The sequence below is a fragment of the Populus nigra genome, chromosome 4 (assembly GCF_951802175.1).
Source record: "Populus nigra chromosome 4, ddPopNigr1.1, whole genome shotgun sequence".
NCBI lineage: Eukaryota > Viridiplantae > Streptophyta > Magnoliopsida > Malpighiales > Salicaceae > Populus > Populus nigra.
Genome location: NC_084855.1, coordinates 23,355,807 through 23,483,908, shown reverse-complemented (window position 1 = coordinate 23,483,908; position 128,102 = coordinate 23,355,807). Strand labels below are relative to the sequence as shown.

General features: G+C 33.6%; 15 protein-coding genes and 1 long non-coding RNA gene across 29 annotated transcripts in view; 6 read left to right on the top strand and 10 right to left on the bottom strand.

Moving 5' to 3' along the window:
- Window positions 1-11,251, top strand: part of LOC133692306 (chromatin modification-related protein EAF1 B-like) — a 12,790-nt gene extending 1,539 nt beyond the window's left edge. The window contains exons 2-23 of one of the 7 annotated variants that reach the window (XM_062113149.1): window positions 295-497; window positions 615-669; window positions 750-847; window positions 943-2,347; window positions 2,434-2,553; window positions 2,701-2,967; window positions 3,309-3,500; window positions 3,658-3,738; window positions 3,978-4,035; window positions 4,116-4,642; window positions 4,769-4,822; window positions 5,590-5,647; window positions 5,752-5,981; window positions 6,059-6,112; window positions 6,214-6,294; window positions 6,523-6,660; window positions 6,794-6,913; window positions 7,321-7,421; window positions 7,600-7,815; window positions 7,912-8,278; window positions 8,688-10,514; window positions 10,729-11,251. In XM_062113149.1, the coding sequence (XP_061969133.1) occupies window positions 355-497; window positions 615-669; window positions 750-847; window positions 943-2,347; window positions 2,434-2,553; window positions 2,701-2,967; window positions 3,309-3,500; window positions 3,658-3,738; window positions 3,978-4,035; window positions 4,116-4,642; window positions 4,769-4,822; window positions 5,590-5,647; window positions 5,752-5,981; window positions 6,059-6,112; window positions 6,214-6,294; window positions 6,523-6,660; window positions 6,794-6,913; window positions 7,321-7,421; window positions 7,600-7,815; window positions 7,912-8,278; window positions 8,688-10,430 (6,108 nt within the window). In that variant the 5' untranslated portion in view covers window positions 295-354 and the 3' untranslated portion in view covers window positions 10,431-10,514; window positions 10,729-11,251. Of the gene's footprint in view, window positions 1-294; window positions 498-614; window positions 670-749; window positions 848-942; window positions 2,348-2,433; window positions 2,554-2,700; window positions 2,968-3,302; window positions 3,501-3,657; window positions 3,739-3,977; window positions 4,036-4,115; window positions 4,643-4,768; window positions 4,823-5,589; window positions 5,648-5,751; window positions 5,982-6,058; window positions 6,113-6,213; window positions 6,295-6,522; window positions 6,661-6,793; window positions 6,914-7,320; window positions 7,422-7,599; window positions 7,816-7,911; window positions 8,279-8,687; window positions 10,515-10,668 lie in introns of all 7 variants that reach the window. The other 6 variants (XM_062113151.1, XM_062113150.1, XM_062113148.1 and 3 more) reach the window with 6 other exon arrangements.
- A 1,877-nt stretch (window positions 11,252-13,128) lies between these two features.
- LOC133691547 (trihelix transcription factor ENAP1) lies at window positions 13,129-14,408 on the bottom strand. Its single transcript, XM_062112091.1, has one exon. The coding sequence runs from the start codon at window positions 14,213-14,215 to the stop codon at window positions 13,346-13,348; it is 870 nt and encodes a 289-aa protein (XP_061968075.1). The 5' UTR covers window positions 14,216-14,408; the 3' UTR covers window positions 13,129-13,345.
- A 3,460-nt stretch (window positions 14,409-17,868) lies between these two features.
- On the bottom strand, window positions 17,869-24,709 carry LOC133692541 (phosphatidylinositol/phosphatidylcholine transfer protein SFH9). The gene is made up of 15 exons (XM_062113575.1): window positions 24,437-24,709; window positions 24,234-24,274; window positions 23,789-24,107; window positions 23,518-23,617; window positions 22,931-23,197; window positions 22,745-22,822; window positions 22,534-22,635; window positions 22,401-22,450; window positions 22,210-22,309; window positions 21,972-22,061; window positions 21,797-21,889; window positions 20,120-20,198; window positions 18,992-19,386; window positions 18,806-18,880; window positions 17,869-18,373 (listed from the first exon to the last, which is right to left on the bottom strand). Exons 1-15 carry the CDS (start codon window positions 24,451-24,453, stop codon window positions 18,317-18,319), a joined length of 1,863 nt encoding a protein of 620 aa, XP_061969559.1. The 5' UTR covers window positions 24,454-24,709; the 3' UTR covers window positions 17,869-18,316.
- Window positions 24,710-35,541: 10,832 nt separating this feature from the next.
- On the bottom strand, window positions 35,542-39,920 carry LOC133692068 (myosin-binding protein 7-like). Of its 3 annotated transcripts, none has more exons than XM_062112748.1 (4): window positions 39,782-39,920; window positions 38,886-39,559; window positions 37,236-38,614; window positions 35,542-35,809 (listed from the first exon to the last, which is right to left on the bottom strand). In XM_062112748.1, exons 2-4 carry the CDS (start codon window positions 39,538-39,540, stop codon window positions 35,750-35,752), a joined length of 2,094 nt encoding a protein of 697 aa, XP_061968732.1. In that variant the 5' UTR covers window positions 39,541-39,559; window positions 39,782-39,920; the 3' UTR covers window positions 35,542-35,749. The 3 variants fall into 3 exon arrangements, with proteins under 3 accessions (XP_061968732.1, XP_061968733.1, XP_061968731.1); XM_062112749.1 differs by having other exon boundaries at window positions 38,886-39,545; window positions 39,782-39,894; XM_062112747.1 differs by having other exon boundaries at window positions 38,886-39,678; window positions 39,782-39,876.
- A 2,956-nt stretch (window positions 39,921-42,876) lies between these two features.
- On the top strand, window positions 42,877-43,379 carry LOC133691773 (uncharacterized). The gene is made up of 2 exons (XM_062112365.1): window positions 42,877-43,060; window positions 43,147-43,379. Exons 1-2 carry the CDS (start codon window positions 42,877-42,879, stop codon window positions 43,377-43,379), a joined length of 417 nt encoding a protein of 138 aa, XP_061968349.1.
- Window positions 43,380-44,758: 1,379 nt separating this feature from the next.
- On the top strand, window positions 44,759-51,059 carry LOC133691569 (uncharacterized). Its single transcript, XM_062112127.1, has 10 exons — window positions 44,759-45,052; window positions 46,082-46,417; window positions 46,658-46,730; window positions 46,883-46,995; window positions 47,420-47,504; window positions 47,683-47,755; window positions 48,698-48,753; window positions 49,972-50,037; window positions 50,545-50,610; window positions 50,681-51,059. Exons 1-10 carry the CDS (start codon window positions 44,892-44,894, stop codon window positions 50,759-50,761), a joined length of 1,110 nt encoding a protein of 369 aa, XP_061968111.1. The 5' UTR covers window positions 44,759-44,891; the 3' UTR covers window positions 50,762-51,059.
- Window positions 51,060-52,109: 1,050 nt separating this feature from the next.
- On the bottom strand, window positions 52,110-57,039 carry LOC133691404 (probable LRR receptor-like serine/threonine-protein kinase At5g48740). 2 transcript variants are annotated; one of them, XM_062111894.1, is made up of 16 exons: window positions 56,870-57,035; window positions 56,211-56,769; window positions 55,655-56,106; window positions 55,445-55,562; window positions 55,275-55,343; window positions 55,124-55,192; window positions 54,972-55,040; window positions 54,788-54,859; window positions 54,605-54,673; window positions 54,295-54,530; window positions 54,011-54,213; window positions 53,569-53,695; window positions 53,396-53,464; window positions 52,967-53,156; window positions 52,755-52,887; window positions 52,110-52,585 (listed from the first exon to the last, which is right to left on the bottom strand). In XM_062111894.1, exons 1-16 carry the CDS (start codon window positions 56,985-56,987, stop codon window positions 52,373-52,375), a joined length of 2,766 nt encoding a protein of 921 aa, XP_061967878.1. In that variant the 5' UTR covers window positions 56,988-57,035; the 3' UTR covers window positions 52,110-52,372. The 2 variants fall into 2 exon arrangements, with proteins under 2 accessions (XP_061967878.1, XP_061967879.1); XM_062111895.1 differs by lacking the exons at window positions 52,110-52,585; window positions 52,755-52,887 and having other exon boundaries at window positions 52,970-53,200; window positions 56,870-57,039.
- A 5,954-nt stretch (window positions 57,040-62,993) lies between these two features.
- On the top strand, window positions 62,994-63,760 carry LOC133690756 (uncharacterized). The gene is made up of 2 exons (XR_009841499.1): window positions 62,994-63,139; window positions 63,371-63,760. It is a non-coding gene; the product is annotated as an uncharacterized LOC133690756 (long non-coding RNA).
- A 1,150-nt stretch (window positions 63,761-64,910) lies between these two features.
- LOC133690755 (large ribosomal subunit protein uL13w-like) lies at window positions 64,911-66,659 on the bottom strand. Its single transcript, XM_062111022.1, has 4 exons — window positions 66,283-66,659; window positions 65,927-66,043; window positions 65,732-65,819; window positions 64,911-65,231 (listed from the first exon to the last, which is right to left on the bottom strand). Exons 1-4 carry the CDS (start codon window positions 66,552-66,554, stop codon window positions 65,088-65,090), a joined length of 621 nt encoding a protein of 206 aa, XP_061967006.1. The 5' UTR covers window positions 66,555-66,659; the 3' UTR covers window positions 64,911-65,087.
- A 6,576-nt stretch (window positions 66,660-73,235) lies between these two features.
- On the top strand, window positions 73,236-75,657 carry LOC133692598 (cytochrome b5). The gene is made up of 3 exons (XM_062113665.1): window positions 73,236-73,530; window positions 75,076-75,142; window positions 75,227-75,657. Exons 1-3 carry the CDS (start codon window positions 73,444-73,446, stop codon window positions 75,481-75,483), a joined length of 411 nt encoding a protein of 136 aa, XP_061969649.1. The 5' UTR covers window positions 73,236-73,443; the 3' UTR covers window positions 75,484-75,657.
- A 3,202-nt stretch (window positions 75,658-78,859) lies between these two features.
- LOC133692968 (BTB/POZ domain-containing protein At5g48800) lies at window positions 78,860-81,842 on the bottom strand. 2 transcript variants are annotated; one of them, XM_062114152.1, is made up of 4 exons: window positions 81,482-81,842; window positions 81,071-81,137; window positions 79,753-80,919; window positions 78,860-79,655 (listed from the first exon to the last, which is right to left on the bottom strand). In XM_062114152.1, coding segments are annotated over exons 1-4 (1,770 nt in total). In that variant the 5' UTR covers window positions 81,484-81,842; the 3' UTR covers window positions 78,860-79,121. The 2 variants fall into 2 exon arrangements, with proteins under 2 accessions (XP_061970136.1, XP_061970135.1); XM_062114151.1 differs by having other exon boundaries at window positions 81,513-81,841.
- Window positions 81,843-93,419: 11,577 nt separating this feature from the next.
- LOC133691448 (uncharacterized) lies at window positions 93,420-97,125 on the top strand. 3 transcript variants are annotated; one of them, XM_062111960.1, is made up of 5 exons: window positions 93,420-93,849; window positions 93,946-94,052; window positions 94,537-94,634; window positions 96,037-96,221; window positions 96,883-97,125. In XM_062111960.1, the coding sequence occupies exons 1-4, from the start codon at window positions 93,651-93,653 to the stop codon at window positions 96,173-96,175; spliced, it is 543 nt and encodes a 180-aa protein (XP_061967944.1). In that variant the 5' UTR covers window positions 93,420-93,650; the 3' UTR covers window positions 96,176-96,221; window positions 96,883-97,125. The 3 variants fall into 3 exon arrangements, with proteins under 3 accessions (XP_061967944.1, XP_061967943.1, XP_061967945.1); XM_062111959.1 differs by having other exon boundaries at window positions 93,429-93,849; window positions 96,901-97,125; XM_062111961.1 differs by having other exon boundaries at window positions 93,566-93,849; window positions 93,949-94,052; window positions 96,901-97,125.
- Window positions 97,126-98,968: 1,843 nt separating this feature from the next.
- On the bottom strand, window positions 98,969-102,098 carry LOC133691426 (cyclin-dependent kinase inhibitor 3-like). The gene is made up of 3 exons (XM_062111929.1): window positions 101,483-102,098; window positions 99,619-99,819; window positions 98,969-99,459 (listed from the first exon to the last, which is right to left on the bottom strand). Exons 1-3 carry the CDS (start codon window positions 101,881-101,883, stop codon window positions 99,390-99,392), a joined length of 672 nt encoding a protein of 223 aa, XP_061967913.1. The 5' UTR covers window positions 101,884-102,098; the 3' UTR covers window positions 98,969-99,389.
- A 9,909-nt stretch (window positions 102,099-112,007) lies between these two features.
- On the bottom strand, window positions 112,008-113,580 carry LOC133690641 (hevamine-A-like). The gene has a single exon (XM_062110877.1). The coding sequence runs from the start codon at window positions 113,101-113,103 to the stop codon at window positions 112,216-112,218; it is 888 nt and encodes a 295-aa protein (XP_061966861.1). The 5' UTR covers window positions 113,104-113,580; the 3' UTR covers window positions 112,008-112,215.
- A 443-nt stretch (window positions 113,581-114,023) lies between these two features.
- Window positions 114,024-121,677, bottom strand: LOC133691420 (E3 ubiquitin-protein ligase PRT1). Its single transcript, XM_062111915.1, has 7 exons — window positions 121,447-121,677; window positions 121,162-121,190; window positions 120,883-121,062; window positions 119,465-119,839; window positions 119,150-119,350; window positions 117,424-117,545; window positions 114,024-114,783 (listed from the first exon to the last, which is right to left on the bottom strand). Exons 1-7 carry the CDS (start codon window positions 121,572-121,574, stop codon window positions 114,409-114,411), a joined length of 1,410 nt encoding a protein of 469 aa, XP_061967899.1. The 5' UTR covers window positions 121,575-121,677; the 3' UTR covers window positions 114,024-114,408.
- Window positions 121,678-124,225: 2,548 nt separating this feature from the next.
- The window catches only part of LOC133691247 (transcriptional corepressor LEUNIG_HOMOLOG-like), a 7,980-nt gene continuing 4,103 nt past the window's right edge, over window positions 124,226-128,102 (bottom strand). For both annotated transcript variants that reach the window (XM_062111673.1, XM_062111674.1), the window contains 7 exons: window positions 126,558-126,696; window positions 126,360-126,469; window positions 126,054-126,203; window positions 125,730-125,885; window positions 125,486-125,602; window positions 125,176-125,373; window positions 124,226-124,734 (listed from right to left, as the gene is read on the bottom strand). In XM_062111673.1, the coding sequence (XP_061967657.1) occupies window positions 124,591-124,734; window positions 125,176-125,373; window positions 125,486-125,602; window positions 125,730-125,885; window positions 126,054-126,203; window positions 126,360-126,469; window positions 126,558-126,696 (1,014 nt within the window). In that variant the 3' untranslated portion in view covers window positions 124,226-124,590. The remainder of the gene's footprint in view (window positions 124,735-125,175; window positions 125,374-125,485; window positions 125,603-125,729; window positions 125,886-126,053; window positions 126,204-126,359; window positions 126,470-126,557; window positions 126,697-128,102) is intronic.

The following is a 128,102-nucleotide window of genomic DNA, read 5'->3' as shown; positions in this document are numbered from 1 at the left end:
GTTTGATAGCTTTTTTGTGATTACATTACCTTTCTGATATAGATGTCTTCATCTGATGCATTTACAATTTGCTTTCGCTACCTGTCATTGCACCTTGATTGCTAGGCCATAGCAAGTGTTCTAGATCAGTTAATTTTTAATACATTCAGGCAAACTCCCAATTCTTCAATTGTTTGGACTTGAAAGGACTGATACAAATGATCTATCCATCATGCATTTGCTGAAGGGAAAGCTCTTTTTCATTCTTGGAAGCTCTTTACTTCATTCTAATGTCTTTGTTATGTCTAATTGTAGAATTTGACAGTTTGTTAAATTGATGGGAGGAGGGAAAGGCTTCTAGCCACCAAAGTAGGAATGCATGGATGTGGTTCAGGATATGCTCTCCTAGTAAATGCTGAGGTTGATTCCATGGGTGGGGTTGTTGATGGTGGAGTTGGTATTGCTACCAAAACCTCTCCGCGGCGAGCAGCAATTGAGAAGGCCCAGGTGGAACTTAGGTAACACTTACATTTTTTTTCGAGTTTTACCCTCAGTGTAATTTCTGCATTTCCTTTCTGCATGAGAAAAATGGCATTATTGTCTTGATAATGACAACTACAATTTGATGTTAACAGACAAGAGTATGATGTTCGTGAGGAACGGAGAAGGGAGCTAGAATTTCTTGAGAAAGTATGGCAATTTGAGCCTTTAAATGCAATTTTGAACCCTTTTATGTTTTTACTTCCCTTTAAATTCTTCCTTACTTGCAGGGCGGCAATCCTTTGGATTTTAAATTTGTAAATGCAACTTCGGTCAGTGTCCAGTCTACTTCACTCACAGATCATCACGTTGAACAGTTTGTTACTAGGTATATTATTTTTGCTGTGTTTGACTAACTTATAGCTTGCTAGTTGGCTAATGCTCCTCCTACTTCCATTTTCCCTTCTCCTCATTGTATTACAGTGAAGCAAAAGGCAGTTTTCCACTGACTGCATCACCTCATGGGGATTCTGTAGAAAGTAGTGGCAGACCAGGGGCTACTCCAGTTTGTGAGCCCAATAGTGCTGACAATTTTGATGGTGAAAATGAGTTACTTGAAGTTGAAAGGAAACGTAAACATCCTAGTAGGAGGAATAATGTCACTCAATCAGAGCAGTCTTCACAGATGGATGGAATTCACAATGCCAAGGAATCAGAAGATTCTGCTATTTTTCGGCCATATGCTCGAAGGAATAGGTCCAGACCAAATCGTGACGGCGCGCGATCAAGTTCAACTGATATTGTTCAGAGTTCAGTTGGCCATGGATCCTCTTTACCGGCTCGTGGGGATGCAAGGGATGTGAAAGGGTTGGTAACTGAAACAGACGATCATAAAGCCCAGATTATTACTTCCATCTCTAATCCAAAGTCCACCACTTCAAACGGTGACCTGTTTTTTCAGATAGACACTTCCAATACACAGTCAAACACGGAGCTTGATTGTGTGCAGGCTCTGAAAACAGTAGTCAACCTGCCTGATGATAGGTTGGATGTTACAGAGTCCATTGTCTTGAGGGATAACCAACATGACCGACCTTCAGAAGCTGATGCTGAGAAAGCACCCAATGATATTGCTTCCAGGGAATGCGATCATGGTGGAGGAAAAGAGCTGGTTATTTCAGCTGGTCCTGAATGTCCCCCTTGTGCTGAATCAGCCAAGACTGAGAATGAAACTGGTCCTGCTCTGCTCAATGGCTTGGAAAAAGATGGAAATGAAGGTCAAAATGGTAATGCAGCAATGGGAACGAAACGATTCAATTCAGAGTCCTCTTGCACCCAAAATAGCTTAAGCCTGGATGCAAACAATGGCTGTGATCCATGTGATAATCGTAGAAATGATGACACCAATGAAATTCTTTTGAAAGAATCATCAGAATTTGAAGGAACACGAAGTTTACCATCGGGTAATATAGGAAATGAAAAGAAAGAGACTAACTCTATCTCTGCAATCAATGATGGTTCTGTGCATGAAAACTACTCTGGCAATGATTCTACTGTCAAAAATGAGGAAGAAAGGAGAACAACTTTTCACTCTCAGGTGAAGTGTACTAATCTTGAAGGTGTGGAACAAAATGACCATGTTGCCTCTGAGGCTGATACAAAGGCGGGCAACATGTTGGCTGATAGTTCTAATTCCAACAGGGAAATAATTTACCCCAGTGGTCCCCAGGGCTCTTTGGATCCTCCTGTTCAAGAGCTTCCTCAGCCTATTTTGTTAGAGAAAAACTCTTTTGTTGCCACTGATCCTCAATCTTGTTCGAATACACATGTTAAAGTGGTAGACAAGTCTCATGAAGATTCTATTTTGGAAGAGGCACGGGATATAGAGGTTGTTTCTTCATACTGTATCTTAAACATGCTGCATTTCTTCCTTCACAAGTCTTTAAAAGGATGTTAACATAGTTTGACATGCAGGCTAAGCGCAAGAGGATTGCAGAATTATCTGTTGCATCTGTGCATTCAGAGAATCGCCGGAGATCTCACTGGGATTTTGTCCTTGAAGAAATGGCATGGCTGGCAAATGATGTTGCACAGGTCTGACTTTTTAAATAAGTAATTTATTGTGCAATTGTTTTGCTTTCCGCTGAAGAATTTATTTTTTATATTAAAGAACTCACAATTAGCTGCTATATTCAATTTTATCTCTATTTAAGCTTTGTTATTTATTTTATTTCCTTGTAGGAGCGTCTCTGGAAGATGACTGCTGCTGCTCAAATATGTCGACGGATTGCTTTTACTTCTCGATTGAGAGTTGAAGAGCAGAATCATCATTTGAAGCTAAAAAACATCGCTTACAGTCTTGCTAAGGCTGTCATGCAGTTCTGGGATTCAGCAGAGGTGTATCTAAGTAACAATTGTCACAGTGTTGGTTCAAAGAATGGGAAGCATGAGGTGGGGATGTTTGTTGGGAATGAATTTTCTGTCAACAAGTTTGGAGATATTGATAAGGTGCTTGTTATGTTCAAAACCACTGTTTCTTTTCTTGTGTATTTAATCCTGGAAGTTGTCTTTTCCTTCACTGTTTGCTTTTAATCTATAGAATTCGTACTTTCTAGAACAATTTTCTAAATTCAAATGTATTTTATCTGATAAGTGGAGTATCATTTATTCCACACACACACAAAAAAAAAGACAGCTCTGGGTCAAGAGTATTTTTCTCTGGATATTGATAGTATATAATGAATATGCTTTTACTGGAATTCATGACTGCATTACTTTTCTGAAATTGTTTGATATTTATCTATTTGTATCTAGTACTGACCCATTCTGGACATCTTGTTCAGGAGCAGGTGGCATGCAAAGAGTTAGAGAAACAAAATCCTGCCAAAAACATTGCGCATTCCATTCATGGATATGCTGTAAGGTTTTTGAAATATAACAGTTCTCCATTTCCTTCCTTTCAAGCAGAAGCACCAGCAACTCCTGATAGAATAGCTGATTTGGGCATTGTGGACACTTCATGGGATGATCGCCTTACTGAAGTATGCTCCTACCTCCCTTTTGTTCTTTATATTTTTTGTCTTGCTTAAATTCACCAAAGCCATCTCCTTTTGATCTTTTAAGATGCATGCCTAGGGGTTTTACTCTAACTTTTGCCGCACATAAATCACTCATTGCGCATTGAACTTCTATTTGCAGGAAAGCCTGTTCTACGCAGTTCCCTCAGGTGCCATGGCAATGTACAGATTGTCCATTGAATCTCATATTGCGCAGAGTGAGGTAATTTAAATATTTTGAAACCTTTGGCACTTGATCTTGGTTTTCTCTATGCTTGAAAGACATGCAGTTCGACAAAATTTAGAAGAAAGGATACCGGAGAATGACTTCTAGTGGGCTAAGTTGACTTGATACCTGATGTTCATAAACTATAATAACTATTTGATTTCTTCCCTCACTAGGTTGTTTTTAAGTTCCTCTCATATTGGTAATCTTGCTTATTTATTGATTTCTTTCTTCAGAAAACTCGCAGTAGCATGCAGGAGGAAGTCGATACATCCATGTATGACACTCCAGCAGGTAATGCTGAAACTAGCTTATCTACTGGCTCCTTGTTCATTGAATTTGTTCTCTTTCACAAGTGCATTTCCAAACTTCAGATTTTGGATATCATGATACTGCTGCATACGATGAGGAGGAAGGAGAAACAAGTGCTTACTATATGCATGGAGTCTTTGAAGGTAGCAAGTCAGCAAAACATGACCAAAAGAAACGGAAAAGCTTAACAAAGTCACCCTCTGCAAGATCTTATGATCTGGGAACTGATTCACCTTATGGACACTACACCACTGGGCCACAACAAAATGTATTGATGGGGAAAAGACCTGCTAGTAATCTTAATGCTGGCTCAATCCCAACAAAACGCATGCGTACTGCTTCTAGACAGAGGTTTACAAGTCCTTTTACTGCTGGAACTGCTGGGGTTTTACTCCAGGCTCCAGTGAAGACAGATGCATCGAGTGGAGATACCAATTCTTTTCAGGATGATCAGAGTATTTTGCATGGTGGGTCACAAATTCAGAAAAGTGTGGAGGTTGAGTCCGCTGCGCATTTCGAAAGGCAGTTACCATATGACTACGCAGAGACATCAACAAAACCGAAGAAGAAGAAGAAGGCAAAGCACCTGGTACATAGGAATTTTTATAGTTCAACTAATGCTGGGGGCTTATTTTATTTTAATAATGTCCGGATACTTTCTGAAATGTTCTTCTATGTAGTGCTCGTTAAGTTGACTGACTCCATTTGGTTGCAGGGTTCTGCTTATGAGCAGGGGTGGCAGTTGGATTCTACTGGTCATAATGAACAGGTGATTTAACTTCTTTTGGTTCAGATGTTAGCTATAATGTACTTTTTTTTTCTTAAGCATAAAAGATGCTGAGCTCCAATTAATTGTAAAGGTCATGTTGTAGTGTTAGTAATCATACAGCTTCTAGTGCTCGGGAGCTGTGTAATCACCATTTTAATTAGCTTGTCCAAAGAAAAGCAGACACTAGTTATAATTGACCCAAAATACGACAGAGAACCTTGAGGTGATTTGGCAAAACATGATTATTCACTCAATGATGGTTGCTTTTCAGATGTAAAACAGTCTTTGCAAGAATCTTTTTTAAAATGGGGAATCATATGTTGTTTGTTGACAGCAAAATTCCCTGGTAAACTGAAGTTCTGACAAATTATACAAGTATGTGTTTGCTAGTCAAAGTATGCATCCAGTCCACAGATAACAATGTTGGTCAATATCACTCTAAAAGGATCAACAATTCTCCTAAATTTTCCATTTCTGCTGGTTATTGGATGGGGGAGTAGTTCTGATAAGTCTTTTGATAGAAAAACTGGTAGAGGGCACCATGTTGACTGGTACTTTCCATTATATAGATGAGATGAACAATGTTGTTATGAGTTTGCATGGCTTTTCTGGTATATTGTTAGTGCATTTATTTATGGAGTGTAAACACTTGAGTGATCAATGTTTCCTTTTGTTTGTTGTGTAACCTTCCGCCAACCAAATGTGCATTCTAAAAGCTATTTTCTAAATACATATTAATTTTTATACTGGTGCTTTTCTACTTGCAGAGGGATAATTTCAAAAAGAGATTGGAGAGTCATCATTTGGACTCTAATGGAACCAGTGGTAAAATCCTGTTCCATCGCTTGTTTCTTTAACAGGGATTTGACAGGTATACATAGCTTTTCATGTTCCTCTTCATTCTTGACACTTAAATATCTTCTTTTAAGGTTTATATGGGCAACATACCACAAAGAAGCCAAAGATATCTAAGCAATTGCTAGATAATACTTTTGACAACATGGTTCAAATGACCGGGTCCATCCCATCTCCAGCTGCTTCCCAGATGAGTAATATGTCAAACACAAATAGATTCATCAAATTGATTGGTGGCAGGGAACGAGGCAGAAAAAATAAATCAATGAAGGTACTCCCTGGTGAAGTCGTAGCTGATCATGTGGCATGTACTCTCAACTTGTCACTGTTTTCTTAGATATATCTCTTTATGTGAATTTGAGAATGTGAAATCCACTGCAGATGTCTGTTGGGCAGCCAGGTTCTGGAAGTCCCTGGTCACTTTTTGAAGACCAGGTTGGTTTTCCTTCAGCTTTTTTTTTTTTTTTTGAACCTGCTGTTTCTTTGGTTTCAAAACTCTGATCAAATACTTGAGATTTTTTTTTCTGCTTCCTCAGGCTCTTGTTGTTCTTGTGCATGACATGGGTCCTAATTGGGAGCTTATAAGTGATGCTATCAACAGCACTGTTCAATTCAAGGTAAATAAGATAATTTCATCTATCGACAACCTTCTTGTTTGAGATGGATACCAGGTCACTGTACAAAACATTGTCTACTGTCTACAATGTTTCATAGCTGGTAAAAATCAATTTCAGTTCCCTTTTCTCTACAGTAGTAGTTTTCACTTGTCAGATGGTGAAGCCTCTCTCTCTGGTTTTTTTTTTTCCTGGAAATTTCATATATTGGCACTTGCCCAACTTGTTCAGTGTATATTCCGCAAGCCTAAAGAATGCAAAGATCGTCACAAAATCTTAATGGATAAGGGTGCTGGTGATGGGGCTGATAGTGCTGAGGATTCAGGATCTTCTCAATCCTACCCATCAACTTTGCCTGGCATTCCAAAGGTAAGGTTGCTAATGTTGTGTTGTTTTCTGACTGAAACCTGATGCTTGCTCCTATAAATTTAGCCCGTGTACCATTGAGCTTAAGCTTTTCTGGTCTGATAGTCTGACTACTTTGCATTGCTGGCATTTTAAGCAGGGCAGTGCCAGACAGTTGTTTCAACATTTGCAAGGGCCGATGCAAGAGGATACCCTGAAGTCTCATTTTGAGAAAATCATCATTATTGGGAAGAAACATCATTACAAAAGGAGTCAGGTTTGTTATTCATTCAAAGCGTACCTGTATCTGCAGATCATGTCTTGTTGCTTGTGAGAAGCCTAACCTGATACTGGTTTTATACCCTCCATTTAAATAAATTCAAATCTATTTATCAGTGTTTGTGTCAGTTTATTCATTAGCTGGTTGACAGATAGACCATATTCGTCTTCTTAATTCTCTACAATGGTTTTTTCCCTTGATATTCCATTCTTATGAGATTGTTACTGAATTTTGAGGGCATGCACCTTGTGGAAGCTGGATAAAGTAGAACTCTAACCTTAAGTGGGAAAAAATCTCTGATTGGACTTTTTTGGATCTAAAAGCATTACACAATCATGCTTTGTTTATGGTCTTCTTTTTGCAAAATTCTTTCTGACTGATTAATGGCTCTGTACCATGTGAAGAATGAAAACCAGGATCCCAAGCAAATAGCAGCAACTCACAATTCTCATTTTATTGCTCTTTCCCAAGTTTGCCCAAACAACTTAAATGGAGGTGTCCCAACGTAAGTTTTCATTCTTTGATGCATATCTACAGTTTGTCTGATAGCGCTCAGCTTATCACCTGTTCATTCAACTTCATTGCTTTGCAACATCTATGTTTTTACCTTTCCTGAATTTATTTCATGCCTTTTGTCTTGTGCAAGCAATTGAATATTACTTTACTTTGTTGTCTGGATGAAGGCCCCTTGATCTCTGTGATTCAAGCACTTCAAATCCAGATGTTCTTCCCATTGTGTATCAAGGCTCTCATGCTAGCAATCTGGTAATGCCAAACCAAGGTGCTGTTGCATCAACGCTTCCCACTTCTGGTGCCATCTCTTCTCTGCAAGGATCTTCTGGCGTGGTTCTTGGCAATAACTCATCATCACCATCTGGTCCCCTCAATGCACCTCATAGGTAGTGTGCTATTTTATACTTTGAGATTGTCATCGTATTTTCAATCCATTTCTGATTCTTCTTACTGTTATTTTGGGGGGTTGTATTTATTCTCAGAGATGGTAGATACAATGTTCCAAGGACATCTTTACCAGTTGACGAGCATCAAAGAATGCAACCCCATCAAATGTTACATAGTAGAAACTTGCAGCAGTCTAACATGTCGGTTTCTGGGGCTGTCTCTGGAGCTGATCGTGGTGTTCGCATGTTATCAAGTGGAAATGGTATGGGCATGATGCCAGGGATGAACAGAAGCATGCCACTGCCACGGTCAGGATTTCAAGGAACAGCCTCTTCATCAATGCTGAATTCTGGAAGTATGCTTTCTAACAATGTGGTTGGGATGCCAAGCCCTGTGAATATGCACACTGGTTCTGGTCAAGGGAACTTGATGAGACCTCGCGAGGCTTTGCATATGTTGAGGGTAAATACTAAAATCCTCCTCTACATATGTATTTTCTCTCTCCCTCCCTCTTTCTTTCTTGCTGCATGTGTGTGGGCAGGTGGGGGCACGCATGCGGGTGCTCATGCATGCGATTGTATTGCTATTAACTGATGCTGTTTCATCAAATTTTGCACTATACATGTCTTTCTAAGGTTGCCAAGTGTTCCATGTAGTGGCATTGACATTTAGACCATGGATCATTACAACTCTGATCTGGTGTAATAGCTTTCTGGTTGCTGGTATTTACAATTTTTTGTTGCTTTTCCTGCAGAATTTTACATTTTGATGTTATGGAACAATTTCTTTAAATGTTTCATCGGCATCACTTCATTATAGTGCATCAGTACTTTCTAATATTATATGGCAATGTATTTTATTTTTGCAATAGCTTGGCCATAATCATGAGCATCAAAGACAAATGATGGTACCAGAGCTTCAGATGCAGCCAACACAAGGGAACAACCAAGGAATTTCTGCTTTCAACGGGGTGCCTACTGCTTTTGCTAATCAGACAACTACTTCACCTGTGCAGACATATCCAGGCCATCCCCAGCAGCAGCATCAAATGCCTGCACAACAGTCCAATATGCTTAGCAATCCTCATCATCCTAATCTCCGTGGCCCCAATCAGGCTACAGGTTCACAGCATCCAGCATATGCTATGCACCTGCCTAAAGGAAGGCAAATGCAGCAGCGGCTTCTCCAGCAGCAGCAACAGCAGCAGCAGCAGCAACAGCACTTTTCTGCATCTAGTGCTTTGATGCCCCATGTCCAACATCAATCCCAACTTCCCATATCATCATCTATGCAAAATAGTTCTCAAATCTCATCACCATCTGCATCGCAGCCGGTGTCACTACCTGCTATAACTCCCCCTTCCCCAATGACTCCGATTTCAATGCAGCAGCAACAGCAGCAGAAACACAACTTGCCACATCATGCGGTCAGTCGGAGCCCCCAAAGTGGTTCCAGTGGGTTGACCAATCAGATGGGAAAGCAGCGACAACGGCAACCACAGCAGTTTCAACAATCTGGCAGACATCACCCTCAACAACGACAACACTCACAGTCTCCACAGCAGGCTAAACTTTTGAAGGGAATGGGGAGAGGGAACATGGTGGTGCACCAGAACCTTCCCAATGATCACTCTCCTTTGAATGGCCTTTCTGTGCCTCCAGGAAACCATGGTGTAGAGAAAGGAGAGCAAATCATGCACTTGATGCAGGGTCAAGGCTTGTATTCTGGGACTGGGTTGAGTCCAATTCATACATCTAAACCATTGGGTCCTTCACAATCTCCAAACCATTCTCAGCCACAGCAAAAGCTATATTCGGGCCCTACAACCCCTTCATCAAAGCCACTCCAGCAAATGCCTTCTCATTTGGAAAGTAGTACTCAAGGCCAGGTCCAACCAGTACCCTCTGGTCAAACACTAACAGCTACTCACCAGAACACTCCAGTTATGGTTCCCAGTCATCAGCATCTTCAACAATATCCACAGCCACATCAGAAGCAGGTTAGTCAACCTCAACCAACTGTTCAGAGAATGCTTCAACAGAGTCGTCTGTTGAATTCTGATCTGCCAACAAAGCCTCAAACTGATCAGGGCCATGCTGATCAGCAAACTTCAAACAACATCTCCCAGACAGGAACAAGTACATCCACAGGGATGCCTTTGGCCTGTAATGAGACATCTAATGTGGCACCAGTTGTATCTTCTGTTTCTGAGACGCAGTGGAAATCATCAGAACCATCCTTGCATGATTCTGGCATGGCAGATACAGCTTCTAAGGTAGGTCCTATTGGTAGCCCCCCCCTTACGAGTGCAGCTGGGAGTGAGCAAGTGGTGCCTGTCAGCCAAGGTTCAGTCCACAGGCAGTTATCAGGAGGCTTGCCCCTGCATTGCCATAATGGTGGGACACGGTGGCAACACCAACAACCACATCAATCAACAGCATCGCCTTCCCCATGCCAGCAACTTTTGCAGTCACAAGAGCCACAACTACAGCAAGAACGACAACAATCACCTCAACAGCTGCCACCACAGCAGCCGACTCAGAAGCAGACACAGCATCTTCAATCAGGACAAGGCAATTTATACATCACGCCAAGCAATTCTGGTCTGGAATGAAGCAATTTGGTGGATTGAGCAGTTCCGGAAGCAGTCAGTACTTCTGGGGTTGGGTTTGCATGCCCTAATGGCAGCTGTGTACAGGTAGATTTAGCTTCTCTGTTTCTGTTTCCCACTCTATAATCAAGCTGCAAATGCTAATAGAATCTGTCAAGTTACCATTGCTTGCACATGAACCTTTTTGGTTGCCACCATCGAGCAAAAGTATCTGATTCTACCAGTGTATCATATGATGCAGGCAATTCAGTTACTTTAGTTAAGATGAGCACAATCTAATGCTGCCGTGGGTTTCATGCAGATGAAGCTTGGTTGCTTCATAGGGGCAATGAAAAATGGAAAGAGGTGGATCTGTTGGTAAAGAGATCTTTACGGGAGTTTTTTTGTCCTTTTGATTTATTGGGTTATTTGGGGGAAATCTTGTAAATTATCACCGGTTTAGAGCTTTGGGAAGATGGAGACAGATATAGAGGTATGTGTACAGGGTCTCATCTCGCCATTTCTTGTACCTCCCCCCTCCCTCCTTTGTCTGGTTATGTGCAGAGGGGCCCGTTTCTTTTTGTTTGTGCCCCTGTAGATTAGTCAGTGCATGTGTTATCACACTCTTTCAGATTAAGTTAGTAGCTCTCATTGTTATGGGCAAAGCCTTCAGAAATTTTGTGAATACAAAGTCTCTGGTGTATACCCCCTAGTAGTCCATGCTGCTCTGCTCTGCTCTGCTGTTAGAATGGTAAAAATCTCCTCCTATCAAAATATTGTAACTGACTTGTATTTTGCAGCAAACCTAGATGATATCTGATCCCTCTCCTGCTCTTCATGTTAAACTGCAGAAACTTTGAAACCATGCATCATTTTAATCGCCGTCTCCATTTTTTATTTCTCAAATGCCTGTCAGGTCACCTGAAGGCTTACCTCTTGCACCTCTTTGTGATCCATTGCTTCATTTCGGATCTCAGATGGATGGAAATGGAAGCTTATGTGGTTTGCATTCAGAAATGCTAATCTCTTGTTATTTCTCTATAGATCGTGTCACCGTTCAAATTTTTTGTATGGATATTATTATTCTTTAATTTAGTCATTCGTAAAACCATCAAAAAATAATACATGAAAATTAAGAAAAAACATCTTAAAAAGTAAAGTTTTTGTGAGAAAAGGCATTGTATTTTCGGGTATTTTTTTTTTAAAAAAAAACTCCACGTGCCATTTTCTGTCTCAATGGTAATAGGAAGAGAGAGGGGAATTGGCAGCAATTGAAGACGGATGTTTGGCAGCATCTCGTTCGAACTCTGAATTTTATTTCGAAATATTTTGTCCATTGACCTTATGGGTAGTCTAAATAAAGCCCAACTTCGTCAGTTTCAAGGAATTTGTTTTTAAAAAATTATCCGTGAATTTCAAACAGCTATGATTTGAATACCTCCGCTTATATATTTGATGAACGTAAAGGATCCGCTGCTGCCAAGACCAGTGCCACCACTATCCACTACGTTTGATAAGGAGGAGTTGTTTTTAAAATGTTTCTTGTTTTAAGATATTTTAAAATGATTATTTTTAAATTTTAACTTTTATTTTTCACATCAAAACAATCATAAAATATTAAAAAATAATTTGAATGAAAAATATTCATTTTATTTTAAAAATGTTATTAAATGCAAAAATAAACTGGCTTTAAATACTGAAAAGAGAGTATGAAAATCCTTAATACAATAGGAAGCAAAAATATCACAATAGCAATTGAATGTCATTTATTTTGACAAACATGCTGATCACTTCCATTCTTTTCGTGGTCAGAACTTCTAAATCAACTGAATTGCCCTAGATGTACAAGAAGACAGCCAGACATAGAGAATGGCCTGGTGGGGAAAAAAAACACCCTAATATATGGGAATACCTTTGAAGTTAGATAAATTTCCAGGACGTAAACTAGTGAATTTATGGGTGACAAAATGGGCAGCACAAGATCTAAAACAGAGCATATGCTGAAGTTTCCAGCAGTGATTCAGGAATGAGGAGCGATGTGTCTTAAATACAAGAAAAACTAGCAGAAAAAATGAAGCCAAATCAGAGCGTGGAAATTTGGCACATCAAATGAGATGCACCAGAGTTATGATACCGGGAATCTACCACTGCCGATTCCTCAAAACACAGAAGGTGGTTTTTGCATGCATGTATAGAACCGGAACATACTTTCGACGAAATTATTCCTAAGAATCAAGTAGTTTACACTCAAAAGAGAAAAGATGACAAACAGAAGAAAAAATGTATTTCAAAACATACATGCAGTGCATATAAGGTTCACAAGATGCAGGCAAAGAAGCATCCTCTCCAGAAAAATTCAAAATGTCATCCGAAAAAAGATAGCAGGCAACACCTACGAAACGAAACCTGCAATGACTTCGGAAAACGCTGAAACATTGTTGCCCATGTCCAAAGTAATTGCAAGATGAGGATCTTCAGTCATGATTCTATGAAATCCAATTCCAAAGTAATTTTTCTTAGAACTACATGATGAAACCTGCAATGACTATGAAAACACCGAAATATCGTCGCCTATTTTCACAGCAATTGCAAGATGAGGATCTTCAGTCATGATTCCATGACATCCAATTCCAAAGTAATTTTGCTTAGAACTACTTCTATTATGTCAATAGCATGCACAAAAACATTCAATCAACAAAAGTATAGGAAATTTGGATGAATATAACTAAACATCTACTACTCCCTTGCATTCCAATCAAATCACATTGTCAAAATTCACAGCCGGCGGATCTAATTTTGAATGTACAGAATGCTGCAAACATAATCTAAATTACTATAGGAACTCAATAAATTACTAAAGAGATTTAGCAGGAAAAAAAGCTAATAGCAGAAAATATTAAAATTCAGAACAATATCGAACCTTCAAAGCTAATCCGAAATCACAAGCCAAAAGCTTCACCAATCATATGAACAATCTTACTATGAGAATCTAAAATCATCTCCAGCTTCTTATTCTCCATCTCCATTCTCGACCTCTCTGTTTCTTTCATCACCTCCAACTTCTTCCTCTCCAACTTCACCATCCTCTCCGAAAACGCCTTTATTTGCCCCGCCAACCCCATTTCCACCCCTTCTTCTCCCTCCTCCTCCTCCTCCTCAACTTCCTCTCTCTTCCTCTTCTTTTCCGCCTCCCGCGAAACCCCCGAAGGACCACCACCCGCATACCTATTAACAATACTAGGCTTTCGGAGTATATAGTTAATGCTTCTGCTCCTCAACTTGCTTCTATACCCATAATCTTCATCATCATCATCCTCATCTTCACCTTTATCATCATCATATTCGCCAAGAACGCCATTGTTTCTGTTCCTAGTATGATAATTTTCCTGGCAGGGTACTCGAGCTAGCGGCTGCGCCGAAAGGGGCAAAGGCCCGCGTTCCAAGGAGTCCATGAGATCAAAGTACTGCCAATAACAAGTGCCACCAAGAGCCATGACTCGTTTCTCATCTCGGTACCTTCTGCGGAGCTTCTCCATCTTGTGGCGGCATTGGACAGCGGATTTCGAAGGGTGGTTGTAGTCATAGCCGCAGCGGGCAGCCACAGTTACGGCTACTTCTTCCCACTGGCTAGCCTTGAGCTGACCGCGTTTTAAGGAGTACCACTTTTCTTGGTAGGCTTGGATTAGATGGATGGTTTCTTGGTGGGTCCAGGGGAGAGGCTGGGTTTTCTTGGAAGAGAGTGGCGTGGGGTTTGTCGGTGGTGAGTGTGGTGGTGGTGGTGGTGAAGGAGATGGGGAAGGTGTGGACATTGTGGAGGAGTTTTAGGGTTAGGATTTGCTGGAAGTGGTGTTTTTCGTTAGAGGGTGTTAAAATGGCTGGTGGTGGACGGAGGCGGCGACGGCGGTTAGCGGGGTGTTGGTTTATTAGGTGGGAAATTATGCCAGCTAAGCATAGAGTGTTATGGAGTTGGTGGTTAGTTAGTGGATCCAAACCCGAAACTGCTGCTGTGAGATACCTGACCCAGATATAATACTCTTGGGCTTTCTGATTGGACTAATTTAGCCCAATTGAGAATTCAAATTTCCTAGCCCCATTTTAATTTATTAAATATTAAAAAACAGAAAGCCGAATTAATTATATATATAAAAAAACATGAATTAATTATATATATAAAAAACATTTCTGAAACCCTTTTTTTTTTGTTCTTTGGATAATTACCTCCTGTAATCCTTATATTTTAGATCAAGTCGTAAATTTATTTCTGCAAGTTTAATTATTTTTAATTTGTTCTTGAATAAATGATCAACATTTTTTTTGTTATTTTTCTATGTAAATTCTAAATTGACGTCACCTGAGAAAGTGATAGCTCACTTGATTTATTAAAGAAAAAACATATGGAAATAAAAACTTGAATTCAACACCACATGAAAGTTTATTATTTCTCAGATGTAAAAATGGTCAGGGTTTCATTTTTTGATGTAATCATGTAGATGAAAAATATCTGTCAAAAAGATCTGTTAGAAATGAACTATAATATGAAAACAAATTAGATGTAATTAATATTGTAGAGACACTATATAATTGCATCATCTATTTTAATTAAAATCAATTGGGTTTTGATCGAGTGATGAGTGAGTTGACCTGATAGTAAAAAATAATATACATAAAACTAAAATATATGGAAAAAGTCATGTTCATCAAGACTCATTGCACTGTGAATTGTAATAGTGCTCAAAACAAGCACTGTTCACCAAGACTCATTGCACTGTGGATTGCACATTTTATGGGGGCATTGTGTGTTGTAGCCCCAGGCACAAACATCTAGCACAAGGGTAGTCATTCCCAGCCACAAAAGTTCCAAGGCTGCAGGGGGAGGGGTTGCGCCCTAAGTTACGGACACCTGACACTTGTTTGTCATGCCCTGACACTGGACCAGACACGCGAACCCAGCTGCCCAACCAGGCCAGCGAGTCTGCTGACATGGACCCCTTTCTGTTGGGTTAGATGTCTAGACCCACATATCTTGGGTCTGGACACATACCCCAAAGCCAACCCAAACACTCTTAGGTTTGGCCACAAAAGGACCCAAACCCCAACCCTGTTGGGTCCGGCCACGGACCCATCCCCCAACACTCTTGGGTCCGGGCAAGGAAGGACCCACACCAAAACCTATTTTGGGTCCAGACGTTGACCCCAAACTCAAACCCCTTTGGTCGGACTCCAAACTCATCCCACACTCATTTGTGTCCGGACACGGAAGTACCCCAACCCCATTCGGTCTGAAAACAAAGGGACCCAAACCCCCTTGGGTACGACCACAGAGCCATACCCCAACCCTCTTAGGCTCGACAAAGGAAGGAACCATACCCAAATTCATTTTGGGTCCGGCTGCTGACCCCAAACCCCTTGGGTACGGACTCTAAACCCATCTCAAACCCTTTGGGTTTGAACACAAAAGAACTCGGACAGGAAATTACCCAAACCCCTTTGGGTCCGGACAGGAAAGGACCCACCCCAAACTCATTTTGGGTCCTGACATGGATGACCCAAACCCAATCCCTTTGGGTCGAACTCAACACCGAACCCAAACCCAAAAACCGTTGGGTCCGGACCCCCACCCCAACCCCAACTCATATTGACTCTGGACACGAAAGTACCCAAACTCAAACCCTCCTAGGTCTGGACACGAAGGGACCCAAACACATACCGCATTAGGTCCGGGCACGGACCTACACCTAAACCTATTTTGGGTCCCGACACGGAAGGACCCAAACCCAATCCCCTTGGGTCAGACTCTGAACCCCACCCAAACCCTTTTAGGTCCGGACACGAACGAACCCAAACCCAAAAACTATTGGGTCCAGACTAACACCCCAACCTTAACACATATTGGGTCGCAACCCACTTGGGTCCGGACTCCGAACCCAACGCAAACCCCTTTAGGTCCGGACACTAAAGAACCCAAACTCAAACCCCCTTGGGTATAAACATGGACCCAGCCCTCAAAACCCTTGGGTTCGGACTCCGACCCTATCCCAACCCATTTGTAGTCCAGACAGGGAAGGACCCAAACCCTCTTGGGTCCGGACCCACATCCCAACCCAACCCATATTGGGTCCGGACTCGGAAGGATTCAAACCCAAACCCAACCCCCTTAGATCCGCACGTGCACCCAGTCCCCAACCCCATTGGGTCTGGCCACGGAGTCAGCCCCCGACCCATATAGGGTCCGGACAGGCAAGGACCCAAACCCATTTTAGGTCCGGACACTGACCCCAAACCCAACCCCTTTGGACCTGGATGCCGACCCCAACCCAAACCCCTTTGGGTCCGGACTCGGAATGACCCACACTCAAATCCTTTTGGGTCCGGATATAGACCCAGCCCCCAACCCCATTGGGTCTGGCCATGGAGTCAGCCCCCAACCCATATTGGGTTTGGATGGGGAAGGACCCAAACCCAACCCCCTTGGGCCCGGACGCCGACCCCAACCCAAACCCCTTTAGGTCCAAACTCGGAATGACCCATGCCCAAACCCTCTTGGGTCCGGATATGGACCCAGCCCCCAACCCCTTTGGGTCCGGACTCCGACCCCACCCCACCCCAACCCCAGCCCATTTTAGATTCAGACAGGGAAGGACCCAAACCCAAACCCCCTTAGGTCTGCACCCAACCCCAACCAATTTTGGATCCGGGCACGGAAGGACCCAAATCCCCTTGGGTCACGACACTGACCCATTCTGAACCCCCTTGGGTCAAACACGAACCCACCACCTTACCCTATTGAGTCAGGCCACGGAAGGAACCAAACCCCAACCCATTGGATCCAGACACAACTCCAAACCTGACTCGCTTGGGTCCAGCCAAAGACCCCAGCAGTCCCAACCCCCTTGGGTTCGACCACAACTCCTTTGGTTCGGCGTCCTAACCTAATTCTCTTGAGTCCGCCTTATAACCCAATTTCTTAGGATCTTATATTTTTTTGATATTTTTATAAAAATAAAAGGTTGTCCCGCGACAGTGCGCGAGCATGTCACCTCATATTAACTATTGTTAGATCATAGATGAGAGAAGTACTTTTTAGAATTCACTTTGGAGAAAAAAACACAAAATATATAAAATTTATAATTCATAAAAAGATAATAAAAATATTTTTATAAATTTCTCTTGGGTCAAAAAAATAACTAATATTATATGACTAATTAGTAATTACTCTCTCCCCTAATCATAAATACGTTTTGCAAACAAATATTACACCGAAGAAATAGAAAATAAATATTCGTGCTCAAATATCAAAAGGGTATTCCAGCCCCAATTCACAACAAACAAACAAAATAAAAAACAGCCCGCCACACATGGGCGATTGTTTGGATCGATTCTGGAAGTGAACAACATTATCAGGAGCAACAGTTCATTTCCTATCGAAAGCAGTCACAGCACAACGTTTCAATGGCACCACAAGTTCATGTCAAAAAGGTATAATGGTATTTCGAAATTGCCTCGGGGTAAAATTTCTGTAATACATCCATCTTGCCTCTATTTCCAAAATGAGTGTTCAATATTAAATGTAATTGAGTAATGAGTAATCTACCGTATCAACTTGAGGAAACGAAGAAATAATGTTTTCATGCTATGTACAGAAAAAAAAAACATGAGGAGAATTGTACAGGTGCGAGGGTGTCGGCAAACCTATCTGAAAGAATTTGATATCTTCATGGCTGGGTGAAGAGCAGCGTTCTGTTTCTGTGGAGGGTAAAACCCATGGACAGACAGAGATGAGGTGATGTATTGCAGAGACTCCATTTGAATTCGCTGAGGTAATTCGTACCTAGCAGTCACTGTATTCTCTTGAGAATCATCAAGCATTGCATCATAATTATCAGTAAACTTCACTTTTCAACAAAATGACGCTATCTTTCTGGAGGAAAGTACTTGCAATTTCTTGGCCAACAAGAGTTTGCTGCTCCCTGCAGTTGTCGAATCATTATTTTGTAAGCATGCATATCTTGTCTGACAAGCCTTGCATTGGACGAGATTATCGGCTGCTCATAATACGAGCAATAAAAATAAAGACTAGCAAAACAATTATAAAACTTGTGTCTGTACAAAGTAGGAAACCTTTGACATGAAAGGGATATTCATCCATTGTGAGGATAGTGAAGACGTGGACAAGTGTGCTGATACAAGAACTATGTTCTCTCAGTTCTTTTATGTTGATTCATTTATTTTTATAAATGATATTTCCTTTTATCCCTTATGGCATTTCAACTCGCTATCAGTACAACTTCTTGAATACACAGGGCTCTGAAATAATTACCCTAAGAGACAGTCATTATGATAGTTAAAGCTGAGTGAAAGAAACAGTGTTGAATCTTGTCTTGTGAATTTGAAAAACTTACAGCTAAGCTGTTCCCCTTTAGACTCTCCAGTGATTCTGCGAGCTCCACTTGTCTCGATGCAGTTGCGAGTAGTGCCTGCAAAATAAAAGCTACAGATTTTTAGTCTACAAAGAACAATGAAGACAATTTCTGGAAGTGCTACAAAATTCAGAACTGAACCTATTTCCTTACACAAGGATAACTTACTTTCTTTGTCTTCTGTAGATCATGCTCTATAGATTTAATGCGACTCAATGACTCAAGAAGCATGTCCTCTTTCTCAGGAGGAATTCTGGTTGGCTTGCTACCTAGCTCATTAACCATTGTTTCTAAATTTTGCAGTCTCTGCCAGCACGGATGAAGTGGTTCTTCTTTTATTTCCTGCAAAACACCTTGCACTTGAGAACTTGAATCTTCCAATAGTGAGTCGCGCTGGTTTTGCAGTTGACTGTCTCTTTGTGATGAAAGAGCTCTCCCTATCCCTGGGAGTTTAAGATACATCCATAGTAACAAGTTGAGCACAAACTGCACCAAAAGGCTTGCTGTTTGAGGAATAAATTTCTTCAGCAGCATTCTTGGAGTAACATCATTAGCTGAATCATCTGAAAGAAATTACCACATCATGAATTTATAGATGCAGAAGCTAAGTTTATAGTTATTACACCAAGCATCGTCGCTCATGAGCAGCTTTTCTGTTGAGAGAGGAAAAGACAATAACGAAACCCAATGTACAAAAAATTGGTAACTATGCAACAAAAGAACAATTTCAACAAATCAAACAGCAAAGAAACACGTCTCTTAGTCTCTTACAGGTCGATCTATTTCAAATTGAAAAAACAATTTAGACCTTTAAGTACTGAGAAATGTTGTCCGGCTAGTCTTTGAATGCACAAATAAACAATTAATGCAATGCTTGAAGCCTTCCTGCTTTTTGTCACATGAAATACAACAAAAAATTGCCATCATCCTTCGTGCTGATTTTTTTTATTTTTTACTGAAAAGTGAGATATAATTTTGTTAGAGTTCAAATGATAAAAGTGAGCCCGAGACGTCACCCTCTTGTGTAAGGGTACCACTGAATTACAAGCCCATCAGTGCTAATTTAATTAAGATACGGAGTCATTTAACAAATGAGCAGAGATGTACAAGATCTGGGTCCGATACCACTACTATAAAGCATTTGAAACCTATTATCTGATGAGCAGGCATCAGGTACCACTTGAAAAAAGAAAATCCAGATTGCAATTTCATCATGAACTAGATCATTTGATGTGAAACAGCCACCTTAATAATGATACAAAGTTGAACTAAAAGGAAAATTGTCAAGTCACCTACTCATTGAACTAGTATCTTTGACTCTGGTAGCATTGTTTTCAACCAAGCTGTGGACAGAAGCAGAATCACCCATCCTTCCCTAGTACAACATAGGAGCAAGTAGGAGTTATAATTACACGTCAATATAATTGCTCAGTGGGGTACTGAAATTCAGTGAGCCCAATAAATTCATTCATCCTAAAGGCATAGTATATCACAGTATTCTACTGTACTGATATATTATTCAATCAAACATTCAAACGGAACTGGAATAAATTATCATTCAAATCTAATGATCAAACCTGTCCCATATTCCAGTGCAGATAGCACATACTTAATTCCTCATTTTATAGAAAAATCTTGTGAAAACAACGGTATGATCTTTGGTTTTGTACCTTTAACATTCCACAACACTGGAAGGTATTTTACAAATTTGGCATTAAACAATACAAATCATTTTGACTGCCTCTGCTTAAAAATTTGTTTTGAATTCAAATTGTGCAAGCTCTGCATGTGAATTATTTGAAATTTGTAAAGAAATAATACAAAAATTTGCAATAGAAAAACTTATTATATGAGTGATTGTCCTAGCATTCAATTTTTGTATGCAATAGTTTTAAAGTGCAAAAAGTGTTGTGATGCTTCTTTTAGCTGATGTAAAATCTTTATTTTTGCCTAAATATATGTGAAAACTTCAAACCATCTTTTAACAAAACCTATGATGACAAATACTCAAATTCACAACAAAACAATGACAATTCATATTGTAATCTAACGGCACCACAATGAAGATGCAGAGAAACATGTTCCAGTTTGTGTGCACAAGAGTGATGGTCAAAAAAATATGTCATATGAGAAAAAGGTCTATTTAACATAAAACAAAACACACATTTACATAGAAAACTAACAAGTTAATTTTTTTATTTAAAATATAAGTGAAATACATTCAGGTCTCTATGAAAAAATAAATGAATTTGATTGTAACAAGAACTAATTCAATTGTAACAAGAACTAATTTTTATAAGAGATTATTGCATGGCAAGCAGAAAAGCAATTACTAAAAGGGTGCTTCTATTGCCTAATTATATTATGTTTTATGTCCGGAAGTATTAATAAATGGCATTATCCCATGTATACACATATTAGTAGTGGGGTTATTTAAGTATTAAAAAACGTTATCAAGGGCAGAACATAGTCATTCAAAAGTTTTTAAAATGATGGTGCCTTTATATATAGTTATGGATGATAGGTATTTTTGCAACTTGTCACACAACTTCCAAAACTTGTTGATTTTAACATATGAAAGAAATTTTAACTTCACAAAAAGAAGAAAATTCAAAACCATGCATTAAAAGGGATAGTTATGTTAAACATGATCGCAGATCAGACAAATCTGTGGAAACCCATTTATGAAAGAGTCAAAATTTAGTTATCCTTTAGTATGCCCTATATTATTTTTCAGTTCCTTCAGCATTTCTTTATCCTTTTCCCTCTTTCGCTTGCAAACAATGTGAAATTAAAATAAGAGATGATCATTTACTAGAAAGTACATTTAAATTTATTAGTAAACTATAAAGCTTGGGGAATAACCAATAGATGACATCAACCAAAAAATTATATTAAGAATCAATCCAATATGGCTGGAGTTAAAAGAGAAACCAGAAGAAATCAGAAAAAAAGGAACTCCTGAAAACATACTTCATCTGAAAGTGGCAATGGTTGAATGAAGTCAGAGGCATTTGGCCTTGTGTCCGAGCATGAATCAGCAGAGCAGATTTCACTTCTTGAAACCTGCATAATGAATAGCATATTTAATACACAAGTAAAAGATAGCTAAAGAAAACTGAAAGTCATTTATTATCCTGAAACTGACCTTGGAAGCAAACAACTTGATTTCAAAATCGTCTTCATCAAAAGAACTATTCATTTTTCTCAAATATATTGCTTCTCCAGCATGTACCAACTGCAAGACAAAGATTCCAATCACACAAGTTTCTAGAACATAAATAGATGGTATAACATCGCAATGGTTTTGAAGTTTATGATTCCCAAACATGAACAGTCACATAAGATCCTTGCTATTTTATGCTTGATACTGAAAAGGATCGTACTTTCATTATTTCTGGATCCTTCCACGGGCCCTTGTCGGATCTTAGGCAACCACCTTCATTTGGGCATGAGCAGGTTCCACCAAGAAATTCAGGAAGTTGGCTGTTTTACAAGAAAATGCCAAAGTTTAGAGTTATAAAGCTTATAAATCATCTGTATTCTGACTGCAAAAGCAGGATGACATATACCAAACCTTGAGTCTATAACTTCCAACAACTTATTTTGGAACTTGTTGCCTAGAACCTGTGGACCAGATAAGGATGATTTTAATTAGTCTACACAGGTTGCTAGAGTAATAAAAAAAATATATATCAAAAGTCTTGTACATTTATCTTCGCAGTAGTCTTCGGGTCAAGAAAGCCTTTTGCTGTGTTCCATAGCAGTTTGAATCCACTACCAGCGTTAACAATGAACATCTGATGTAGTGTCTGTTGGAAATGAGTTAGCAAAAAAAAAAAAAACATTCAGCAAATGAAAGAACCATTAACTCAGATAATTTTTTTCACATTAGGTTTCAATTTAACAATATTAAATCACCTCAGGATAGTTGTCACCATCAATTTTTTGCATGTGCATAACTAGATCATGAGCAACCTTGCCGAAGCTCATCCAGTTCTGGATAAATCAAATAACAAATCAAGAAAGGACAGCATGCTATATAAAGTGTTTCTTAGGTAGTAGAAAAAAAATTAAAATAGATACTTTAACAAGCTATGAATTTACCAGCCCATGGACGTCCAAAATTGTTATTGTAGAATCTATGTGCCTCTTAGCTGCTATAGAACATGCAGGGAATTTCTCAGTGAAAGCCTTCTCAAACCCCTGGACATGATATTTCAAAAATCTCTCCACTGTGGTAACTCTCATTAACTTGCTTGGTTCAATTTTGCCAGTTCTTTCAATATAAACAGGTCGACCCTCTTTGTCTACACCATGGTAACCATGAGGATAATAACTTTGAACCTCTTCATATTCATCGTATACAAAATCCTAAAAATCGCACAAACATGTTGTACATCTGTTAGAACCTTTAAGAAATAAAATTATAAATGACAACAAATCAAAATCACGGCGGCTACCATAATTTTATAATCCAGTTAAGAAGGCAAGCCCCATTTTCTTAATCTCAGTCCTGATAAAGTCTAAATGTCGAAGACCACCATGATTTTCTAATCCAATCAAGAAGGCAAGCCCCATTTTCTTAATCTCAGTCCTGATACAGTCTAAATGTCAAAGACCATTACCTCATCATCTCTAAAACATATCCTATTCAACAAAAGTAAGTGAATAACATTGCAACGAAACTTTACCTGTATTATCGAATCTACCCCGTACTCTCTTCTCCAGTTGAGCATTTCTGACCACATCAGCACCGTTTTATCAAGGTCAAATTTCCTTGCTTTCAAAAACCTGCAGATGCGCGCACATTTTGCCATGCCCAATTATTATAATAATCTAAGAATAGCACTAATCATATTACCAAAATTCATTCGAATTCTAATGCTATAAGATAAGTTAAGATTCATCTCACTAGCTTGGGTTTAAAAAATTATAATAAAAATTAAAATTAAAAGAAATTACCTCAATAAAGTGTGGTAATCATCATGTCGAGGGGGAAGAAGGTCTTTGGAGATCAACACGAGGCGAAATGCATTGACAGCCTCTTCCTCCTTTGCATCTCTAACATCATTGATAGTAATCGCAGCATACCTGCAATCAGCAACACGCTTCCCACGCTTCCTTAGCGTATGCGTGAGCTTAGTGGATGCACTCATTGCCTTTTTCCTCAAAGATCTAACCTTCTTCCTTCTCTGATGCTGCTGCTGCTTCTCGTCCTCTGACGTCTCCAGATCCATTCCTTTCCCCTTGTCACTTTCTTCACTCCTCAAAATCACCTCCCCTGAAATCACACCATATCACACTCGCATTGTCAAGATTAACCGAATCTCTCCCTTGCTTTCACCTCAATTTTCATAGCAGTAAAAAAGATTCTCCATAAAGAAAACGCAACGCATGGATTTCTCACCTGTCATTTCCTTTACTATTCTGTTATCGGATCTGCTGGATCTGGAAGATTCCAAAATCGATAGAAATTAGGATAAACCGGAAACAGAAAAACAAAGAAAATCGGAATAAAATTTAAAAAAATCGATCAAAAACAGAATAATTGAAGTGACATTGACGCTTGAGCTTATCGCTGATCAAACATCGAAGAATAATCGAGGATACCTTCGATGAAACGGCATTAAAAAGTCGATGAAACGGCGTTCAGAGATTGCGATTTACATATATGATGGTGTGCGAGGTGCTATGCTATATACAGACGCGCGTGTTGTATATGGAAGGGAGAGGTGTGGTGGCGCTTTGAGATTTCAGGAAATGTATTTTATTTTGCCTTCCTTTTTAGTTTGTTAGTTAACACCCGAGCAAGCTAGGAAGGCGGGCTTTTCTTTTCCCTTTTGTTTTTTTTTTCTCTGTCAATTAATCGAGAATCAATGAAATTGCTTTTCCATTACGATCCCTTTCTCTCTCTGTGTACACACACACACACAAATAACTCGTTTTTTAATTAAAAAAAATCAAAATAATATTATTTTAATAAGAAATTAAATTGACCTGTTAATCTACAGGTCCACCCAGCAAATTAAATTTCAGGCTGCATCAGATCTCCAATCAAATCTTTAACCATATGTATATAAGATAATAATATTTATGGTAGGGATTATTTTTAGATCAGTTTATGTATTGATCTAGATTAATTTATTTTTTAAATATTTAAAAAATGCAATTTCCAATTTCTATGATCAAAGATAAGAACTCAACGAGTTAAAAAAAAAAACAGCATACTTTATTTTCTTTCTTTCTCTCTGGAATATAATATTACGAAATAATAGTAGTGATAATTAGGAGGAGGAAGCAGCAAGCAGCGGTCGCTTTCGGCTGAATGAGAACTAGCAGGATTGTCTTTATCAATTTGAAGGGAAGTAGCAGAGAAACAGACCCACAAACATACAGTTTGCCGTTTCCGTCAACTTAGGAACCCTGGCCTGGCGTTTGATTGTTTCTTCTCTTGGCGCTTCTGTTTAGTTGCCGTCCGTTAACGGACGGTAGTCTAGTTTTTGGAAAGAGATTGTTGGTATTTATCATTTACACATTCATTTCGGTAGCGTTGGTTGGTGATGTGGGATATAAAAGAATTATTCACTTAATACAAAAATACTTTTGGTTAAAGAGATAAAAATAGAAATATCAAAATAAATTTGTTTCTAATATAATTTTAAAATGAGATTTTATATTTCTAAAATAGAAGGTATAGAGAATATATTTTTAGAGACAATATTTATTATTATTTTTTTTCTAAAATATCCTTGTAAAAAACTCTCAACTCTAAAATTATCTAACAAAAATATGTAATAATAAAAATGATTATTATTATAGTTTTAAAATTTATCTCAGGGGTCGACTAGAGACAAAGCCTAGGTCACAGATCGGGTTGACCCAAATTAATGTAAGAATAAAAATGGTTATTGTTGTATTTTTAAAACCTAATTTGAAAATCAACATAGGGCAAGGCCCGAGTAATGAGCGAGGTTGGAAATGATTATTATCATAGTTTTAAAACTCGTTTTGAGGATTGACTTAAGACAAGGTCTAGGTCACATATCTGAAGGGTCAACCTAATATTGTCCTGAGTCAATATAAAAATAAAAACAGTTACTATCATAGTTTTAAAACTCAATTTGAGAGTCAACCTGAGATAAGATTCAGGTCACGGATCGAGAGGGTCAACCTGATCAACCTAATTTTTTAAAAAAAAATAATCAAGGCAATCTTGTTATAACTAAGAAAGAATTTTAAAAAAAATCACTTTGTCTTGTATTTTTTATATCAGGTCACCCTAGTTTTTTGACCGAATCATATTGAGTCAATTCTTCCTCTATTTTTTTAAAACTTAAACCAGTCCAAACCCCGAGTCACCTCACCAAGTCAGTTCTGGTTTTATAACTAAAATTATTATAATATTATTGATCTCAACACTCAATATAAACTAGAGTAACAAAAAATAATATCTAATTATTTTTTAAAATATACAAGTTTGATAATAGTACATATTAAGGGTATAATATATATTTTTATATTTTATTTTGTCTTGTCCATTATAACTAAACATGATATACAGACAGTCACTTTGTCTTGTACACCATTACTAAATATAATTTTGTCATTGTCTTTTTTTTTTTTATCTTGTCTCTCTTGTCTATGTATTTTATGTCTTAAGATAATAACTAAATGCTACCCTTATTTGTATATTTATTGGTATTTATTATGCACAACACATAACGTATGTCTATAAAGGAGTAGGGTTGAGATTATAGTTATAAAACTAGAATTGTGACTCATGTTACGTCATAGGACTATCAATTTGTTTTTTGTTTTTTGTTTTTTTTTTGTTTTTTTTAATGTACAACATGGATATTTAGGCAATGGTAGCATCTGTAAAGAAGCAAGAAAAACCTAATGCTCAAATTATTAACTTGACCGAATCCAATAAGATTGAGCAATGTAATAGTGTAGTTTAGACCATAGACAATGATAGCAGACGAAATGTACAAGAAATATTTGTTAACAATTAACTAAAACAAATAAGCCACCAACATCATACTCAGAAGGAAAAGAAAGAAAAGATCGTTAGAGACTCATCGTCATTTCATCGTGGATAATGCCCATCACCTGAAGACTTTGATGAGATGGTCCAAACCCCATTACAAAAAAGTGCATGACAACATTAAAAGATATCGCATAGGTCACTAGAGCAATGCCACGAGGAAAATAAACAAAAAAATGAGTGATCATCCGCCTATATTTAACCAATCAATTATATTCAGCTCGAGAATAAAACTTATTTATATAAATAAACCTAATAAAAAAATAATAAATAATAAGATACAAGAGAACCCAATCAAATAAAAAAAACAAAGGACACCAAAAAATAGAGCTCAATCTCTAATTAAATAAATACGGAAGATAAAACGGAAAAAAAAAATATTAGATTTAAAAAATATCAAACAAAACAAATAAATCCTGAGTGACCCCCCTGAACTGTGTTAATTTTCAAAACTTGCAACTTGTGAAATCCTAGACAAAAGCTTAACCAACAAGCTAAAATCCAAATAGATTAAAAGTTGAAAGACAAAATCGAGTAAAAAAAGACAATTGAAAAAACTTTACAAAGAAAAAAAATCAAAGGAATAAGGATGAAATCTAATAGGAAAGAAATCGTGGAGGGTGAAATCAGAAAAAAAAAATTCAAATAAAAAAATTATCTTAGATTATATAAATAACAATTAAAACAATGAAAATCAAATTTGATGAAATCTAATAGGAAAGAAATCATGGAGGGTGAAATCAGAAAAAAAAAATTCAAATAAAAAAATTATCTTAGATTATATAAATAACAATTAAAAGAATGAAGATTAAATTTGACAAAGTAAGGACTTGAATGAGGATGAAATTGAAATAAAATTTTAGTTTCATAAATTATTTAAGACAAAGCAAACAATAACCAGAAGAACATGGACTAAAAAAAAGAAGTTTAATGGCTAATTAGAAAAATTACAGAGCAGACGCAAAGACCGGGGAAGATAGAGGAAAGAATTGAGAAGAAAAAAATGAATGAACACTGTCGACAAACCAAACTTATCAATGCATGCATCGCTTTTCATGGAGAACACGAGACATGTCGGAAGTAACTCCATAATAGTAATTTTGGTTGAGCAAGTCGCATGAGTCATCCTAAGACAATGCATGCGCAAAACACCTCAACATATTTTCTTTAAATTAAAATACTCAAATGACCCCATCTCAACTCATTAATTATATATAAAAAAAAGAATAAGACATAAAATGCCACAAATACCCTTTAATCCAGTGGTTAAATTATTTGACATCAAGGGCATCAAGATCCTTTTATTATACAAAAAAAATTAAAATTACAGAAAGGCTGTCCATTATAGGTTAATCTTTTTTAAATTTCAAAGGTAAACATGTTGTTTTAATGTGCTAAAGTAACCTTGGGAATAAGCTAAAAAATTATTTATTTTAAAGGTAGGGATGTAAATTTACTATATAATTAAAACATATAATACATGTTTTGTCTCCAATCAATTTTAGAACACCTACATTGTTATAATGCAAAGATTATTAAACATTTGGCTAGGAGTTTTTTTTTTCTAAGGCCAAGAAAAAGAAAACACTATTCCCTTTCAAAATAAACCGCGTGTGTTTAGGTGAATAGTGTTTCCTCCTTCTCTCTTTTATTTTATTTTGGTTCGGTCTATTAGATTGATTCGACTATCTATTGATTAAGAGCATGATCCATGTTGAGTTTTACTTTGGCCTAATAGGTTAAATTAAAAAATAACTGTTATTTTAAGGGTTTTTTTTTCACTGGCTTACAACTTATTCATTTAATTCGTAACTTAGATCTTGAACCAGATTTACTCGAGCTGCTAGTTATAACTAAATTCATGGATAGTGTAATCCCGAGAGGAAGATTCAAATCCAAACTTTCCTTTATTTATTAATTATAGAAAGAGTGCATTTAAATTTTCCTTCCGCTTTTTATATATAAATATCCAATGACTTCATGATAGCTTGTTCCTCGTAGTTTATTAAAATACTCTATGCAGTGTAAAAAATAATAAAATATCTATTGACCATGTTTAATTTAATAGTATTTTGCTTTACAAAATATATTATTTTCTTCTCAATTTTTTCATCTTGTCTATTTCCTAGAAAAATAAATTGAGAAAAAAAATAAATAATTAAGTTATAAATGGACTAAAAATATACAAATTAAATATATAATTTTGAAAAAAAATAATTAATTAATTAATTTTCAATTAAAAATATATTAAAATAATATTTTTTTCAAGAAAAATACATCAATAATCAAAACTATCGGAAAGTATTGAAATTTTTTTTAAAAAAAACATGTTAAATATAAAAAAACAAGTACTTTTGAATTGACATGCAATACCCGAGTTTTTTATTTTATTTTTTATTCAGCATACCATTAAATAATTAATTTTATTTTCTCTGTGTCCTTTTGTTTTCTTCTCCAAACTCCACTGGAGAGAAACGTCTGAAGAATTTTCAAACTCAAATCCAAGTGGAACACAAGAATTGAAAGTGATAACATAACAAATTAAAAGGATCCAGAAGTCCTTTTAATTACGGTGCTTCACCCGGGACCATTCGAAGTGGTCAAGTGGCCGCATGGAGATAAACGGATGAGAGATGACTCTGGGATAATGAAACGAATCGTTTTCCAAGCGCGGATAAGGATAAATAATTGTGGTAATTAAGACTAATTATTATTCAAAACACTAATACACTAATTCTCTTAAGGTTTTATTCTGTCCATGACACATAATACTGTTAATTACCGTAGTGTTATAACTTTTTTCTCCCCTAATTATTCTTTTTTTTTTCTCTTGGTTGCGGGGGTAGGATTGTTTTTTCATCGTAACATAAAAGTATTTAGAGGATTGTGCAAAATTATTTTAGTAATTTGATTTTTAAATGCATAGTAAAATTACTAATATAATCATTTAATAAAATAATTAAAGTCTTCTGCACAATGATGTTTTTATATTTTTAAATTTTTTAGAATAGTTAAATTATCACATTATCTTTATAATTTAAATTTTTAGACTTGGCTTCAAGTGCGTAGACCACGGTTTATTTGTTAATATTGTTTAGTGATGAGGGCATTTTCATTTTTCACACAAAAAAAACAAAAAGGTTGATTGCAGGCTGCTACATTGCTTTTTGACAGTGCGTGTGGCTGGTTCTAGCGATTGTAACCATGATTCCGCTATATCATTTGATTTATCTCAGCATCTTATTTTTTTATGGATGGCACGTATATGATGATTCAATGTTATTTGACCTGAAATTGCTATTTTTCCCTTCTCTTTCTTTCTCGGATCGCGTGCTGACCATACAAAAATTGATACTAGCCCTTCAAAAAATTTTTATTCAGTCTCTTTTTTTTTATTTACATTAATTGTTTATAATTAGATTTTATTTTTTTATTTTATCCTTGATCATTTGATTTTTTAAATTTGTTTTTGAATTTGGTCCTCATTCTTTTAATTTTTATTTATTTTTTGCTTTGAATCATTTTCTTGATTGAATTTTTTTTCAATTTCACCCCTAAGCATTTATTTTCATTTATTTTTTATGATAAATTTGGTCATAATTCTTTTAATTGTTGTTTTTTTAATCCTTTTCTTAATGGGTTTGTTTTATACATTTCCATTCCTAAACATTTAATTTCATTTAATTTTTATGTCGAATTTAGTTATAATTCTTTTAATTGCAATTTTTTTTGTTCTGCATTACTTTTTTTTCTCAATTTCATCCATCAATGTTTGGTTGGTTAAGAATTTTATTTTTTTTATTTATTTTTTCAGGTTTGCTATAATGGAGTCACCATGGTCTCATGACCTGTATAATAGATATGAAGGATTAGCTCGAGTTAACTTCTGTTTTTTTTAAAACATTTTTTTAATATCATATTTGCAAGTGTTTTTTTTCTTTTTGCTTTCCTATTTACAGGGACATCCTAATTTCATGTCTTAAGTCATATGTTTGATTTGCTGACTCAAGTTGGCTGTCGAATTCGCTCGAGGCTTTTTGTTTGTTTTTTTTTTTACCTTGACAAGTTTTTAAAATTATATTTTTAAACTAACATATAATAAACTTCTTGATAGGACCCGAATCTAGGGTTTCATAGGTTATGAGCTTTTTAAGATCTAGTCATGTTTAAAATGTTTGTATGAATTTGCTTTGTTTTTACACGTGTTTTTGATTTCACCCCTTGTGGTTTCTTTAATCATTAGAATTTAGTTCTTATTCTTTTAGTTGATATTTATTTTATTTTGGATTATTTTTTTCATTAAAGTGCATTCTCTTTGGGTTTTTTCTATCAAATTTTATTCTCATTCTTTTTGTTGTTTATACATGCTTTTTTATTAATACTTTTCTGTCGATCTCATCATTCAAAATTAAATTGGGTTAGCCCTAGATAATGTTTTTTTAATTTCACCCCATCATTTTTTAATCTATAAATAACCTATCATATTACAAATAATTTTCAATTTCACCTCCTATGATTTTCTAATATTTCAAGTGTGGTCCTAATTTTTTTAATTGTATTTTTTTGTTTGTGATAATTTTTTTTTTGGATTCCATTCTTATTGAGTTTTTTCATGTCAGATTTTTAACCCTGTTTTTTTTTTGTTATTTTTTCTTGCAATTTTTTTTATTAATAGTTCTTTCAACAATTCCATCATTTAAAATTAATTTGGATGACATTTAAGCTTCTTGATCGAACTCGGATATATGATTTAACAAGTTGTCATTTTTTAGATTGGATTAGGTTTAGGATGTTTGCCCAAGTTTTCTTAGTTTTTTTTTTCAAAATGATGTTTTCTATTTTTTTTTTGAAGTTTAACTCTCTTTTTTCCCAGTTTTCCTTCGGTTAAGTTAACATTGAGTTGTTTGAGAATCCGAATAAGCTCGTGCGTGGTTTTTTTTTCATTGTTTTTTTATTGATTTATTTACTATTGTTGATTTTTTATCATAAATATTAAAATTTTTAATTTAACCAATGACTCGAGGCTTTAATTTGTTTAACCTATTACTTCTTTTACATTAAAAAATTTTTGTTTGGGCCACGGTAATACGCCAAAAACATATCTAGTAATTAACTAATTATGGTTATTATATCATCATTATCATGGTAATTATAATTATCATTAACATACCTGTTAAGTTGTATTTAAGATCATAAAAATCATACTCTTTTTTTTGAAGGATCTGAATCCTATATTTTGTGATAAAAGGAAAAATAAAATTGTATTTTCGATACATTAATTTTTTTTAATTGAGTATATACATTTTAATTTTTGTTCTTTTGAATAATTTTTTTTTAAAAATAAATTAAATATACTTGTCAAACCTTTGTTGTTTTTTTCATGACATGTCATTTATTCTTATATAATTATTAGTATTATAACTTTTATTTTATACCAATCAAGTACTTGAACATTAATCCTTTTTATTTTGAATACATTAACATTCTTTTATTATTTTAATCAAATAGTTTATTAATTTTTTTGACTAAATAACCCAAAAATGCCTTTGAAATTCGGATTAAATTGAATTTAGCTTTTGATTTTTTTTTATTTGAGTATCTCAAACTATTTTTTAATAGAAAAAATAGGTCACGCCATGAAGAAATCGTTTGGGAACGCGGTGCAAACCGTGTTCCCAAAAAATTCAATTTTGTTTTGTTAAAATTTAATATGGTTTGTATGTTTTGAATCGTTTTGATGTGCTGATGTCAAAAATAATTTTAAAAAATAAAAAAACATCATTGGCATGCATTTCGGTACGAAAAGTTATTTGAAAAGCAACCGCTACCATACTGCCAAACATACTTGAAATATGTGTTTGATATTGTAATTATAGTGTGAAAGATGAGAAAAAAAGTTAAAAGAAGGCACTTATGGTTGAAAATATTATTTAAAAAATATTTGAGAAATGATTCAGTGATACATATATTAAAATGATTATTATATTTTAAAATTTTCAAATATTTTTTAATCATTACTTTTTCATTATTAAAAAATATATCGTTTGGTATTGTTTTTTATCGACTACAAAAAAAGTTATTTTATTAGTTAAATAGTTTTTGCTTTCTGCACTAGGACTCATATATATAATATAATTGTGTTTCAAATATTGATTTTGTAGAATTTAAAATAATATATATATATATATATATATATATATATATATTATCTATGAAGACTTGTTTTCCATTTTTTTTCACAAGAAAATTCATTTCCCAACAATTTTAACTAAGCATATATTTTAAAAAAACTATAACTACAAACAATTTTTTAAAATTATAATTATAAAAATTATCACAATACCAGTTATTCATAAAAATATATAAAGTTTTTATGAGTGCCGTTGAAAAAAACAAACGGAACCCTAAATGGTTTGATTTCACCGGAGTTGGATGCCTTGGATTAAATAACTCAACAGGTACAGCAATGTTGTTGTCATGAAGCATATGCTGATGTTTGTTGGTGGTAGTTGGTTAAGAATATAATTATGAGTTTATTGACCATATGGGGACCGACATAAAGCCTATTGCTTACCTCAACAGTTACACAATGTAAAGTATTTTTTTATTTAAAAATATATTAAAATATTTTTTTAATTATTTTTTATATTAACATATTAAAAAAATAAAAAAATAATTTAAAATAAAATAAATATGAAAAAAAACACTATTTAAAATGCAATTCCAAACTGCATTTAACACATCACTCTTCAATGGATAAAAATGGTTTTGATTTCTTTTTAATAATTGTATTATTAGTGTGCGAATTTTATAAATTTTTTTAATTTGGTATATTAAATTTATTTATTTTTTATCTGGGAACACTAATTTTTTCAAAAAAAAAATCATCTGAATATTCTTGCCCACCTTCTATCATTTTATATTATTTGATGAGTTGTCTTTTGCTTTTACATTGATATTAGTACTCCGACTTTTATTCTATAATCATAATTAGTACATATTTTTAACTTTTTTTTTTCATCAATGACAATTCATCTATATAAATACTAAAAAATATCTTATAATTAATTAAAACTAGCAAATAAATTATTGATACAATTAAAACTGGCCCTTCCGTCCAAATTTCCATCATTGTGTTGGACATCTGTTTTCATCATTCAATCATTCAGTCAATCGTTTTAATTTAGTTTTTTTTATTTTTGTAGTCTTTTATAGCATATTTGTTATTTTTGTTTGGTATGATATATTAAAATTCAAGATATGTAACTAAAAAACTATTTAATTTATACTTATAAAAAAATTATTATCTTAACACAAACAATTATTATAGATAGAGAGATATTGCAATTTATCATGTTTTTTATATTTGTAAAGGATGATTCAGGATTAAACATATAATCTCAATGTCTGATAATGTTTAAATTATTTAAATTTAACGTGTTTGTCAGACTTATATTTATTCTAAGTTTTATTGACTGTTAAGTCCAGGTTCTTTGAGTTTAATATGTTTAGCAGACTTATTTTATTTAAAAATATTTTTTATATGAAAAAAATTTGACCAAAAATTAACTCATCAATTGTTATGGTTTTTTTTTCTTTTTTTTAAACAAAGGTGCTGTTTTTTTTTTTTTAGTTTTGGGTTATGTTTATATTTAATCTTTCATCAACGGGATTTGATAGACAATACGATTCGTTTTCATTAATTTATGATGACTCAAAATCAATTCTTTATTAACAACGAGTTACTGCCTAGGAAAAAAAAAACCACAGACGGATAGCTTGTCAATTTAAGCATTGTTTTGAATGGCGTATTTTATAAAATTTTATTTTTTTATTTAGAATTATTTGTTTATATATTTTTAAATTAATTTGATGTGCTAATATTAAAAATAATTTTTTAAAAATAAAAAATATTATTTTAATATATTTTTAAATTTAAAAATATTTTAAAAAACAACCATAACTATATTTTTTAATTTCCCTTATCCCTTATTTGGAGGTTTCATTATCAAATTACCATTTTTTTAAAAGAAAAAAAAATCCTAAAAACACTATGATTTAATTACGAGAACACAAAAAACACTAAAAAATTCAAAAACCACAAGGGTTATTGATCAAAATAAAAAATAAATTATTGACTATTCCCCCCCTTTTTTTTAACCCAAAACCAGATTGATTCAAAAATACCCACGCCTATTAAAACATAAAAGAATAAATGAAAAAAAAAAACATGTTTTTAATTAAAAAGCAAAAATAACTATATAAAATAAATATGTTTATAGAAAATAAATTTTTATATTTTTAAAATAGTAAATACAGGAAAACACATCCTTTTGTCTCTAATATCTTTGTCTATTCTATACTAAAAGAGTAACTTAAAGCTATCTATCGGAGAGCATAGAAAATATTCAGCAATATTATGTCATTTGGAGAATATTTTGTTATTTTCAGCAACATAATGGCTGCATTTTCTCCCTTTTCTTATTTTCTTTAAAGGGAAATGAGGAGGAGACCAATTTCACTCGAGAGCTGGCAGGAATGCTATTATTCAAGCACACACTCTTCAGGATGGTCTCCTTAATAATATTGCACGAGAATCTTTAACTAGAAGAAGGAAGACTAACTATTACAACCACTTTCAAATTCAAAGATATATTGGAGAAATCTGTTGAAAAAAATACAACCCGGAGAAATTTTGATTCACTTCAAAATTCGTCAACCAGATCAACATTATACTTTACAACAGCAAACTCTATGTACTGATAATTTTGAAAGCTAATTAAATTTACAGTTTTCAGAATACTACCAACATGGTACAGGAGAAAACCCTAAATCACGCGTGCAGATTCCCAGTTCTGGTATATATGATGCATGATTCAGGCACTTTCAAAGGCCTCCGACGACGCACTTCTGCAACTCCTTTTTTTCAAGCTCACCTGAAAATGCAAGGTGAAGTTTCAAACATGAAGTTGACAAAAAGAAAAGGAACAAAAAAGTTATGCGCTCCGACTCGGTAGAAAGATCTTAGCTGTCTGAAAGTAAAACATGTCTGAACTAATATATCATTAAAACTGACAGGGTTAATACCTCAAGTGTTAACCTCCAGAAACTGAGATCAAATCGAAAACACATCCTAGCTCAAGCAGACAAAATAACCTATGTGCTGCCATTCAACTACTGTATCTAACAGTTGTTAAAGACTAATATAAAACATATCTTGAGACATCATCGAACAACTTAAATTTTTAGGTTGAAAAAGCCTTTTGATATGATATAAGAATGACTAAACGGTTACGAATTTAAATCTTATCATCCCTATTTTACCTAACAGCTTGAGCTTTCGCTTTTTTCTCTCTCTCCTTATTGTTTGGTATTCTAACATGTATCAACTTCACCAAATGCATACGTCCATTTGTTTCCACTGATCATGACCTCTTGACCATTTTAGAATTTGACGCTAATTTCCTATATCTAGTCTCTCATGGGCATCTTAGCACACAACCAAGTGTTAATGGCACACGAAATGTCTTGCCAGCTTTCTTTCTTTCTCTACAAAAGCAGAGTGCCATTAAAAACAAGTGAGCTGCTAGTAGTAGTCCCAACCCTAGCCTCAAATAGGGCCACCTCTGATTTCTCACAACCAAGCCATTTGATTGTGTGCTTGACATTCATTCATCTTACCACGCAAAATGAAAAGGAGAAGGAAATGAAACAAGCAACAAGGAGAAGCAGAAGGAAATGAAAAGTAAAATGAAACTTCTTGTTTTTTGAAATGTTGTTTAGTCTGGTTTTAAAAGAAGCATGAAGATTTAGACTTTGAAATGCCAACAGAAGAAAAGGTCCACTCATATACTTCTGAAGTTAATGTATAAATTCCAAGCACGATGCATGGAAAGCAAATAAGAACACTGCTTGTCAAAGCCTAACACAATGGCCTGTAGCAGCCGGTCATTTCAAGTTGTTAAACGCCATCTATTAACAAAGAAATGCCATGCAGTACTCGTAAAACAGCCATTCTAAAAACCAAGATCTAAAAATCTGTGAACTCAATCCTCCTAATTTGCAGTTCTCCCTATCAGTTTTTCACCTCATGACACTTCCAGTGAGGATGATGATCTAGTTGTATGATTTTATCCTAAACTCCAAGTGATATTACAGTTTGTTTCCTCAGCAGTGTCTAACATCAATCACTAGGTTGGTGTAATTGTCATACATGACCAAAAAAAAGGAAATCAGAAAAGGAAAATTTATGACACAAGAAACAGGTATAAATGACTATAGGACTATGCCATGGGCACAAATCAAAACTCGACATATGCAGAGGAAATCTAAATAGTGGCGCGATAAAATTGTTCAGCGCACCTTAGAAGATAAAGGGGGTAAAGAAGCCTGCCGCACTGGCTCTCTCAGCTGATAAGTTTCTCGAAGCTGGCTTATTATCTCTTCCACAAGTTTCAATTGTGCATTGACCCTCTCATTGTGCTCTGCAGGGAAAGTCAATTTATCCTTTTTCTCTTGCACTGTTCGTAGCCTTTCTCTAAGCCATTCAACTTCAGAGTCAATTTTAAACCTTTCACTATTGACTGCCGATGAAGAACTCCGCTGTGAGTCGATATCCAAGGTTTTGCACTGTGAATCACCCAACCCTGGTGAACTGCTAGTGGTATCCAAATGGCTTCCACGACCATTAGGCTCAATTTCTGTCATGCTTGTTCTTGGACAATCACTCAGTTCACTAGTGGTCCAAACCTCAAAATCTGAAGGAGCGCTACTTAATGGTCCACTTTCTTTTCCACCACCCTCCTTCCAAACTGTTGTTTCATCGTCAACGACATGAACATCATAAACAGTCAATTCAGTGTCAAGCATGGGACTATGCATACAGCTTCCTACTTGATTCAAATGATTTCCGTCTTTTCCCATCTCCTCTTCCATGCCTCCGCAAGTTTGGGATACCACGCTAACATATCTTTGTGTTTTTTCTTTCCCTGCTACGCAAACAGTTTTCTGCAGCACCCCTTCTGAAGTAGATGAATCAGAAGCTGACTCCTTACACTCTGGCATCATTTCCTTCCCAAAAGCAAGAGTATGACTTTCTTCATCATTTGATGAACAAGTTGCGTTTGTTTTCACTTCCTTCTGAAAAACGGTTTTACTCTTCACCATCTGCTCTGGCAGCAGGGATAGATTCTCATCGGAATCAAATGAAAGTGAAGGCCTTTTTCCAGTACTGTTCATCTGATTGCTTTCTTCCAGCTGCTCTTTACCTGAAATGTTCATTAACTGATAAGCTTCGAGTTTCTTCTCTAGATAATGATTCTCCAGCTCCTTCCGAACAAGGATCTCTTTCAGAATATCCATCTCTTCGTCATCATAAGCAAACTTTTCTTCTATCATCCTCTGATACTGCCTCGTTTCCATTTCTATTGATGCCTTATCCTCTTGCAACCTCATGATCATGGCCATCGCCTCATCAGCTGCACTAGCAGCAGCAGCCCTCTCTTTCTCCAACTCTTGGTAAAGAGCAGCTAGCGCAGTTTTCTCTTCTTCAAGTGATTGTTCCAACATTTTGATCGCATCATTTCCAACACTGTCCGATACATCTTCAGCATTACATGCCATGTTTTTAACAAATGATGGGTCGTTTCTGATGCCTTTACCCTTGTCATACAACCCATTCAACTCAAAACTACTATGAACTCTTTTACCATGATCAATAACAATTGGACCATGTCCATCACCTAAAATGGCATTAGGCATTACCAGAAAGGTCAGTTTGCATTTCGGTGATAACTAAGAAAATCAACAAAAAATTTAAAAGAAACCTTTTTTAACTCACACTTCATCGCTATTTTTTATGACACATTGAGACTTCAACAAAAGTTGTTGTTTTAACTTTTAATTCCGAAATCAGGTAATTAAGAATCTAAAAGGTACAGCAGAATCACCAACAACTAAAGAATAATATTTAGGGAGGAAAAACAGCTCACTTAAGATGCACATTTCACTCACCCAGAAGACCATCTTCAGTTCCACTTGCAGGACCCAAGTTTCCACTGATTTGACTTCCCATTTCACCGCCGCTATCATGACTAGAGAGAGGAGCAGCTAGACCAATTGAGCGTGTGCTATTTGCAGACAAAGCAGAAAGGAATCTACCATATCCAATAGTAGCTCTCCTGCGCCTCCGGATCCCAGGCTTGTACTTTTGGTTCGTAACTTTCTTCTCCTTAGCATCATATCCACTTTCTCCACCAACACAACTCGAAAATCTTGGACCTGAAAGGGAAGTGGAGCACCCTTCTCCCTTCAATCCAATCACCCCATTTTCCCGTTTCTTATCTCTAACACCCTCCACATGCAAATCACTTGATTGATCCGCAAACCAAATCAAATCAAAAGGGAACCTACTCTTCACCAGCGCTTGGACATAATAGATTTTGCTTTTTGGCCAATCAATTAACAGTTTATGCAAACACAAATCGTTATTTTGATACCCAAAAAGGCCTGTACATGGACATGGCAGATAAAACCCAAAAGCACTCAAGAATTTCGATAAAAGAAATGCATAAGCGGATCCACAAAGCAGGACATAAGCAATGGCAAGGTCACGAAAGGCAAAGATAAGATCAGCCAAGGTCCACGAATGAACTGCCCTGAAAGCCATCCTCCCTTGAATGAAGCAACTGAGAATTACAAGCAATTCAAGAACCAAAAATCGAAACCCCAACTACAAAATTCAATCTTTTTTTTAGCCAATATAGTTGCAAATAATATCTAGCCATAATCCACCATGTGGACGAAACTACAATCAATCAAGAAATCAAACTCAAAGAGAGAAAAAAAAAAGATGAAAGCTTAATACTTAAGTATGCTGAAAAGGAAAGAAGGAGCTAGAAGTTACGTACATGTGAGATATGAAGATCAGTTGAAGACTTTGAAGTTGATCCGACCACTAAGGATCTGACAAGACAAGAATCACGGTATGGTAATTTTCCGGGAAAAAACAAAACATAAAAGGAGTACAGTAAAGTAGCAGCAGTTTTCAAGACAGATTTCCCAAGTGTGAGGGACACCTGTTTATTTTTTTTAAAAATTTTTTTTTAAAAAACTTTTAATTTTTTAAAATTATTTTAATATATTAATATTAAAAATAATTTTTAAAAATAAAAAATATTATTTTAAAATATTTTAAAATAAAATACATTTTAAAAAATAACCCAAACCACTGTCCCAACACCATATAGGTCCCGTTTGGAAACGCGGCTATGGTTGCGTTCCTAAAAAATTTTAAATTATTTTTTTGTTAAAATTTAATATGATTTGTACGTTTTGGATTGTTTTGATGTCAAAAATAATTTTTAAAAAATAAAAAAAATATTATTAACATATATTTTAACACTAAAAATTATTTAAAAAACACCCACAACTATATTGTCAAACACGCTCGATAGTCGGTTTCACTCCAGGTTGAAAAGTTATGTAAAAAAGTCGCATACTTTTGTTTGAAATGCACCCTTTGTCGATTACCATGGAAATATCTATCAATGTCGGTTTTATTAATTCATTTTTTTAATGTGATATCTTAAAATATCTTTTATATTTAAATAAGTATTTATTTTTAAATATAGATATTAAATACTGAGTTAATTTAGAAATAGAATATATCATTCATCTTTTTTTTAGAAAAAAGTTCTAGTAGTTTCAAATTTTGAAATAGGAGTTTTTAGGAAAATAAATATATTTTTTATTTTTTTATTTTCCTTTATCATTCACTATTATTAGACTTTTCTAGATTTTTTATTTGAAGGGAATATTTTATTTTTATTTTTATTTTTCAATTCAATATTAATAAAGTTTTATATATATATATATAAAGAATTGTAATAGTTTTTTTTGATAAGTGAGATTTTAATAAATAAAAATTAAATATCTAGATGTCTCTTCATAGTTACAGTATTTCTAGTCTTTCAAGATTTTAACTTATAATAAACTATTTTTTTTTCTCGTATTATGAATTAGTATCAAAGTTTAATGATTCACTATGATTTTTGTTATGTGTTACCAAATCACCATGGTTGGAGATTATAAATAATGTATTTTAGAGGCCAATTATTTTTAGTGATTAGTTACTATATATTATTAATTATTGAAAAATTCTAATGGTGAAAACCAGAATTAGATGACCCGCACAAATGTTTTATAGATTCACAATGACATGGTTACGCATAAAATAAGCACTGATTTTCTAACCAAGAAGGTTTTGCTGGGAGAAAAGTTTTTTGTAAAATAGAAGTTTTTTCCATTATCCAATGCTAGAATTGTCCCTGTATAAAAAGAGATAATTTAAACATTATTTTTATTTAAAATCAAAATACGTAACTTTTAAAAGAATATAACTCTGTTTAAAATGATACAACTTAATTTCAAATAGATTTTTAAACAAATTCAACTATTAAAATACAACTTTTCATTTACTCGAATATTATTTTTCTATTCAGCATTATTACATTTTTTTAGTTTTCCTATTTGGAAAAAATAATTTTTTTTTTATTTTTCTATTTAATATCAATAAGGTTTTCTAATTTTTTCTATATAAAAAGTTATAACAATTTTTTGACCAGTGAAATTTAGATAGATAAAATTAAATATTTTAAATATCTTCTTATATTTAGTGTTTTTGTCTTTAAAAATTTTAACATGTAATTAATAAACCCAAACAATTATCTTTCACTCCCAATTAGGTCATATTTGTTTTTACGTTTTAAAAATATTTTTTAAAAAAATTAAATTTTTATTATTTTTTTATTTGTTTCAAATTATGTTTTTTTGGTGTTTTTAAATTATTTTAATGCGTTTATATTAAAAATAATTTTTTTAAAATAAAAAAAATATTATTTTAATAAATTTCTAAATAAAAATAATTTGAAAAACAATTACAGTTACACTTCTAAGTAACCACGGTCCTAAACAAAAATAATGATAAATGTAAATAACTTGGAAATTAGAGAAATTTATATTGATGAGATGAAGGAGCGATACATATTTTTGTATATTAAGGTTTTGCATCAAGCAATCAATTATATTTATTCAAGATTATTATATACTTTAGTATGCAAATTTTTTATTTTTTCTATTTGTTAGGGCTGTGAAAAAGCAGAGAAGATTAAGTCAATATGAGTTTTTTATTTATTGACAAGTAGTCTTTTATTTTTATTTTTCTTAATTTGAATAAATTTTTATTATTATCCTGTTATCTTAATTTTAATTTTATTTAAATTTGTACAAATATTGAATACATAAAAATGCTAAATGGACACTTGTTAGCTTTTAAAATTAGAAACACTTAATTGATATAAATACTTAATTAAAAATAAAGTGAAATATTCAAGCATAATTATTTTGTACATTAGCATGCTAATATGTAAATCAAGTGGTCACGCGGCTCACGCCAACATGTATAATGGATAAAATTTAACAATATTTATTTATTTATTAAATAAAAAAATTGCACATTCAAATAGATAAAAAAAGAACAAATAAAAAAAACTTAAAAAATAAAAAATTTCACACATTATACAAAAACCCAACCTAACCTCTGTATTTAAAGAGAATTTTACTACATAATTGATTTCCCTTCTTTTCTTTTCCCTCCCCCGCCATAACTTTTCTCTCAAATATATCAAAGAATTCATCTCTATCTAAACTTAATCTTTTGAATTCCAAGAAGGGTTTGAAGAAATAAGTAAGTATCATGACTCCCTTTTCTGTTGTTTTTGAATGGTGATTAAACATCATATCTTCAGTAGCTTTTGAATTGGTGAATATTCAGTACATGGATGATAACATGTGGGTTAAAAACAATCTGAATCGATTCACAAGAATGTTAATAGATTATGGTACTTTACTGCAGGATATGCTAGTCCCCAGGCATCTGGGAGGGAGACATTGTTGTGTTTATCTTCCCTGGGTTGTGACTGGGGACTTCAATGGCTATTCGATAATGTCAGAGAAAAGGGGTGGTTGGTTTCAGATGAGGAGGGATCAGAAGTTTATAGGCAACATTGACAGATGCGAGCTGCTTGATTTGGGTTTTAAAGGATCTCCACACTTTCAGAGAAGAGTTCATGGGGCTATAATTTCTACTCAAGTCCGTTTAGATCGTGCATTGGCCAACGCAGAATGGCGTTGATATGTATCTGCTATATATCCATCATCTTCCTAGAACCGGCCACTCGGATCATAACTTCATTAATTCTCCTTTGCCTTACAGGTTATGTCCCCCCTAGGGGTCTAGGCCATTCCATTTTCAAGCTGCATGAACGTTGCATGAAGAGTTTGAAGCTGTGGCGGCCAATTCATGGAGAAATTAACTTTGATTCTTCCCTCATGGATGCTCTCTCTAATATGGCTAGACAAGCTCAAATTCTTAACAGAGATGTCTTTGGTAATATTTTCGGAAGTATACGACGAATTCTTGCTCGTGTACAAGGAATTCAGAAGTAAGGGACTCTGATTTCCTTTCTCACCTTGAGGAAGAACTTACCACAGAATATCAGAATATTTTGACACAGGAGGTTTCAGAAATTCAGGGTTCAATGGCTTCAACTTGGAGAAATTTTTGCTCAACTTTTTCATGCCAGCACTGCTAATCGAAGACATTAACATAACAGGATTGAGAAATCGAAACCTGAAGACGGCTCTTGGACTGATGATCCTGTTTTGTTATAACAATAACATTACTATGCCTTTTCCTCAGTTTCCAAATCATCCTCTCTATTTCACGGATCAAGGGGCTAAGTATTATTGGAACCAGTCACTGCTTCTGAAGTTCTAGCTGCTGTAAAGTCTATGAAACCTTATAAAACTCCCTGACCAGATGGATCCTAGACAATAGTCTTTCGAGCTGGTTCCTGCCCTTCAAACCTAACTGAGACATTCCTTTCCCTTATTCTCAAGGAGGATGTCCCTGCATGTAAAAAGCAGTTTAGACCTGTTAGTCTTTGTAACGTCAGCTACAAAATTCTCACTGAAGTGCTGGAGGAACCTACCAGAATTCTCACTATGCCTTTTCTTGGATTTCAATTTATCCTTGTTCTTCATGAATATGTATACGAGGCTTTTCATGTGTCTAACTACAACATATCAGTATCCAACTAATATCCTTCAAAATGCTCTCTATTATAAATCCTTTTCAAGGTAATTTTTTTGCTGGCCGTTCTGCTCATGATAATATTGCCATGGCACAATAGCTTATGCACTCCATTCGCAACTCAAAGAAGAGACATGGCAACTTAGCTATCAGAATTAATTTGGCTAAGGCATATGATAGGGTGGTTGGAGTATCTTGCGTGAAACCTTGTCTGATTTTGGGTTCCCTTCCAGCATTATTCATCGTATTATCTTGTCTTGTGTCTCAGGATCTTTTATTTATATATATCATATCCAAATTTTTATTCAATATGTCTTGGTTTGCTACGAATATTTTTTCACATAAATAAAGAATTATGATTATGGAAGATATTTAAATTTTATGTGATTTATAATTATTCTAGTTAAATGAAAAATGACATGGAAAAATATGATATCATAAGAATTTTTCTCTTTTTTAGTAAAAAAGTCTTCAAATCACCTTATATTAATTATGAAAAATAAATTAGCTAGCAGGTTTGAGTGATGAGATACTTTGGCATTTTATCAATTTTTTTTTCCTTTTCTTAATTCTGCATTTTGTTAAAGTTTTAAAATATATCCAAAAATTTTGTTTGCCAAGAAGACAAGATTCTCTATTACTCGAGGATCTTCAATAATTTTATGTTTTTGGCGAGAACTTGGAAGGAACTTTTCAAGCACAGAATATCCCTATTTATTATTCTCTCTTTGACCTCAGCCATTCATACATGGCCTCATTGGACCCAAAAACTTCCTCATATCCCCCCAAAGCCCCGTCCATACTGATCTCCAACTCGGCTAGTAAGAGGCAGCAGCAGCTGCCATTTGTCTTGGCTCTACGGAAAGATGGCATTGATGTCAGTTTTAACACACGGGTCATCCTTAAACCTCCCTAAACCTGCTCCCAGATGCTTCAGTCCAAGTCGACGAGCACGAGCTCTAGTACTGAACCACTCAAGGTCTGGTCACAAAGTTTTCTTTTGTAACAGGGGACCCTCAGCTTTCAGGTAACTTCCATCTGCTTCTTTCTCGCTACTTGTTCTTGGCTTTTGCTCAACAAAGAAAATAGGAAGCTTTGGTTTCAATGGCTGCTTTCTTTAGCATCCTTTAATGATTAAGTTGCTTCTCAATGTAATGTTCATCACTAAGTTTCCAAGCTAACTGGTTTTTCTTCTCTGGTTCAACCACGTGGACTATAATTTGATCATTTCCAAAAGTTTTGATTTCTGGTTCAGATTACTTTTTGTCTAATGATAAAGGGTTTATTTTTTCAAAAAAAAAAGAGTGATTAATGTACTGGATAACAATAAAATCAGACATGTATAGTTAACTGCATTGTGTTGTGCATGGATTATTCTTTATCGGGCACTAAGATGTCCTAACACTCTGTTTGTTAGGAGGGATTGAGGGAACGGTGGATGAGAGGGGAGGGATTGAGTGTTCTTCGTTTGGTGAGAAGGATAAGCACCCAAAGAAGGAAAGGAGGGATCCCTCCTCCAATCCTTCCAATATGGGATGATTGTCTCCTATCCTTCCATTTCTTTGTGATTTTCAATGATTTCGATTTTGATGGATTGGCTGTCATCCGTCCCTTATCTTTTAGTTAAATAAGTAGATGGATGGGAAGCCATCCACCCTTTCTCCTCACCGTCTTTCCACTTTATCCAATCCATGCTTCTCCGCAACCATCCTTCCTAACAAGTATAGCCTAAAGGTTGTTAATTTTGATAGGAAAATGAAATACATCTCACCAATCTGTGATGTCAACAAATTTGCAAACATTTATTAATCCAGAAATGTGGTACTTCGATGTAAAAAATCGCAAACATTGTTGTCTCTGACGCTGATTGGAGGCAGTAACTATCCCTGTCTGACAAATCCAACTTTTAACAATGGTGAAAAAAGAATGAAAAGAGAAAACCTTTCTCATTAAAATGCTGTCCCTTTTGGTTCATTTCCTGCTCCAGCACTTGGTCATCGTTGTTCAATTACAGCTTGGTGCTTAATTATGATTTGCCGTGCATCTCTTGTCATAGGATTAGAAGATTTCAGAGTAAAGATTCGAGAAATTATGAGGCAGCAAAAGATACTCAAAGTGACCTGGATTTACCTTCTGATGAGGCAGTTGTAAATCAAAAAAATGAACCCACTTCTACGGGAAGTTCATTTCTCTTGATATTAGCAATCGTGTTGGGTGTCGCTGCAATTTTTACAATCATGTCAGTTGGCCTTAAGCAGTCTAGTACAGGATCTTTCTTTGGAGTTCAATTTCTGGCTGATGGTTCCCCCTCACCAGTCACGGCTGCATCCCCTATTGGTTTTACTTTCAAAGCTTTTGGATACAGAATCATTCTTCCTGAATATGCTCCAGGGTATGTCATCATTCTGTCACTACTATTTTGACTGCAGTTTGTCAGAATAAACTACACTCACATCGAATTCAATCATCTTCTTAACTTTTTTCCGTGGTCTGTACATATATCTTCACAGCATGCAAGTGCTTAGATCTTCTCATATTCATGCAAAAAGAGAGAACTAGACAGCATTGCATCCCTATGTGTATATTTCATCTGGCATTCTTCTTAAGAATATCCTAGAATGGCACATTGCAGATGCGTTTACTTTTGGTTGCTCATGGCTGCTGGTTGTGGACTTTTCATCAGTGAAGAGGCTTTAAATATATGGGTCTGTCCCATCTACTGGTACTTCTGTTTCGGTGACTCATTGCTTACTTAGATCTTTTGTATTTTTAGGATTTCAGTTCAGTACTGGTAGTCTTTTATAGTCCTATTTTTTTATTTATAGTTTTTCCAATCAGTTTCTTGCTTATGATTTAGGTAGGCATAACTTTGTCGCGGATGCTGTCTTTGGATGGCACATGGCAATCATTTGCTGGTTCTTTCTCCAGAAATGCTCCATATATTATATCAACGGTTCTATGGGTATACTGGTTAGTGGCATAACCACTTTGTTCTTTGGCACTTCACATGTCATTGTTATACAACCAGTTGTATATCAGAGACTACCATTTTGGATTTCCCTGTAGACATTTCTTTTATCTTGAACTGATATTTTCTGGATGCTAATGAAAGCTTACACTTTAATGCTCGCTAGAGGCATGACATAATTAGAGTACCTTGAGACTTAAATAACTTAAGCCTAATTTTCCAAGTGAGCTTTGGCTGTCAGTTTCCTCAATGTCTATGAATGATATTAGTAATTTTAAGTAGGAGCCTAAAACACACAAGTTAATAAGGTTTTTATGGTTGTTGATAAGTCATTCCTTGTTTCCTTTTGAACCTTCTCTGCTTTGAATTCCTAATATTTATATCAATAATTTCTTGGTAAATCTTTTGCCGGAACCTGATCTTCAGGGGGGTATGCATCAGTGATATGATACCGTTCTACCTGGGGAAGCTTTTCAAGCAAAGTGGTGCATCTGATGATGTTTGTTCAAAGGTATGCTGTTGTTGATTGCTATTTGTTTGTTAATGGACATGCATGCAAAAAAAATAAAAAATGCTTAGATACTCAAGTTAATCAGCACTAGGCCTATCTAATACATTTACAGCTACACAGTCTTCTATAACTGCAATATATGATCTGTGCATATATTTTACATCGATGGTGGCTATAGTTGGGCATCAGTGAAGAGAAGGTGTTGAGCATTACAAGTGTTGTGCAAAAATATGGCAATCTCGCAGGTGTTGGTAAGTTATATGAATTTGGTTACTGTTTTTCATCTGCATGTATTCTGAATCTTTTATTTTTCATATAAATGAATGGTCTTATCAGTTGACGGTTAATAAAGTATGTTAACTTGTGCAAATGCTCTCAATGTCAACAGATATGCGTTCTTTTATTCACTCTGCTCTTCATTTTTATGACATAATTTAGTTGGGTGTTAAATAATTTTCAAACACTTTAGCTTACTGCTGCCAATTGGGTGTTACACTGTGTTGGACTGCAACGCATGCATATGGATGGCAAGATTTGTGTAATATATGTTAAAAACCTGTTTGGTACTTTGTTGTTTTCTGTTTTCAGAATTTTGGAATAGGATTAAAAAAACAGAATTGAAGAATAGAGGTAGAAAAAACTAACAATTATGGACATCCAAAAGAGATGTTAGAACTTAGTATGTTCTATGAAAATCTGAAAACCATTTTTAAAAAATAGAAAATAAAAAAACTGAGAACAGCAAAATACAATGTACAGAAAATTTGATGTTGGCACTTTTTCAGAAGATAAGAGCATGTGACCGTGTGATGAGATCATCTTGCATTCTACCCCCCTGAAATTCTTTTATGGCGTCATGTACTTCATCTCAGTCATCAGCAACACGTTTCTTACCTGTTTGTTGTTTCTTCCACACATTTCCTCATGTTCCTAAGTCTGGAGACCTCTTTTTCCTCTGAACTTCAATACCGTATGCCGCCTGACATGCTTTCAATATACAAGCTTTAAAAGGCTCACTGGTTGTACTCTTTAATCTTATGTAATTTGCTAAAGATAGATGCAATTGCTGGCTCATCTTGGTAATGGTAAGCATATTTACTTGATTTCTTCAATTTTATCATGTTTGCATGAGTTGCTGTGCATGCTTTAAATTGAATCACCTTTTCTGATGCTTCTGGCATTATGATCTGCAGTTGAGCGGTTTTCTCTTGGAGCGCGAAATCCCACAGCTTTCTTGGCGGGGACAATGGTGAGTCATAGTCACTTGCATGTTAACTGCACAACTTGAAATTTATTTTCATTTTTGTTTCATGGGTACTATTTTATATACACCAGCACTACCAAGCTTTAGTTCAGCTCATTTTAGGTATTTTGTCGACTTCACTGCAGTCTTCATTAATGAATTCAATCCATGCTGCTTTCTGATCTGTTAGCAACAGTGAACTTGTTGAGAGGATTGACATTCCTTTTTAAGCCAACTGCTTAGTGGCTCTAAAAGCAGATTTGATGACCGGTGAACTTAAGACAATTTCCTTTTGTTTTTGTTTCTCAAAACCTGAAGTGTACGTAAAGTGCCAATCTCAGACTTGATATGAAAAGCATTAGACATACCTGCACATTTAATGTAGTAAACAGCAGTTCAGATGAATTGAAAAGGGAACAGATTCTTAGTGCACCGAGCAACCTTAGGTACTATTGTGGACTGCTTGTTACTTGGATACTTGAGAAAATTTCTTGGATGTGCCATATTCACATGCTATTTTTATTCCTTGGAAATACTTTGCACCCGTTGCTATCACACAAGTTATAAGGTTCACACAATCCTACCCGTGTTAGAAATTGAATCAAGTTTCTGGATACTAATAAACCCTCTCTTATTGCTCTGATATCTGAGAATCTTGCTAACTTGTGTTAGCATTTACCATCTTGTTTACACGGATATGGATCAAGAAATTACTGCCTAGAGCAATGGCAATGGTCTTTTATAAGAGGGGACTATAGTAAATATGAAGGCAGTATAATAAAGTTAAACGCTGTCATCCTTCCCTTTATTTGAACACAACTTGATATTGCGTTCAGCGAAAAAAATGTCTGTCAAAATGCCCCGTAGTAAAAACTAATGAAGTGCATGTATTCTCTTCCTTAGAGCTGGAGCTTGAGTGTAGGATTTAATTCAGTTTTGTTCTTTGGGTTGTGGAAACGAACAATCGAACAAAGAAAATCAACTGAAGTTTAGAAACTAATATTATAAATTAACAGAAGAACTTGAGTGTGAAAAACAATTTAGTTATAACCGAATATGTGGTGAAGATATTTACTGTTGATCACGATAATTCATATGCTGCATGATTATGTTAGCATAACTGTTCTTTATAACTATCCAAATGAGGTTTATATATCATATATCTTTTTCGGCTTCTTATTGTTATGAGTTTTCTCTGTTATTGTGATTCGCTATCAAATACAGGGTGTATCTCCAGAGTGCTTTTTTACTGGAGTTTGTTGTGGTGGCTTGATCACACTTCCACTTCAGGTGAATCTAGTATATCCACATATTTTCATGCATGAATGTATTATATGACCTTCAAATGTGTTCTGTGTCTAAATGACCTTCCAAACATTATTATTATTCAGCACCTGCTAGATGTATCTCATGTACTGTGTACCTTGAAATACAGAAAACTCCATTCCTGTGTACGATAGGGATGGTTCTATGTGTTAATATCCTGTTAATGATCAATAACTACAAAGGTATTAGTAACCATAGGAGTATGGCGGGCAGATTGACTTGCAGATCAGCTGTTTTGTCTTGCTTGTTTTCTGGCACTTGATTACTGTACTATAGATTTCTTGACTTTCAATAGTTGGAATTTCTCAACTAGTTATCAAAATCTCTGATGCATTTTTCCATCAATATTCTCCGCTTTGGGTGTTTATTTCCTTCTCAGTTATAAATTATGATGCCGATAGTCAGTAAGCTGGTAACATCTGGTTAGTTGGATTGCTAATTCTATCTGTTATCTTTGTTTTCTGAGCTCAGCTCGGGATTGGATTTCTATTGAGGGAGCGTCCCATGTTTGCCCTTGCCACGGTTGCAACAGTTGTGGTAAACAAAATACCTTCGTTTTAAGTTCTGATTTTGTACACACCTGTATCTGACATGCAACATCATGCAGGGAGTCTGGACTGTGTTTCCATATGTTACGGCTGCTTCAACAGCATTATTCTTTTACCTGAAACGTCGCTATTCTACATAGTTATGCTCAAATTGGTCTACCATATGGTTCCAAAGTTATGAAATGATAAAGCTATCATATTCTTATACCAGCACTGCTAATCATACCTGGATGGTTTGCAATTTTCTGTTGAAAACCATACTTAAGTTTTCCTTGTTATGCCTCTGCTATATTTATATTATACAAAACTATTTCCAGGATAGCTAATTTTAATTTCCTCTTGTAAGGGATTCTTCACTGCTTCTGTCACAATTTGGACTCACAGATCATTGTAAACAGTAGTCAATTCAAAAGAAATAATATTCATTGGTGGCCTTAAGTTGCACGCATTAAAGTATATTTAATCTACAGGCCTCTAGCAGATGAGTATGTCATTGCTTCTTAAACGCAATTTAATCAACTGGGCTGAGAGTAGTTGGTTTGGATATTCCTCTAAACCTCTTGCGGCAGCTTGTCCGCAAGAAAATGCATTAGAAAAACATATGCCACTTGCTGCAGCTTGTCTTGCATGGTTCTTCCATTATCGGTTCCCCAGCAACAATGAGATTGCTGTAATCTGAATCTGAACAAGGATGTTGGTCTTGGCTTAACTTTCTGTATTATTTCCCATATTTGCTTGAGGTACATGACTTGCTGGAAGACTATTAAATTTCATAGGCATAAAAAGAAGCTCTTTAGCAACTTTAGGGTTTATGTAATGGATGTCAAATACTTCTATCAACAACATTATAAAGGTATAAATTTATCAGCTGCCTTGAGATGAGTGCTCTTGCTCACTTTTGTTGCTCATAGAATTTAGAGGGGAGAACTCGATGTCCTTCCTCCAACACTCTCCCAAAAAAGCGAAAATTGAATTCGGTGTCTGGCTATTTCCTTTAGAATTTCTCATGATTTTTCCAGGACAATCTCGTGGCTTTCATTAGCATGGCTATTTCATACAATATTGTAGTTTGTCTGTCTCCTTCGGAGGCATTATATTACTTTCTGTAAGTGTTTCATGATTGGATTGTGGCCTTCACTGGATAGTTTAGGTTTAAGTCATCCCCATGTTCTTTGCTTTACATTCATCTCGTCATCTGCATGCATACAGCATACTCCAGAGTATTCAGTCATGTAGCTTTAAATAAGGCAATGATGTTCCAGGTATCAGCTATGGTTTCTTTTCCAATTACTCTAGAGTAGATGCAGCAGATTGTTTGCAGAGAACTACTTGATTGGAATGACCAGAAGAGTTGCGTATCCATCATCGGTAGCCAATTATTCTTTGCATCACCATGGCTGAACGATGAGAAAAGAAAAATGAAGGAAAAATAATGTTTGGGCAATTAGTAGTGAGAACACTATGGAAAGTGGAAATATGTGGCCTCTGTTGAGCAATCAGCTTGGCAAGTTTTCCATATAGGAGAGAATCTATTTCTTGCTATACATTGCATAGATACAGGTAAATTTATTAATACAAGAATTCTCCCAGAAAAACCTTCTGTTGAACAACTTAATCAAATATCATCCACAGCAACTCTTTTTAATAATATATGGACCTATATTCTGCAAAAAGCACCTATTTACCTTCATCGTATCACAAGCATTGATAGATTTGATAAATATATTGTATTGCCTCAACTAGAAACCAATTTACATGTCAAAAGACGCAAGGAAGGAGAGCTGGATGCTGTAGGCTTCTTTCAGCTCTGCCAATACCTCTGCAATGGTTGGCCTCTGCGAGGCATCTCTCTCTACAGACCTTACAGCTACTATAGCTGCCTTTCTCATGCTTTCCACATCAAAAGTTCCCTTTAAGTTTTCATCCACTATTTCAAATGCTCCTGCCTGCAAGTAGGGCTTCGCCTGCAGTTCATATTGCAATGAGAAACTGCTCACGGTAATTAGACTTCAAGGGTACAAAGGATGATTGAAGGTAAATGTCAGCGTTCAAAATTCCTAGACAAGATGTTAATAAACGTTTCCATTGTGGTATTTACTATATAGACAATAGAAGAGGAGGAGTTTTGGTTACCCATAACACCAAATTGAAGGAATCTGGAGTTCCAGAGCGACGCAATGGTTCTCGCCCACAGATGAGTTCTAGAAGAACAACACCGAAGCTGTAGACGTCGCTTTTCTCTGTAAGCTGTTGGGTAGAATAATATCTGCACATGACATGAACAATTAGAATTAGTGAGTTTTTATCTATCAAGAATCAGCAGTTTACAATCACCAAGAACTTACTCGGGATCAAGATAGCCTGCAGTGCCCTTGACAACAGTGGTCACATGGGTAGCATCTGCCTGCATAACTTGCTTAGAAAGGCCAAAGTCACAGACCTTGGCATTCATCTCCTTGTCCAACAAAATATTGCTACACTTCACATCCCGGTGTATGATTCGTGGATCACTTGCATTGTGCAAATAGTCCAATCCTTCAGCATTAATAGCAATGAAACTCTGATGAAATTTGATCTTTCTGTAGTAATTACTATATGAGATGCCTAAAGACATTCAAACTGCAAATTTCACTGTATTTTCAGTACATTCAAGGGTCTAAAGCTGCACCTTTAGTATTACTTAATCTTTCACATAACTATGAGGAAACTCAAATGTCATGTTTTTCCCTGTGACTCTTGCTTGAAGGAGAAGCATAGACATTGAATAAACATACCTTTTGCAGCATCAACAGCAATTTTCAATCTACGAACCCAGCTTAAAGAAACTTTTTGGCTGTTTGGTCCTAGAAGGAAAGGAAATGGGTGAATTATAGGCACTGATAAGAATAAATAATGCAATAACATTTAACAGCAATTAAATAGAAAATCCCATCTCTTTATGGCATACCGTAAAGTTGATCAGCCAACGAGCCACCAGGCAGATACTCATACACTAGTATCTGCTGCTTTGATTCATGGCAAAATCCTTCCAAACAGACAAGATTCTGATGACGAACTTGTGACAAAAGATACACCTAACAAGCCAAGAAACGAGAAACAAGGTGACTGTAGACTCTTTGTTAATATAAATTTCCATGCATCATCCAACAGACAAAGGAAAGAGTGAGGGGAAATTGCTGAAGTGTTTCTGGCTATGAAACACGAGGGACTCCCTCTCAAGTCTGATATGATTTAATGTCTATTACTGAGAGACACAAAACCACAGCAGTATATTTCATTTCCTTGCTTCAAAACAATTCATCAATGAGAATGAGACTTTTACCATAAAAAACATGGAGGTGCTCAGGAACACAATAAGATGCTAGAGCAGAGAAGTTCAAGCAGTAAACCTCATTAATAAAAGAATCAGCTCCTAGTTGACTTTTATCGAATCGCACTTTCACTGCTACCAGTTTTCCATCTGATAGCTTTCCTAGATAAACAGATCCGAAGCTGCCACGACCGATAACCTCCTTAAAGTTATTTGTAGCTGCTTTTATTTCTTTGTAGGAAAAGATTCTTGCAGCATTCCAATTTCGCATATCCACTGCCCCTGAGCATTGGAAGTAGATTCTCAATATAAGAATGATATTTAATGAACTTCCATATGATAGAGAAGTGAAGTTTTACTTACTTTCTGAATATGTGATTTCAGTTCTTTCTCTCCTCATGTACAATAATACTGAAAGAGAAATCACAATAAGAGCAAGTAAGGTTCCTCCAATGGCACCAAGCATGATTGCCATGTGAGTATTTTTGTCAGGCTTTTTCTTGGTAAAGATAGTAACTTGTGGAGTCTCAATAGATGGATTGGAGGAAACATCATTGCATGACAAGGTGGAGAAGGAAAGGCACAGATTCCCGGATGTCCTGCAAAACAAGTTGATGCATCAGCATGTTAAATACCACAGCAAGCAGGAAAAACAAGAACATCAATGCCATACCTGACTTCCAAACTTTCTCTGTTCAAAGATTGCGGGAGGGTACCTTGTAGTTTATTGTTTTCCAGGTTCCTGAACAGTGCAAGAAAGGAGTTTTTCTATCTAATGAATCCCATGGCTGTTTCAAATCTAGAAACTAATGCTTAGTTCATTGGAGATGAATTCGACCAGAATTGGCTTGCTTACAATAGGTGAAGGTCCTCCAACTCTCCCAGGTCATCAGGAACTATTCCATCTAAGCTGTTGTTTTGCAGGTCCCTTCATGTTCAGAAGTTACAGTGTTATTGATTAAGAATGAAACTGGGTGACAAACTGACATGAAATTTTAAGTTTTAATTCAATGCTACGCAGAGAGAAATTTGGAACTCACAGAATTTGAAGGCTAACCAAGTTCTCCAATTCAGCTCCAAAAGATGTTAGCTGATTGAAGCTCAGGTTCCTGGAAATTTCAGTGAAGAGACACATGTCAGGCTTTATAAAGAAACAAAACATGGGCTTCTCTTAATACGTAAGCATGCATACAGCTTCTCAAGATGCTGGAGGCTTCCTAAGTTCTGTATCTCTCCAGCAAGTGACGTGTTGTGCAAATCCCTGAAGCACGTTGCCAAGGAATGAGAAATGGAGTAAAAAGAAGTGAAATCAAATGAAAACAACAGGAAGAGTCAGGGTTTACAGTGTTTTAAGATCCAACAAGTCACCAAAAGTAGGACTAATTGACCTCAGATTTATGTCTGAAAGCTCCCTAAGAAAATCACAGAGAGATGGGAAATGGAGATGGCATGTGTTAATAGATCTCAAGGGGAAATTGAAATCGAATATAAATTGCTTTAAATAAGAACCCACAGTGATGTAACTATGCTTCCTTCGCATCCAATATGTTCCCACATTGTCGGCGAGCACGGATCATCCTCCCACCCGAGATCCAAGCCAGTAGACTGCTGAATGACCTGAAGTGCTGACACTGCAGCAGAATTCAACAACCACGAGAGAAAGAAGAGTCAATTCTATCCAAGTAACTGGGATCATTAAGCACGCATTTACAAGGAATGAGACCTGTAGTTGAGGATGATTCTAATGGAATATCAACAATCTCATACACCTCAATAGCATTGATTTGTGGATAGAAGCTGATGCTTTTCAGTGTGATATTCAAGTTCTCGATTCCTTTTTGAGTCAAGTGTAGAGCACTGGCTTCTGACATTTTGACATGATAATTTGACTGCACTACATCTCCATTAACCAAGACATCAAAAGATGGAGAGGCAGGAACAATTCCGGCAAAGTAGAGTATAATGTAGTAGTCCCCGAGTGCGTCAAGAGGAAGGTTATAAGTTAAGACATCTGTTCGCGCAAGAACTCTTGCAGTCTGAAGAACAGCAGGAGGAGGACTCTCAATGACACTTGACAAATTGAAGCCAAGTAAAAAATTGAATCCAGATGACACATGAAAGGGCGTGTAGCTTTGATCAGCATCCCAGATACGATCATAAGGATCCAAAGGGTACCTGTTTTACAGTCAAGAACAAAGAATCACAGACCTTGTAGTACAAAGCACTGAACATATTTATCAAGGAATGAGGAGAGGAGGATGGTATTGAAAGGTTGTTACCGCAAGGACTCATTATAACCACTATTGATGCGGTAAGCCTTCCTGAGAGACTTATTTGGGAAATCCCTCATGCCAGTATGGTAAGCTCCTCGAGGAAGTGGTCGAACTTCAAGTGATGAAATAACAGGAGATCCACCATGTGGGACAGAATGTAAACAAAAGGAAAGTGTATCTTTATAATTAACTGGCCAGACAAACTCTTCTATCCATGGATCATTACCAGTGAGGTTTACAGTACTGGTGATGGCAGTGCCAAGAGAAACAGAAAAGACCGGAGGTTTTCCAAGTCTGTCATAATTCTTGTACACAAATCGAGCTCTAACTAGAACCATGCTGGATGACACGTTCTTCTTCACTGGTAGTTTATAACACTTTGGACTTTTGTCATCTGGGAAAAACCTCAGTGGGGAATTGGAGGAGGATGTGCCCTCAATGTAATCAATGCTTGTTGTTTTGCCTGAGCTAATGTATGCACCATCTGAGACCCAGGAGATGTTGGATGCATCAACGTAACCCGTAGTTCCACCACAAGATAAGCTCAAGAAACCGAAACCTGTGTCTGCACATATAGATATTACTCAAGCAGATTTAATTTACGTAGAATCATCGTACTATATAAAACATTCGTAATTAGATGGCAATAAGACTGGCCACAATACCATCTTGGTTACAGAAACCAACAGTCCACAGGCTACACAACAGAACGAAGCCAAGCAAGAAGCACTTGAACGCCATAGAGCCAGACCTGGACCACTCAGTAGAACCAGGACAATACATAGATTTCAAGTCTTTTCTTGGCTACCCTTTTTTATCATAATCAAAAGACAAGCAAGAAAAAGAAAAGGGAGCATCTGTATATATATATACGTATGAAAGGATAGTGTAAAGGGGTTAGTTGAAGTGGGGGATTGTGTTTCATTAGTGGGGTGGCAAATTGATGGATTAAGGACTCATGATTATTGCTTGTTAAGGATGATGATCAGTCAGAAATTTGCTTTATGCTTCTTGTTTGGGGATCGATCTTTGTTTGGCTGGATCTAATTGCAAAGAGTTTTTCATCATAGAAACTATATTATTTTTAAAAACAAATACAAGGACCAAAAAAAGTTTCACATAAAAAAGCAATTTGTAAATAAAAATAAAATATATGGACTGGAATAATTTTCAGATATTATAAGAATTAATATGAAAATCCATCTGCCTATTACATTACATTATATTTTTCATTCCGCTAAACATTAAACTTTTTCCTCAAAAAATTTAGTGTATTTTGCATGGTTTTTAAACCCGGTCCGGTCCAAGGCCCGGGTTCCGGGTTTTGACTAGGTCACCGGGTCGGCCAGGTCAATCGCTATTTTTTTAAAAAAATCAAAATGACGTCATTTTAATATATAAAAATGTCAACGGGTTGCAACCGGGTTTTGCCGGGTCAACTGGGTTAACCTGCTGGGTCGGTCAGGTCACACCGGGTCATGACTTTTTCTATTTTTTCATCAACCCGGCCTGGTCGGGTTTGAAAACTATGGTATTTTGTCCTCACACATCCAACACCCCAAACACTACTAGAAAATCGATGAATACAAACGAAAACACCGATAAATTTTTTCCAACGATATTTTATGGTGATTTTTACGGACCAAATTTTTTTTTTCGCTAATTCAGTCGACAAAAACAATATGTCGTCGGTATATACCGAGGGAATCCCAGTCGGAATAGAAGGAATAAAAAAATCCAAACAGTTCGATGACGTGTGAGTTTTTATAGACGTCGTTATCGATGGAATTACAGTGAGATTCAAACAAGCAAACCGTACAGTGATATGTCACTTATACCGATAAAATTACCGGCAGAGTCGCCATCGGAATAATTCCATCAGTAAATTCATCGGTAATATTTAATATATGACTAGACGCTCGACCCTCCTCGCCTCTCTTATTTCTAATTCTTTCTTAAAAAACCTCTACAACAAAACAGCCCCCCTCCCACCTTCATCTCAACACAACTCATCATTCTGCAACTTTTCTAGTCTCAACAACACTTTGACAACATCCGTGTTCCGATTGAAATTTTATTGTGGATTTTTCATCTTAAGTAAGCAAATATACCTTTTTTTTTAATTTAAACATAATTTTAAAATGTTTTTTTAATTGCATATTTATGTAGTATATGTATTTTATTTGGGTGTTTACTTGTTTTATTGTTTTTTCTCAAACAAACTTGTTGTATGGATTTATGATTGTGAAGATGTTATAGTTTGTTTTAGATTTTGTAAATTGTTGAAACTTATGTCGAATTACTGACTTAGGTGTGTTATGATGAAATAAATAATGACTTATTTAACGGGTCCGTTTTATATTTTGTCAATTTTACTGCAGAGTTGTAATTTCTATAAATGTGTACAAATTTGTATGTATATAAATAATCGATAATGAATTAAGAAAAGTATTAAAGTAGGTTGAATAATCTTGAGCTAAACTAATATTTTTGCAAATTTATCTTGTTAACGTAGTTAATTAATACATGTTGTCATCATTATTTGATATACATTCGATAAAAGTGATGGATGATCGTTCATATAAGTATCGAGATTCACTCCAAGGATTGCGGGTGATGGATTATTGTAATGGGGTTCAGAGTTTTATTAATTACACAACATCTAATCCAAGAAATATTAATGGAGGCGGTATTTGGTATTCATGCAGAAGGTGTAAAAATAAAAAGTTTCTCAATCTAGATGTTGTAACAATATATCTTCTACAAAAAGGGTTAATGGAGGAATATGTGTTGGTATGCACATAGAGAACCATTTGTTCCTCACGAGACCAAGGTAGAAAGAATGGTTGGGTCAACTTCTAGTGCTAGCAACGTGCATGGAGTTGTAGATGACAACAGTAATCCTTATAGGACTATAGTTATGGATATGATGAGAATGAATCAGGGTCATGCCGATCAATTTCCAATCATAGATGAAGAACCTAATGCAGACACGACCAAGTTTTTTATCTTTTGAAAGATTCTAACGAACTATTATGAGTTGAATGATGCCAATTATGACAAAATTATCAAAAGGACGAGAAATATTTTACCTGAAGGGAACAAGCTGAAAGAAAACTTCTATATTGCTAAGTCCATAATGAAACTTGCCGGTCTAGGATACCAAAAAATTGACATGTATCCAAACTTTTGCATGATGTACTACCTTGAAAATGTTGAGCTGGCCGAGTGTAGGACATGTGACATTCTCATTATAAACTCAAAAGTGGTAGGGAAAGAACTCTTGTCACACATAAAAAACTTAGATGCTTCTCAATCACACCTAAACTACAAAGGTTATTCATGTCATCAAATACTATTGGGCACATGACATGACACCAATTACATAATGCGATGAATAAAGTAATGGTGCACCCTTCTGACAGTGAAGTATGAAAACACTTTAACAGTGTGCATCCTCACTTTTCAACTGAATCAAGGAACGTGCGCCTTGGGATATATACAAACGAATTAAATCCATTTGGATCATCTGCTGCTCTTTATTTTTGTTAGCCGATTATATTTATAGTTTATTGCTTGTCACCAGGGATGTGTATGAGGCCAAAGTTCATGTTTTTATCTACGGTCATACTCAGTCCTAATAGACCGGGGCGGAATATAGATGTTTGTCTTCAACGGTTGATTGACAAGTTGACGCAATTGTGGTCCTCCGGAACTTTAACTTATGATGTATCGATGAAACAGAATTTTCTTATGAAGACAGCTTTGATGTGGACTATCTATAATTTTTCAGCTTATAAAATGGTTTCTGGTTGGAGCACACATGAAAAACTAGCATATCCATATTGCATGAAAAATAACAAGGTATTCACGCTAACAAACGGCAGTAAAACATCTTTTTTTGACTGCCACCAGCGTTTCTTGCCAACGAATCACATGTATAGAAATAACTTTTTTATGAGCAGAGTTGAAAAGGATGTTGCACCCCGCATCTTTCAGGTGAAGAATTGTATAACGTAGTGTCAGAGTACAGTGACATTGTGTTTGGTTTCCAATCTGATAAGCAGAAAGTTCTTAGTTTTGGTTTGACCCACAATTGGATAAAGCAAAGTATTTTCTGGGAGCTTTCTTATTGGAAGACAAATCTCCTCCACCATAACCTTGACATCATGCACATAGAAAAGAACGTGTTTGAGAACATTTTCAACATAGTCATGGACTTGAAGGGGAAAACAAAGGACAATATCAAGGCTATAAAGGATATAATGTTATTTTATCACCGTAAAACTATGGATTTAGTTTATGATAGGTCACAGGTCACAAAGCCCAAAGCAAGTTTTACCTTAGACAAGAATGCACAACTAATAGTCTACAAATGACTTAAGAGTCTGTGTTTTCTCGATGGACATGTCTCGAACATATCAAAGTTGGTTAATTTGGAAGATTGTAGATTGTATGAAATGAAGAGCCATGACTGCCATGTGTTTATGCAAACACTCATTCCATTAGTTTATCGAAATTTATTACCAAAGAAGATATAAGATGCACTCACAAAGATAGTCATTTTTTTAGAGATATATGCTACAATAAGTTGCAGACACAGTACATTGAGAGGCTTGAAACGAATATCGTCTAAACAATATGTAAACTTGAGATGATATTCCCTCCATCATTTTTTGACTCGATGGAGCATCTACCTATATATTTACCGTATAAGGCAAAAGTTAGAGACTCAGTCCAGTATAGATGAATGTATCCATTCGAGAGGTTAGAGATTACACATGCAATGTAATTAAAAATGTATTTTCATTGTTTTTTTTAATTGAAAACATTCGTTTAATTCCATACAGGTACTTGTTCAACCTTAAGAAAAAAAGGTTGAAAACAAAACGCGTTTTGAGGCTTCAATATGTGAGGCCTATATTGTTGAAGAGATCTCAACATTTATCTCATATAATTTCGAGCCTCAATTGAGAACAAGAATCAATTGTGTTTCAAGGCATGACGATGGTGGTGAAGTGTCTTTGAGTGGAAACTTGTCAATATTCTCCAGTCCTGAACGACCCATACCAAAAATGTTGTCAGAAAAAAATATTTATCTTAAATAAAATTCAAATAAGCACATAATTATGTGTTATTTAACTGCGATGAACCGAAACCTTTTATTCAATAAGTACACTTAAGGGTGAACAAAAAAACTGAAAAACTGATTAAACCAAGAAAACCGGAAAAAAAATAATCGAAAAAACCGAACTGTAAAAAAACCCGATTAAATCGATTATAATATTTAAAAAACCGACCGGTTCGATTAGGTTTCATAAGTTTGAAACCGAACTAAAATTAATAACCGAGCCAAACCGAAACCAAACCCATTAGAAATTACAAAAAAAAAACCCAAAAAACAATATAGTTTTTGGTTTTTAATATAAAATAACCGAACCGAACCAAAACCAATCGATTGGGTCTTGATTTTTTTTCTAAACTAACCAAACTAAACCGAAACTAGTCGGTTTGAACTGGTTTCGGTTTGGTTTTGGTTTTTTTAAAATGATTTGGTTTTTTAGGTAAAAATCAAATCGAAAATGATCACCCCTAAGTACATTACTTAAAATTTGTTATTAATGGACTATTTATCTCTTGTAATATCACAAGCTCATACATTGTTGAATACCTCGTAGACAACATCATCAATATTTACTGTCTAAAAACTCACAACTGACCGAATTCCAAATCTTTCAATTACAAGATGAACAATTTGTCACGTTTAAAACACATGTAAGTATTATCACAAACTTATTATCTATCGGGATACTTAATTTTGTTTCACATTTCTCGTTCATTGTTGTACTTTACAGAGAGTTGGAATAAAATTACTCCAAATGCCACTATAAATCACCAACGGAATAATTCCATCAACATAGTAGGTAATTTTTTTACGCGCATTGTCCGTCTGTAAAGCCATCAGGTTTTTTTTACCGATGGATTTGCCGACAGACCTGAAATTACCGATGAGGTTTTTTTCAATGACCATATTTCATTCATGAATCCGTCAATAAAATACATACTAATGGAATGGTAGAGTAAATACCAACAGAATATTTCGTCAGTAAAATTGTTAAATGTAGTAGTGAAAAGAGAGAATTTAGGTGAAACATTGTTTAAAAAAATGAAGAAATTTTTTTTTAAAAAAAAACTATATAGTATATTCATACTTACACATGATTTTTTTATCATGTTATGAAAATAAGTGTTAATCAAAGAGGTTGATTTGATGATTAAGAATATATATTATTTTCTATAACTTTTTTAATTCAAACTTTAGGTCTAGAATCTAAGAAAATGTATCAAATTTGTCTAAATACATCAAGTTCATATTAAGGATATGTCTTTAAGATTATTTAAAAAGATGATCCATGCACAGTTTATTTTTAGGATGTAACCTATAGTTGCATTCTGAAAAACATCTTGTTTTAATACTTTTAATGAGATATTTTTAATTAACGAGGTGTAATCGTAAAATAAATCTAGCTAATCTAATAAAAGGTGTGTTAGTTTTTAATTAACACATAAGTTGATCCCAAAAAGAATTTGTTTCATTAATAAATAAATTCAAACTTATTGGATGAAAAAGGAGTATTAGGGTAATCTGCTAGATTATTAGAATTTTCATACTAGTGAATCGATGATGCCTAGGATGCTTCTTGTACCCGCATCATGCAGAATTCCCACTATAATTTGCAATGATCTCTTTCTTAACTTGTACTCTCACTCTAAATCATGCTCGTATCTTTCTCTACAAGGAAAGATACCTCCCAGTTCCACTAAACCCAAAAGCCCGAAATCAATAATTTTGCTAGCTCGAGAAAGTTGAAGACCAGCCAATCTCGTTCTTCTCTCGACAAGGAAGTTTCTTGGGATAAGAATGATGCTACTTGGTATGAACTTGACTCGCTGGACACATTTTTCCCCTTATTTAACCAATATCTGTTCTCTTTTTTTCTTTTTTCACCCAACTTTAAGTGTAGATTACGAGTTCTTACTCTGTTTAAAATAAGATTTGATTGGTAAACTTCAATTCAATGTTTGATAGCATTTGGTTATTATCTCACGACGAAAATGAAATGTTTTGGTAAAAAGAAAGATAATAATGGTTTTCTATTGACCAGTGTACGGGTCATCGATTCGACTTGCCGGGCCGGGCTAACTCTTATAACACTGGTCTGATGGTTAAGTTGATTGTTAAAAGAATGGAAGCTGGTGTTGGTGATAAACAAACGTGGGTATGCTGCAAGAGACGAAAGGTGCCAAGAAGTGGAAACAGCTGGCAATTACAATATTCATGGAGAAATGGGAGGAAAGAATTTCTAACTGCTCTCGGAACTCTCCAGCTTCAGCACCTTGAAACTTGGCAGGTGTAGCTGTAGGTATATAGTTGTGAGGCATGTAATCAGCAAGCTTGGAGGCAATAATTTATAGGCAAACAAATATCAGTAGGTAAGTAGAGTGAAAGAAAATTTTATTTTAGTGCAATTCTATACAAAAGAAATTTAGGAAAATGTCAGAAGTCATTAACGAAAGTGCAAATGAAGATGGGTGCATTTCATCCTCCAAAACCAACCCTACGAAAATTTTCGTTTGGCCTTTCCCCGTAGAATGCAAACATCTTGAATCTCGACAATTTGTGATAGCATGTGTACATTTTTCCTTTCGTCAACTATAAAATTTCTGTCATGAACCGAACCAACACTCGATCCAGAAATTAACTTGGTTCAAAGTTTAGATTGCAGGTTGGTTAATCCAAATCAGCCTAAACTTTGTTAAAAAAAATCAGGTTTTTCACCCGGATTAACCCACCAAACTGAGTTACGACACTGCTTCAGTCATCCCCACGCAGCCCAAGCACTGAGCATGCAGGTTATGCTATTGCCTACAATGTTACCTTTTTACTGCTTCACTAAAACTAGCTGCGGACTAATTCTGTTTCAGCTTGGGGGTGAAAATGAATACCTAGAGACTTCATTTCCATAATCTGAATCCCACCTGCGTCATGAAGAAGAACATCTCCTGGAGAAGCGCGTTTGAAAGAAGGCCATGTTTTCCTTGATCGTGAAAATTTGTATGCAATTCCCAGATATTTAACTGTAAACAAACTCGACTCGAACCATGCAGACAATTGTGCCGGTGTTGCAGCACCATAAAAGCTCCAAAAACTTAAAGCGCCAAATTTCTTTTCCATCAAGAACATACAACTTGATTGGAATCAAATGCTATTTCTTTGTCTTTGAACAAATAAAACTAAAAACCGCAAACATTTCCAGTGAGAATTAACGCTTCCAGCACAAAAACCAACCTACATATGCAGGCACAAGGTTTCGAAACCAACTAGTAGAACAGCAGCTGAAAATCATCTGCCACATTGTAGGAAAAGGTCAAGCTGCACTGTCATTACATTGTAGGAAAAGGTCAAGCTGCACTGTCATTACATTGTAGGAAAAGGACAAGCTGCACTGTCATTCACACCATTGAAGAAAGGAACTAGCGCTTGGAACCCAAACCCATTCACGCTGCACAATAACTCAGACAGTGTGCCACAACAACGGGTCCAATTACTCGTGTCCAACATGATGCATTCATTCTGACATATCTTAAGCTATGATTTGACAACAAGAAATGTGCTTGTAAATTAAAAGGCCTGGGACATCGAGATCCAATGGCAAACAAAGGAATTTGAAATTATCTAAATCATTCAACATCTTAATGAGTAGAAACTAAATAACCACTCGAGTTTAAACAGATTCAAGCTTTTTAAACAAAAAATAACACTCTGGGATCCATAAAAACAGAATCCCCAACAAAATTGTGAACTAGCTAGAGCCTTGGAATTCAGTACTTAACAGGTGCAAGGATATCTACTTGGGGACCAAGTTTTTCTTCTGCAGTTACCTCTGCCTTTGCCCTGAGTTTGTTGAGCTGTTTCTTCCTTTCATATCTAACCTGGGACCTCTCCTTCCTCTTCTCCTCCAGCTCCTGTTGAGCGATCAGATAAAGAGAATTACTCATCAAATTTCATACGCTATTCAAGAGTTTCACAAGGAACTTCAACAAGAAAAAACATGAAGACATTCAATTAACTAAAGAAAATGCATAGCTTGCAACATGGCAAGGTAACAACTAGCAAACACCACATTGCTATTTCCTAACAAAACAGTACAGCAACTGTTAACTTATCGAATTCAGACACTCATTACACACCCATGACACAAATTAGAACAGACTAGTAAATATTCATTAATAACAAAGCCCAATCCACTTTAAATAATCTCTCGTGAACCAGAGCTGAGAATTTAAGAGATTTTGCAGTTTGTTCTTTTTATAGCATGTGTGCTTTGAATTAAATAAACTGGTATAATTAAATACAATAAGCCATGAAGCAAATTCAGTGTTTTGAATAGGGAAAATAAGTATAATCCTAATTCATTCAACAATAAGATCATGGTTAGACAATCTAAGGAGAAGCTAAAACTTACCCTGATGGTGTCATAGTGGTTCCATCCAACCTCAGATGACAGTTTGCCCAACAAGCAATACTTGTGACCCTTCTGAAGCCTCAACACCCTAATTTTCAAAAACAAAACATAGAGCAATCATATCAAATAATTCTATATAAAACACTTAAGTCTCAATACATCCAAAGAGTCATACTAAGCTAAGAAAAAACTCACTTAAGAGCATCAGGGATAACCATCCTCTTCTTCTTGTCATATGGAGGTGGGATTCCCTCATAAGCCTTCAATCTTGCAAGTGCTGCTTCCCCTTTCTTAGTCTTGTGTGGTATCATTCTGTCAAAATACCAAAAGAAAGAAAAATAAAATTTTAACATCGAAACACTCAAAAACAGCTAAAACAACCTAAGCCCACATTCTTAAACACCAGAATACTCATTGAAACATCAGCTAGACAAGCCATTTCCAACAAAACAAACATATCCGAGGATATATATATATATATATATATATATATATATATATATATGAAAACAGAGTCAAATGGGGAGAGAAAAACATGAAAAGAAACGGACCCACGAACGGTGCGCCAGAAGATCTTAGCAGGAGCGCGGAAGTGGATGGGACCATGAGAAGGCTTGGTGTTCATGCGCTTACGGAGAAACCTCAAGTACTTCATCTTCTGTCTCACAAGCCCACCGGACATACATATCTCCTCGCACCTAACAACCACAACTTTCTGGCCGTTCAGGAGCTCCTTGGCAATGATAGATGCCAAACGCCCAAGCATGTGGTGTCTCGCGTCCACCACTACCACCTTCGCGCAGACTCCTGATCCTGACACCATTTTTGCCGCGTCCTCCTCTCTCTCGAAGGGAGTTGATTTCGGTGGTGAAGGAGTATATAAGTGAGGGTGGCTAGGGTTTTTGAAGTTAGGGTTATCGAGTGAGTGTCAAGTGAGTTGTGTACGGTGAGCAGTTGTTAGTAGTAAACATGGGCCCGAAGTGGGAAAGCATGAGCTCGTTTAATTGAGCTGGGCCGTATCAAATGTATAATTGGGTTCAACAAGCCCAGAGCTTTGCTCGTTGGAGGAGGAGGTGAACTCACGAGCTACTAAAATCGGTTTTTTTTATTTAAAAAAAAAACTAGATTATTGGATGGTAAAAAACCGAATCCTAGAGGCATAGCTGTGAGAACTGAACTGTGCAATGTTCACTAACGTTATTCAAACTGTGTTTTGAAAAACAAATTAAAAAAATTGTTTAAATTTAATGTTATATTTTTTTTAATATGTTAATATTAAAAATAATTTTTTAAAATATATATGTTATTTTGATGTATTACTGAGTTAAAAATATTTTGAAATATAACTATTATCACACTTTCAAATATCTTCTTAAAAAAAATAAAAATTATTGGTTATTTAACTCACTCGTGTATCATCTAATCAATTATTTTTATTAAAACATTAATATTTTATTTTTTTTACAAGGCATTAACTCATTAAGGTTTTAATCAATTTAATTTAGACATTCAAATCAATAAAAACTTCGTTCATGTTAAGTTTTGTTAACTTGTTTAACTATACCTAAAATTGGATTGAAAAATCCTAAAATGATACAAACTATATATATATATATATATATATATATTATTTTTAATATTAGCATATTAAAACAATTTAAAAATATAAAAAAATTAAATTTAAATATATTTTTTATTTTTATTTTAAGCACAGTTTGAATTTGCACATGCATTATAATTATGTAGATAGTATGATAGATTTTTTTTTTTTTTTTTTTTTTGGTGCTTGGCTAGAATACATTGGCTAGAAACACCTTAGCTTTCGTATTTTAATACAAAATGCTTTATGATTTATTATACTTTTATCAATTTGGTCAATTGGTTGCTTCAGGCTAAATCATCACCTATCAATTAGTGGGTTTTAATTATCAATTTCCCGTATGTGAAGTCAAGAGAATAATTAAAAAAACAGAGAAGAACATGGATCCAATTTAAGAATACTTTGTTGCTGTCATGCTCAAATGATTTGAGCTTTGAATATAATTATTAAACCCGATATGCTTTCTTTAATTAACCCGGAAAAAAATATAACTTAAAATCAAATTTGGATTAGATTACAAGTTAAATCGGTTTTGGTAGTGGTATGATAAAATTTAATTTTAAAAATAACTAAAATAATGTTATATCAAATAAAAATTATAAACTTGAATTCAACCAGTAAATTTAGTTTTAAAAATAACTAAAATAATGTTATATCAAATAAAAATTATAAACTTGAATTCAACCAGTAAATTTAATTTTAAAAATAACTAAAATAATGTTATTTCAAATGAAAATTATAAACTTGAATTGGGTCAACCTAGAAACCCGATTATTTTTTCAAGTGGATCCTCAAGTCGGTCTAATTATTACGCCCTATGCTTTGAGAGACGATACGGTCCACTTGTTTGCTTGAATGAGCAAAGTTATTCAGCTATTAGCGTAGTATTTATTGGGTAATATTTTGGAAGATTTTTGTTTAATTTAAAATAATATTTTTAATATTTATTTTTTTATTTTATATATCATATATTAAAATCATCAAAAAAATATAAAAAATTAATTTAATATTTTTTAAATTAAAAACACTTTAAAAAAAAGTTAAACCACGTCACCAAACACATATTTACTCTGCAAAAGCCTAATTTTGCAACGATTTTGAAGGAGATTAGGATTATTAACTCTTAAGATTCAGTTATTTTTTTTAATTTTCTTGATTTAATCAGTAGTTTGTTTATTTTTATATAAAAATTCAATTATGCTGTCTCTTTGTCTCGGAAACCTATTACCTTAACAATTATTGTTCCATCGAAGACAGCAATTTAATTTTAATTAATCTTGTCTTGAACTTATAGCTGGAAAACCTAAAATTGTGCAATAGAATATGTGGTTGTTGTGTTAGCAGATCAAGTGTTCAACAATGGCGTGCTTGTATATATCATGCCAAACATGTCGCTAAACATGAATATCTCAAATTGCGTTCTGAAGACTGAAAATCTTTGAATCAACACGATTTCTTCTTCTTCTTTTTTTCTTTTTTTCTTTTTTTTTTTTAGGGATGAGGAAGTTCAGCTCTTCGACGCAGCCAATCTTGAAATTTTTCGTGATGCAGCATCTGTAATTATCAATACTACTTAGTATCTTGTTATATAAAGTATATATATATAAAAAAAGATAGAAATGTGTTCGTTCTAGAAAATAAAAATGAACACAAAAATATACAATTTTCTGAACGGTTTTGATTTTATATTTTCAAAATAAAAAATTAGAATATATATCTTCTTATTCATCTTATATGTTCTGAAACACTATTTTAAAAATAATAATAAACAAAGAGAAGAGAGAAACAAAAACAAATCACATCCAGTCATATAAAAAATAATAAAATGTTATCTTTTACATTTATTTCCTTTCCATATTTATCTCTCTTAATATAATAAATAATAATTATTATAATTTTAACATCATAAAATCTCACAAATTAGAGTAAATATTAAAATGCATGGGATATTAACCGTAGACATTAATAGTGCTTGCGCATACACAAATCATTGTGGATGGACTTGTTCATTTCTTGACAATTTAATTACTTTTGATTTCTTAGTCCATGGTGGAATTGGAAGAATAGGGACCAAAATAAAAAGAACATCAAACGTGGATGGCGTGTCATAAGTTTCAGGAAAGATACACTCTAGTCATCTAACTTTTAAAATAACAAAAATTATACGATTTTGATGTCTCAATTTTTTTTCAAATTCAATTATATGATAAAAAGTTTATTTTTATTACTTTTTAGTCCTTGATGGAGAAAGAGAAAAATATCACCGACACCAATTTAGGCCGCCAAAATAGTCAATGCTTGTGTAAAACGATTCTATTTTATGAGGGAATTTCGTATTAGATTTTTTTTACTTTTAAAATTTATGAAAAAATAGATTTGAATTTGGTTTGATTTTTTATTTCATGTTGATTTCGGTTTTTGAGACGGTTGTTTTGGCTTTTTAGGCCACGTATATGTTTATCACAGTTCCTAAGGAGTTTTTGGTAAAAACAAAAAAAAAGGATGGAAAAAGAGGTTTTGTTTGGGTCAAAAATAACTTAAGTCCTAATTTTTCATTCATCGTGGTGCCCATGATTTAGATAAATCACACAATACATCATCTAATTTTTTTAAAAAATAAAAATTGGAACATCAAACATATTATCCACTACAATTAAAAAAAAGAAAAAAAGAGGCGCGCGTACCTAATGAAATGGGTTAAGTGGGTTCACGAGTAAGTATTTATCATTATTTGTTAGTCCAACGATAAGAAGATTATGCTAAAAAAAATAAAACAATATAACAAGGAAGTGCTCTGTGTGCGCTTTAGAATAATGGTAACGGTTGTTAGTTGAGAGTTGAGAAATTAGCAACACCTTCGAGGCCGGTGAGTTGATGGGCAGACCAGAATTCAAGGCAAGCGTGATGCGTTTTCGTGATAGGTACGATGAAGGCCCGACCTTGACATTTCCCACCTCTTTTTTTCCTCAAACAACTATATTATACATCAAATATTATATATTTTTTTAATTCGATATCTTTGTGTATATATATATTTTTTTTAAGGATAAGTCTAGTCTTATTCAGAGTTTGTGGCTATCCTTCCCAATAAGTATGCTTCATGAAAATTAAACTTGTGATTTGATCCTTGCAGGGATATAACAATGTCTTAATCGCTGAATTTCCTCTTTAATTATCTCTATACTTTACTCATAACGAGAAATAAATAATGATGATGATAGCGATGAAGGTAGAAATATTAATTTTTATATTTAATTTAGCATTGAATGATATTAAAAATTAGTATGATATAGTTTTTTTTTACAAAAATAATGTTATGATTCTAATTTTAAAAATAAATATATAATTATTAAACTAAGCTTGATGAGCCTGTAAAGTTACAAAAAAAAAATTCAAAAAAATCTAATGCAAAATCTTCAAAGTTAAACCAAACATGTTGGTAGAAAGAAATGGTCTTGTAATGTTGATCATCAAGCTCGTAACAAATAATTAGACAATTAAGTTGTTAAATTAATAACTCACTCCCTCTGAAAATAATGTTCAAACAGATTCAGAGGTACTTACAATGTAATGAAGGTGAGTGCAATTTTTTTACAGGGCCTACTGAGTATTACGGTAAATTATTCTTAAAATAAAAAAAATAAAAGTAATATTTAAGGGTTTTTTATATTCTCAATCTGGTTAAGGAAAAAATTACATTTTAATAAATATAAAATATAATTAAAAAAATAATTGGTGTGTACAGTCATATGAGAGACATCTGTATTTTTTTGGACGTGGTATGTGACGCTTTTTAAAAGTCAAAAATTAGTTTATATCATGTTGTTGAAAGTTTCACGTCTTTTTCTTTTTTCTTAAGACAGCATGTCATTGTTTTAATTTCATCTTTCTATTTGATTAGTTGAAAATTAAGTTTTGTTATTTTTTCAAACATGATGATTCTAATCTAATAACCTAAGTCACTAGTTTGAAAAAACAATACAAATTGATATTATTTTTTTTGTACTTTAATTTTTTTTATAATTTCATCACTTTAAATTATTATTTTTAAAATAAGTTTTGTGATTTTATTTGTTTTTTATTAAATTATTTCAGTCTCATAACTTATATAATAAATTTAATATGTTAACTTAAATTAATTAATTTTTTTATATTTATTTTTTTTAAAAAAATAATCTCAAGGTTTCTTTAGACATCAATTTTTTTATTTTAAAAAAATCCAATCTCGAGATATAGTGCGGGTACACATCTAGTTTCCTTTTTAAATGAAAATCCTGTGAAAAGGAAGTGACGTGTGTCGCCCACCATTGTACTGAGATAAGTTGATTGAGACGTGGCTAGAACTGGAAAAGGTCAAGTTTGGTGGTGAAAAAAGACCCACCCCATAAACAAATTTATTTTTCAGAATTAATGGCATGCATATTCAGATATTCTCAATAATTCAATCACAGGTTAATACTCACGACGAATTAAAGGAGTAGTATATATTTTTTAAATTTTATATTGAGCTAAATAGTTATAAAGATATTTTTGAAGTATCTTTCCACTATTATTTTTTTAATAAAACATTTGTTTATTTCGAGTCTCTTTTTCCTGTCGTAAAGTTAGTATCTGTTTGTTAACATGATAGAAATTATGTTTGAAAATATTTTTTATTTAAAATTATATTAAAATAGTATTTTTTATTTTTAAAAAATTAAAATTTTTTAAAATATAATTCAATTATAATCTCAAATACAGCTTATTTTATCATAAAAAAGTGCATCTAATTACATGCATCTCAGACTAATAAAATTAAACTGGATGGTTTATTTGTTATTAAGTTGAGATAGATTTGAGTTCTAGTTCATGCATTTTATTTTATTTTTGCATATCTATTATATTTAACATGATTTAAAAAAGATGACAAATTTCTTGTTCATAAAAATATCTTGTCACAAAGCCCAAAATGTATTAATGTGACTCCCCTGGAGAATTGATGTAAAAAGAAATCGAGTTACTAGGTTAAAAGAAAATGACGTGTACCATTTAGACTTTTTATTACACTCCTTTCGTGAGCCACGTGCAAGTTTGAACCTTATCAAATCTTGTCTATAATGAAGTTTGACATGTTTTTTCTAATTCAAATCTTACAACTCTCCTGTCAATTTTAGTGTATAATACGATACCGTTTTATCTTTAAAAAAACTTCTTGAAGGTAACCTTAAAGATCTAGTTAGGTTAAAAAGTTTAGTTAGATTAATATTCTTTTTAGTTTTACTCAAAACTCAATTCGAGCTGGGTCACAAGATTAAATCGAATATCATTATCACTTTTAATAGGTTTTAAATTTGATATATTTTTTTATTGTTTACCTATTTCCATCTTTAAAATAACTTTTAAAAATAATAATTTATAGTTATCCACCGAATAACATAAAACAATTTCAATTCATGATGTTGATCTCATTCCTTGTGAATTTGTTTTTTTAATAATCCGGGGTGTTTGGGTTAACTTACGTATACCATGACTAATTCTTAGACTCACTAAACACCCTGTAAATTTAATAGATAGATAAGACAATACGGGAATGACAAACATAGACTTGAATCTAAAATACAGAAATAGAGAAGCCCTGTCACCACTAGGCTACAAGTCTCGGTGCCATTTCTTCCGAATTCTTATTCGCACCCTACCATGATTAGTACCATGTCTTAGATGCATACAAATATTTAATGTATGCACCATTTGTTCTCGTATCGGAGGGGCGTTAGCTGAAAAAGAAATGATTTGTTAAATTTTTTATTTAAATGTTACCATTAAAGTAATGCAAATGTCATAAAATAAAATATATAATAAAAAAAATAAATACAGTTGGATCAAAATAATTATAACAAGCCAGTTGGTTGGTGACAAAAGCCTACCACCTCTTACCAAACCCTCCACAATTGACTCTGACCAACCACCAAACCAACTCACTCCCTCCCTCGCCTTCCTTCTCTCCACTTGTCTCCTGGTCTATGTAAGTTCCATTCAGGAATCAAAGCCACTCAATGCTTTTGTGATTGAGTAACAAAGCGCAGAATCCTTCATTTTCCTTCTAAAACCAAACGAAAGGGTAAGAAAACACACAATGGGCGGCAACGGCAAGGTATTCACTTTGGAAGAGGTCTCCGCGCACAACAGCCCTAAGGATTGCTGGCTCGTCGTTGAGGGCAGGGTACCCTTTTTCTTTTCCTTTCCAATTTGTTTCACATATCCTTTTCTTGCAATGATGGGTTTATAGCATTATATTTGATCTTGATGAAGGTGAACATAGATTTCTCTCTGGTTGCTTGTTCTGTCCTCGTCTTATTGCGTTGCTAATTACACTTTTATTGTTGTTGCTGCGGCGGTGGCAGCCGAGTGTTTTTATTAAATGATTGGTAGTAATCAGTTCATCTATTTTTTTTGTTTTCTTGTCTAGATTTGGAATTCTGATTTCTTAGGGAAAAACCGTGATTGTGAATGTATAGATCTCTTATTACAACCTCGGTCCCTACATTGAATTTAGAAGATTATATGTGACATTTTTTATTACATTAGGAGTTAAATTATCGATCAAAGGATCCATGTAGCCGACCCCAACTAGTTTGGGGTTGAGGTTGTTGTTTTTGTTGTTGTAGGAGTTAAATTATATTTTAAATGCCCAGATGAACAATTTCTTCAGATCCGTGGAAATCACGGATATTTAAGGTGAATGTTCAGTGATGATACTGATGGGCTGCAGTAGGATAATTGAGAGGCTGTTTTGGACCCATAGTTTTTTCTAAACTCATTGGTCAATATTTTAGATGGGCATGGTAATTGCTGTGAGACTTATGTTGAGACTATTTTGGATCTCATACTGGCGGAGCCAGGCTCAGCAAGTATTGCCTATAATTCTTGAAAATATGTAAGCTTTAATCTATGATAGGAGGGAATTAAATTGCATAGCATCACAAGTGTTGATTAACTTGTATTGTAACCCTGAGGGGTGTAGCTTAACTGGTCAGGTTCTAGGTTTGCTCCCTTGAGGTCACCAGTTCGAGTCTCACAAACCTTAAGGCCTCTGGAGGTTTACATGGTTGTTAACTTCAGGGCCCGTGGGATTAGTCGAGGTAGGCGCAAGCTGGCCCGGACATCCACGTAATAAAAAAAAAACTTGTATTGTTATCATTATGTCATAAGCGCCAGCAGACCAACATGTTCTCGAGATTTATAGAGTTTAATAATTGTTGCCTGGAAAAGGAGGGGGAGGTGAGTTTGTAAGTTTTGGTGTTGAAACTTGAAATCTCTTCTCTCATGCGTGCCCTGAGCTGCTCTCGACATTTTATGTACACTGTTGAATTAGGCAAAAGGAATGTATTAATAGGATTCTTTAGATCCCTTGTTATTCTGGTTGGATGATTTCTTTTCTGTTTTCTTTTCTAGTTTGGGAAGAGTTGGAAAAATGTGGCTTCAGCCACCAATGACATTGAAATCTAGTCATTACCTTAAAAATTTAGGGAAGATGGCCAGCCTCCATATCCATGTGCTTGGTATTTGAGACACGGTTATTGTCCTAATGCGGGATCAGAGAGCAAAATAAGGATCAGAAATGATCAATTTATCATTTCTGGAGGTCGATTAACTCAGAAACTTGGGGTTCTTCATTATGGAAACGCTACACAATTTTGAATGGCATCAAAATATGTCTTCCAATTGTGAGATAAGCTGAATTTGAAACTATAATGTGTTGGAACAGGTGTATGACTTGACAAAATTCTTGGAAGACCATCCTGGTGGTGATGATGTTTTGCTGTCAGCCACAGGTATGAAGACATTTACCAAACAAAATTGTAATGATGTGTTTATATATATCCATTAATTCTTTGAGTTTGATGCATGGTCTACAGGAAAGGACGCAACTGATGATTTTGAGGATGTTGGTCACAGCAGCACTGCAAGAGCACTGATGGATGAGTTCTACGTAGGTGATATTGATACAGCAACCATCCCTACCAGCGTCAAGTACACTCCTCCTAAACAACCTCACTACAACCAAGACAAGACACCAGAATTCATCATCAAGCTCCTGCAGTTCCTTGTCCCCCTGATAATCTTGGCTGTGGCTGTTGGAGTCCGCTTCTATACCAAATCACCTTCAGCATAGCCACAATTAAGAACTGGAAATGTGGCCAAAATAAGTTTGTCTTAGTTGTCTTTGTACCCTTGTTGGAGTTGGGACTGTTGTAGACGAGATCTTTGATATCCAAGCATTGAGAGATCAATGTTTGTTTTCTCCCTGCCAGTGTCTTCTTATAAAATTTTATTATTCATGTTTTCATCCTTTTACCTTCCATACGCCACTGGTAAAAACATATTCTCAATTCTTATCAGAGTAGTTATTTGGTGATTTTTGAAATATCACTTGGAGAGGACGAGCCTGCTGCCTACACAGCAAACCCCTATTTAACAGAGAGATTGCTGAAATCGATTATAAAACCATGGTAAATTTATAATCTTAATAAAAAGACTAGCATTTTACCAAGTAAATATATAAATTTACATGAATTATTAAATGTAATCTAAATATATTTAGAATTATGCATAAGAGAATAAAAGATATTTATTTGTTGAAGTAATTTTTAAAGCTTTATCTAACTAATTTGAAATTTGTTGATGATGAATCCCAGAACTTAAAGTTTTATTGTTTATTATTAGATGGAAAATGACTTCTTCCATAAATCCTATAAATTTTTCAACACTACTACTTTTTATTTATACTTCTAAACAAAATATAATGAAATCTTTTAACGAACAAAGCTGAAAAATAAGTGAAAAAAAATATAAGAAACTATGCAAAAAAAAATAATTTTATAGAAAACTTTAGAAAATAAACCGATGATAGAAAAAACCCCTTTTAGAATAAAATTAATTAGATTCTATCAAGATTTGAAAAAATAATTTTTCATAAACCAGAACGAGCTAAGACGAGTTTTACTTAGATTATTTTTCTTCTAAAAACTTAAATATTATTTGAGTTTAATTTTAATTTTTTATATTCTTGCTAAATAAATTATCAAGAAAGCTTGTTTAATTTTATTTTTTTGTGTAATAGAGCTTTTAGAAAGTTTTTTATTTCCTCAAAATATACTTATTAAAAATTATTTACAATTAATTTTTTATTCATTCAAAATTTATTTAAATCATATTAATATTTCACATTAAAAAATTTATGTCTGAATTTCAATAAAATCTTAACCAGTAAAATACCCCACTTTTAATTAAACCTCAAATTTCATTAGCCATGATTTTGAAAAAAATTCCAACATAAATACCCAAATCATGAATACAGAGAAAAAAAAGTAAGAAAAGAATCCATGATTTGAAGAATTGGGTTCATTTCAATGGAATTCTAATTTTTGATTACCTAAGAAATCAATCATGTCGGCAAGCTGTAGGAATCATCTAACATCATAGCGAAGTATCAAAGATATTTTTTGTGATTTTGTCAAGGAATCACTTTGTTCTGGATGTCGATGTTGCCTAGAGACAGTAGTTGCCTAGGCAACCTACTCCAATACTAGCTAAAGTCAGCATCTGAAATGGCGATCACAGTGCACTGCATGCCAACGTTATTTTAAGTGGTTATTTCTTTGTCATCGTGATGAACAAGGCCAAATCCAGTTCAGTGGCGGGCTGTTTGAATTCTCACACTTGTATATTCAGGTCAAATTTGATTTCTTCAATCATCAAAAGAAAACCTACAATGGAAATGTGAATTTCTTCCCTCCTGTTTCTAGGAGTTATTACTCAAGTAAAACCAATTCCATTCCAATAATCCGAGTTTTTTTTTTCGAATCAGATCCCGATTGAATGATATCATTTCATGAGCAATATTACGTGCATCAGTGACAGCAATAATGGTATGTGGAGCTTATCAGGGTTTCACTGTGTCAATAGTAAAGACCTTGGACATCGTCACATTACCCTTTTGTTCTTTTCCTAATTCATTCATATCCAGAACATCCCTTGACAAAGAGATGGATAGAGCCAGAATATTTGAAAGCAGACAAAAACCTTGTAAACCAGCATATGTTTTCTGTGGACAATCGTATAGTTTTAAACAAGGCCACAGCCTTATGTCAGCATGCGTTCCAGATGAAGCCAACGAACATTGCAATAACTTCAAACGATAATATTTATGAATCCAATGGATCCTTTCGTAAGAATCTATGCCCTTTTTTTGTCACAGAGTGAGAGGGACAGTATATGAATCAGCAAGGTGAAGAAGTCTACCCCCCTTTCCTCGATGTTTTTCAGTATCTATACCTATTAAGAAAAGCTAGCAAATGGGAATTGTAGCAAAGGAGGATGGTGTGCTTAAATTGGTTCATCCAGGTAGGTATGTGGAGATTCACAGACAGCCTATAGCTGCAGCTCAAGTGCTGGAGAACAACCCCAGGCATTCCATTACACGACCTGATGTGTTTGAGTATCCATGGATTGTAGTTAAGCCCGACTCTGTATTGCGTTTAGGGAAAGTTTTCTTCATTGTTCCCAACAGCACAATCTACAACCTGCTAAAAGCTCACAAGCAGTGCCACCAGAATTCTCCACGCCAAAGCCAGTTTTCAAAGAACTATGCTTGTGGACAGGTTCAAAAACGGAACTCGACTAGAAAGCCAGCTACAATGTCAGCCAAGCATCGAACCAAGCACCGATGGTTTAAGCAATCACTTCCTATAACATCCTGTACGGGAGCAGCTTTCCAAGAGCAAGACTGTGATAAGAGAATCAGAAACCCTCCAGGAAAATCAGCTGGGATGTCACCCAACCAGCACAACCAGCACCGATCCCTTTCTATCACATCGTGTATTGTGACAAGTTTCCAAGAGCAGGACTGTGATAAGAGAAAGACAAAATCAGCCAAGGTAGAGTCTTGGCCCAAGTTTATCTCCAAGTACAGAAACACCCACCTAGACTTCGAAGAGAAACCACAGGAGGATTCAACAAGTGAGAATAGACCTTCAAATTATAAAGAGCATCGTTCTGTCAACACGAACACCACGGCGGGATTTCCTAGAAAGAATGATAGCGAGTTAGATTATAATTGCATGGAAGAGGTAATCACTCTGAAATCTTGCTTGAGGAAAGAGGACAGTGTTCGTAAGTTGCTTCAACTCAAGGTTTCTTTCAACTTGCCAGTCAAAGATGAGGAGCAGCGTAGAGCAGTCCATGCAACCAGAGCACGGGTTTCAAGCAATCGTTTCTGCAGCTCCTCGGAAATTTTTGTGCATTTTACAAACCTTGTTTCAACATAACCAGATTTTTCCTTTTCCTTTCCTGAACACGTGACATCTATGCTTAAGATGTTTTTCTACCCATCTGTTGGTTCTTCATATCCACTGAAAGTCAATCCACATGCATGAAGTTTCTGTGCAAAATTTGTGCCATTCTACCATGTCAACTGAGTACAATGCAGTATTGTTAAAGCCGGTCAACCCAGTGATCCGCCGGGCCGAGTTTCATAATAATGTCTCATATCCCATATAAATTTATAAAACTTTTATACATATATGAGATTTCAAATAACATCATACAAAATATATCAAATAACATCAAAGTTGTACTCTCCAAAACCATAACTCGCAAACAAGAACAACTATTCTTTCTATCTCAAAGCATCATAAACCCTATACAAGGTAGCCCGAAAAGGGAAAATTTATAAAAAATAAGTAAAAAGGTCAACAAGATCATTCCTTGTGGTTACTTAACAAGTACAGAAGAAAGAATAGCTTGAATTACCTAATCAGTGCTGGCACATGTTCTCTCAATCACTCTAGAATCTGTTCTGTGGGAATTTTTTGATGGAGAACTTGATCCCCTTGAAGAACTATGCCCAAAGATACTAAGCTTACCAATTTTCTTTGAGAAAGAACTCATGAATTTACGAGAATGAGACTTTTGCATATCTCTCTTCATACAAACATGTTCTTTCTCTAGATCATTTAATCTCATCCGCAACCGAGCTAGCTCAAGTTTTAGCTCTCGGTTTTCTCTCCTTAGTGATGCATAGTTGTCTCGCGGAGACATTGCTGCACTGAGTGCACCACTGTTAATTCGCCATGAATTGTGCATTGGCTTGTGGTCATCATCAGCATAAGAGCAGCACAGAGCATTTCTGAGCCTTATTTGCTCAAAATAGAGCACTTGAACTATAGCTTGAAGGGGTAGCCGTTCATTTTGCGCAGCATGTGCTCCAGCTTCTTGCGAGAGCTTTTGGAAATCAATCAGTTTGCAGAGCTTCTTCCTGTCTGAGTCTGATAAACCCTGATGGGCCTGGATGTCATTGCAAAATAATCAAAGAAACCTTAGAAAACAAAGCTTTTCTCCTGGATATGGAAAGATGCAAAGGGAAAATATTAGTAGAACATACTTTTAGGTAAATATCAATTGCCCGGTATAGTCCATCATGAACTGTTCGTGCATGTGTTGGTAAAGTCTCTGCAATGACCATGAACTTGGAAAGCTTGAGATTTGCATCAGGAGCGATCTCAGCAAGATAATTGTCAACCAGTTTTGCCACTTTAAATAAAGCAGTTTGAGAAGGTGAATGAGGACTATCAGATTCAAAAACAGAAGCATCTTCCATGTCATCTTCACTATCATCTTGCTGTGAGAAATTAACCAAGATTCTATGGACTGTGTCGACATCAAATAAGGTATCACCTGCATGCCTGAACGATGGGATCAAAAGATCATCAAGAGTGGCAACATCCAACTGGGAACCAATCCGCCTCTCTAGGTCGAGCCTACAAGCAATTGTGCAATCAAGCATCACAGCACTTCGCAAAAGACCAAAAAGAAAAGTTATAGGAACAGCAAGTTTCTCAACAGGCAGAAGGTTAACAATTGTCTCAACCACAAGTCTTTCATGCCCAGTTGATATCAGATCAACTTTTGTCTGGCTAGATGGATTCCATAAACTGGATTTCTTTGTCAACTCCTTCTGAGCATAGTTCACCAGTGATGCACCAATACTCTCAGGACGGACACCACGGCACTTCATGGCCGTCATGACCCTTTGATATAAGTCTATGCGGAGAACAGACAGATCTTCTATCCACCAGTCCCCTTCTCTTTTTGCTTGCTTGTTCATGTGAAGCCTCCCTGAGCTGCTATACTCCAAGCGTGAGAAACTTGAGGCAATTTGTTCAGCACAAGCCTTTGAGGCAATGGCATCTATGCATCGGCTAACTATCCTAAGCTCATCAGCAAGAGGGATTAGGTTCTCGCATTGTTGCAAAACTTCAACACACATTTCAAGATTCTTACAAACAATGCTCTCAAGATACTCCTCTGCACGAGAACCAAGATTGTCTTTGGAGAAGTCTTCAGTCATTTCAAGGTATTCAGAGACACAGCACAACTGGGCAACATTTGAAGATGTAATTTCAAAGTTAATGCCATAACAGAATTTTGCAGCCAACTCAAACGCCTCTGCTCCTCCTGGTAGATTAAGCAGCTCCACCCTTGAGATATCGGCATCTCTATGTTCTGCAACCAACTTTCTGATTCGTCCACTTCGAGAAACTAGAGGGAACTGCATTTTTCAAAAAAGATCATCAAGAATCTGTCAAAACCATAATGCTAATCTCATAAATGTACAGAGAAAAGACGTGCCTACACTTACGATTCAATTTTTCTTCATGGTGAATGGGTAACAACACTAGTATAAATCTACAAGAACTTACCTTGTGTAATGCAAATGTCCCTCCGCTCACTTCTATGGTGATATCGCTAGGAACATCCCGAAAAATCCTACCAAAGAAAAGATAACAGCCAATTTGCTTACTAAAGGAACAACAGCAACTATTCTGAAAGATGACAAGAGAGGTTCCAAATTGAATCCTTATTTTATATGCAGAGTGCAGACACCACCCAGCAAGCAAATGACACAAAACATATAGGACGGACCTTCACTGTTCAAACTAGTAGTAGTAAAGAGTCATACGAACAAGGATCGATTGAGATAAAATAACAGAGCAGATACAAGCTCAACATTCATTGTGCTGGTAAAAACAATGATCAGAACAACAGGAGAAGGACACCATAGACAGTGCACACAAAAACAAAAAACTAAATAAGTTGAAGTGAATCCGAACATGGGAGAATAAGCTCTTGTCGAGAACAAACCATTCACTGTATTTCTGCCTGGAACACTTAGCCAAAGACAGTTGCTGCTGCTGATGTTTGTCCATGGAACGAGACAGAAAGGAAGAGAACCCAAAGTAAAGAGAGAAAATCAAGTGTCAGGAAAGAAAAGGAATGAAAATATTGACGGTGGGGTTAAAGGAAAGGAGCAAGGAAAGAGGAAGAGACAGAGACAAAGACCCAGTTGGAAATATTGTTGTTGCCGAACCTCTTCCTTGGCCATTTTTGTCAAAACATGGCTACTGTCCAAACCCACTGGGACCTCCCTTCACTCCCACAACTTGTGGGTCATCATCATCTCTTTCCTTTTCATTTTTACTCTCTGCCTTTTCCTTTGCTTTGACAACAATTACTAACAAGCTCTTTTGAAGTTAAATTAGCTAGGGTTAATGCTGATTTTCTGTACCTAATTAGCTAAGAAAAGGAGCTTTCTTGCTTTCTTGCGTGATAAAGAGAGAAGAAAGGGCGGGAACAAAAGGGGTGTCATCTGTGTACAATTTAGATTCTCCCTTTTTCTTTTAACTCTTTCTTTCTCTCTTCCCTCTTCTTTGATGTTTAAGAGTCTTTTTGTCCCCTTTTTAACTTAATTTTTAACACTAACCAAACACAACTTAATTTATTGTTTAATTCGATAAACTTTGAAGATTCAAATTTTTTTAGAGTTTTTAGAGATTTTTATTATTTTAATTATGCAAGTTTCATTAAAAAAAAATAGAATTTCAAGGTTAATAATAAATCTTATTTTATTAAAAAAATAAATTAATTGTACAGGTATAATTCTTAAACACAAGATTCTATAAATTGAATATATGACAAAATATAGGCTATCCAAAAATATACTCTATATGTTTCAAGCTTCTCAGCCAAATGAATTTATTTTACTCATTGGAATCTATTTAGTGTGAGTTTGATATTTTGATAGCTTTTGTAATAACAATCTTAAAAAATAAGTTTAAGAGCATGTTTTTGGTTAAAATTGTCCATTGCAAAATGCAAAAGAAGAGGCAACCTAGGTCTACAAGCATGTGTGTTTGTTTTGCATCTGCTTTTGTGTTTGCGGTGTAAAAAATATGGTTAGATATTTGGTAATACGTCAAACTGTGTTTTATACTGTGGGGCTCACCAAAAAATTGAGTTTAAAATGTAGTTTTTGCAAAGCAGTTTTTACATGTTTTTTTTAACCGAGTTTCGTAAAACTTTATTTGTTTTTGTGTTTCAAAAGAACTTTTTTAAAAATTTAAATTTTAAATTTTTTTTATTTTTTTCTTTACTTCAAATTATTTTTTTTGTATTTTCATATTATTTTGATGTGCTAATATCAAAAATAAATTTTAAAAAATAAAAAAAATTATTTTGATGCATTTCCAAGTAAAAAAAACTTTTAAAAAGCAACCATAACCAAATATTTTATACATGTTTTTTGCTGCACATAAATCTCAACCACAATTTTTACCAAACACATACCTAAATCCAACTAATTATATTTTTTTAAAACTTACTTTTTTAAACCACAACCACAAAAACTACCTCAAAAACAAACACAAACACAATTCTATCTATTTTTTATTATATTTATATTGTTTTATCTAATGTTTTATTTTCTAAAACAATATTCAAACGTTACCTCAGATATCACGAGCTTAAATCTTTCCTTTTTCTTTGTAATATAACCTTTATAATATTAATAACTACGATTTTCCACTCCTATTTTTACTTATTTCACATATTCACCCTCAAATTGTTGGGATTTGTCATGCTTTGGCTAATTGGAATCAATATATTATCCTTAAATAAGGGGTCAAAAGTTGTATTAATATCGCATCCGTGAATTGGATTTGATTTTGACTCGTTTTAGGGGCACCGATATTATTTTAATTTTTTTCCATAAATTAATATAATCAATTTATCATGATCACATCGGTTGTCTAGAAGGTGGTGTTGTGATCATACAATTTCTTCGTTTAGGGTCTCAAGAATGGCTTGCTTGGAAGATTTCTTTCTTCTTTTTTAAGGCCTCAGAGACAAATTATATTTTTATCTTGTAGATTCATCATTAGTGTTTAACTTTTGTCTTTATGGTTTGAGATTTTCTAATATTGCTATAATTATTTATAGGGGTGAGGAAAAAAATTAAAAAACCAAGAAAACCAAGAAAACCGAAAAAAAATAACCAAAAAAACCGAACCGTGAAAAAAAACCAATTAAACCGATTAAAATTTTAAAAAAACCGACCAGTTTGATTTCGGTTTTATAAGTCTAAAATTGAAAAAATCGAACCGAACCCAAATAAAAAAACCGAGCCAAACCGGAAAAAAACCGAGCCAAACTGAAAAAACCGAGCCAAATCGATTTGAATAGATTTTTGTCCAAAAAACCTAACCGAACCGAAACCGGTCGGTTTGAACCGGTTTCGGTTTTTATTTTTTTAAAAAAAAATTTGGTTTGATTACTTTTTTTTATATAAAAATCAAATCGAACCAAAAATGATCACCCTTAATTATTTCAAAAAAAAACTCAATTTCGATGATAATCTATTTTTATGGTATTTCTATGAGATATTTTTCACATGTATTGGAATTTAAGAAGATAAAATGAAAGAAAAATATGAAAAAAAGTAAGTTTTCCTGGCTATTTAATATACTAATGTAACACTGAAAAATAAAATTTACCTTGTATTAAAAAAATAAATTATTTTTGTGTTCTTAGTTATGGAATTCGATTTGACCCAACTTGAGATCTGTATTAGTATGTCATTAAATCAACTTAAATCAATTATTTTATTTAAAACAATATTATTTTATTTTTAAAATAGAAAAACTCTTCAGAATTAACTTAATATAATCTCAACCAGATTTCATTATATTAATGAGATAAAAAATTAATTCATCAATCATCCAATCAATATCCAAAATAATAAAAAATAAAACACAATTTTAGTTGATCTTTAAGTTACCGGGTCAATCTATCATATTGATGCAAATAATTTAATAACTATGTATATACATTATCAGTCATGAATGATTTTTTAATTTGCAAGCCCCGTTATGAGTCTCATATAAGAAATAATGTATAAAAATCATAAATGCAGCATTGATCAATCCTCAATAACAAGAAAGAGCACCTACTAAACCCAAGTTTAGCATTGCCTTTGAGGCCTGTTCGGAACGAGATGAAAACTATATTTTTTTTAAAAAAAATTATTTAAAATTAATTTTTTATGTTTTTAAATTGTTTTAATATGCTGATGTCAAAAATAATTTTTTTAAAATAAAAAAACTTTATTTTAATATATTTCTAAATAAAAAGCACTTTAAAGTTTGTTTGAACCGCAACCACTACTATAGTGCTAAAACATCTCTTACATCGAGATTGGAAAAATTTTAAAAAATAATTTATTTAAAAATATTATATATATATATATATATATATATATATATATATATATATATATATATATATATTTGAACTGTTTTAATGCGTTGATATCAAAAATAATTTTTTTAAAATAAAAAAAGTTATTTTAATGTATTTTTAAGTAAAAAAACACTTTAAAAAACAACCGCTATAATACTCCCAAACATCCCTAAATCACAAAAACAAAAAAAAACACAGTAAACAAACCATTTGTAGCATCAGTAAACAAAAGTAAATCCAATCGATCCATGCAACGACTCTACAAATATTACTCTAATAAATTGTGTGGTATCTTTTCATCATCCAATATCTGGCCATCAAGATCTTGGTCCCTAATCATTCAAGGATAGACAAAAAACGTAGCCCCAAGCCTCAACAACAAGAACCTTCCATTAAAGCTAGCAAGTAGCTAGCAACGACAAGAAAAGTCTTGCTGGCATTTGATTCGATTTGACCAGGAAGGTGCAAGTTACTGGTAACCTACCTGTATTGATTGCAGAATCTTCTTCACACGAGTGAAGATGCAAGCTACTGGGATAGGAGGAGGAGTAGCTTTTAGTCGGTTGAGTCGTTGCCATCTTGGTATTGAATGGCGACCATGGTCTTAAATGTTGATGAGATTTTGCAACAGAAAGCAATGAAAATGAAAAATCCATTCCATGTCTGCTCAAGGCTCTATTAAGGGTGATTAACTCTTTTTTTATAATTAGTGATTGATTAATACTTGAAGAAAGTTGCTGTCAGCTATAAAAATGGATGTATTTTGAGGTAAAGTGATGCTACTGCTGCTGGGTATGGTTCAAAGGGACTGCCTCTGCATCCCATCTCTCTTGCTCTTGAAAAAAGCAAGCAAAGGAAAGGTGAAAAAGGGTGAAAAGATACTCGGATCTATAATTATAAGACCCAACTAACCAGCCGGGTTAATCCAAAATAAAAAAAAAACACTCAAATCTATAATTATAAAACTCAACTAACCAGTAAAGTTGATCCGAGTTCAATACCCAACTAACCAGCCGGGTCAAAAAAAAGGGACACTTAACTAGTCGGGCCAATCCGAGTTCTATAACTATACTTTTAATAGATGAAATTTAGGGTCCCACTCTGAGAACATGTAAATTCTCTTAGTTTAACTGTTACTACGAGGCTGATTTGATCCGATGTTGTAAGAATTTATATCATATACTTTGGTAGCAGTTTCTGTCAAGTCTGATTGAAGTATCATGCAGCTATCGCAAGTGTTTTCGTGGAATTAATAAGAGAATCAGTAGTTGAGATGTTATTCTTTCTTTTTCATAAGAAAAGTAATACAATTAGCGATTTCCTTTCAACTTTTTAAGGTTGGATTTGGAATGGTGCTTAGAACGTAAAAAAAAAGTAGATAAAAATAAATTAAAATCCAGCACCATTATAGTTATAAGAATCAATTCGGAATTGACTCAGCTTAAGATACGAGTCACGGGTTGGGAATGATTTGGATCAACTTAACTTATAATCATTTTTTCAAAATAAATATCTGAAACAACACTCTTTAATAATAATAAAAAAAGTAATTTTCACTGATTTAGCCGAGGTCAAGTTCTAAATTAACATATCTCGGGGCATCTAGTGAGTGGTTATTTGTTTTTATATTTTAAAAGTGTTTTTTTAATTATTTTTTTGTTTTAAATTAATATTTTTTTAGTATTTTCAAATTATTTTATGTGCTGGTATTAAAAATATTTTTAAAAAATAAAAATAAAAATATTTTAATACATTTCAAACTAAAAATACTTTTAAAAACAACCACTATTATACTCTCAAACCCCCCGAACCTCCCCTTCCCGACGTACCCATGGTTTTAAAAATACCAAGCTTAGCTAAGGAATTGCCGACCACCTGCAGATCTTACAGAAAGCCTGAAAATCAGGTTGTAGGCACAAAGCATGATGACTACGTAAATTTGATGTTGGAAATGTGCAATAATTATTAACCAAGCCCATCCTATTTAATTAGCATAATTTAACCGGAAAGGACTCCTAGCTTTTATAAAGAAAATTCTCTCTTTTGCTAGGGTTATGCATATCAATTGAATTTTCTATGCTGCATAAACCCATAGCTTGCCTCTTGGATTAGAAAACATTTATGGTATTTACGGAGTAATTATTCTCTAGACTCACTATAAAACGAGATAATAATAGATAATAAAAAAATAATTAAATCCGAGATTTATAGAAAAAATAAAAATATTTTTATTTATGCCAAAAAAAATTGAGCACTGTAAAATTTTTTATTGTATTATTTGTTATTATTAATTTAGATAGCTTACTATTATTTGTGTCAATTAAACCTCATCTTATATGATTCCATTCAAATAAACTTTATGGTTTGGTAGTACGATACATTTTGTTTTTCGTCGGACTATAAAAAAAAATTATTTGTTAATTAAATAGTTTCTATTGTTTTGTATTAGCTCTAGCACATAATTGAGTTTTAAACCTTGTTGAAACTAAAGTAATATGTTTTTCAATTTATAAAAACCTATTTTTTTTTTTTTACATGTAAGAACTCATCTTATAATAGTTTTAACCCTACATATGTTTTTTAAAATTATAATAAAAAATATTTTTTTAACCTATTTATTTTAAAAAGCTATGCAACGTCAAACACACTTAATTTTTGACTTTGGGGACTATCTAACCTATTGTTAGTCTAAAGTTACTCGTTGCTCTTTGTTATGACGATTGAAATTATAAATTATTATATTCCTGAGATTCTGTATTACAAGAAGAGGTGAGTAAAAAAATTGAAAAACTGATTAAATTGAGAAAATTAAAAAAAAATAACCAAAAAAATTGATTAAACTGAAATTTAAAAAAAAAATTAGCCGGTTCGGTTCGGTTTTATAAGCAAAAAATTTAAAAAACCTAACTGAACCGAAACAGAAAAAAACTGAGCCAAACCGGAAAAATCGAGAAAACCGAACCAAACCAATTTGAACCGATTTTTGCCCTAAAAAACTGAACCAAAACCGGTCGGTTTAACCCAGTTTTGGTTTTTTAAAAAAAATTCGGTTTAATCTTTTTTTATAAAAACCAGACCGAAAATAATCATCCCTAATTATAGTTTCATAAATTAAAAATTTCTTACCTTGATATGCCCTTAAAATACTTAACCTAAGACCACTTTCTTATATTTTTTAAAAGTATATGATTTTTATATTTTTGGCATTAGTATATTAAAATAATTTAAAAAATACTAAAAAATATTAATTTAAAGTTTTTTCAAATAAAACATCCTAAAAAAAAAAAAAGCTAACACCCTTTGAAACACTCACACATCAAGATCAATAGTCTGCCTCTACATTTCATATCTTTTGCTCTCGAGAAAGCAAGCAATGTGAATTGCCGAAAGGAATAAAGGATGCTCGAAATTATAGTTGCAAGACCGACCGAACTGAGAGTTAGTCTAACTTAAAGCTAGGGTAGACGGTCGAGAGGTTCCTTTTGTTTGTTTTTTTTTGACAAAAAAAAGCTGAAAACAACTTTGTTTTCATTAAAAAAATTTGAGTTTTTTCATTGATCGCATCCCATCAAGATTCCAAATTGATAGATCATCGAAATTCACCCATCAAACCGATCTCAAATCAATAAATCATTGGACTAACCTATCAAACCAGACCGAGTTTTGTAACTAGACTCGAAACTAGGAAAAAGAAGGAAAGGAAATGCAAGTGCGGCTACTTTTGATCATTTTATATGATTACCCACCCACCCATTAGTGGGTCATTTCGGGCTATTATAAGTGGGTCTACTGGGCCCCATCCCATATAATTGCATTCATAGGATATCATTTGATATGATATCTCCCCCCACTACCACCACCACCCCTCCGCAGATAGGAACAAAAGCCTTTTTCGAGCTTCAAGTCAAAGTGCTCGAGCCAAGCCATATGAAGCGTGCATGGTCAATTGGTCATCCAGACATAAGCATGCATATGAGGGCAGAAAAGAATCCCTCAAAAGTTTGGGATCGCTTGTCATATATTCCATGCATTTTAATGCTTAATTCAAACACAAGAGATCCCATGAAGTCATTGCAATATTCAAAGATTTAAGCTCCAAGCAAAGACAAGAGATCCCACAAAGTCATTGCATTCAAAGATCTTAATTAAGTTTGAAGCAAAGACAAGAAATCCCATGAAAATAATATTTGAGACTATAATAATGGTTGTTTTTTAAAGTTTTTTTTACTTGCAAATATATTATTGTTTTTTAATAATTATTTTTTACATGATCACATTAAAATGATCTTAAAACATCAAAAAAATTAATTTAAAGCAAAGAAAAAAATAAAATAAAAATTAATTTAAAAAAAAAATACTTTTAAAATACAAAATCAAACAAGCCCGAAAACTTATTATATAATATAGCAACAAGTCATTACCGACCATGGCATTTGACTAATGTGTTAGATGTTCCCTAGCAACACCAATAATATATATATAGCTAGAAGAAAAGGCATCCTTGTTTTACTTACATAGTCATGTCCTCTCTCTTTGTTTTTGGGGTATGATTCATAATCATATCCTTAATTCACGCTAATTGCATCACGATTGGGTTTTAAAAATGTTTATCAGTTTCTTACTTAGCACAAATAACATTGATTAAAAAAAAAAACATTGATTTAGACCATCCAACCTTATAGTTGAATTCTATACATGAAAATCATTAAATTAATACATGTGTGTGTGCATATATATATATATATATATATATATATATATATATATATATATATATATATATATATATATATATATATATATATATACACACACACACACATTTGCTAAACGCATTTTCTACAAACAAACGAGGTTTTATATGATCTTGTTTACAGTAAGTTTTTTTTTCTAAATTGAGATAATCTTAAATATTTTTTAATAAGGAAATCTAATTTATTTTGGAATAAATTAGGATTACTATATAATAAGGAGAATATCAATGCGCCAATGTTTTAATAAAACAAAATTAAGTGAGATTAACAATTATAGAATAATAATATCATATTTTTCTTTATTGTTAGATGCAATACAAATCCACAATCCAAGAAAAAAAAAATTAAAACAACTTCTAGTTAATACAATTATAAGACCCATCCCAATTCAAAATTGGAGTCGTTAGTTAGGCATGTCAACTTGCTAGTCAATAAATTAACCTAAGTTTATTGGATTTTTTAATAAAATAAAATTATATTTAACAAAATGAAAAAAAACTGAAGTTACATGTTTTAGAAAAAAAATTAAAAAAAATCCTTGATTATTCCAAGCCCCCAATTAATGGATTATCAAACTGACCTATTAAGTTAAATGAGGTTGTGTTTAACAACTATATTATTCAACATGATTGGAAGTTCCTAATAAAGTTAGGTTTTATTTGTGATTTTTAAAAAATTATTTTTCAGTTAAAGAAAATTTTTATTTGATTTTCAAGAAAGTGTTTTCTTTTTATTTTGAGTGGAAAATACTTTTTAGAAGTTGCAAGAAATTAAAAAATATCTTGTTATTTATTGATTACATCAAATTTGGTATTAATTTTTTTTATTGCTATATATTTTGCTTTTAATCTTCTTTTTTTTTCAATTTTATTTTTTGAAACTTGATTTAATTTGATTTTTATATCAACTTTGGTCCTTATTTTTTAATTATCTGTTTTCTTCTTATCCTTTTCTTAATTGTAATTTTTTATATATAAGATCCGATCTCTATTTTTTTATTGCTATTTATTGTACTTGAACCAATTTATGAAATTGATTTTTTTTTATGTTCATCCTTAATTTTTTTATCTGTCAGATTCGATATCCATTCTTTTTATTGTTAATTGTTTTATTTGAAATAACTTATGAAACCATATTATTTTTTTCAATTTAATCATCTTTCAACTTTTTTAGATGTCAGATTTAGTTTTGATTCTTTCAATAAATTTGAAGAAAAAAAATATTAACAAGTTATTTTTCAGCTTATTTTTTACTATTCACTCTACCAAACATAAAAAAAAAGTAATTCACTTTCAGAAATTCATTTAATTATCTATATATTGTTTTTTTAGAGAAAATACTTTATAGCAACCAAACAGGCCTCCTCGGAATAATTTAGACAACGCGTGAGCAGAGCAGCGTGGTTCATCAGGCGCATGACCTGGACATGGTTGTGGTGCGTGGGGACGGTAAAGGCGGGGAAATGAGTTGGAGTCCCATCTTCGTCGGTCCATCGCACGCGACATGTTCTCATGATTTCACGGAGAAGACGCTTTAGTAAAAGGGCATCCAATGTCTTTCTTCATTTTCCTCACATGTTATGTATCGATCATGTCGTCTTTTATTCATCACACAGCACACCCACTACTACTGAGCTATCTGTTTCATTAACAAAAGCTTTTCGGAGTTCACAAGCAACTAATCAAAGTCCCTCACCGTTATCCTCGGATTGCGACGGCGGTTGTTTGGAAGCGCTTTCCAACTGTACCCAAAAAAAAAAAAAAATTTAAGTCTTAAGATATGTTTGTTTCTCATAAAATAATTTTTTAAAAATAACTTTTTAAATTTTTCTGTATTTATTTGTTATTAGAAAATTTAATCAAAGAAAAACATTTTCCTGTCAACGATAAGTTAGGTCTCAAGGTGTGTTTGTTTCTTATAAAATAATTTCTGAGAAATCACTTTTCAAATTTTTTTGTGTTTATTTGTTATTGGAAAAGTTAATCAACGAAAAACACTTTCCTGCTAAAGAAAAATTTAACTTGATTTTCAGGAAAGTGTTTTCCTTTTATTTTGGACGGAAAACACTTTTTTAAAGTTGTGAAAAATTTAAAAATATCATATTATTTGTTGATTATGTCAAATTTGATCTTCAAACTTTTGATTGCTATGTATTTTGTTTGAATCTTTTTTTTCAAATTCATCCTTTAAAATTTGATTTAATTTTATTTTTATATTAACTTTGATCCTTATTTTCATGATTGTTATTTACTTTTCTCTTATCATTTTTTAAATTGAAATTTTTTATCTATTAAATTTGATCCTCATTCTTTTGATTGTTACTTATTTTATTTAAAATAATTTATGAAATTTTAATTATTATTATTTTAATTTCATCATCTTTCAATTTTTTTATTTGTTAGATTTGATCTCTATTATTTTGATTATTATTTATTTTATTTGAGATAATTTATGAAATTAGATTTTTTTTCAATTTCATTCTGATTCAACTTTTTAATTTGTAAGATTTGTTCCTTATTATTTTAATAAACTTGAAAAAAAAATATTAATAAGCTATTTTCCAGCTCATTTTCCATGACATAACCAAGCACTGGAAAGTGTTTTTCAACTTACTTTCCATGACACTACCAAACATCATAAAATAATTTACTTTTCTGGAATTCACTTTCCAAGGAAACCACTTAAAAAAAAACTACTTTCCTGCAAATAAATGAGGCATTGGTGTTTGGAAGTATGCTAATTTTTGTTTTTTATGCTTTTTAAAAGTGATTTTGATGTTAAATAAGTATTAAATTAATGTTTTTTCAATGTTTTATGATCATTTTGATACGTGGATATCAAAAAAAAATTATTTTAAAAAACTATTTTAACGTGCTTTCAAATGGAAAAACAAGAACTTGAAAAGTTTCAACTATTAAATAATAATAAGTTTAGATATTATTCATCGACTTACAACTCATGGCATGATGGATTACCGTATTAATCAATCAAGTATTTTTATATAATATAAAATTTTTTCGTAAAGATGGATTTCTTCTCTAGTATTTTTAAGAACTCGTAGTATTTTTAAGCCTATAATATTATAATTAAAGAACCCAAGAGATATAATTCTTGAGAAGTTATTCCCAAACCACCATGAATTTGCCTGCAACGTTATTTTTAGATACGGTAAATTATTGCGACATCCCATGCAATTCTTAAAACAATAAACTAGAGAAGGATATCCTCTCTAGATGATGAGATTTGCCCATTGAAATTTTGTTTCGGTTACCGAGTCACAAATCTCCTATCATTATCACCGAAACAAAGTAAAAAACTTGTACAGATGACAGGCTATGTCTGATTAAACATAAATGTATGGCAAGTGTAAAGTGACTAAGTCGTTTGTCGGTGGTTGATCGGACATAAAACTTTTCAGTAAGGCTTGCATATTGCGAAACAAAGGGGGAGGGAAGTTGGAACTAGCGATTCAGATCAGGGGCACGAGTCCTCCTCCCTTGCCTGGATGCTCCTCAACAAATGATGAATTTTGGGGCTCTCTGTGTCAATATTATAATGGAGACCATGGACAAGCCTACCCGGCCCGAGTTGGTTTGGGCCAGGTAGAGTTATTTTCATGGTTGCAAGACCCGCTCTAGAATCCATTGAGTCAACGGGTTAACCTGAATGTTTTACTAGATTAATCAAGTTTTTTTTTTCAACTCTAATTGGTTTAGATCTCAGATTGATTTTATCCCAAGTTAACTTGTCGGTCCGATCCAAGTTTACAACCATGCAACAGTGCAATTGACTCCACCTCATCTCAGACTTGATCCAGCTTAAATGGGCTGGATAGGCATGACCAGTGCTGGGCCTCAGAAATGCTTGGTACATTACATGGAACGAAACCTGGCAACTAGAAAAGAAAACAAGGGACAGGAGGAGAAGAGAATCATGGCTTGAAGTCCCAACGATGGACTGGTCCTCGTGGCTTCTACGCAGTGTTTCAAGAAGTAGTGATAATAGCAAAAACAGCCAAAACTCAAATCAACAGATACCAAAACCAGGAGGAGGAGGAGGAGGAGGAGAGGAACAGCTAGGAGTCACGCAGCAATTGATCGATCATGCAAAGTCCTTCACAACTGACACTTTCAAGAACTTCCCACTCCAAGGTAAAAAAGCATGTCTTGTTAATGCTACTACTTCTAGTTCCATGTTGGGTTTTCTTTTGCTTATGTTTTCTTGTTGTCTTTGTATTTTGGTGCTAGAAGATGAGGCAACTCCTTCTTCTTCAACGAAAACATCGTCCAATGTTCAAAGGGATCTCTCTGAATGGCAGGAGCGACATGCTACTCTTGTTCTTTCCAAAGCCAAGGTTTGCTTTTCTCTTCTTTCTTTTTTATGAGACAAATTTCTTGCTTGTGATTGTTGGGATCTGTGAAAGTGAAACAACGTTTGCTTCTGCCTCCTTGGGACTTGAAAGGGTAATTCATTCGATTAAGAAACCATTGATTCTAAACCCTTTTCATTGTGGTAGATATAACTAAGAAAATGGACATTGTGTATTAAACTATAGAACAAGAAGGACATAGTTGCAAGAAGACTACTTTTGATGTGGAGCGGCCAGATTTTAGAATGAATGAGGGGGTATGCTTGATCTGTAAAGTGAATGGGTGAGGGGTTAGAACTGAAATCCACATTTGCATTTGGGGGGGCTATCATGATTGTTTTAGAAATTACCTTTAAATTAGAATGCAAGATTTTAAAGAATGATGATGGATGCTTGAAGTGGTTTTTCTTTTTTCCTATAACTTTTCTTTTCAAGTGCTTTAGATAGGTTTTTTCATCTTATTTTCTAGGAGCTCTCACATCTGAGATTTATGCTATGCCCTCGTCACTTGAAGGAGAGACAATTTTGGATGATATATTTTATGCTCGTCAAGAGTCATGTGGCTGAGTAAGTCTTGCAACTTTTCAGTAGTTTCATGCAAAATCTGAGGTGTATTGCTGCGTGAATTGAAAGAAATGATGCTTTAATTATTTCCCTTGAGTGGACAATTCTTGTTGAACCATAAGAGAGAGAAAAGAAGCATTTGGTTGCTGATATCATCTTGTTCCTCTACAAAGTAACAGGTTTTAAGTAAACTCAGAACAGCTTGCCTTAAATGTTCTCTTGTTCACGTACTGTTTGTTGAAAAGCTACAGCTCAAAGCTCATGCATGTGTTGGTTTCTGTTTTGACTGCGTTCCATAAAACATGAGCTGACTGATGTTTATTCTTTTTTAGGCAAATTTTCTCTCTAGCAAACTGAAAAACATTGCTTGAAGATAGATAGATAGATAGACTGGCAGAAAATGTTACTTTGAGGTACCATGCTCAGTCTATGATAAAAGAAATAACGGAGTAAATTCCCACTTGAAATCTGAAAAAAAAAATGTAGACTTTTTAATTTATTGTAGATTCTCGTGTTCATATAGACATAGACATGCTAAACTCTGAAATTATTGGTTGTTTATTCGCTCATTATGCAGAAATGTGAATGGCCTGCTTATTGCACAATTATACGCAGACATGTGAATAGCATGTGGTGAAATAAATGCCATAAATATAGTCTTTGAGTTTTCTGCTTTAGTGTAATTTAGTCTGTTGACCCAAGTGAAATTGTTTTATATTGTGCTTGAATATTTGAGAAAATCTTTAGCGGAGATGGAAGATTTTCAGGTCTACTTACCTAAACAACAGGGTGAAAATAAAAGCACAACAATATTAGCAGTAAGTCAAGGATAGGTCACTACTATGTTTTTATATTAAAAAAAAAGATTTTATTAGAAAGAAGAAGATGCATAATTACAAGAGAATCAAATTAATGAAGCTTTTGAATCAGGCTTATATGTTTATTAATTTGCAATGGTATAACACAACATACTTCTGTTGTAGATGATCAGAATTCAGAGAAGAATTAAAAGATAGAAATTATAAATTGCAGTGCTTAAATTTTTCCATGAATTAATAGGTTTTATCTGCACATGAATGGCATTTGGGATATAGGTTTAACTGAGTGGGTTGATACAAAAGGTCAGAGTAGGCTATAATATATATATATATATATATATATATATATATATATATATATATTTATGTTATGGCCTATAAGCTAGTAGTTGATCCATTTCCCTCCTTTTGTTTCCTAACAAGATATTTAGATCTGCATATTTCACCAACACATTTACCATTGTTGCAATCAAAGAATTAACAAACTTTTGTGATTACAAAAATGGCTTCCATTGCATCCCCCCCCCCCCCCCCCCCCCCACCCCCCAAACACTCACAAAGTTTGACTTCTGGTATAATGTTATCAGATACGAGCTGCATGCCATACGACTGGCTAAGCTTAAAATGATGGCAATAGAGAATGAAGAATCTTTAGATACGATTGGATTTGAAGTTGAAATGGCAGAAACAAAGCAATCAGCGAATTTAGCTCCTCCAACTTCATGAGATCACCATTTACTTACTCTCTGGGGTGGAAGAACAAATGAAGCAGGTACTTGTCTAATTTAGTTAGAAAGTAGTCGATGCTTTTTTCTTCTGAAATATTGTTGGAGTTGCTTGTTGCTGAGGATGATATTTGAGTTGGTTTTGTTTTGGTAGTCAAACTGGTATTCAATAGCGGCTTTCCCATTTATTTAAAGCAATTGATAGTTAATGGAAAGGATCTAGTGAAGATTATCTGATGTTGAGAGAAGCATTAGAATTTTATCCTTTTTTTATTTTATTTTCTTTCAAAACCATAACAATTGATAATGAGTGGAGTGAAAGATTATTAGATGTTGAGGGAAGCATTACAAAACATACAATTTGTAAGGTTACGTTTGGTTAGGTTCCCGGGATAGGAAGGGATAGAGACAATGTCTCTTGGAACAAATCCCCATCCCATCTTGGAAATTCCAATAGCTATGAAAAAACAACACCTTGTCAAGTGGGAAGGCGGAGAATCTGGCAGTTTACAATTGGCTTTTATAAAACGGGAATCAATTGTTAATCAAGCCTTTACTGTATGGTTTTTACTACTCCTTTAATCCTATTATTTATACTTACTGCTTGGTGTCATTGCTGTAATTTTATTATCACAAGTTTTGATCAATTTTGCACTTCAATCCTAATTTTTGCGATTTTTTTGGTTCCTAACTTTATTTACATCACAGTTCATCCTTTGAATGCAGAGACAGGAACCAATGTAAGAGAGAGCAAGTGCTGGCAAGCCATATTTTGGTCATGATAACTGCAAATCTTGGCTTCAAATTTGATTTGGTTGTTTACGTACATTATGTTTTTAAGGTTCCAAGTGAGTTTTTTGAGGTTGTTTTGATAATTTTAAGGTGTTTTGGAGAACAGATAATGGCGAAATTATGTTTAAAGGTTGAGAAGTGGTGGCTTCTTATCTTCTAGTCTCTTTCTTTCTTTTAATCATATATTTGTTCGATGTTTTAAAAAAAAAAATCCCCGAGACACTGGTTTTAGAGATTTTTTTAGAAAAAATATAACTTGAATTGATCCAACAATTCATGAGTTAATGCAAAATCTAGACCTCAATAAAGTTCAATTCTCCAGTTGGATTTTATATTCAAGCCTATTTTTTTAAAAAATAATTTTATTTTTATTGGAATTTATATGAAAATTAAGAAAACTAATCATTATTTTTTGGCACAGCCTTACAAGAAAGTGAAATTTAACATATTAACGAGTATACACTCATTGTTTATAATAATTATAATTTTATATGAAAATACCAAATCTTTATAGAAATATTTGATTTGTCCTAAAAAATTTTTTAAAAAAAAAACTTTCATGTGATATATATATATATATATATATATATATATATAAAGAAGCAAAAATCCACAGCAATCAAGACTTGTAGTCCATCTTGAATTGGCATCATTACTACCATCTTTGCCCTAAGTAAAAGCATCTTAATGATGTGAAAAAGGGCCAGTCTTGGGAGGCATTTCCTCTTGTCGAAGCAAGAGCATCTTCTTGCAGGCCACAACCTCCGGTCTGGTCTTCAACAGTTAGTTGTATAAAAATAAATGTGAAGAGCAAATGCTTGAAGAAAGTGAGAAGACATCATCAAATCTATGTTGAACATGCAGCAGCCAGTGAGGTAACCTTTGCAGAATCCGTACATGGTCCCATGTCGACAGGGCTCGACTCCACCAGGGGCTCTGCATTTATGTGCATGCAATAAATGCCCACTTGACAGCCTGAATAAGTTTCCCGCCACAGGTTTCCGGGGATGATGGTGGCTGTAATTTTAAAATATTTTTAAAATACAAAAACAAATAATACAGGTCAAAGAAATTCAGGCAGGAAAAGGGGAAAACCCCACTGTCAAGAGGAACCTGAAGTTAGAAGTAAGATTCTACAGAACAATCCAAGAGGGCATGAACCCTACCTCATCAACATCACTGTTGATTTTAAACCCAAATGTCCAAACACAGTGGGACCAGGTAACTACTATCACCATCATCACCTCTAATCTGATGGAATAAAATAGAAATTCTTGAAAATATTTATATATATTAAAAAAAGAATTAAAGGGAGATGACTGGAGATGATCTTATGCAGCCCATAATGTGGAAAACATGGTTTTCAAGCCGAATGGTGTTAGCTCTCAGAGATAATAAAGGTCTATTTCTTTTCCAGTTTTTTTTAATGAGAAATTTAAAAATGGGATTGTTTATTGAAAATAAAAACATTTTTTTTCACAGAAAAGTGAAAAATACATTGAAATTATAACTACTTGAAAAAAAATCAAAACCATAATTTATACAAGTAATATTCTCATTGTAAGATATTGATTTTATTTTATCCAAACTAGCAATTATTATAAAAAAATATTGATTTTAATTTTTTTACATACTTGTATATAAAAGAAAAATATATATTGTCCATGTCTTTTTAAAAAAAAAACGGTGAAAAACTTGTAAAAAACACTACAAAAAACCTCTAAAATGTGTCTGTACAGATTTTTACGAGGAAATATTAATGTCCATGTTTGGCCAATGAACCAGTCAGTATTCGTACAATTTAACCAACCAGTCCAAATTAACTTTGACCAGCAGCAGCAGCAGCACCACCACCACCACCACCATGAGCACATCTCGTATGCGGCCAAGGCAAGTTGGGTACAAACAATCTTATCTTTAGATTTAGAGAGACGAGACATCCCCATCAGAACCTAAATTGAAGTGCAGGGCACAAGACACCAAACAGTAGAAAAGACAAGCATGGAAAAAGTGGAGTCCATTTATTCCCTAAGAAATTCATAGTTCATCCCCATGTATAGACACAAGTGAATTTTGAAGAGGATGTAGACGAGAAGGATGATCTAGCAACTAAACACTACCTCCTAAAAGTTACAATGGCTAAGAGACTAATCCCTAAACTACCTATCCTCCTCTCAAATGAGTCCCAAGCCTTTTCCAGGATTCCAATCTGATGTTAATCTGTAACTCACCAGCTCTGTTGCGTTACAGATCTTTGAGTTGAACATCTTCCATGGCTTCCATTCACTTAGCATGAGCTTGCAAGGGAGATAGATGATGAGATTATATAAAGCAAGAAGATGCAAGTCACTTCTTTCAGAATCCTTTGCGTGAAAATGACAAACAAGATGGAGGAACAGAAGCACAGATGATGAGGATGCCACTCAAGGGATTACTCGGACCCATTCGTAGCGCCCAGATAGCGGCAGATCATTCACGATATCAAAGTTGTACCTGCAAAATTCAATGATACAGTTGCCTCAGCTAATTGAAGATACAATCTAGATGAAACAATCTGCACTTGGAACTTTTTTTCTTTTTTCTTTTCTTGTTCACGTCAAACATGCATAACTGTGAGCATACTCTTGAATAGAAGAGTTAAAGCCAGCATACTTCTCAATAAATAGTCTCTGCTGTTGCTGTTCTACACCAGCAAAAAACTCATCCATTTCACATGTTGTCGGGATATTTCTCTGCGTGTTCAAAAGTCTCTGGCTGCCCCCAGTTGAGCTTCTCTGTCTCGTGGTTGAACCCGGGGTTGCTATGGTTTCTGAGTCCCTTATCAAGCTACATGGTGTGCTTTCCCTGGTGCACCTGCTTAAATAAAAATCAAGGCATTAGAAGTGTTTCATTCAGGGTGATTTTCATCACTCAAGCTACTTATCCAAGTCCCAGAAATAGTTCCACAAAATTCCTTCTAAACAATAGTCAAAACATTTTTAAGACAGCAAACTGAAGTGTGCTAAACTCAAATGTAGTACCAGAAACCCTATTATTGGTCGTGTAAAAAATTATACAAACATAGCAGCCATACAGGAAAACTTTGAAACTTTTTGTCACCTACTGATAGCCCTAACTAAGAGTACCCCGCATAAATGCATCGGCTCGTAACTAGGCCCCACAAATAGGATACATCACCATCCACTTGCATGCTAACACAAATGAGTTAGAGGAGTTATTGTTACCAATATTGCAAAAAATAAATTTATTATCATTATGGTTTCAGATGCCAAAATTTCTGACAGCTATTTGGCAAGGCAGCTAAAAATACAAAAGACAGTAAATTTGTTTGCTTCAAGAACCATGCATTGGAAAACCAGATCTCTACTAAGTCACGTTGTCATGGATCTGTACGCTTGATGGCCCCAAAAAATGGCAATTGTCCAAGAAAGGTAGAGATTCGTGAACTTGATATAGTTCACTAGGCTATTAATTAAAAGATCATTCACAGGTACTGATATTTAAGGGAAATTGAGATGATAAACCATAAATATCCCTCTTCATCTTTTAATGGAAATCAATGGAGAGCAGGAAACCAATTTCCTATAGACAAATAAAGGCAACCTCCAGCAATAATAACTCCGGTGATGGGTACCCATCTTGCAGAAAGGAAACCTGTTTTACATTAAAAAGAAGACCTCTCTCACAAGTCGCAAACACCACTATTCTTTTTGTGAAAACAATATCACACACTAGCAATAATGTTAATGCATCACATGAAGGTGAAAACACACGGAAACAAATTAAAAAAGCAAACCCCCACTAAAGAAATAATTTACATTTACATTTCCACGTTGCAGCAGCAATCAAGTTCCTTGTGAAAGGAAAGTGAAGTAGACTGATCCATTACATATTGAAATAAATTTAGAGAGGGGACTGGGGAAAAAATGAAAGCTTTCAAAATAGAAAATCCTTCCACGGAGTTAGGCATGCATGTTTGCCATACAGAAGTGTCAGTTTTGAATAAAAACAAGGAAAAAGAACGTTTAAAAGACCTTTCTTATGCAAGCTAGAGAAATAGTACTGCTAGTAAAAGAGTCTTTTGGCACATGAAATTTTTTTAGCGCTTCCTAACTCCCCCTTTGAGCAAAATACTAAACAAAAACACTGAACAGCAGGGGGGGGGGGGGGGGGGGCTAAGGACTCAATTTGGGGATGAAAAAGAAAAATCACAAATGAACCTAAAAATTTGGTTCAAAAAATCCTTTTAGAGGGATAACAATAAGGGATGCAAGAAAATATCAAAATACCCATCAAGATTTCTCTTTTTTTTTAAATTTTTAAGCAAAGAAACATAGCTATAAACAAGAAGCGTAAACCTAGAAGATGAACCAAGTGGTCCTGAATTTTTACAAGAACAAACACACACTAACATATCAGGCAGAGTTTTGTTTCTTTGAAAACCAAAGAGAGCACCATTCAACAGCGCTACACTGAAACAACATACCAAGCAAGAGAACAGCATTGATAGGAGTACCTTTCGAAATAGAAACAGTTGTCTCCAGAAGACGCCTCTTTTAAACTTCCAGAATCCTCTGTTTCACATTTGAAACCCGACTTTCCAGTGCCCTTTTCATCGCAATCACCAGTAGTGCTGGAAGAATTCACTCTCAGCCTAGAAGCCCCTTTACAGCTGAAACTGTCCTTCTCCTTGGCGGGGTTCCTTTTGGTTTCAGCATTAAAGAGTGGCGGTGGTTTTTCCAGGCGGCGGCTCCTTAGCTGGAGGTAACAGGTGGAAGTAGCATCTGGGTTAGAAGAAACAGGAGACTGGAGTAGCTGTAAAGCATGGGTTTTGGCTCTTGTACGGACACCAGAGGTTACTTCCATGACAGCAACAACATCGCTTGTGATTTTGGATTTCTTCATGTACTTGCCCATTGTTCTGAGTTTGAATTAGTTATGACTCTGTTTCCTTAACAAAGTTTAGAGGACATGGGACAGACTGTCCCGTGCTGTGCTGAGCTGAGAGACAGGCAAGCAGAGAGGTAGAGGGGAGAGGAGGGGAGAGGAGGGGAGATCAGTTTCTTTTTTGTAATGTAAATGGGGGGAAGGGTAGGGTTGGGGAAAGTATCGGCTTGCTTTATTTCCCTCTCCCTCCCGTGATATTTGTTTTTGATAATCTTTTGTCCTTTCCAGCATCATCTCATTTATTTATTTTTCATGTACTATCACAATTCACATCCTTCCGTGTTTCGCCGCTTTTTCTTAGAAAAAAAAAACTTTTACATTAAATTTTAAAGTTTAAATTAAAAAATTATGGAAATAGATGATTATTTATATACATAAATAAATAAATAATTATTAGTAACAATTAAAAAAATTAAAAGATAGAAGTAGATTAAGATATTTCATCTTATAATATGAAATATTTATCAAATTTATTTACTAAATTTATTTATTAAAACAAATCTTTTATTAAATCAAATAACAATAAAAATAAATATACATGAAAATGATTAAATAAAATAAAAAAGATGAAAAATATATTATGCAAGGTTGTGGAAATATTTTCAAAAAATAATTATCTTATATTTTTTAAAATAAATTTTATCTGTATAAAACAAAAGAAAAATCATAGATAAATCAGAATAGTATATTCAAAAATTAAATACACAAAAAAAATCATATATAAAAAAATTATTCAAAAAAAATATTTGCAACACTCGTGGTCTAAGTCATAAAACTATGATAAATCAACAAAAAAAAAGAAATCAAAGATGACCACAAATTCATTTTTTAAAAAAAAAACATGTCAACCAATGAAATAAAAAAAAATGCAAGACAGCATTAAGTTTTCAAACTCATGACCCGAGTTATTAGATTGGAAGCGTCGTACATTAAAAAACCATGAAACTTAATCCTAAATAAATCAAACGTTGAAAGATAAAACTAGAAAAAAAAACAATTATGCAAAAGGATACAAAACAAGACGTATAATAAAAAAAATTGAGGGTGAAAACTAACATAAAAGGTAAATTAGAGGGCAACAACAGAAAAATCAATTAAAGGGAAAAGTTGGAAAGAAAAAATACTTTAAAAGGAAAATCAAATAAAAAGAGTGAAGGTCAAATTAAAAAAAATAATACACCATAAAATTTAATTAAATAATAAAATAAAAAATTCCTTGAATGATAAAATCATAATTTAACTGTCATGACTGATATTGTTTTTTCGTGACAATGTTCTCTATTGTGTTTAGCCTGCGCCCTTTATCATTTATGTTAATAGTTGTTGAATCAACCTGGTTTAGAATCTTGGTTATTAAGTTGTTAGATCAATTTACATGCTAGTGGTCAACCCGTATTTAGTGTTTGGTCCGAAATAATGTTGTTCCATGGTAAAAAAATAAATAAATTCAAGTTTACTCAATTTATTTTTATTAGGTTTGATTAAATTAATTAAATCCGAATGGAGAATTATGGGGGTAATCCAAGTTTAGTAACCATGTTAATGAGTTTTACTGAATGATACAAAAAGATTATTTCCAAATTTCATAGATATATAGGAGTTTATTTTATAAAAAAATAAATGCTAGTACATGCCAACAAATCACGCAAATTAAAAGATGACATGTGGAATTTCAGAAATAGTAGATAATTGTCTGGGTATGAAAATGTAATTTATTTTATTTTTATATATTTTTGATTAATCAAAGCTTTTATTGGACCTAACTTTGGCCAGATTATGATCACTTTATTTAGCATTTTAGATAAAACAATTAATGGATGATGGGTAAAAAAACTTAGAACATACAAATCACTCGATTAGATCGGGTAAAAATATTCACCCGATTAGACCTTGTTTATCCAGTAATATTTATTTAGTCAGAAAGGTAGAAAATTTTAAATTTTTTTTTTAAAAAAAACTTATTCATATATAAATGATATTTTATACCTTGCTTGTGATCCTTTCCGAGTTATATATATTGGTGAAAAATTTTCTTATTTATTTATTTAATAAGCTTACATGCCTTGCCCCAAGAGATGAACTTAGAAAGGGAAATAGAAACGTCAACAACCAAATATTTCTACTAGCATAATTATAAATATTTTAATTTTTAAGTGGTTGAATTCACACTTATTAGACTTGACTGGGTTAAGTGGGCTGATTTGAAATCTAACTGTGTGTTAAAGAAAAATCAATTCAAAACTAACATGATTTGATTTAATTGATTAACAACCGATTAAAATATAATTTAATTTGTTGAAAAAATATTAAAAAATATTATTTTAATAAAATTAAACCTTTTAATCTATAATCCAAGAATCAACATTAATTAGCTGGAGCCTCCAGCTTAAACCAAGCAAATGAATACAGTTTTTTTTTATTAACATGGTTGTTCTGTTTAGCTTGTGTGTACTTTGATTAATTTCACTAATTGTGAAGTTTGTAAAAATTAAATTAATTATTTTTAAAAAATAAATCTAAAAATATAACTAATTGAACCACAATTCTCGTGATTGATCGATATAAACTTTTTTTTTTAGTTTTTTAGTTTAACGTGGATGTCCGGACCATCTAACGACCATGTAAGTCTTTAGTGACTATCATATGAGTAATTATAGGGCTTGAACTTGAGACTATAAAGAAAACAAATTTTTTAATTCTAATTTTTTATTACTAGATAACCACCTAGATAATTTTAATCGATAGAAACTTATCACTGAAGCTAGTGGCTTGGATGTCAAATAATATGAAGAGGATTTTTGTCTTGCCGTGTGGTATTAAAAAAGGTTACAAAGGCCTTGGAAAAAAAAAAGATAAACAGAAAATGGAGAAAGGGAATTGTCTAATTTAACTCACTTATTTTCAAGAACCTTGGCATCATCAGGCCCCTTTTCTACTAGTAAATGAAATCCCATCGTTAAATTTAAAAAAAAAAAGAAAAAAAAAGTAAGACATGACATCAACATCCATTCAATTTCTAATCAAAATTAACTGTTTGTTTTATCTTTTTAAAAATAAAAATGTAACTTGTCTTGTAAATATAATCATTAATTCTAAAAATAAGCAGAAATTACCTACAAAATACTTATTTGAAAACTTAGCTATTTTATCTCAAAAATAAATAAATAAAAGCTATAAAAAATAAGGGATTAAACATGTTAAAACTAGTTTTTAACCGAAACATTAGCCATGATCAATCAATTAATTTTTTATGTAGTTTTTATTTGTCGTTTTTAGATGATATAAAGAAGGATTATTTTAAAATTAATTACTTTTAAGATTATAATAAAATACAAGGAACACGTTAAAATAATAAAGGGTATTTTAGTCTGCGGGGTAAATAATAAATAATAAATAACAATGAATAATGAATAATCTTCATCTTAGTTTATCGGAATGCTCAAAAAGTCTTTGAAGAAGAAACAACGTCACGGTTGGAGCTTCCTATGCTCCCCCAGCCCCTTTTTTCCCCGATTTTAAGGCTTTTTAGTACAGATTTTTAATAATAATTATAATAATAATAATAATAATTTGATGCACGGTTGTCGATGCCAATTGCATCATCATCACAGCCTCAATTAATTCCAAGAACAGCAGTCGTACTGCCACATTTCTATGGGAATCTTTTCTTCCCGCCAAAACTCTTTTTCGCGCTTCTTCTCCGCGCCGCTAGTTTCCGCAGAGGCGTTCACCGCCCGATGAGTTCCACTGCGACGGTTATAATTGCTAACCCGGAAATTGATCTCGTTTAAGTGCGTGTTTAATATTATACTAGCTTTTGTAATTGTGATTTTAAAAAGTAGGTTTTAAAAAATATTTTAATTAGAGTTTTGAAAAATATAAGCTTGATTTAAACTGTTTTCACATCATCGTGAATGAAAAAATAATTATTTTAGCTTTTATAAAATCAATGTTTGTTATGTTTATAGCTCGGCACAAAAAACATGAGTGGTTTGATTAATCAAATGGTTTTTTCTCTAAACAGCTTGTCTCCGCGGTTCAATTGCGCTTTTCATGTATTTTGATTCCTTTTGTTTTGAATTAAGTTTTTAGTGTTTTTAAAATAATAGTGTCAAAAATAAATTTTTAAAAATAAAATAAATATTATTTTAATTCATTTTTAATTAAAAAATACTTTGAAAATAAACAACTACAATAATATCAAACACTACCTTTATGGCTTAGCAAAAAGTAGAAATTACCACGACAACAAACAATTTTTAAAATCTAAGTTGTGAGTTGGGTGAATTGACTTGCCCAAACTATAATTAAAAGATCTACTTCAAGAGTTCACCAAATCTAAGGTCTATACCATAGGTTGAATGAGTTAGTAAATAGATTGACAAGTAAACTCGATCTATGTTTTTTTTAATAGAACCCCCAAATAAGATTGTATTTGTAAAAAAATATCTTATTTAAAGTAAAATCTAACTTCGATCTAGCTTCTAGTTATCATGTATCACTATATTATAAAGCTAAAACATGCAGGGTTTTTATTATAATTATTTTCATTGTGCATCCTCTTACAAATTATTGAGAATTAAAAGAGTTAATTTTTACAAATTGTTTAATTTGATTTTCAAACTTTTTTTACGTCGTTGAGCCTTTTAAAACCTAAAATTGCACCTGGTTACATATTCTTTTTTATTTAAAGGGTTGGATTGAAAGTTAAATGATAAAATATAAAAATGGATGACAACATAAATAGTAACTTTGAATTTCATATAAAAAGTTTACTTTACCCCCCCCCCATATTTTTTCCAGTTTTACAGGTGACTGTTCCCTTCAATTTTTCAAAATTCAATTATGGTATCAAAGTCTATCTTCCTCTTTTTTCATTCATTTTCTACTAGGGAATAGAGAAACTCGTTATATTCCAATTTGGAAAGGAAAAGTCACTATTTTGACCATAAAAATGGTTTAAACTAGTGTCAATGAATTATATTCGATGAGGGGAATCTTATAACGATTATTTTAAACCTTAATTTTGTTTAAAAACATATTTAAGTTGAGAAAAAAAAATTATTTGATTTGATTTTGTGATTTAAGCCATTTCTAGGTTTGCTGAACTGCTGAATTGATTTTTACATGTTTTATGACTTTTTTTTTTGTGTTTTTGGCTTTTTTTTAGACATGATAAAAAAAAACCTGGTTAATTTCATGATCAGGTCACAGGTTTAACAAGTTAAGTCATAATATGTAGTCTATTTTTTTAGCACGCTTTTAGTACCTCGATTTAAAAAAATACAATCCCGCCCTTTATTATTGATGATCTGTGTTTATAATCGACTTGAAATTAAGAAAAAAAATATTGTTTCACTATTTCTTATCAACGATTTGCATTTGTTATCATAGTCTCACGTGCTAGTTATGTTTTTTTCCTTAAAAAAAATATTTCATTGGAAAATATCACATTCGTTTTATTGTCATTTTAATCTATTAAATGAAAAATAATCAATGGAATAAAAAATTTATTGAATCCGATGACGTACATGACTTGCATCAAGAGTTTGGTTTGTTGACTAAAGTTCACTTATTTTTTTTAAATAGTTTTTATGTCAATTTTATCATTCACCATAAAATTAATTCGAGATTTAGGTTCCCATATTGTTTTTTCTTAAGATTACACCCGCAGCCTTTACATGTAAACCTAGAATGACCTACATTGATTTGATGTGTTTTCTTCTTGATATTAGATAAAAATATCATCTAATATGCAACTGAATTTAAATTTACGAATAAGATATTTTTATTTTTTAGAAAAAAATAAGATAAACCATAGTCTGCTTTATATATATATATAATGCCCAAGCCCACACGGGCGAGGCTCCATTCCCCCTCTATTTTATACTTGGTTTAAAAAGAATTGATAAAATAAATCACTAAACCCAATTGAATCTATTATTCATATAGCAGTTTAACATGTTGATCCACGACATTCATGGTATTATTTAATTTTTATTTGTTTTTGTTTAATGTTTTTTCTCTCTCTTAATTTAAAGAAAAAATAAAATTTCATATTTTGTTATCAACTATCTATTTTTTTTTTTTAATTTGACTCAAACCTAAAAGAATACAATTTCTCTTGTTATTATCAATGACTTACTTTTGCTATCCTGACCCCATGTGTCTATCAAGGTTTTTTAACTTGTAAAATAAAGTATCGTTTCACACACAAAAAATCATGCACTTTATAGTCGTGTAATTAAATAAAAAATAATACTTGAGATAAAAAAAATATTGAATCTAATGACGTGTATAACTTTTATCACATGTTTGCTTGAGTAACTCAAGTTTATTATATTGGTTAATTAAAATTATTTTTCATTAATTTTATTTTTTAATATTGTTATAATTTGGGATTGAGCCTTTTTTTTTAAAAAAAATATCTTTACAAATATCACAGGTCAAATCAAATTAATCAAGATAAATTAAATATTTTTGCATCTTTATATTAGATTGAAATATCACTGAATTCATAGATAAAATTATTATTTAAAAAAAAAAACACTTTATCAATATCTAAATATTTTCTTTTTATTAAAAGAAATTTCAATACAACTCCACGAGTCGATGGGCTGGCTAGCTAGCCCACTAGATCAGGTAGGATAAACTATGTTTTTTTTTTTTAATCATCGCAGTACCACAGTTTGTTGAGCAACTTTTGACTATTTGGAGTGAGAAAATAATTAAAACATTTCTCTTTCTTCTTCTTTTTTTTTTTCAAAAAAAAAATAGTATCCAGAAGGAATCTTTTCTTCCCGCCAAAACTCTCCTTTTCGTATTTTAATTTCCACGCGGCAGAGGTGTAGCCAGACGCATGTTCACCGTCCGATGAGCTCTACTGTGATATTAATGATTTTTTTTAGAAAAAACAAACGATGTTTTCATTTTTTTTAAAAAAATAGGTTAATCTGAATTAATTTTTTACTCTAGTTAACCCGGGTTTAGATTTTATAATCATGTTTCCCATTTTAAAATTTAATGCATAATCCATAATTAATTAATACATTATTCAATAATTTATGTGTGTTTTTAGAGTTTTTTCTAACATATTTTCATAATATTTAACATTGCTTGGATTTGGATTATTATAAAAAAATTATTATGAATAACTAAAAATCAACATGTTATTTCATTGTTTACTAACTTAGAGATGAAACTAATCAATGTTAACTGTGCCCATTTATCTTAGCTTTCCAAACTATCTTTTAGTTAAAAAAACAAGTTTAAAAGCATAAAAAATAGATTAAAAAGGCTAAGACAAAGAGGATTAGGTTTTAATTTACCTATCTAAATATCGAAGTGCGGTTGCAGTTGTTTTTAAAAATATTTTTTATTTAGAAATGCATAAAAATAATATATTTTTTAAAAATTATTTTTAATATCACCTCATTAAAATAACAAATTGTTAAAAAAATCAACTGTAATCACCCTCTCGATGAAGAACGCGGAGAGACCCCGAGTTTGTTTCCTAAAGGTTATAAATTTGAGTGTTATAAATTTGAGGTTTACTAGAGATTTATTGAGTTGTTAATTTTAAAATTTTAAAAAATTAGTCGAGATACATGTAAGTTGGTCAAATACTAATATTAATAAAAAAAAATAAGAAAAAACGCAGGAAAAAGAATAGGGGAAATTCCTGCAACTGTGGGCTGAAAGCTCCACTGAAGACGAAATGCAAGGGGTGCACAGAGCACAGCACCCCATGAAGCTGGAGGCAATTAACATTGGATTCCCATCGCTGTCAATTTTCCAAACTTTTCAAACTCTCAAGGGAATCTCAAGAAAACCCTAACCCTAACCCTAACCCTAGGGCTAGGGATACCCTGCTCTAAAACCCACCTCCAAATTACCACACACACAAAAAAAAGAGTACTATATAACGTAATATAGCAATAGTTTTTTTTCTGGCACAATAAATACATAGCAGCACAGGACCATAGTAGGAGTTCACAGTTACACAAATCTCACTGCCTTCTCCCCTTGTTTTTACTTTTTTTTTTTTAAAAAAAACCACCCATTAAGAGAATTTTTAGTAAATTATAATTGTTTTTATGTTTAAAAATGTTTTTTTATATAATTTTAGATAGTTTTCATATGCTAATATTAAAAATAAAATTTAAAAAATAAAAAAATATTATTTTAAAATATTGAATTTATATAATCTTGACATTAAATATTTGTTAATTTTTTTGAATTATTTGTTACTTTTAATGTTGCATTATTATTAGAAAGTGACCTTAAAAAAGTATACAAATTACGCTCTCGAGAACAACAACTCTATTATTTTCTAGTCGAAAAAAAGAATTTATTTGCAAGTGATTTTTTTATATATAAAAAACTATTTTTTCTTAAACCTGGGAGTTAATTTCCCGAGGACCATGAAGAGCCGTACATATGGCCAACGTGTGAAAAACTTTACCAATTATGACTCTGCTCTTTGCTCTCTACTCCCAACAAATCTGCCGCTCATTTGTGTTTGGAAATTATATTTATTTTAAAATATATTATATTTATTTATATATTTTTAAATCATTTTAACATGTTAATATTAAAAATAATATCCTCTCAGACAACCAAAGCCCTTCAAGAACAAAAATGGCTAAAGAGCAACCGATATATTAAGTGGGTGGATTTAATTAGTTCTATTTATGAGTATCCTAAGTTCTATTTCCAACGTAAATGCATGAAAATTCTTTCTTGGATGTAAAAGTTTTATTTACTAAAATATCTTATATTTTGCTTGTAAAATTAATATAATTCTTTTACTGCACTTGTAAAAAATAAAAATATTAAATTGTCCTTCATCAACATCGACTTTCACAACTTTTTTTTTAAATTTTTTCCTCATGAATTTTCTATTTAATTCTTTTGTTATATAATCCTACGAGATGAAATTTTAAATTATACAAGGAGAATAGAATTAAAAGGTAGAGGATTATAGTTTAAAACATGAAGAAAATATAAAGCCAAACTTATAGTTTTGGCTTAAAAGTTTATTTCATTTATATTTTAGTTCATCAAATTGAGAAAAATAAGAGAAATTCATTGAAAAACAATAAATGAAAAAAAAAGTTATCAGTTGGTTAAATTCCAGCCATCAAAAGAATTATTTTTGTGTTAATGAATTCTTTTTTTCAAAAGGAGATAGATGGAGATGATTTCATTTTTAAACATGATGGAAAAAAAGATTGATCCATTTGATTTATTTTGATGAAGTTGATTTTTATTTTTTAGAGTGATTTTAAAGGTGTTTCAAGATTGTTAAATGATTTCTTAAGGTTTATAATATGTTTTAAAAGTGTTTTTGAGTAAAAATAAGTTGAATTTTGGATTTTTGAGTTTGAAAAAACATACTTCACTCCTGGTGACCAAGATGGGAGCATGGGCTTTTAGGCCTTGGCGCACCTAGGTTTTTTTACCGAGGCTGGGTATGTGGGGTTGGCCTATTAATTTTTTTTTTATTAATTGTTTCTATTTAAATGTTGATTTTTTTTACATTTTGTTTAGTTGCGTGGTACTTTTATAGTATAGCTTGATTTGTATTGAATTTTTTTTATATATTTTATATGAATTAATTGTATTTGTGTGAAGTTTTTTTTTTATAAAAATAAAAATTATTTTTTATTAGCAATAACATTTAGCCGCTAAGATAAAATAAATAAGAGTGTGAAAACAAAAAAGGAAAATCATTGTAAGTGAAACTATTTTTAATTTCTACTATGAAAATTATATTTCTTCTTATTAACAACTTTTTTATTTATTTATTTATGAGTTCATATATTTCTTAGAATAATTATTTTTTTTCACATTAGAAATTGAATTGAAATCATGCTCGCAACATGAATAAAATATTTTTGTTTATAAATTAAAAAAAATCACAATCTTTTAAAATACATCTATAACATTAACATATTTATTTTTTATATTAAGAATTAACTTGGAATTCTATGTTGGACGTGAAGTGGGTGATAAAAGTAGGCAGGACCTATTTTTAATGGCCCTTCTAGAGGCCTTAGGAGCTGCAATTGTTCTCTCTTGACTGAGATAGCTGGGTGATGGTGCCATCACTGATATATGTTCTGACTGGTTTGCTTTGCTTGTTGAGTTTCCATTTCTTAAAAGAGAGATAAAATAAAATCTGAAAAGGGAAAAGAGACATGTAACAAAAACATAAAATCTGCCTATACATGAGAGGCAATTTATGCAGATATATAACTGGTATTAGATATATATGTGAAGAGATCAACTTTTGTTTTTTCAGACGCGGCTCTTAATTGATTTACTATAGCCAGTTTGATCATCATAGAACTTGGACCACAGCATAACACCACCATATTTTGCAGAGCCCTTGATTGCTGGAAGCACTATGGAAGTAAGGTCAGCTACAGGAACGAAGCCACTTCCAGCTGCATCAGGAGCAGCAGGCAATCCCAGGAAGATTTTTTGAGCTGGGATGCTTGAAATCCATTGCTTCCATGCATCTTCAAGATTGGCAATATCCCCGGAGAATTGGCAAGGAGGGTTGTTGTAGAATTGAACCCAGACGTAGTCAAAGAGACCTGTCTGCAGTGCATTTCCTACCCAAGCATCAGGAAATGGGCACTGAGGAGCTGCAGTTAGGTGCACCTTTTTACCTTGCTTGCTATAAGCTGAAAGGAACCTGGCAAGATCATCCCAGTGCTGGTTTGTCCCTCCTTCAATATCGAAGTCAATTCCATCAAGAACAGCTGGGCCGAGCGGGCGAGATGAAGAATTTCCTCCCAAGAAGTTATTCCAAAGATAGGTCGCCACTTGCTTTGCATCCTCCTTTGAGGTGAGGTAGTAGCTCCCAGCTCCTCCTCCAATAGAGAGCATCACCTTGATGCCTTTGGCTTGACATGATTTTATGTCAGGGCTTAATTTTGTGCAGCCATTGCTGTATGGATCGCAATGACCGGCGAGATTAATCATCGGAGTCTGACCATTTCCAAAAGTTGGGAGGAACGCTAGGATTACATAGTCGTAGTTTCCGGTGGCGCAAGTCTCCGCCAAGGTTCCCTCATTGCCGTTCTGACCCCAGTAAACCGCTATTCCACCAGCTTCGGAACCCACCACCAGTACAAGAATTGCAAGAAGAGCAAGAGAAATTGAGAGCTTGAAAGCCATTTCAACCAAAGTCTATCAGAGCTGGCACTCTCCCCCCAAGTTTGTACAGAACTATGATTTTCTTGTGTCTAGCGATGATGATTCAAACATGCTTTTTTATAGTGCCCAGTAATGGAAAGTTACAATCTTATTATGTTGAAGATTTCGTGGCTGATGGTTCCCTTCGTTAGACCTCCTTTTTATTTTATCTGAATTATTATAAATCCCCTTAATTTAAACGTACATGGGATGCTATCAATGAGACAACTATCCTGTTCTGTTCTGTCCTGTCCTGTCTCGGCAGTCCTCGATCGGCTTATGTCGCCTCCTCTCTTGTCTTAATCTCGGTAATGTTTTCCTACCAACTTTGAATGGATTTCACAACCTGAACCCTCTACTCTAATGAATCAAATCTTAATTACTCGTGGATATTTTACAACATCAGCAGGAAATCAATAATATCCGAACATCAAAAAATTATCACAAAGAAATTAAGACGGTTGAATGAATGTCTGGTAAAAAATAAATATTATTTAACTGATTAATTTTTTAAATGCAGAATATGATTTTACTAGCTTCCACTTAAAAAACAAATATGCTTATTTTATTTAAAATACAAAAACAATTTTTTAAATCTTAACTATAAAAAAACCAGTGATGCATATTAGGGTACTGATCAAATTACATTAAAATCAGAGTCTGGAAAAAAAAACCTATTAATTTTCCTTTTTTTATGTTTAATTTTTTTTTTTTAAAAAAATTTGGTTAACACAGCTTGTCGGTTTTATAACCATGCTCCTGACATAAATATATCTGAAAAATATACATTCAAGGAAAAATCACCTTGCATAAAAGCATAGCCCACCTACTTTCTCCAGGGACAGGGTTTTTGAGCCCCTTGGCACATGATTCTCATTTTCCATTCACAAAAACAACCGACAGCACTGCTTATATAAATTTATTATACAAAAGAGCAGCAATATACAGTGTGTTTATCAAGGAAAGCAAATAGATGCGAGCACTGCTGATTCATAACTCTTGCACAAGCAGACGATTTTTACACTATGATACATGATATACAACCGCCAATGGCGGTTAAAATTGGGAGATGGTTCTGATATAAAGTGAATTATCACAAGTGCAGTGAGAACAAAACTCCATCAGATCTTTGTGATTCGCAAGGAAATAGACTAGAAATGCATTGCACCGAGCAATGGGAGTTTTTTTCCTCTTATTTTCTCTCGCTTTTTAGGGGGTTTGATCTGAGGCAACTAATACATAGATAATCCCACCAAATCAAGCAATATATGCTCAAGGTAAAACATTTTACCTGGTTGTTTGGGTCTCGTTTTCATCCTCTGCACTATCAGGGTGGGTCACAGCACTAGCCAAACTGTTCCTGCTACTGTCTTGAGCATCGCCAGACAAAATGGGAGCAGGGGATTCATTTTCAGAAATTCCTGAAGCATCATCGTGGTTGGCAAAAGCAGAAGCACTATCCAACTGTCCAGTCGCCAACCTCAACATTATATTATGAATAATATTTGACTTTACAAGCTCAAACTTGTGTTCCGAGGTATGCTGCTGATTGAACCGTCCAGGTCGCTTGGAGCAAGTATTGTAGCAGTCTCCACAGAGATCAAAACCTATTTCCTCAACACAATCTTTGCACTTGTATCTATCCCCAACTATTGGATATACCTGGACAGCATAGATTTCATGAAGTATTATTGAGTTCCAAAGTTCAAATCAAACTGTTTATAAATTCATATACCCCATCTTCTACTTGTTTTCATTTTTTTCAATTTTCAACAGGCAAAACCAATATCTGAAGTGTCCCGTCCTCGAAAGATCTCAAATTGTAACTAAATTTGAAACAAATAATCAAGGGACACAACACGTACACCTAGAGGCACTTGAAGGTTTGGACTAGAAAGAAACAGAGACAATCTTGCAAAGAGGAGGGCAGGGGAACGCCCAATTATTGGTCAGAGTGTCCTAGCCTATAAGCAAATTGTTTGATTTGATTTAGTCCAGCCGTTAGTTTTCATAGGGTTCTGTCCATGAGGATTCAGAATTTTCACACGAGTCATGTCTTGTCATTATTAAAAATAATAAGATTGTTAATAAAAGAGTTTTAATAATAATAATAATAGGAAAAACTAAACTACCATCAATTCTTCCACGCCTTGTTAGCTTTTGAACAAAATTCTACAGTCACAATCCAAATTCATCCAATATTTTCAAACCTTTCAAGACCAAAATAAAAATCCTTCAAAAAGGAAAAAAAAAAGAAAAAAGGACAAACAAACCAAGTTGCATAGAGAAGATCGATATAGAGGAAGAGCATGCTTGCAAACTCTTCAAAAATTAAAACATTGAAACCAAAAAGGAATATTCAGAACTTAGGGCTCGTTTGTGTTGTAGAAAAATGGAAAACATTTTCTTGAAAAATAAGTTATTTTTCACAGTTTAGATGTATCAAGAAAAATATTTTACTATAAAATAAGTTATTTCCTTTCTTAAATTTTTAATGATGATAATAAGATGAGAAAAATTGACATGGTTGTGATAAAGATAATGGTGGTGGTGATAGTTATGAACATAATATTTGTGATACTAATACTATGAATGATGCCACTGGTGGTTTTAGTGATGATGATGACAATTAGTAATAAAATGATGATTACTTCAATAATAATAATAAGGTGGTGACATTAATGATGGTGGTGGTGGTTGTTACAGTAGTAGAGGGCTATGGTGGTAATATACTAGTAATAAGATGATGGTGGTGATGCTGGGGTTATGAAGGAACAATAATAAAATGTGGTGGTTGTGACAAGGGGAGGGGGTGGTAAATATCATGAGTTAATAGTACTGAGAAAATTATTTGTCCGTCCTTCCTAAGGTTAAAATATTTTCCTCCAAATTGGTGCTTTCAGGGATTGACTAGAAAATATTTTTCATACGTTTGTTTCACACTGAAAAAATGAGAGAGAACATTCTCCTACAAAATATTTTCTGAACTTAGAATATTTTTTGCAAAACAAACATATTTTTAATAATACTAGATGTATTGAGCAAGAGATGTTGAGAAATAAAGAGATTTGCAGAGGGTGCTGATGAATAGGGCAAGCACACAAGAACCCTAATCACAGAAACATTAAACCCGCTTCAAAGCAAAGTGAACGTGAAATTACACTTTGCTCATGAATAGGGACTAAACTTGGCGCAACCTAACATGAATAGAACAAAAAAAAAATCAGAAACATTTCCTAATTCTACTAAGAGATAGCCTAGTCTTAAATTCTCAAACCCCCATTCCAAATCCCTTTTACCATCAGAAACCTACGAAAGAACAACACTAAATCTTCCATGGTGGATGAAGTAACAGAAGCTTTTGAAAGCAGTGGTAGCTAGAGTTGCTGGTGGCAGCGTTTTCGTCTCAAGCTAGTTATTATTGATGATACATGGTGGATGTTGTTGTTGTCTAATGCTGCGGCAGAGGTTGTTGGCTGGTAACATAGTAGAGGTTGCTGATGGTGTGGTGGTGGTTAGTGGTAATTGGCGGATAAGTAACTGTTTCTTGTACTGGGTTTTGGCTAGTGGTAATTAGCATAGTAGAGGTAGGTGACTTGGTTGATTGAGGAGAAATAGAAAATAAGGATAGAAAGCTTTTTGCAGATGGATTGCATTAGGGAGTGATACAAGGAGGGAGAGATGAGTGGAAAAATAAAAATAAAATTTTTTTTATGGGTCCACTATTACATATGTGACTGCACTGCAAGTATTTTTTTTTTTTGGATGGAAATCTTGATTCATTTGCAGTGGAATAAATTAAACCAAACAATTTGTTCAGGGACTGAAGGCTCAAAATCTTTTGTTTGCGGGCTAATGACACTTTCAACCAATAGTTCAGGAGGGTTCCATACAATCTCACCTACTATACTAATATTAACTTCACAAAACAAAGAGGTTTAGCATATAGTTCACATCAAGTGATATGAATCGGGGTGCGAGAATAAAAGAACTGCAAAGACATGCCAATCCTGCCAATATTATCTGACATCCAACATAAACACAACTTGTATCACTATCATGTACTGGTTCAGAATGTGCAACCCCACCTTTTGCACATTTCAAACAAAAGAAAATGGAAGGCAAGCATCACAATGTCTAAACCAAATGTCAACATAGGTAACCCGTTATTCTACTTATTGCAAAGACACAATTCAACCAAAAATCATGAAACAACCACAAGTTGTGAGACATCTTGGGAATGATTTGTCATAATAGTTAAGAAATCAATCCAAAGGGAAGGAATAAAGGAATAGAAATTACCCCACAAGAATCGCAACCAGCTCCAACATGAACCTTCGATTGAGGGTCAGCCCGCCATGATAATTTCTCTCTTGCGGTCACTGAAGATGATTGAAAACTCTTTTCACTAGCCTTAGTAGAACCTGGAAGTGGATAGTTTAATGGTAACTAGTGGTATCTCAAACTATAAAAAGACATTTGTGATGCAAGAAATATTGTAAACGATGTCTTTATCATAATATTGGTCGAGCTGGATTTTTATTTTTTTTTACCAATTCTTTATGACATTTTGATGTTTTATAAGAAAAAAAAAGCAACTCAGATGTTATTTAACAGAAAAATGGAAGGAAATGGCGTAAGGGGCGTAAAAGAAAGCATGCTATAGTTTAGGGGTTCAAATAAAAAAATAATTTAGGAGTCAATCAAAACTACCTAAAGTTTAGGGGGTGTTAGTACAGATTAGCCTTATATTTTAGATAGAAATCTAAAACAAAAGAAATAAGGTCAAACACCTTCCCACGAAGGTACATTATCTAAAGGGAATGCACTGTCCCACCCTCCCAATGTTGTCAATACTGTTCTGGATTTGTTATTGGTTGGAAATTTTTCTATACCTGACATCTCAGCGTTTTGTTCCATGGTCCTAATGGAAAAAACAATGAAAGTTGTATTCTAGGAGAAACAAATTAAAGCCCAAATATCCAAAGTTAAATTTCCATAAAACAAAATCTCAAACATCAAAGAATAAATTAGAAGATTAAAATCATTACTACATGCTAAATGTCCGAAAGAAAATTAACTTAAAAACTAAATTAGTCCAATAGAAACAAAGAGACAATATCTCAAAAAAAAATAAAAAATTCAAGCAGAATATTAAATCATATGTCATTTACACAGGAGAAAATTATAAATGAGTCCACAGTTTTGCAAAATTAATTGAATAGTTCCCCTAGTTTTAAAACTAATTGACCAGTCCCTGTGTTTTTAAATCTATTTGTAACCTGATCCTTTTCGCCCGCTTAATTTTTTTTTTCAATTTTTTTTAAGAAATACAAAAAGATATATAAAAAAGAAATAGATAATACGAAATGATGAGAAAAAAAATTATTTGGAACAAAAAAAATATTAAAATGGTCAAAGCTAGACAAAGGGTTAATTAATTATTTTTCAAACTAGGACTATTTAATCCAATTTATGAAAAATAAAAGGACTAATTTATAATTTACATTTCAGATAAAAGCAATGATCTTGATCTTGTGGTGATTCCCAAGGAAATTAGGGATTGGTTGTTTTAACTGAGAAAAACCCAAAAATTAGGGATTGTTAGAAAATTAGAGGTTTGGTGTTTTAACTTGGAAAAGTCCAAAACGTCCATGCAAAAATGTGGAATGAAATGGTACTAACCAGTATAGCCAGGCTGGTATCTAACCAAGAAATCCAAGATGGATGAGATTTAAATTGAGATGGTATTGGCCGGCCAGAAAGAAACAACATTGACAGCACTGCTCCCTTCCTGTTTATGCACTTTTCTTGAACTGATGACTTCATCATTGATTTTCCTTAACTTGATTAGGTTTAAATAAAATATGTACGAGGCTTCCCTACATGAATTTTAACAACCTAACTAGTCGAACAATGAGACATCTAATCCAAATATGAACAACAGAAGATAAGGGCATATTATCAGAGTTGTAAATTGAGCAGTTAGCATGGTTGGGGAAGGAAGGGATCAAGCAGTGAGACATACAAGTGATTGGGTGCTGAAACTTGACAGGCACTTGTTTGGCCTGAACAGCTTCTATTCTCATGGCATATTCTGTAGGGAAGTATTCCTCTAGAAAATGATCAAACTCCAAACACACTTTTGGAAAACCCCTTGGATGCAAACTCTGACAAACTTGGCATGTAAGCATCTCATTCACTGGACCAATGCAAGTTTCACAATACACTGAAACAATTTAAGAGAAAAAAAGGATCAGTCATGAAAAAACTTTCCAGGTGGATAGGCAATGGTATAGCCAACTATCAGTAGTCCGTCTAAAGTTGAAGTGAAAAAGGATACCATGGCCACAATTAAGAACCACTGGATGAAAGAGAAGCTGTTTGCATGTGCTGCATTGTACATCAGCAATTGAAACCTGCTTGCAATTTCTGTTTGACTTATCTTCAGGCAAATGGTTTTCTTCAACACTGTCAGGTTTGATCATGCAGCAATTTTCATCACAAGCTTTGTTTGGAATAGACATAGTGGGAGCTTGAATCATGGAAACAGACTTAACAGACTCTATTTGTTGTGTACTTGCACAAAATTCCCCATTCCTGAAGAAGCAACTGTCTAGTGCATGCTTTCGATCCCTTGGATGATGATGTTTTAGATCACTGTTGCATTCTTTATAGCCAAATTGTGGTGAGAAGAAGCCCATTTCCATCTCTTCCTCTGAAAAAACATGAACAGTAAGAAATGTAAAAAAATTAGAATTTACGAACACTACATGATTAAAATGGACATTTTAATACCATTAGTAAAATAACCTAACTACCACTATGCACCTGAGAGCTTTGCAGGCCAGAGTATGATAATAAGACTAGATTCAAAACAAGCCTAACAAAACTTCTGAACATTAAATGCATTATCAGTTAAGTGATACATAATGTGGGTGGTGATTGGATGTACCTATGTTGTAAACAGTTAAAAAGCAAGAAAAGGAAAGGAAATCTTGAATCTTTATAAAATAGCACAAAACTTCATTGATTGATGACAAAAAAAAAAGTAGCTTTGGCGTTCTGTCATTCTGTGTGTGGGAGAAGATGGTTCTCATATCACTGAAGATATTTACCTATAGTTTAATTAATGATTTAAGCAAGGTTACAAGCAAAACAATATAATGGTTTCACCCAAGTGTCTTTCTGGAGTATTTTTCACTGGAAAAGTGTGTATCATTTCTGCCAAACTAAATTCTCAAAATAAAAAAATAAACAAAAATAAAAAAATTGACCATCCTATTTCTCATATTAGTAAAAAATCACTTCACAGGTTCTGCTTATCAACGCTGCCCCTTTGGACAACAATTAAGAACAAGTGCCCATTTAACAAGAAGTTTTAAAAAAAATGCACAAATGAATCCCATGCTTCAGACAAAAACAAAGCTCAGGTAATTTCATGAATTACTGTTCAATAGCACTTTAACTATACCAGCCAATTAACAAAGCTGGCATCTTCAACATATGTCCTTGTTCTTCAATAGATTTTGTTTTAGCATGGAATTGCTCCAGACTCCTTCCATGACATTTGTAAAATGTACAATCAAAAGGCAAAAATCTAACAAATATCAGACCTTGATCTCGTCAGTGTAATAATAAAGCGCGAGAGGAGCAGGAGTCTTTCTCAGCTCGTGTTTCTACGTTCCATTATCACACCAAGCAATTTAAAAAGTTCGCAGGTGAAAAAAAAAAGCACTCCAAAAACAAGGAGATGCTGACCTAGAGTTTCCTCTTCCCTCCTCGTATACACCATAGGATACAACTTGAAGAGCAAGAAGTGCAGCATCTGACAAATGGTTGGAAAGTGATTATATGGATGCCTGCAAATTGGACAATTAGACTCCCTCAGACCACTCATAGATTTGTGAACACACCAGAAACAGGAAATGTGGCCGCAAGCTGCAATGAAACAATAATAATAAAAAAAAACAGAGAATTAGATCATATTTTAATAATCAAAATAATAACATATTTGCTAAAAAAAAATTAATGCCTTACAGAGCACAATGGGTTTGTATAGAAGATCCCTGAGACCAAACCAGTAGTAAATTAGAATTAGTTCTTAATCACTCTATAAACAAACAACTAACACTAACAATAGCTGAAGAAATTCTTGAATCCTTGCCATATATTCAGCAAGAAAATTTTGTTTTAAAAGGATTGAAAACGGCTAATGGATAAATTATTATTATCCATGTGTACAGCGAAGAACTCATGACAGTATCAATCAGTAGGCACGGATTATACAAAACCAGATCCGAGAGAGAGAGAGAGAGAGCTTACAGGCAAACGGAACAACGAAAGGAATCGGAGAATTCCTCCTCAAGATCAGCGTCGACGAGGAAGTGATGATCTTTTCCGGTCACTGCGAAATTCTTGACGGCGTCGTCAATCACTTTACCTCTTCCCATTTCTTTCGGTTTGGGATCTACTACACGCACCAATCGGGACAGATATTCGAGGTGGTTCTGTGGTGAACTGCCCGAATGGATGGATGGATGGATGGATGGCCATGGCTTGGCTACGTGGCTTTTACATTACAATTCACACATGCATTAATTCTTTATTTTTTTATTTTACTTTACTCATTTTTTTTATTTACGTGAGGTGTCCGGATCAGTTTGCGCGCACCACGACTATTCTTCACGCCCCACTGGACATTCTGTAAGCCCAGGGGCAGATTAGGCACCACGGGGGTGACAGACATGTACATACAGGGTCGAATTCAAAATGAAAACAAAACAAGTCACACGATTAACCATAGCAGCTAGGCCCTCAAGTGCTACTTTACCCCTTTTGAACTTGCGCGTGGTTTGTCGATCCACCTGCAACTATCCCTTCATTAGCATGTAATATTATATAAAGTTGAATTAAATATACAATTGTCTGCTATGGGTTAAATAAATAAAAAAACTGAACATAAAAAACATAGGCACTGCTAACATTTTTCATTTATAAGTAAAATTTTAACAATTAATTAATTAAATTTTATTCTGCTTAGAGATTAATTAGTAATATTTTATTAATTATTCTATGGGATCTATTTTTAAAAAATTAATAAAAAAATATATAAAAAAATCATAGATAAAAATATTCTTATTACTTTTAATACTTTTTATTTATATATATTTTTCTTTAAATTTAATTGTATTAAATAATTAATAAAATATCACAAATTATTTTATATATACCATAAAATTTTCCCGTTAATCCTTGCTTTGTCGTTGATAGGATCGAATTCTTTTTTAATGTCAAAATATGAATGTGCATGGTTCCCAATATATTTTTGACATGAAAAAAATCTTCAATGTGAATAAAAATATTGTTTATTTATTTAATTAAATAAATTAAAAATTATATGTAGCAATAAATATAATTTTTTTTGTTAATGTTAATTAAAAACGAAATTAAAAAGTTAAAGATTTAAATATATATTAAACATGGATTATGAAAAAAAATACAGAAGTATAAAAATATTTTATTAAAACAATATTACAAAATTAATATAAATTTTAAAAAATAACATACGCTAAAACCAAAACTTGGCTTTTTACTATAATAATAAATAGTAAAACACCTTTTCACTTTAGCACTTAAAATTTCTCAGGATTTTTTTAAAAAAATTTAAACTTATTTTTTTAAAAAAAATTCATCATCTAACATTGAATTTACTTACTACATGGCTTCATAATATGTTTCAATTATTTTCTAAATAACTATTATGATCTCATGATCTAGATCACGAGGTTAACTATGTAGACTCAGATTATTTTTTAATTATTTTTTAATTTCATCTTTCAATATTGGATTAATTGTAATTTGAATTTTATAATTTTTTTTTGTTCACTTTCTATCAAGTTATTTTGATCTTTTGACTCGGGTTTTGTGGGTTAACCCGAGTCCACTCAATCATTTATTTTATCTTTTTTTTCAATTTAATTCTTTAAAAATAGATTGATTGAAATTTGAGATTTATAGTTGTTTTTTTTTGTTTTATACGTGGTTATCAAGATCTTATTATACAGGTCGTGAGTTACGCTAGTTGACTCAGTTTTATTTTTGTCTTTTTTTTGTTGATTATTTTTAGTTTTATCATTCAATATTATGTTGATTGAAAATTAGATTTTATAATTTATTTCGGCTTGCATTCAATAAGATTTTCATAGTCCCATGACTCGGGTCATAAGTTTGATCGGTTGACTCAGGTGGTTTTTTGTGTTTTTTTTATTTAATTTCATCATTTAATATTAAGTTGATTGAAAATTATGTTTCATAATTTATTTTTATTTTGATTTGCTTTTTATAAGGTTATCATTATCCATGACCCATATTTGACAAATTAACTCAATTAATTTTTTTAATTAAATATTATTTTTAATATTATTATTTAATATTAGATTAATTAAAAAATTAATTTAAAAATTTTTTATTTATTTTTTATAAAATTATCAAAGTCTCTTAACCTAAATAACATATTTAATAAGTTATTCCTGGATTTAATATGTTGTCATTCCTATATAACTTTTGTTATTTTTTTTTTTGGCTAAAAATACGTGGACAATACTAAAATTAATCTTACCCGCAACATAAGAAGTGAAATGATCTAGTGTTATAATCTATGTTTATGTTTGTCAACCTCTTAACATGACAGACAATTTCTGGAAACTACCACTCTCATCTCCCACGATAACTGTACTATCTATCGTTCCTGTTATGGATGGTCTTCGGTAGTGTTTGTTTTTATAATCTAACATGCTTTTTAAAATATTTTTTATATAAAAAATATTAAATTAATATTTTTAAAATATTTTAGTTATTTTAATGTGATTATTTTAATATATTTTAAAAACACTACATACCATAATATACGACAAACACGACAGTGCAGAACCATGAATTTTAAAATAATAAATAATAATAAATAAATACTTTACGTATATTATTTTGCTTCTAGCAACTTGCATTTTATATTTGGCTGAGAAAACCTAGAAAACTTCTCTTACTGGTATAATAACGAACCGCTATCTTAAGATAAAAAATAATAATAAATAAACACTTTACGTATATTAATTTGCTTCTAGCAACTTGCCTTTTTTTTTTTTATTCCTGGCTGACAAAACTCGAAAACCTTCATTTATAATCAGACGCTACCTATTTATGTATTCATTAAGCTATGAATAAAACATTTCTCGGGATTTTTTTTTCCTAGAACTATTTTCTTAGGTTTACTAGCTTAATTACTTGCTTCGTGCTCTATTACTTTTAACGATGAAAAAAACCATCCTATAAGCAACACTTATATGCTGTGTAGCAGTTGAAAAGAAGAAAATTATACAAGTAATCTAACCACCATGTGACTGCTAGCTTTAGGATCTACATGTAAGTGAGAGCAGCACCAACTGATCACCATACGGCCACATTCTGGATTTATTTCCATAACTTGACAGTGCTGTCATGGCTTGCAGAAGCAACCATCCCAGTGACAGGTGACTGCGCCAGGGCTGCGATTATGTTCTCATGCCCCGGGATTGTCATGCTCTTATTCTCGGCCATGTTCCATAGCTCCAGCAACTGCAGCCACATTTGAAAAAACAATTGCAGTATGTCAAGAAATCCGGCAAAGATAGGAGCAAGATAAGCTGAATTCATTGCTATGCTTGGAATGTAATTGATATTGCTGGAAAAAATAGAGTTTGATCTCATGTACAAGGAAAACCCTAGCTATAAAGAAATTCAGCACTGGACTGGTTTCAGATATAATGTTAGGAGGAAGGACTACAGGCTCATTCCTGAAACATTTAGAAAAGGCCTGAAATTAGCCTCGCTGGTGTGAAGCGGAAATATCAACAAGAATTGTCACCATCTATTTGTGTACTAACATCACTAATACCATGAACTAATGTCTTAACCATGGAATGACAGGTGATATCTACAATAAAATCAACAGCCAGTCATCAGAAAGGTTCATCCATTATTGTCTGTAGTATGATTCTATAAAGGAATGCGACTTACTGAGATTCCTCCGATAACCAAGAGAGTGGAGTAACTTGGATGGAAAACACAAGAATGAAACTGGTTCCCATTGGAGCTGAGCTCTTGAATGCACTCCCCTGAGGCCATCGACCAAATCTTCACCAAGTTCTGACTAACCGAAGCCAAATTTTCTCCATTTGAATCCCAGCATATGTAGTTTACCATTTCAGAGTGCCCCTGGAAATAATAGGAGTGGATAGTTATGTACTTGAATAATGAAATTATTTTTGAAAAATAACGCGTGGACATTTAAATTACCAACTACAGCATATTTCTTTATGTGCGATACCTGGAATGAGTGAATCTGTCTATCAGTTTCGACATCAAAGATGGTCACCGCTTTTTCTGATGCTGCAGCTAGTAGACGTCCAACTCTAGGTTGAAATCTCACTTGTGCATTGCCTCCCTAAGTGAAAGTTTTTTTTATTTGCTTTCAATCATTAGTAGGAAGGTTATACTGAAAGAGAATCAAGTGCAGCTTAACAATGAAAGAAAGAAATACTTAGCAAAGAACATTAAAAAATATAGTGAACCTTAGAGACACGAACACTTGTGAATGGATTGATGTTCCAATAACGAATCTCGTTGTCATAGTCACTAAAACAGAAAAGATCAGTTTTCTTGGGGTGGAAGTCTAGAGACATGATAGGTGAACTATGCCCTGTATACTCATGCAAACAATAGCTCGGCTGCAACGAAAACTCAAATGAATAAACCATTTTCAACAATAAGATATATTTTAAGATTGCTTAAACAACAAGACATGGAAACACAGAAATACAAAGATTATTGCTGCACCCCGCACCTAACAGACTTTGATGCACATCCCAATCACAAGAAGAGGAAAAGATACTCACATTGTTTGCATCCCATAATCGCACAGATTTATCAACTGAAGATGTAGCCAACTGAGACGAATTTGGCCTAAAACGAACATCTGTGATGACTGATTTATGCTCTTCAGTGGTGTTCTCTGTTTGCAGGTTATCCATGTTCCACAGGACAACCTGATACGCGCAACACAAAGTAAGCATATCTCAGTATTCATTATTTTGGGTAATATAAAGAAAAGATGTCCATATTTATGCTAATGGGATAGAACATCATCCAGTAAATAGCTTTCTCAAATATGGATTTATTATTAACAGTAACATGCACCATACCTTCTTGTCATGTCCAGCACTGGCCAGCAACTTTCCATCTGAAGAAAAATGACAGCAAGTGACCTTGCTATTTCTTGTCCGTATGCAGCCAACCTCACCAAAAGTAAAACCTGAAATGAAGAAAGTGGCCAACAATGAAATAAGAAACCAGTCATTCTCAACTCAGGAAAGACGTAAAGATGTCCATACGCAGCCAACCTTTAGAAGACTCCTTTTGGTTCTCACTGAGACTTTGCTTTACTGTTCCATACAAGTCCCTTCCATCTCCATCGGATGCAAGAAACTGTTCCATACTATCATCTAGAGCAGCAATATCTCCAAAACGATCCATGTCTTCCTGCACCAAGAAATGACTTCCTCAAATGCATCGTCACATTTTAGTTTATACAACTCCTGAGATTCATGGTGGTGTACATTACTGAAGGGTACTGTTTCTTAACAACTACGTTGACTGGAAACTAAATCTAAAAGTGCCATTTTGATCCAGAATTTATTTTCAGGGGAGTCAAATTCAATACAGTGATTTCATGTAAAGGAAAATAATGTCACAAAAATCGATAAGTATTTCACATTAATGAAAATAACATAAAGAAATTCACAAAAATCATTAACTTTTCTTTCACACATATTACTATTTAATTATTCCTTGTGAAAAATTATACTTTTATAAATATATTCTGAACTAAATATCAAAATTACTTATAATATCTGATAATTCCTTATTTCTATTAATTTTAACTAAATAAAATTGGGTTTAGATAAAATTTCTCTCTCTCTCTCACACACACACACACACTTGAGAGTTGAGAGTGGACATTCTTTTACAATGAAAGCATGCGAATGGTATTTGTCCTCCTATTTACTAAGAAAACATAAAAGAAAGAAATAACAAGGAAAAAAAATTGAAGACATCATTTACTGGGAAAAAAAGCAGCTATCTCTCAAGTAATGATTAAAGCTAATTTTTTATGTTTCAGTTAATAATTCCATGATTTACAAATTTAACTTACTATGGTAGTAGTCATATTTAGATATATTTTTGCTTACCATTATGGTGATCTCCTTTTTTCTTTTTTATCATGAGACAATACACCTAATTAATGGTTAATTATGGCTCCCATCAAATGTACTAAGGCTAGTTTAATAAATTGGTTAACCCCACTCGCATTTCAAGGAGTTTGTGGACAACAAATTCGGAGTAGAGTACAGCAAGGAAAAGGCATGTTAATTGGGATAGACTTCCAAATTTAGACTTTTACTTCCATTACTTTGTTAGGGGATTGACAGGGGCAGTGTGGGCAGGGCGGAGCTAGGGTTCTTGGTTAAGGGGTGCAAAAATAAAACACTATTTCAATAGGCATTTTTACACAAAATAGTGTTACTCTAATATGTATTACTGGATTTAAACAAAGTTATCATTTCAAAACTGAATTGAAAAACACAAAATATTCCATTTAAATGATTATTTCATAAATAATTATTCTAAACAAAGCTATTCTTTAGGACATATGACAAGGAGGGATCCATGACAAGAAAAAAGGGGAAAGTCCTAGGACTATTAAGGGCCGTTGTGAATTTTCTTGAAAAAAAAAACTTTGGGGGGCGATCTTCTCTTGTAATCCTTCCTTTTCACCCAAAAAAAAAACCTTCTCTTATGTGTAAGCCTACCCTTAATTTTGGTAGGTGCCCACATCTTCTCTTGTAATCCTTCCTTTTCACCCAAAAAAAAAACCTTCTCTTATG

Coding starts and splice junctions, on each gene's coding strand:
- LOC133692968 (XM_062114151.1), bottom strand. CDS start 81,577: ATGGACAAACATCAGCAGCAGCAACTGTCTTTGGCTAAGTGTTCCAGG. Junction 80,920..81,070: donor GGACATTTGCATTACACAAG/GTAAGTTCTTGT, acceptor TGAAAAATGCAG/TTCCCTCTAGTTTCTCGAAG. Junction 79,656..79,752: donor CAATTGATATTTACCTAAAA/GTATGTTCTACT, acceptor AATGACATCCAG/GCCCATCAGGGTTTATCAGA.
- LOC133692541 (XM_062113575.1), bottom strand. Junction 23,198..23,517: donor GGGTAGATTCGATAATACAG/GTAAAGTTTCGT, acceptor TGCGATTTTTAG/GATTTTGTATACGATGAATA. Junction 18,881..18,991: donor ATCTACAGAAGACAAAGAAA/GTAAGTTATCCT, acceptor TTTATTTTGCAG/GCACTACTCGCAACTGCATC.
- LOC133691448 (XM_062111960.1), top strand. CDS start 93,651: ATGGACTGGTCCTCGTGGCTTCTACGCAGTGTTTCAAGAAGTAGTGAT. Junction 94,053..94,536: donor TTGTTCTTTCCAAAGCCAAG/GTTTGCTTTTCT, acceptor CTTATTTTCTAG/GAGCTCTCACATCTGAGATT. Junction 94,635..96,036: donor GTCAAGAGTCATGTGGCTGA/GTAAGTCTTGCA, acceptor TAATGTTATCAG/ATACGAGCTGCATGCCATAC.
- LOC133691773 (XM_062112365.1), top strand. CDS start 42,877: ATGTCAGAGAAAAGGGGTGGTTGGTTTCAGATGAGGAGGGATCAGAAG. Junction 43,061..43,146: donor ATTGGCCAACGCAGAATGGC/GTTGATATGTAT, acceptor TTTGCCTTACAG/GTTATGTCCCCCCTAGGGGT.
- LOC133692068 (XM_062112748.1), bottom strand. CDS start 39,540: ATGGCTTTCAGGGCAGTTCATTCGTGGACCTTGGCTGATCTTATCTTT. Junction 38,615..38,885: donor AACTGAAGATGGTCTTCTGG/GTGAGTGAAATG, acceptor ATGCCATTTTAG/GTGATGGACATGGTCCAATT. Junction 35,810..37,235: donor TACCCCCTTTATCTTCTAAG/GTGCGCTGAACA, acceptor TTGCATTTTCAG/GTGAGCTTGAAAAAAAGGAG.
- LOC133692598 (XM_062113665.1), top strand. CDS start 73,444: ATGGGCGGCAACGGCAAGGTATTCACTTTGGAAGAGGTCTCCGCGCAC. Junction 73,531..75,075: donor GGCTCGTCGTTGAGGGCAGG/GTACCCTTTTTC, acceptor GTGTTGGAACAG/GTGTATGACTTGACAAAATT. Junction 75,143..75,226: donor TGTTTTGCTGTCAGCCACAG/GTATGAAGACAT, acceptor CATGGTCTACAG/GAAAGGACGCAACTGATGAT.
- LOC133690755 (XM_062111022.1), bottom strand. CDS start 66,554: ATGGTGTCAGGATCAGGAGTCTGCGCGAAGGTGGTAGTGGTGGACGCG. Junction 66,044..66,282: donor TTCTGGCGCACCGTTCGTGG/GTCCGTTTCTTT, acceptor GTATTTTGACAG/AATGATACCACACAAGACTA. Junction 65,820..65,926: donor GTTATCCCTGATGCTCTTAA/GTGAGTTTTTTC, acceptor TTTGAAAATTAG/GGTGTTGAGGCTTCAGAAGG.
- LOC133691420 (XM_062111915.1), bottom strand. CDS start 121,574: ATGGGAAGAGGTAAAGTGATTGACGACGCCGTCAAGAATTTCGCAGTG. Junction 121,191..121,446: donor TTTCGTTGTTCCGTTTGCCT/GTAAGCTCTCTC, acceptor GTTTGGTCTCAG/GGATCTTCTATACAAACCCA. Junction 119,840..120,882: donor GAGGGAAGAGGAAACTCTAG/GTCAGCATCTCC, acceptor ATGTTTTTTCAG/AGGAAGAGATGGAAATGGGC.
- LOC133691569 (XM_062112127.1), top strand. CDS start 44,892: ATGGCATTGATGTCAGTTTTAACACACGGGTCATCCTTAAACCTCCCT. Junction 46,418..46,657: donor CTTCCTGAATATGCTCCAGG/GTATGTCATCAT, acceptor GGCACATTGCAG/ATGCGTTTACTTTTGGTTGC. Junction 46,731..46,882: donor AAGAGGCTTTAAATATATGG/GTCTGTCCCATC, acceptor CTTATGATTTAG/GTAGGCATAACTTTGTCGCG.
- LOC133691426 (XM_062111929.1), bottom strand. CDS start 101,883: ATGGGCAAGTACATGAAGAAATCCAAAATCACAAGCGATGTTGTTGCT. Junction 99,820..101,482: donor AACTGTTTCTATTTCGAAAG/GTACTCCTATCA, acceptor TTATTTAAGCAG/GTGCACCAGGGAAAGCACAC. Junction 99,460..99,618: donor CAGAGACTATTTATTGAGAA/GTATGCTGGCTT, acceptor TGAATTTTGCAG/GTACAACTTTGATATCGTGA.
- LOC133691404 (XM_062111894.1), bottom strand. CDS start 56,987: ATGTATTGTCCTGGTTCTACTGAGTGGTCCAGGTCTGGCTCTATGGCG. Junction 55,041..55,123: donor CTCCAGCATCTTGAGAAGCT/GTATGCATGCTT, acceptor TGAAATTTCCAG/GAACCTGAGCTTCAATCAGC. Junction 53,465..53,568: donor GTTGGCTGATCAACTTTACG/GTATGCCATAAA, acceptor CTTTCCTTCTAG/GACCAAACAGCCAAAAAGTT.
- LOC133691547 (XM_062112091.1), bottom strand. CDS start 14,215: ATGTCCACACCTTCCCCATCTCCTTCACCACCACCACCACCACACTCA.
- LOC133690641 (XM_062110877.1), bottom strand. CDS start 113,103: ATGGCTTTCAAGCTCTCAATTTCTCTTGCTCTTCTTGCAATTCTTGTA.